The sequence below is a fragment of the Medicago truncatula genome, chromosome 4 (assembly GCF_003473485.1).
Source record: "Medicago truncatula cultivar Jemalong A17 chromosome 4, MtrunA17r5.0-ANR, whole genome shotgun sequence".
Classification (NCBI taxonomy): Eukaryota; Viridiplantae; Streptophyta; class Magnoliopsida; order Fabales; family Fabaceae; genus Medicago; species Medicago truncatula.
Genome location: NC_053045.1, coordinates 34680080 through 34823544, shown reverse-complemented (window position 1 = coordinate 34823544; position 143465 = coordinate 34680080). Strand labels below are relative to the sequence as shown.

Sequence of the window (143465 nt, the reverse complement as noted above, 5' to 3'; positions counted from 1 at the left end):
AGATTCCAACCTGTTGCTCAATTCACCCATCTGAGCCCTCAACACTGAATTTTCAGCTTCAACACTCAAATACTTTTGAGTGGTGATGTTAACACTTGTGAGTATTTCTTGATTCTCTTTCCTTAGCTTAGAAACTTGTGACACAAGATCATCCAAGTGCTTCTGTTTCCTCATCCTAGACCGCCTTGCCGATTCGCGATTCGATATCATCCTCTTCCTCTTTCTTTGATCCATCAAAGCCTGTAAATCTTCTTCTGAACCTGAGTTTTGTAGTAGAGATGAACCTGAAGATGTTCCACTTGATGAAGCCATGATGAGATATTAATTAACTTGACCCTCTTAATAATTAATACTAATAACAACAAAGATAAAAACACTAGCAGGACCCAGACACTATAGAAAATATTAAATAACAAACTCAGAAAAATTAATACTGCAGAAATATAAAATTTGATTATTTTTATGATATAGATATAGATGATATAGGTTTAAACTATGAGGGATTAACAATCATGAAACGTAGTAAAGCCAATAGAGGAAAGCAACAGAGAAAGATTGAACTAAATGGGTCCTGCGCCTAACAGTGGAATTGATCATACACCCCCCAGAAAAGAAAATTTCACTGAGAATTGGATACATGAGTATCAAACAATAACAATAAGATGTTGGACATTTAATTAATTAATTAATATGCAATTTCTAAGGTGAATTTTTTATGAGAGGAGGAAGAAATGAAAGAGAAGTTTTGTTAATGAACACAAGAGTAATGATGGAGCATATGATATATAAATAAAATATCTTAGTGGCTATTTAGAAAGTTTGAGAGATATGATAGGAAAAATGAGAAAGTGGAAGAGGAGTCTATGTGATTTGAGTAGGGAATTTATAGAAAGGCAAACAAGTTGGTGGAGAATATTTAATTTTTGTTTACAATTTGACAAAGAAGTAAAGTAGGGTCTATTTTAATTTTGGAATCATCAACCACTTAATGGCAAAATAAATATAAATATAAATATTGAAAGACAAAAGAAAAAAGAAAGGTTATTTTAAAAAGTTGATATAATAAAAGGGTTAAAGGAGGAAAGAAAGAGTGAAATGAAAATAGAGAGTTAGAAGAGACTAATAAGAAAGAAGACAACAGAAGGGTCCAGTTACAGCTGGGAAGCAACAATCAATCACAAAATGCATCATAGTATTTGAAAATACTTCCAAATAGTTTCACTTTCACAGAACAGGATTATTTGGGGGTAAGCCTGTTGTGTTCAGATGATTGTATATTATTGGTTAGTCTCTCTTGTGAGTCAAGAGATTCTTTTAAACTTTGGGTGGAATTTTGAATTTTTTACTTAGTTTAAACTGTAAATAAAATGAATGAGTAAACTCCAAATTTAATCTCTCATAGAGAAAATTCGATTAAGAGAGAAAAACCAGTGTTTCCAATTGTTCTCGAGATATTTATAACATTTCATTTATATGCCAGATTTTAAATCGACCCCTTCAGATACCGGCACATAAAACATAACATGATTATATAACAGATTAATTTTATGATGTATAAATGAGACAAATCTTGCATCATGCCTAAATTAGTTTTCATCATTTGATCAATAACTCCACCATTAAATTAAATGAGATATCATATGGTTTATTGATTCAACGATGAAAAAGATATTTTTAGATGATGTAAGATCATTTTACTTGTGCATGTTAGACAAAACACATACAAAAATTTGTCTTGTGCCTAAAGGTATCATGTGATATAAGTTGAAACGTTGAAGGAGTATTAAAAATAAGATTCAGGATTCAATCTCTGTATTTTTTTTTTCCTTCTTGCTAAACAAACTAATCACTAGGGGTGTTCGTGGATGGGTTTGAGTTGGATTTGGCCAAATCCAAACTAAACCAAATAGGATACTCCGGTTTGAGTGAGGTAAAATAACCACCCGTTATACTATTGGGTGGGTTTGGGCAAATCCACTAATTTTTGGGTTGGGTTGGATTGGGTAATAGGTTACCCAACTTATTTTTCTATTTTTTTTTTAATATTTGACTAAATGAGAAGTCCTCGTAATTTTGTTTTAAAATAGTACTCTACATTTTAATTTTCTTAAAAAAAAATGTTTAACTTATTTTACTATAATTTTATACATCATAGAATATCAAATAATAAACTTCATCATAAAATACTTGCAACAAACTAAAGTTACATGACATAAAATTGCATTAAATATTTGCAACAAACTAAAGTTGCATGACATAAAATTGCATTAGTATCAAAATAACCAAAAAGTGCAACATATTAATTATTTCTAACTCTAACATGTTTTGATTTTCAATATATAGGGTACAATGTCTATGTTTTGGAAATATAACTTTCTTCTACCCTATGAAAATAAAGATAAAAAATATTAACATTATTAGGTAAGTGGATTTTTTGGGATTGAGTCTGGTTTTACCCGAAACCCATTTATTTTTATGGGTTTTCCATTTTTAGAAACCATACCAACCCAATTATTCAACTCAACCCATTTTTTTAGATTTTTTAGGTGAGTTTGACCGGGTTTTCTGGGTTGACCCAACCCATGAACACCCCTACTAACATTTACATGCAGAAAAATATGTCTTGTTAGGAAAAATTATTTTATTGAACTATCATTTTAAGATAATAATGTGGATTTAATTAGTATATATTGTCTTTTGTAAAAAAAAAGTATATATTGTCTGCGTAAAGAACGTTTTATACAAACATATTTTCTTATCTCAATATCATATATGTCACATTATTATATCAATTTAAAAAATTCTTTATAACTATATACATTTTTTTGAAGGATTTATAACTATATACATGACGTGATTGAATTCCTTTGTAAAAAATTATATATGAAGTACATATCAAATTGAACTCAAATATTATATTTGGCCAAGTCGCCTATTAGTTAAACTTGAACTCAAATATTTTTTTTTCGGTAGATTAAATTGAACTCAAATATTATTTGTGATAAAAAGATGTTAATTATGTTTTTATACGTATGTAAACGATTTTTGAAACATATTTGTAAAATCTGAAGTGAATGTTAGTATTAAATTTTAGTTCAAAAAATCAGTCTAGTGCGCTTGATCCTTTGCCCCATACTTTGAGATGCTTCTCCCCGTCGATCAAGCTGCGATGCTGCTCGTGATAGGCTTAGCTTTAAGCCGTTATTGTTCGGTTCGAATAAGTCATGTATATAAAAAAAATCCACGCAGTCAACAAATATTGTTTGATCAAGATCAAATCGTTTAACTTTCAATCAAAAATAATTATATTAAACAAAAATCAAAATTACTTCAAATATTTAACGGCTCCGAAATACTGAATACGTATCGTAGCGACTACACCTAATCCAAAGTCAAGAAAACATTAACAATTTGGTTGGGCTAAGTAACTTGCTCCATCTTTTTCACTTGTCCCACACCTAATGAAAAGGAGTCTATGATTAGACACAATGAGCTGTCGAAAGAATTAAATGACTCCTTATAGAATCTCATTCTCAAAATCATTAGATTTTTTTCTCTCCATGAATTGTTCTATGTTGCAACTATTGTGGTTGCCATCAGCTTGGATCCATACGGCTATGTACACAGATGCGGACGGTGTAGAAACGTTAAATTTAGATGCAGATTTTTTCTTTTTTGAGGAATTAGATGCATATTTTAACTGCACTTGTATTCAACAGTTTTGTAATGGTTTGCATCTGATTGAGGGTTTGGATTATGATTGATAGATAGCGATGTATATTATTTTGTGTGTGTTAAAAATGTGGTTATATTTCGATATCATAGACCAATGTATATGAAAGATCTTATATTAAAAATGTCACTTTTAAGTCTAATTAGTCAATTTTAATAGAACTTCTTGTGGTGAAGGTTTTGAGTAGTTTTCATTTGGCTTGTGCCACATTCAGTGAACTAATTTTTTCTCTCGTTAATATAGCTAGTGATCTGTCCAGTGGGGACGGGTGGAGGCAACGGTAACGGTGCAGTGCTCCGATGCGGTGGCGATGACGTCTTCGCGGTGTAAGAAATGAGATTGAATGTATAAAAATGTGGAAAATGAATGGGTTACGCTGAATCACCCTTATATAGAGGAAGAAGACACTAACAGATGAAATATGACGCCTTCAGAAAGTCGTTGGAGACAGTATAGAATGCATGGGGCATGCTTCAATGGGGGTGGTGTGCACCAGAGTTATTATGCACAACGTGTCTTGATGCAAATGACTCTTTGTCCATGTGTCAGCGTTGGATTGGCTTTCTAGCCGGTTAAATCCAACATGATGACTCCTATCGATTCAAAGAAGGACAATAATTTTCCACGATATTCTGCAACTTGATAGCAAAGTTGCTAGTAATTTTCCACGATTTAAAGATCTCACATTCAGTGAACTGATTTTTTTTCTCTTGTTAGCAGTGCTAGTAATCTTTTATACACAGTATTTGCAATGAAAGTATTGTGCTCCGTTGATTTTCAGCAAACATGCGCCTGGTTTTCATCAAAGAAGGACATGATAATTTTTAGCTTGTCAAAGAACATGAAACATACATATTTTTGCTTTTCTTGTGTTAATTCTTAATATCTAGCACTGCTATAAAAGTAATAATTGTGTCTCTTATTTGTCTGTTTTCTTCTTTTGTTTCAACTTTCAATGTTGTCATTTCCTTTTTTAAATTGTACTATTAGAAAATTACCACATCGCTGTAAATTTTGTAATATAGTAAGGGACTACTTCGGGAAAATTTAGATAACACTCGATATAAAGTTTGCAAAATAAGGGACCATTTCAAATAAAAAATGAGGAAATGGTTATTTTAGTCCCTGACTCTGCACCTCGCTGTCACATAGGTCCCTCACTTTAAATACATAGAAGTCCTTGACTATGCACTTCCGTTATCACTTTAGTCTCTGACATTAAATAATTCTGTTAAGTGTCACAGGGACTAAAATGAAAGTAGAAAATAGTCAGTTTAATCCCTGAACCAAAAATCAATATTCATAACTTGAATCTCAAATCCCTATATGTCATCCCTAAATTTAGGGATTTGAGATAGGTTTGGAAGGGATCAACTTGAATACATGCAAACGATTCTATAGAAGACCATACTCTGCGATCCTTCTAAACATGTTGTTGATACGATACAGAAACGATACGCTCCCAACTTTCACTTCCAACTTTTTCTCTATGAGGTCATTTCCGGTATCCACCTCCCACGGTGGAGAATTCAAGTTAACCACATCCTCTGCCAAGCAAATTTATGTGTTTATGCTTTAGCTTTGAGAGGTTATGTTGTTGATTAATGTCATTATGTTTTAGATGTTATTCATGCCAGTATTTATTTACTTCATGACAAATACTTAAAGGGATAGCATGTATCTTCACAGTTGTACCTATTTCAGGGTTGTATCTAGTGTTTGTTTTTATTTTTGCTTATGATACAAAAAATGGTTTGTACACATTGTAGTATGTCTGTGTCTTTGTCAACATTGATTTGTTCATATGATAAGAATTCAACTCAAATTCCATAAGATTTAAGTTTAATTTCTTTTGTCAATGTAAGAACCTCGTCGATGGATATTGTAAGCACGCTCTCTGAAACAATGAGGACGGTTCTCACTCCATATATTATGAGCAGGAACTAAGGAAAACTTCGCTAAATGGTCACCAAATTCATTAGCTAATCTTTTCACATGAACAACTTGACAAATAGGAAATAAATGGCTAATTATACAACAATCTTAAGGAACTGGACAGTAATATGAGTTGTCACATTCACATTTACAAACCAAATTAACTTGTTTAAGCAAAGTATGTCTTCCTTGAGGAAACTCTATGTTCTCGCAATATCTAATTGAATGATAAACACTTGTTAAAATACATTGTGTAATTTGTTGATGATGTTAAAATATTTAATTGTAGCCGTCAATTAAAATGAAAGACATATGAGAAAAAACATTGACCCCTTTTCTTTTACATAAATACATAAAAATGTGTTCTAAATTTGTGGGAGTGGATACAACTTTGCATTGTGTCCTACACATGCCCACAAAAAGGGAAAGAAAGCAAAAAATGATCATAAAGGGTTTTGTGTGTATGCGTGTCGCTTGAATGTTATTTATTAGGGACCCAGTAGGTCAACATCTGGGGCTATGCTGTTGTATTTTGGTAATTGGTTGTAAACTAAATGCAACAATCTCTAAATTGGCCATATTCTTCTTTATGATGAAATTTGTGAGGCTTGTGGAGCTTGCTGTCTTTTTCTTTGATAGAGCTTCTTTCACGAGCAAGGACAAACCTACATTTTGTTTATAATAAAGAGAAAAATCATCACTTTACTTATTATTATAGATAGATTATTTTGGAGTAAAAACAAATTCTATTAATTTGTGATAATAAATTACTCCAAATTAACAATGGAATGATGTCTATTAATTACATAATTAACTTTTTATCCTATTTTTTATTGAAAAATGCTTTATGGTACAAGAGCAAACCATGCACGACAACTTGCAAATGAATGCCGCCCTTGAATTTTTATCTTTTCTTTAACCAATGGGAAATGCTAATCATTGCCCTCAGGGCACCGATTAAGAAGTCTAAAAGGGAAGTTTTGTCTTGAAAATAATGCATTCAAGACATTGAAAATTTAAAAAGTAATATTTTCTACATAAAATTTATAAATTATTTCCATTTTTAAATCCTTAACCATTACCATGAGGGCATTGGTTAGCAAGACCCTTAGCTAATTCATTTCTCTCTTCCCATGTTTTGTTGTCCTGCGCATGATTTCCACTATTTACGGTCGTTGGCTTTCGTCTCTCCAAAGTAACACCTAACTACATCTCACAACACTTTAACACAAGTGTATTAGAGAAAAAACAAATAAGTCAAATGTAAGTTATATATATATATATATATATATATATATATATATATATATATATATATATATTTTCTTCATCAACCAATATCAATCTTCGCCTTTATTGAGAATAATACATCTTCTTCCATTGTCAACACATATAATCATGGCTCAAAAAGAATTATCATACTTCATACACCATAAAGAGTATGCTTCACTTGAAGTTATATCATTTCAAGAATTTTCACGTTGTCTTCACAAACAATCATCGTTCAAAAGAAATATCATACTCCTCTATAAAGAGTATATTTTGTTTGTAATTAAACCACTCAATGAATTTCTACATGCCGAAAGTCAGGTTAAATTTTTTTGGTGCAACTTCAACCACAAATATAATCTTACAACACATCCTACATCGATGTAAATCATTCGTATACTAATCAACACCCTGTATAATCTTAATTGTATCAACAAATTCTTGACTTGGATTTTTTACAAGTCAAAATTGATTCTTCCATGAAATTTCTCAAGCTTAAACTTCATAGAGAACTTGGGATTGCACTTGTATCCATATTTTGCAACCGTGCACCAGAGAATTTTTCCTAAATAACATTTTCACTAAGAGTAGCAGACGTCACATCTCCACCAAAAACTTTAAAGTATTATGTATATGAATAACCTTTCTTATATATCCAACATTAAACTTATTCATTATTGATGTGGACTTAACAACTCATACTTGAACCCAACATCTTCAATTTAGCATAATGAGTTGGGATAAAATGAGGGTTAGAGTGCTTAGGTGCAGTGTTGATGCAATTGTTCCATAGGAGTTTAAGAGTTACGGGTTATGTGTACATTGTCTTTGCAATGTCCATGATGAGTTTGTCCAGGCTTTTACTAGTTGGTTCAATCTACTAGTCCATCCCAGTTAATGAAGTAATAAGTTGTTGGCCTGCTAGCTGCAATTACGGGGTACAAATCTTGGGTTTCCATGACGTGGTGCTCAAGAGTGACTCTCAAATTTTAGTTGTTGCCGTTCATTCTGGATCAGATGGGTTGGTTGAATTTGGTTATCTAATTTCTTTATATTCAACATATTTTACTATCATTTTTTTAATGATGTGATAAAGGTGGTTATACAACAAATAAATATATGATTGCTTATACTATTGTTTGGGTGGTCATTTCTTGAGTTCCTCATTGTGTTTTTGATGTCGTTTATTCTTATATTGAATATTTTACAATGAACAATGTGTTTTTTTAATGTTATTCTTTACGAAGAATACACCTCAAGAAAAGTAAGAATATCACATAAAATAACAAAAATTGTATGTTGATCCTTTGGTATAGATCACTACAGACAAAATAATTACCACTTCTCAGCCTCCCAAATTAATCTATCTTTAGTGACAAGAGGTTGAAGCGGGGTATTCAAGATTAGTTGTGCAACGTTCTGATAAAAAACAGTTATAAATTAAGAAAGATTTCCATACCTTTGATGATGGCTCAATAAGAGCAACTACAACACTGTTCCAACCAATGTTCCACAACTTCAAGAACCTATTTTAATTTTGCGTTTCATTGGAGTTGGTTGACATGGATGACATGCCGGAGAACTAGTTCCAATAGGAAAAGGGGTCAGAAAAAGCATATGAAAGGGAGAGAGAAGATGCAAAATCAGAAACCCAAAAACAAAATCAAATCACTTAAATTCCAAATTATAATTTCAATTGCAAAATCAAAAATCAATCAAGCAATTTCATCATCTTAAATCCGAGTTGTGTTTTCCCCTTTGGAATCTTAGTTTTTTCCTTCAATTTAAGTTCCGAGTTCTCTCTCTCTCTCTCTCTCTCTCTCTCTCTCTCTCTCTCTTCAATATAAGTTTATCACAGTTTGGTACTCCCTCCGTTTTAAAATATAAGTAAAACTGACTTTTTAGATTCATTCAATTTCTGTCCGGCAATCTTCTCAGTTTGCTTCTCCGGTGGCCGATGGTGGTGGTTATTTCCGGCAGACTTGGGATCTTTGTTTCATTTTGTGTGGGTTGGTCGGATAGTTACATGTTTCTTCTTCTGGTGGCTGGTTTGTGGGTGTGCTTATTAGCGGCCCTTTGTGGTGGTTTGGGGTGGTTTTTTGAAATGGTTCATGGTGGTTTTTGGTGGTGTGTTGTTGGTTTTCGTGGTGGTTTGTAGAGGTGTTGGGGCTGATTTCGAGGTGGTTTTAGCGGTGATGGTTTGTGGAGGAGCCGGGCTGATTTCGTGATGGTTTTAGTGATGTTGACTGGAGGGATAATGGTGGTCGATCCGGATCTGATTTATCCGCCGTTTTCGGTCCGGTTTCGTCCGATTTGATAAGGATTAACGTGGAGGAGGTGATGTAGGTATGGTTTTGGTGGTGAGTGTAACAACCCGATTTTTAGCTAGATTTATTTTAATTACTTTTATTGTGTGATTAATTGTGATTGTATGTATTTTATTGTCATCGGGTGCATTTACGTAGTTTACCGTATTAGGAGCGTATTTTGGTCATTTGGCGGGTAAGGGTAAAATGGTAATTTTGGTGAGAATTATTTTAATAATTAGTGAGAAACCTTATTTTACTAAGTTACCAGTGTAATGATTAGTTTTTACCGTTAGTGACCGTCGGTTATATTTTACTGTTGTTAGTAATTACCGTGGAGTGTATAGAAACTTTTGAATTGTGAATAGAGAATGGGTTAAGTCCATTAGGTTTTGGGTTAGGCCCATTAGTGGGATATACCACAAAACATTTGTCTTAGAGAAAACATTATTCATTTCATTTGAGACATTTCTAGAGAGAGAAAGTGGGAAGAGAAGATAAGGGTTTGGAGAGAAGAACTTGAAGAATCCAATTGGGTAAGCTTAGGAGCTAAATTGAAGCCTAGGTTTGGTCTAATCTTCATCTAAGGTAAGGGGGTTAGTCTTTATCATAATCATGTTCATTCTTTGCAATTTTTCATGATTTGTATGGAATGGGTTGAAATGAATGAATGGATAATTGTTGCTAAATTCGTGCTCCAACTTTGATGATATGTTTGTATGCATGAATTGATAATAATTGTATGATTGTTGGTTAAATTACATGTTTAAATATGTAAAAATGAAAAGTTATGAAAATTGTGCAAAATAGATGAATTTGACATGTTGTAGTTGAATTGAGCTATGATTCTTGTGCAATTGATGTTGTTGATGCTAATAGATGTTGTAGTTGATGAATCATTGCTTGGGTATACATATTCATGGATTGATGATGAGAATTTGAATTGTTGTTGGTGTTTTGGTGAAATTTGGGAATCGATGAAATATGATAAGTTGTTGTTGAATTATGATGGAGTGTATGATTATATGTTATGATTGTGGTTGATTGTTGATGTTGATCTCATTTCATGACTTGGGTACGATTTATGTTGAGATGTTGTTGTGAATTGTGTTGAATTTGAAGAGATGAATTGTGGTTGTTTGAAAACTTATTGTTTTGAGAAAAATTATTTTAAAACAATTTCATAACTTGTACAAATGCCACGAAACGAGCGAGTTCGATGTGTTAGAGCCTCGGGTTATGCCTCGGATCACTTTTGATGATTGAGGATTTTAAACATTCGATTTTTGATCGAAATTGGCGAAAATCCGCGGCCGAAACACGCGAAAACGCACGTTTACGGAGCGCTGCGCCTGTAGTGGAGTGCTGGGCGCCCACTTACAGGGAGCCAGCGCTGGGCGCTGCACCTCTAGCGCCAGGCGCCCATGACAGGACAACGGGAACGTTGTTCCGTGTCCGGGTGCTTGGGGGTGGTCGTGTGAGGGTCCTAGGCGATCGTTTTGAAGTGTTCTTTTGCTGTTTTCACCTACTTTTCTACTGGAACACATTTGGCTTTGTCGGAACTTTAATTTTCTAAATGGTTTGAAACTTGAGTTTGTGTCGTTTCGGTTTTTCGGAAATTGTTGGAACTTGGTCTTTGTGAACAAAAGGAGTTGCAAGCTTAGTCTACAGTTCTTATGGGCTTAGGCAATGCTTGTAAGGTTGGTACAATGTCTTAATCATGTCAAACTTGATTTTCGGGTGGGAATGTGGAATGTATAAACTTGGGATTTTCTCATACGAACTTAGGCTAACCTTTGAACTAATGATCGATAGTTCGTAAGTGGCCTATGCTCATACTTATAAGATTGATTAAGATTGAATTGTAGGATTTCAAACTTGAATAAGTTGCCTAGCTTTGAAAATCATCAATGTTGGCCGTTTACCACATGATTTGGATTTTTGTCGGAAATGTTTCTTTAGCAAATTGTTTTGTGAGTTATTGTGATTATTCTTGTATGACTAAGTGAAGTTGTATGAATGAGTGATTATATTTTGGATATGATGTTTATCATGAGATATGTATGCTATCTTACTTAGAATGTAAGGAATGCTTGAATAGTGAAACTATATGTGATAGTTGATGTTTAATGGTTATATGTTGAATATGATATTTATCATGAGATGTTGTTTTTCCCTATTACTTGGAATATGAGAATGCTTGAAATGGTGAAACTATATGATATAGTTGATGTTGCATGACATTGTTGATTATTGATAATTATGTTGAAGTGTGATGGTGAATATCATGATTAAATTGTGTATGGGCATGTATGCAATGTTGTGGAGATAATCAATATAATTGGGTGTTGTCCTATATATTGAGTTTGAAATTGTGATTGTTGTCGCATTATCGAGTCCTTACACATGTCCATGCATCATAGTCGTTGTTGCTGTAAAAGGGATGATTCTTTTACTTCGAGATTATTGTAAGGCAGGTGTGAGCCCTTACATTCGATGTGCAAGTGGCATCGAAAGATGACGACCTTGTTGAGATTTGGTACCACATGCATTTATGTGTCAATAAGTGCATATCATAACACGAGTCTTATGTGAAATATGTGATTGGTGATGAAATGAGATGAATGATTATTGATGATGTTTGTGATTGATGATTGTGAATGAATATTTGTGAATTGATATTTGTTCCTGATACATGTGATTGGTAATTGTTCATGAAATATGATTAATGATTGTTCATGGCTTATGATTGGTGATTGTTCATGATGTATATGATTGGTGATTGTGTATGAATAACTGTGAATTGATATTTGTTCATGACACATGTGATAGGTGAATATTGATGTGACATATTGGGGTTTGATGTAAGTATTGATATGGGAATATTATTATTGATCAAATGCATGATGTTAATTGAAATATTCATGTTAACTGTTATTTGGATTATGATAATGTAATACTTACCCCCAGTGGATCTGTTATGGACCGCCTGCCTATCTGTATGGATGGGTAGACGTTGTGCAGGTTTAGTTGCTTGGTGAGTTCTTGCGCTTGGTGGATATCCGGAGCTTTCTCCGATATCGGTGTTTAGATGTTTAGTCGGCTCTGATCTAGGCTTCGTTGTGTCGGTCTAGATTAGGTTATCTTTGGATTTTGTTATGTTTGGAGATTACCCGTTTGTTGGGATTTTGAGATGCATCTATGTTGATGTAATTTATTTATTCATAACATGTATATTTGAATTTACTCTGGTTTATATTCCGCTGCGACTTTTGAGGTTTATATACATGTTTATTGGTTTTTGAATTCTGAATGTGGCGTAGCCTCTATTTCTTGAATGAATGTATTATTCGCATGTTTAATTGCTTAAATAGAAATAGGAGTGTTACAGTGAGCAATGAGGGTGGTGATATAGGTCACAGGTTAGGTGGTGGGAGGAGGCGATGATGGTGATGTTGTAATAGTGGATGTTGTGATGCTTTTTTGGTGGATCGGTGGTGAGAAGAACCGGGTTTCGGGTTGTGTGTGTGGTGGCGGTTTTGTGGTGTGTGGTGGCGGTGATGTAGTAGGGAGACGGAGCATCAAAATCGTTTCTTACGGTGTTTTCAGTGATGTCTAAATGGTGGCAAAATAGGTGGTGGCCAACGGGAAGGGTAGCGAGGTTATTGGTGTTTGCTTGGTGTGATGGAGATAGTTGCGTGCGTGATGGTTGGTTTTTTTTTTGGAAGTGTGGTATTTGAGTGGTGGTATGGACAGGGTAGGCTTGGATAATCTAGTTTCGGATTTTATGGCAGCTTGTGATGATGTTTGAGGGATTTGGTACAACTTTTGTTTATGTTGTGTGGAGGGTTGTCTTCGATTTTGATGTTCTTTTACTTATTTCAAATATAGTCATTTGTTAGGTGTTGTTTCCTGTGGGTTTTTTAGATTTTGTCTTAGATGCACGAGGTTTACAATTGGGTGTTTCCCATCTTTCAGCTGTATGTTGCTTTTTTACGACTCCTGGCCTAGCAGTTCTTGTGCTGGTCAGGACTCATTGTGATTTTTATAAATTCCATTTTAGCTTCTTAAAATAAAATAATGTATGCGGTTCATAGTATGAATTACATACATCATTAATTGAATGAACCTAAAAGTATAATTTTGTTTATATTTAAAAACGGAGAAAATATGAAACATGTGAGAGAACTTTTAAAATAAATGCAATAATTGAGAAACTATCTTCTGTTATAAAAAATGAAGATGAAATAATATAGGATACTCGGTAGTGGGTAGATGATTCTAGATTATTACTCTCTCCGTTTCACAATACTTATCCATTTTGAAGAAATTACACATACCAAGGAATCAAATAAATGTTGTCATTTTTTATGAAATTCTTCGTGTTTTTTCTATAATACCCTTACTCATTTATTATTTCTCTCTCCACAATAAATAGATAAGAGTATTATTGATAAATCAATAATTATTGTTGCATTAAAACTTGAAAAACTTGAAAGTGACAAGTAAAGTAAAACAAAATTATTCTTAAAAAAATGGCAAGTATTGTGAAACGGAATGAGTATTTTTTTTATATTATGAAAGAAAACATTCATTATTGCTAAAAAAAATTGAAAACATTAATTATGTAACCGTTGGATAGAATTGTAGATAAAATTTTGACAGTTTTTTAGATTAAATATACTTATACTACCATTGGTCTTAATACCGTTGGAAATGATGTTATTGTTTTTTATTTGCCTATAAATTGTGTTAGTTTTGAATCTATTTGACACATAATTTTTCAACCTACCCATTAAAAAGAAAAAACTACTCACATTTCATCTTCTCTTACTCTTTCATATTTCCCTTCAAATTTTATTATGGATCTAAACACCGACTTTGGTACAATTTGAAACGAAATCATTGATGATTGTTTTAATTACAACATTGAAGAAGAACTTTTGAGGGTATTACGCGGAATGAAACAAGACAACAATCCCACTGATCATAAACGGAGAAGAACAATCATTGATTGAAGTCGTGAAGAAGGGAATAATCGATTGTTTAATGAGTATTTCTCTGAAAATCCAGTATACACACAAGCTCAATTTCGACAAAGGTTCCGAATGCAAAGACATGTGTTCCTCATAATTGTAGAAACCCTTGGAATTCATGATAAATATTTCAGAATGAGTGTTGATGCAGTTGGAAGAAGGGGGCTTCCACCATTGCAAAAGTGCACTGTTGCTATTCGTATTTTGGCATATGGTTCACCAGCTGACAGTGTAGATGACTATGTTCGAATTGGTGAAAGCACTGCAGTGGAGTGCTTAGAGAGATTTGTAACAGGTATAAATGCAGTATTGGAGGTTGAGTATTTGAGAAGGCCTAACAACCAAGACCAAGAACGCCTTCTACAAATAGAGGAGGCACATAATTTTCCTGGTATGTTAGGCTCCATTGATTGTGTGCATTGGGAATGGAAATATTTTATAATTGCGTGGAAAATTCAATATTATCGAGGTGATCATGGAAAACCCACAATCATGCCACAACTGAAGTATCCAATGGTCCTCATCGTGATTTCACTACATACTTGCAAAGGAGTGTACATGTTCGCGAAAGAGAAAAACACCGACAATTGCAGGGAGACTTGGTGGAACATATTTGGTCACGTTTCAAACATGATAATAATGAAAATGAATATTTTGTTTTTTATGTGTTTCTATTTATTTTAACTTGTTATCAATAAATTATGTATTTCTTTTCATAATTAAATAATAGGCTTAATTGCACTTTTGGACCCTATCTTTCCAAAAGTTGCGGTTATGGACCCCTAACTAATTTAAATACAAAACAACCCCCTATGTTTTGATTCTTTGGCAGTTTTGGACCCCCAAGGCAAAAAATAAAAAATAAAAAATTGACATGCGGCACCTCACTTAGGGTGCCACGTCAGCGTTGACTGAGTCAACAATGGATTGGGGGTCCAAAACTGTCAAAGAATCAAAACATAGGGGGCTGTTTTGTATTTAAATTAGTTAGGGGTCCATAACCGCAACTTTTGGAAAGATAGGGGTCCAAAAATGCAATTAAGCCTAAATAATATAAGTATTTTTTCGTTATTTAATATTTTTAGAAAAATAATAATATATAAATATGTATTTTAATTTTCTTTTTGAGGGAGAAATAAGTATTTTAATTTAAAAATACTGAAATAAAATCAAAATATATGGGGTCAATCGTACGACCCTATAATATAAGAGAGATGCTAAATACAGTGACTAAAAATGTGCCGAACACATTGCGAACAATTCATTTTGACAAAAATAAATGATATTTATTCAAATTGATAGAGTATATCGATACAATACAAATCTCAATTCGCTAAAAATAAAAATGATGAATCTGTGAACAAACTCACAACATCCATGTTAATAGCATAAAACAGAAAAGTACCTATGCCTACAAATATGACTGTATTTATGTCTCCGAAATACTCATGTCTTCGGATCTGCAACGTTGACGACGCCAAAGTCATTGTCATTGATCGGATCTGCACTTGCTCAAAGCTAATCTTTCAACCTGAATCAAATAAGCACGACACTAAGACGGGAAATCAAAAACACACCACACAAAGACGGGAAATCAAAACAAACAAAGTCGTTCAGAGATGACGAAATCACAAAAACAAACGAAAGAAAACAAAAAATATGTGAAATCACTTATTCAATTATGATAGAAGGAAAAGCAATTTGGAGGGGTGATTTTTAGGTCAAAATTGATCCTAAATCACCCATCTGAAAAGAAGAAGAAGAAGAAAGGGGTGACATCTAGAGTTTGCGAAAGAGAGAAGAGAGAGATGAAATATTTGTGTTTTACCTTTTTAACTCGATTTTAAAGTTGGAAACAAAAAATTGTATTGTCTCAAAAAAAAAAAAAAACTCACATCAACCGATTCAATCCAAACCGCATTGGTTTGATGCATGTTTTATTTTAAAAATCAACCGAATCAAACTAAACCAAACTGCATATTATTTTATCTTGCCGTTCAAATGAATTTTCACCTCAAAAGTGAATCAAACTACACCGCAAATACTCTTAGTTCTAGCATTGTAGATGCTCTATAATATCTTTCACCGTGACATGGGCCAGAGACGCTCAATAGTATCCTTCACTAGTTAACAAACATGACATTTTTTTTCAAATAGAGTGGGTACCATCTAAGAGCAACACGCTTGCTTACTTTGTTAAATCATCAATATTTATTCTAAAAAAGTCATTCATTAAACTTTTTTCCAGAAAAATACAAAGACTCCATTTTTAATCGAGAGAGTATCATATTTAATGTGGTCAAAAGGAATAGAGTAAAGATGAAGGGAAGTAGAGTTGACCAAATCATTCACGGCGTTCCTAATTGGCTTTGCTTGCTTCCTTTTCCTCTTTTCAAGAAAGAAAAAAATAAACAACCGCCGCCTCTTCCCTTCATTACTCAAAATTAATTACAAATTTAATACTATTCCTTCTTGTCTCTAGTTTTCATTTTCATTTTGTCGTTAATCCTTCTGTTTGACTCCGTAAATAAATTATGACCAAGAATAATTCTATGCTCAATCATTTGATTTTTCTTGTCTCATTACAAACAAATTTTCATCCTTATTTCTTTAACCATTTTTTTAAAAAATAAATACCTCTCATTACTTTAGAAGTAAAAGTAAATGTATCATTGTTAAAAATATGTATTGGATGAAACAAAACAAGATTGAACATCACATACAAACTTTTATTTTTGTTAAAATAGGGAATTCAATGTTGGAACTCTCACTCATAAATTCTATTGTCCATGGTCCATAAACTGAGCTGCATTTATAGGAAGAAATTATTGTATTTGGTAAACAAGAAATAATATGATAGCATTTTAATTCCTTAAAAAATGCTACTAGTATAGTATAGTATTTCACTAATAAAAAGGCTTAAATGCTCTTTTGGTCCCTTAACTATTTAATTGATATCGCTTTGGTCCCTTAACTAAAAAAAAGATTGTTTGAGGATTTTAAGTTTTTTTTAGTCTCGTTTTGGTCCCTTCTGTTAGGTTTTTAAAAAAAAGTTAACTCCTGGACACGTGTTACCTTGTCATTGGCTCTGAGATTTTTTATTTTTTTTTACAAAAAAAATTATTTTTAAAAAAAAGAAAACCCAAAGCCAATGATAAAGTGACACGTGTCCCAGAGTTAACACGTGTCACCTTGTCATTGGTTCTGAGAATTTTTTTAAAATAAATAAAATATATATATTTAAAAAAAATTAATTTTTTTTAATAAAAAAAAATATTTTTTTTGCAAAAAAAAAAAAAATCTCAAAGCCAATGGCAAGGTGACACGTGTCCAGGAGTTAACTTTTTTTTAAAACCCTAACGGAAACCTAACAGAAGGGACCAAAACGAGAGTAAAAAAAACTTAAAATCCTCTAACAATCTTTTTCTTAGTTAAGGGATCAAAAGAGCATTTAAGAAAAAAAAAAAAAAAAAAAGAAAGTATGTATAGTATTTTAATGTAACGTCGTAGTAATAGTAACGTAACAGAGGCGTGCGAATGAAAAAGTGAAGAGTAACAGAGACAGAGCTGAACAAAACACAGTGTCGGAAGGAAGAAGGAATCTAAACATCCATCATTTTCTCGTGATTCCCTAACCCATCTACATTCTCTTCTCTTCTTTTTATTATCCTTCCTCATACACACGCGCCATTCTCATTCCACGCGCCTTCTCTTCTTTCTTTCCTAGGGTTTCCTTCTCTCATCATCGCAATGTCCAGCCCCATCGATCGTTTCGCTCTTCCATGTCAGTTCCCCTCTCTCATTCATACATTCAATTCTTTTATTTCTTTTTCTTTCAATGTTTTGTTCTGTTTTCTTAGGTTTTGAAGGTTCTTCTGGTAGTGATGAAAAAAGAACCGAAAGAAAATCTGATTTTAAGATTTCTGGTAGTTCTAGTAATGGTGGTGGTTCTCTTAAGAAGAAAGTTTCTTCCAAGATTAAGCATTCTCTCAAGAAAAAGAGTGGTAGAAGAAAGAGTGATGGACGTGTTAGTTCTGTTTCCATTGAGGATATTCGTGATGTTGAGGAGCTTCAAGCTGTTGATGCCTTTCGACAATCATTGATCGCCGAGGAATTGCTTCCGAAAAAGCATGATGATTATCATTTGATGCTAAGGTGCCCTGCCTTCCCTACATTGCTTGTGTTAATGTGTTATTAAGTTGTTTTTATAAAGGAAAATAAGTTGAAAAAAAACTTACAAAAACTCTCATAAGTTGTTTTCATAAATTCTTAACAAAACTTATGCCAGTAGATAAGCTCATATAGGCCCTTATTATAGACGTACTCTTTTAATTAATTATATTTTATATATTTTGTAGATTTCTTAAAGCAAGGAAGTTTGATATTGAAAAAGCAAAGAATATGTGGGCTGATATGCTACAATGGAGGAAGGAATTTGGTGCTGATACAATTATGGAGGTAAATTATGTAACAAGATTGACCTCTGCAACGTTTGATTGATTGATTACTTGATGTCTTTATCATTGTGTAGTATGTGATTGAAATGTCTTGTTTTTAATTAGGATTTCGAGTTCAACGAAATAAATGAAGTTGTTAAGTATTATCCACATGGGCATCATGGTGTTGATAAGGAGGGAAGGCCTGTTTACATTGAAAGACTTGGAAAAGTGGATCCAAACAAACTTATGCAAGTTACAACTATGGATAGATATGTGAAGTACCATGTACGCGAGTTTGAGAAATCTTTTGCGATTAAGTTTCCTGCTTGCACAATTGCTTCCAAGAGGCACATAGATTCCAGTACCACAATCTTAGATGTTCAAGGCGTGGTATGTTGCCATTATTTGTTCCTCATTGCATTGTTTGTGAATTTCTTTAACTTGCAAAAATATTTATTTTATATTGGAAATTTTAGGGCCTTAAGAACTTTTCAAAAGCTGCCCGCGAACTCATTATGCGATTGCAAAAGATTGATGGTGACAATTACCCTGAGGTGAGCAATCTCAGTTCCTCTGTGATTTTCTTATGTTCATTGTTTTGATTTTATTGGTTTAGTTGTAGGAATTATAAAGATGAGCGTGTACTAAGGCCTCAATGATTAATGATTTTTTGTTCTCTTTTATGAATGATACAGACTCTTCACCAAATGTTTATCATAAATGCTGGCCCTGGGTTTAGGATGCTCTGGAACAGTGTCAAATCTTTTATCGATCCCAAAACAACTTCAAAGATTCATGTATGTAAAAAAGCTATATTTTAGCTGTCTAAGACTAGTTTGTGATTTTTGACGGTTTAAGGATGGTAATTTGGCTTGATGTCTCTTTCGAATAATTATTTAGGTTCTTGGAAACAAGTACCAAAGCAAATTGCTTGAAGTAATCAATGCTAGGTACATAACGAGTTTCTTAAACATTTTTATTTCTCTGTATGTTTTAAAAATTGTCCTTTTTTCTAAACCTTTCTATTTCAATGTGGTGTATCGTAATTTCCAAGCTTCATTATCAATTACCAATTCATATTATCCTTTAAAAGGCCTAATTTTTTGTGAACTTTAATGAAGCGAGTTGCCAGAATTTTTGGGAGGTACCTGCACATGTTTAGATCAGGGAGGATGCCTCAGGTCCGACAAAGGGCCCTGGAATAACCCGGAAATTATGAAGGTAAGGCTATGTGCTTTACTTGTCTTCTGATTTATCATCTGATGATGTACTATATCAAACTTGTTACATGGTCACTGTTAATTGTATATGGTCAAATATATTGCAGATGATTCTCAGTGGTGAAGCAGGGCGGCCGAGGCAGGTGGTAAAAGTTCTAAACAGTGAAGGGAAAGTTATTGCATATGCCAAGCCACGATGCCCAATGGTAATTTCTTGTCTGATTTTCTTAATTTGCTTGAACTGAGTGGAGCCTGTTTTGATTCCTTTTCCTTTTCAGCGTCCTTTTCATCTTATGACTTGATAGATTATGTCACTTCTTTCTTGCAGGTAAAAGGCAGTGATACATCCACAGCTGAATCGGGCTCTGAAGCTGAAGACATAGCTTCTCCAAAGGTGGTGAAGAGTTACTCACACCTGAGGTTGACCCCTGTTCGTGAGGAAGTAAGTGTTGACGTTGTCTTTTGTTAATTTGTTGTTTTTCTTAAATGCCATAAGTTTAATTGATTGATTGTAGTTTTTTGCACTCATCCCTTTTATAAATTTAATGGCACAATTTTCTCGAACCGTTTTGCACCTATTATCCTGTGACTGTGAGTTTAATGTGTAAGAAATATGGAGTAACCATTCGCAATATATAAAGGTATCACGAAGATGATCAAAATTTAATTTAATGTTTGACAAGGAGCCTGTTCATAGGATTTGACACAGTCTATCCCAAAACATGAGTTATCTACATTTTGTATTCTCTTTCAGGCTAAGGTAGTTGGAAAGTCAAGCTATGCTGTTAGTGGTGACTTAGCTGGGTATGACGAATACATTCCAATGGTGGACAAAGCTGTTGATGCTGTCTGGAAGAAGCAAGCATCACTCCATAGGTCTCATAGTACAAAAGGTTAACTACTTTAACTTATTATTTATGGTATATGCTTTCCAGTGCTTACTCACCAAAATATCAAAATTGTGATTGCTGTTTGTCGGTTTGTCCTAAATCTCTTTAGAAACCATTTCATTGAGCAGCGAGCGACACTTGTTGTCCCCTATCCTTTGGAGACTTTGAATGTATATAGATGTATGAATCTGCTCAATTAAATAATGCCTTGTCGTAATAAAAGAACCTGTTCAATTAAATATTGAATTCATGACTTAGCAATGCTGGATCAAAATGAACAGATATCTTGATAGGTTTTAATGCTCATTCTATTCTCAGTACACTGTGCAGCCTACACTATTGCCATGAATATGAATCCACTCCCTTGTCTAATAATAGACTAATGCGTAATATTTTGTTTTTTATATTTGAATTTTATTTTTACCAATTTTTAAAACAAGGTAGTTGACTTCAACTTATGGAAATGGTATATTATATGTGCCATACTGAATTTCTTGATTTTAAAGTTAAACAATTTCAAGGCTTGCAATTGAGATTTTAAGTTCTCGAAACAGTTGATCCTTGACGTTATTTTTGTGCTTGTTAATGCGTTAAGCACAAAAGGCTTCTGTTTGAGATCAGGGTTTATTTCTAATAAAAGAAGTCCTCCTACTCCTAAAACATAAGCTTTTGGGTGAATTATTGTCTTGCTTGGTTTCTTGAATTTAATTATTGAGTTATCTCTGGAAATATTAAATTGAAGTTTCCATTACAGGAACACCTCCTCTTCCTGACACGCCAAAACTACCAGAGGGTATTCAAGCTCGGATTTGGGTAGCCCTGACTGTTTTCTCTTGGACAATGTTTAGTCTCTTCCGTTCACTTGCATGTCGTATGACCAAAAAACTGCCATCAGTATCATCTAATAATTATCAGAGTACTTCAGAGCTAACTCTTGACACAACAAACAAGGAAGACTATACCGAGACCAGTGTCTTTTGCTCCATGATGAAAAGGTTAGGTGAACTTGAAGAGAAGGTTGACACACTAAAATCTAAGCCCTCTGAGATGCCTAGACAGAAAGCAGAATTACTAAATGTTGCTGTCTACCGGGTGGATGCTTTGGAAGCAGAGCTAATCGCAACCAAAAAGGTAGGATGCTATAACTTTGTTCTCCATTGTATTTTTTAACAAACTCCGGTCACAATGAATTACTTTAGTTGTGAAAATCTATTACATTAGCTATTTTCATTTTTTATTTTTTAATTTGTGCTGTGTTGTTTGAACTTTGAACAAATGTGCATGAGATCCTAGGTTCAAACCTCATTGCCTCCATTGCACACCAAAAGACAAACTTAGAAACTTAAACATGCCTAGCACATAGCAAGATAACTTCTCTTTAAATATAATTTTTTAATGTCTGATTTATGTTACTGTTGATGTTAAGTAAATATTTCACAAAGCATGGAATTTAGATGTCATATTTATTTGTTAAAAGATTAATTCAATGAAGAGAAAAGCAAATGTTACACTTGCTTGTTAGCTATTTTCAGCCACCAAAGCTAGTATATCTCACGTATTGGTTAATAGATGAATGTATTTGTTTGTGATCAGGCTGATACTCAACTAATGTTAATTACGTTGAAGAAGTTTTGTATTGTTTTAAATTTTCATTTCTTATCACCATTCGTTTCATAGTGATTTGTTCAAATTGATTGTTGCAGCTCTGCTTTTATTCTCATATGTGCGCATAACTTGTCATTGATTCCTTACTTGAGTGATTCTCTTACAATTACACTTTCTGGATTGTGCAACAGGCTCTCTATGAAGCGTTAATGAGGCAAGAAGAGCTGCTTGCTTACATTGATAGTCAAGAAGAAGCAAAGTTACGGGTACGGCATGTCTATTTTTAATACAATAAAAAACTAATGGAATTTTTTTTGTTCAAAATTCTGATATTTCTATTTATTTACTTTCCTTCATGTTTAATAGAAGAAGAAATTTTGCTGGTGACTTTTGTTGCTGCTGATAGAGGGATTCTGGACGAGGTTGTTTTACAATCAATGTTTCTATGGTGTGTTGACCTTACGCGTGATGTAAACTGAAAATTGATTTTAAATTTCTGAGTAAACTCAATGAAGAATTGTTTCAAACTTGTGTATAGTTGGAAGTACTACTTGGCTTAAAAATGAACTTTGTTGTTTTGCTAGTCTTGTTATCTCCCTCCAATGCGACTAGCGGGGCTCAAACCCGGAAGGTCTGTATCTAAGATCTAATTTTATAATGCTAGACCAACCCATTAGAGTTGTGTGATTGTTTTTATTGGTTAGAAAAGCTGTCATTCTGATCTCTCAAAACCTACATTGAATATTAGTCTATTTGGGGGGTTGGCGAAGGCAAATTAAGGTCAAAAGAAATCAAGAACTTTTCTTCGAAGATGTTTTGAAAATCAGACTCATCACTTTTAGTTTAACCTTAGTAAACCTATAAGGCACAGACAATGTCAAATTCTCTTGTCATGCACCCCCCTCTTCTTCCATGACGGATATCCTTTGACATACTCCTTTTGGTGGTTAGATTAGTCCTCTGACATCCTCCTTTCTGGTGGTTGGATTAAAGCCAAAATTGACAATGCAACCTGTGGTTCTTCGGACCCTTCTATTGTTGGCAGTCTTTTTAGAGATCAGTTTGGTTCTAATTTTGGTTGTTTCATCATCTTTTTCGGTGTTAATTTTGCTATTCATGCAGAGTTCTATGCTGCAGCATATGCAGTGGAAATTGTTTATTTATGTAATTGGCATAATTTTTGGCTTGCATGTGATTTGAAGTTGGTGGTTGATGCTTTCCATTCTAATTACAAAGTCTTGTGGAGTCTTGCTACTTAATTTTTTTGTAATCAGATGAATTTTTGAGCTTTTCATATTTATAAGGAAAGGAATTCTTTGCGCTGACAAATTAGTTGTTTTTAGTCCTTCTCATGGTTTCCATAGATAGCCCTTTACCCCTAATTTTGTTGCTAATGACTGTTTTGGAAATTGAATTTCTCTCCTTCGTTTCTGTTTTGAATGATTGTTTATTGGGGTTATTTTTTGCCTAATCGCTTCAAGTCTTTTTCCTTTTATTTCGTATGAATAGTATTTTTTTCAGTGTTGTCGATGATTGTTAGGAATTTGATGTGTCGGCATAGTTAACATGTCATTCTCTTAAAATATTTATGAATGTTAAAAAACACAGTATAACTATTTTTTGTACTCTGTCAAAAATAACTATTTTCCCCTCCCCTAAAAAAAATGTATGAAGATTATTAAATATCTACAAAACAATGACAATTTAGACGTTTAAGGTAACATATAATGGAAATAAACTTTAAAAAGAAATAATAAGTAACATTTTTAACTTATTTTTGTCAAACTATTGTAATAATCAAATAATTGAGAGTCCTTTTTATTATTAAACTAGAACATCTAGAGGGAGAATTTATTTCCTTTTTATTAAAACCTAAACAATAAAAAAATGTAAGTGTTTATTTAGTATTAATACTAAATCTCTTCTCTTTACGTTTGCTGTACATAAAAAAATGTTGTAAACTTAAGTGTTTATTTTATGTATGACTATTACTAAAATAAAATATTATAAATATAAATTAATAGTATTCATAAATTCCTAATGAAAGAGAATCCACACCACGGTGGATATTGTTGGGCATGAGGGGAGTCTGACCGTGCTGAATCAAAATATTAGATTAAGTGCAGTGCAATCAAACATCGTAGAGACAATGTGTTAATGGTCATCTGATTTTTTTAGGAATAATGTTTCATTTGTATGTTGTTCAATTTCAACTCTTTAATTTAATATGAAACTTTAACTCACATTTAATATATCACAACATCTCTCCCTCAAGTGTTAGCATCCGTGATCCAACACCAACAATCTCTTGTTCCTCCATCAAGTCGATCCATGGCTTAGATGCCACTGTTGGGTCATGATGTGGAGCCTTGAGTCAAATCAACATATTGAACTAAAAGCAACCCCACAAACGTGTTCGGACACCAGATCTCCACCCCAAACCTCGGCATTGAATTGATATATCATCTCACTTATATCTTTTATATGACTTAATTCACACTTGACAAAGAGACATCTGGCTAGTTTGCAATATATATAGGCGTAAACTAATTCTATGGGTAATATTGATGGAAATAAAAAACATGAGACGTGCGGTGGAGAGTGAAGAGTAACATGTTATAACAAAACAGACTAGTGTTTGCGTGAAAGTGAAAGAAAAAGAACAGAACAGTGTCGTTGAAATGGAAGATCCATTACAATCTCGTGATTCTGTAACATTTTCTTCTTCAGGTACCAGACGTGCCATTCTTTCTGCATTTTGCTCTTACATTGTTCATGGTTGCATATTATTCATTCATTCTTCCGAAATGTTACGTATGATTTTTGTGTTTGGTTTGGTGATTGATTCATCTATTGTGATGTTTTGGTTTTTGACAGGCAGTGATGAGAATAGAAAAGAAAGGAGATCTGATTTTAAGAAGAAACTGCTCAATGCATTTTCAAAGTTTAAGCATTCTTTCAAGAAAAAGCGTGTTGATGAGTTACAGGCTGTTAATGTTGTTCCTGCTGTTGTTGATGCGTTTCGGAAATTGTTGATCATGGATGAATTGCTTCCTCAGAAGCACGATGATTATCACATGATGTTAAGGTGCCCTATATTGACCGTGTTATTGAATAGCGGCTCCAGCGATGTTATAACACTGCATTATAGCGGAATTTAAATAAACCACTATTTTCTGTGATCCGCTACCACAGTTGTCAATATTTATCTACTTTCATGAACTTATAGATATACTATTATTATTTATGTTTTACAGATTTCTGAAAGCAAGGAAATTTGATATTGGAAAGGCAAAGCATATGTGGGCTGATATGCTAGAATGGAGGAAGGAGTTTGGTGCTGATACAATTATGGAGGTAAATTATGTAACAAGATTGAACTATGTGATGATTAAGTACTTGATGTCCTTACCATTGCATCATATGTGCATGATTTTATCAGGATTTTGAGTTCAATGAATTAAATGAAGTTATTAAGTATAATCCACATGGCTATCATGGTGTTGATAAGGAGGGAAGACCTGTTTTCATCGAAAGATTTGAAAAACTGGATCGAAACAAACTTATGCAAGTTACAACTATTGATAGATATGTGAAGTACCACGCACAGAGGTGCGAGGAAATGCATGCAATAAAGTTTCCTGCTTGCACAATTGCTTCCAAGAGGCACATAGATTCAAGCATCACAATCTTAGATCTTCAAGGCATTGTATGTTGCCATGAATTGTTCTTCACTGCCGGTAAATTTCTAACATACAAAAATATTTATGCTATAGTTGCGTTTTTAGGGATTTTGCAACCTTGAAGAGGCTGACCGCGAAATCATGAAGCGATTTCTAAAGATTCTTATAGACAATTACCCTCAGGTGAGCAATCTTAGTTGCTGTGATTTTTTATGCTCTTCATTTTCATTTTGTCAGTTTAGTTATGAAGCCTCTAAAGATGAACATATTCTTATGGATGATACAGACTGGTGGCCAATCGTTTATCATAAATGTTGGCCTTGAGCTTAGGTCGCTGCGGAGCATTTGCGAATATTTTATGGATCCCAAAGTAGCTTCAAAGGTTCATGTATGTAAGAAAAAATGCTACTGTATTCTAACTATCTAAGACTCATTTGTGATTTGTTGATGGTTTAAGGCTGGTGACTTTGATTGACACTTATTTGGAATCATTATTTAGGTTATTGGAGACCGGTACCAAAGAAAATTGCTTAAAGTAATCGATGCCAGGTATATAATGGATTTCTTACAAATTTCTATTTCTTTGTTGGATTAGAATTTTGTCCTTTTTTTCTGATTGACCCAGTGAACCAATTTGCATTATCCTTTAAAAGGCCTAATTTTTTGTGAACTTGATAAAGCGAGTTGCCAACATTTTTGGGAGGTACCTGCACATGTGCAAATCAGGGAGGTTGCCTCAGATCCGATAAAGGACCTTGGAATAACCCTGAAATTTTGAAGGTTGGGCTATGTATTGTACTATACTTACCTTCTTATTGTTCATCAGGTGATCTACTATATCAAATTTATTAAATGCTAACTGTTAATTATATGCGGCGGTACATTTTACAGATAATTAACTTACATGCTAAGCCACCATGCCCAATGGTAATTTGTTGTCTGATTCTCATATTTGCCTGAAGCCTTGATCTGAGTGGAGCGTGTTTTGATTCCTTTTCCTTTTCAGTGTCCTTTTAATCTTATGACTTGATTGATTATGTCTCTTCTTCTTGTTAAAAAAAGAAAGATTATGTCACTTCTTTCTTGCAGGTAAAAGGCAGCGATACATTGACAGCTGAATCGAGTTCTGAAGCTGAAGATAATGTTATAGCTGTTTGCGAGGAGGTAAATGTTGTCCTTAGGTTGCCATACATTTATTTGATTGACTGTAGGTATTTGTTGTTTATAAGTTTAGTTAGTTAGGTTGTTAAGTTTCTGTATTGGTCCCTTATCCTATGATTGATTGACTTCATTTATTTGATTTGACAGTTTATCCAATGTGAGGAGAGTATTATCTTTTGTGTTACCTCTTTTGTTTTGAAGGGGTTTTACCTTTTCTTTTGTTAATCAATAAAATACTGGGACGGATAATTCATGTTAAGAAATTAGGGATGATTGAAATAATACTGAAAATACATTAGACTACTGCATAATGCATATAAACAGATCCATACATTCATGAGATATTTCTTAATATACTAAAGTTTTACTACTAGGAAATAAATGTATATATTTCACACGGTTTCTAACAATTCCTTTCTTCTTGTGTTTCCCCAAAAAATCCAAACAATTGCTCCGACGTGTAGGATCCAATGGCGAGCGCTTTGGAAAAGCTGCCCAGCGAACAAGGGAAGCTGCTGACTGAATTGAAAATGGACATGGATCACATTAAAGAAGGTTTGTCGGAGCAAATTAACGAACTTTTGTCGGAATTCAAGAAGAAAACACTTTCATGAAAAGGTGAAAATTCTGTCTAGAAAACACGGCAGGACGATAAGGAAACTGTTTGTGGATGATGTTGATTGGGATTGATTTTCCCTCAATAATTGATTTTAACTTGTAACTAGGAGCTTTTGACTTCAAATATGATTTTTATACTCAAATTTGATGTTTTGCTTGTTTGACTACCTTTCTTAATTGTGTTTACTTTATTGGTTAGATGCATTTTTCCTTATGAACTCTCAAAACTTGCATTGAATATTCAGTCTATTTGGGGGGTTGGAGAAGGAGAATTATGGTTAAAAGAATAAATCTTCAACTGGAATTTTTCATTCAAATCAAGTTGATCACTTTTAGGTTAACCTTAGTAAACCTCTAAGGCACACAAAAAATATCAATATTCCCTCCGATCATATATATAAAACGTTCTCACATCCTTTAAGAAAATTAGTTAACTTCATTTGATGTTCTCAAAGTAACAGAAAAAGTAATTGCATTCTCTAAAATACCTGTCATGAGAAGCACTATAGTGGTTTTGGGGTTCAGCACTCTGCACCCTTGTCTAAGATTTAACGACATAGATTAGATGTTAGCACAAACGAAAAATAGAGACGGAAGTGGCAGTCACTCACCTCGGTCTTCATCTTCTAGTTTAATCTGCTTTGTAAGTTTTAAATTTCTTTCTTGATTTTTGATTTTTGTTTCTAAAATAATTTTTGAAAAATTGAATTCAATCGCGCAAAGATCTTTTTTCTTGAAACTTCATCTTACGGTATCATGGAGTCATAACCACCATCTTTGATAGCAATTTAAAAAATTCAAGAAAATTTTCTTGCACTTTCCATTATTTTCCTGCATTTTCCTTTTATTGATTTTTATCGTCTTTCTTCAAATTTTGTTTATATTCCCTTAGAGCTATGCTTGATCAATATTGTTTGAGTCTTTAAAATATCAATTCTCACTGTTTTGATTGAAACTCGGATTGAAGTTTGAAATCCAAAATTGTTGCCAAAACCTTCTTGATAGTGTTCATCATGATCTTCATCAATTCCTCTCTACATACTTATTCTTTTGTTATCCCTGAATTTGGTGATTGCAATAGTTTGTATAAATGATTTTCACTCATGAGTCATATTTGTGACATCGAATGCTGAGTTCTATACTTTAGTTAGCTGCATTATGATAGTTTATGCAGTTTCCTGAACTATTTGCTATAGCATGGGCATGCCTCCTCGAGAACAGATTCTTTGTTGATAGAATCACATTCCTTATATCATAGGAAAAAGAAAGAATATCAAGTTATTCTTAACTTCAATTCATTATAATCCCTTTGCAATAGAAAATGATATTTTGACAAGTAAATTTGAATCAAATTTCGACAATAATTTTTATGTTCAACACGAATTCAAATATGCGAATAACTGGGTTCAATTGATGACTAATGAAGATAACAAGATGTTGCAATTCACTAATAATTTCTTCACAATAATTAACCACGAGTTAGATAGTCTTGATCACGAGTTTCCAATGTATATTTGAACCAATTATGATTAATGAATATTATGTATATAACCCTTATGGTTGATTTGATGGTGTAGGTTTAAGACATCGAAGTGTGCTCCTCTCAAAATCACATATTTGAATCCATCAAATGCTAACAATTCATGTGTTTGATCATTTTACACAAAGTCTTGCTCTTCCTTCAATTGGATCCGGCTAGTGGAGATAGTGGAAATGGTCCACTCAATTAGTGGAGCTATTTGAGTGGCCCCACTCTTTTAAATATAAGGAAAAAAGGAAATGCTAACAAGAGTTCAAAGAAAAACTTTTTCTTGGAAATTGTGTATTCAACACATTCAAACTTTACTCTCTCCATTTGACAATATATACTTTGACCATATTTTTCTATTAATTCATAAAGGTAAATAATATCATGTAAGATTAAGGGTGGGAATAGGTCAGGCCGGCCTACAGGGGCATACGGCCTAACCTACGTCAGACCAGACCAGGCCAGACTTTTTTCTTAAATAGGGAAGACTTAAGCTTTTTTAAAAGCAAGACCACAAACTATTAGAAAAGCCTTTTAGGTCGGCCTACTTATGAAAATATGAATAATATTATTGATTATTATATTATATACTCTACTTTGAATTAAATTTTAAATTTGTCAACCTTTAAAGTAATTTAAGCTTATTAGTTTACATTATTTTTTTGCATATTTAAATGTATTATTATAAATTATAATTGAAATATGATATAATATATAGTAAATTTTTCTAAAACTTCATGTTAAATATTGAAAGAGAGTTTAATATTATTGATTTATTAGCTCACTAGTCTATTTAACCTTGGATCACATTACTTATTTAAAGATGATCATATGAAATAGGCTTTAAACAGGCTAGCAGGCCTAATAAGGCTTTCATAATGCCAGGCTTAGGCCTTACAAAAATTTGACAGGCGAGACTTAGGCCTTGCAAAGCCTAGCTCGGCCTAGCCTATTCCCATCCCTATGTGTTGGATTCGTCTCGATGAATATTTTTAAAATATTAAATTTTCATAATTTTTTTATTAGAGAATTGAAGATATCAAAGCTAAAACATATGCAGTGATACATGTGTCGGAGTCAACTAGGTCATATAATATGAGACGCAGGGAGTAAAAAGGAACATTTTCTACATAAGATTTACAAATAATTTCCTCTTTTAAATCCTTAATAAGTGTCCAGAACACTTGTTAGCATAATAAAAAAATATAATTCACAACTATTCAAAATGATGAGTAATTTCATTTAATTATTTTTTTATATGATGAAAAATATAATCACACCGTTTAAAATGGATCTTGAGTAAATAAATAAATTGCACCTTGATATAATGGAATACAATATTTTAGTATTTGAAAATGAAACCTAAATCAATTGAATTTTGTACAAAAAAAAAAAAAGAATTTTGGTATACATGGTGTAGGTTTAGAACTTTTGTGTTCATCTCAATGTCTCATATTCGAATCCATTTTCCTTTGACTTTAAACGAAGCCACTGCAAATGAATGGTGGGATTTATCACCGGATTAGTTGCTCTTTGAACTATACACCGAGTTTTAAAAATAAATAAATTGAGTATTCATTGTATTTTAAGGATTCAAATATTTTAAGGATTTATTTCAGTTTTAACTATTTTCATTCCAAAAACCTAATTCATAAGTTTTTTTAGATAGAGAGAGGCTGAAGTTTGAATTCCAATCATGACCTATCGAACAATTTCGATATTTTTTTGGGTTGAAACATTCCATAAAAGTTTAGTCCCTAAACAAAATAATGAAGAGAAAAGTAACAACCCTAATAAACTAAATGGTTGAAGATGATTACGTTAACCCACAACCTTGTCTCGTATAAGTTAAAAAATACAATTACATTTTTATCAATTTGAGAAAATTAAATAAGAGTAACAACGTTTCCTAAAGTTGTGAAATTAGTTTACTTTTCATCTATTTATTAGGAGTTCAGAAGGAGTGTATCCAAGAACAAAAGACCCAACTCTTTAAACAAGAAAACTAATCCTATTATCCAAATTTTCCTTCATTGTAAATTCATTGGTGTTGCCAAAATATCTTAAGTTTAATTCTTATGTTTGGTGCTGGTGGTATATGGATTGCGTTGTCTTTCTTGGTGACTTCCGAGGAGAAGAGGAAGCGAGGTAGCTCTGTTTCCATCGAGGATGCTCCTGCTGTTGTTGATGCCTTTCGGAAATCGTTGATCATGGATGAATTGCTTCCCGAGAAGCACGATGATTATCATAAGATGTTAAGGTGCCGTATATTGGTCGTGTTAATGTGTTATTATATGAAGTTACGTTGGTGGTTAATGAGTTTCGATATCTGATAAATCCATTAAACATTTACTGAACTTAATTAACCATTTATTTGAATTGTGTTTGACGAGTAAAGTTAGTTGTACAAAAATTATTTCTCGTTTTTTATTTTATTTTTAATATATCTGTTTTACAGATTCCTATATGCATGGGAATTTGACATTGAAAAAGCAAAACATATGTGGGCTGATATACATATGTGCTTGATTTCATCAGGATTTCGAGTTCAATGAAGTTGTCAAGTATTATCCACATGGATACCATGGTGTTGATAAGAAAGGAAGGCCTGTTTTCATTGAAAAACTTGGAAAAGCGGATCCAAATAAACTTATGCAAGTTGCAACTATAGATAGATATGTGAAGTACTCCGCACAGGACGGGGAGATATTGTTTGCGGTAAAGTTTCCTGCATGCACAATTGCTTCCAAGAGGAACATAGATTCAATAACCAAAATCATCGATGTTCAAGGCATGGTATGTTGCAATTAATTTTCCTAATTGCATTGCCTGTGAATTTCTATAACATGCAAAAATATTTACACTTATAGTTGTGTTTTTAGGACTTTTTTAACTATCTAAAGTTTGGCGAAATCAAATCGCGAATACAAGAGATTCTTGATGACAACTGCCCTGCTGTGGTGGTGAGCAATCTTGTTATTTTTTATGTTCTTTATTTTGATTTTGTAGGTTTAGTTATAGGAAACATATTAAGATTAACATATACTTATGTCTCACTGATTAATGATTTTTGTTCTCTTTTATGAATGATACAGACTGGTTCGCAATTCTTTATCATAAATGCTAGCCCTAAGTTTATGTTGCAGTGTAACAATTACAGCAATTTTGGTGATCCCAAAATAGATTCAAGGGTTCATGTATGTGAAATTGTTATACTCTCTCTAAGAGTCCATTGTGATTTGTTGATAGTTTAAGGCTGCTGACTTTGCTTGACACCTCTTTGGAATCATTATTTAGGTTCTTGGAAATAACTACCAAAGCAAATTGCTAGAAGCAATCAATGCCAGGTACATAATGGATTTCTTACACATTTCTATGACTTCGTATGTTTCAGAATTTTGTCCTAGTTTTTTCGATTGACCCAGTGTACCAATTTGCATTTTCGTTTGAAAGGACTGATTTCTTTTGAACTTAATAAAGCGAGTTGCCAGAATTTTTGGGAGGTACCTGCACATGTGCTGATCAGGGAGGCTGCCTCAGATCCGATAAAGGACCTTGGAAAAACCCGGAAATTTTGAAGGTTAGGTTATGTGTTGTGCTGTACTTGCCTTCTGATTGTTCATCAGATGATCTACTATATCAAATTTGTTACATGCTAACTGTTAATTGTATGCGGAAAAACATTTTGCAGATGATTAGTAAAGCAAGGCAACCAGGGCAGGCGATAAAAGTTCTAAATAGTGAAGGGAAGGCTGTTACACATGCTAAGCCACGATGCCCAATGGTAATTTGTTGTATGGTTTTCATTATTTGGTTGAACTGAGTGGAGCCTGTTTCGATTCATGTTCCTCTTCAGTGTCCTTTTAATCTTACGACTTGATAGATTATGTTACTTTTTTCTTGCAGGTAAAAGGCATTGATACATCGACAGCTGAATCGAGTTCTGAAGTTGAAGATAATGATATAGCTATTTCCGAGGAGGTAAGTGTTGTTCTTAGGTTGCCATAAATTTAATTGATTCATTGATTGATTGTAATTTAGTTAGTTAGGTTGTTAAGATCCCTACATTCATAGGATATTTCCTAATATAATAAACTTGTACCACAAGGAAAAAATTCAATATATCCCTATATTCATTTTACAAGACTCTAGCATATTTAGACAGTTTCTAACAATTTTCTTTATGCTTATATTGTTCTAAAGAGTCCTAACAATTGGTCGGACCAGTCGGATCCAATGAGGAGTGCGACGGAGAACAGAATGAGCACTTTTGAAAAGCTAGCCACTGAACAAGGGAAGCTGCTGAATGAGTTGAAAATAGATGTGGGACAAATCAAAGAATTGCTGTTGGAATTCAAGAAGAAAACACCTCCCACAGACGATGAAAATTTTGTCAGGAACGTGACAACAGGGGATGACGGTCCTGAATTTGTTGTTGTCAATTCGAATTGATTTTGCATTTAAAATTGATTTTAAGTTGAAGAAAGGAATTTTATCGTTTAACTCCAAACTTGATAGTTTTGTTCTTCAAATTTGTCATGGCTTCTTGTTCATAAGCAATTACTATATGCTTAGATAAATTAGCTGTATTATTGTGATCATTTATGCAGTTTCCTTAACTATTTGCTATAGCATGGCATGCCTCTTTGAGAACAGGTTCTTTGTTGAGAGAATCACATTCTTAATATGAATATCAAGTTATTCTTAAATTCATTATAATCCCTTTGTAATAGGAAATGATATTTTGACAAGTAAATTTGAATCAAAATTTGACAATGATTTTTATGTTCAACACAAACTCAATTATGTGAATAGTTTAGTTCAATCAATGGTTAATGAGTATAACATGAAATCATAATTCATTAACCATTTCTTCAAAACAATCAACATGAGTTAGATCCTCATTAATTACGATTTTCGAGTGTAAATTTGAACCTATTAAGTTTCACTAATTATAATATTCTTTGACAATATTGAACATGTTCTTCAACATGAGTTCTACTTAATATGTTATAACATGTTTTTTTTTTTGTTACAATATGCTATAAAAAGTTAGTTATTAAGTTTATTTTGTTATAAATTATTTTTGAAGATTTTTTTTACAGATTAGTCTTTTTAAGTCATACTATATTTATAATGTTACCTATTTTTTCAATCAACTTCGTTAAAAGTGTTAATAAACCTATAGGTAAATATTAGTTGTACTAAATAGTACGAGGGGAGGGGAAAATGTTAGTTTTCGAGGATCAAATTAACTCATCACTTTAAATAACTCAACTCACCTTTTCTATAGGCAAATATTAGTTGTACTAAATAGTACGATGGGAGGGGAAAATGTTAGTTTTCGGAGATCAAACGCAAAACTCTTGACTTATATCTTATTCAACTTCCCAGTTCATATTTTGTGTTGTTAATGAACTATGCAACCAAAATTAGGTCACTCACAATAATTAAAGAGACAATTATGTTTTGACAATAATAAAAAGAAGATGCTTATGTAATTGAAAATAATAACTAAAAGTGAGACAAATTTATTTATTTTTAACCAAAGAGGAACCCTGCTAAGATTCCCCAAAATATATTACCAAAGAAAAAGGTGGAACACGAAAAAAAAAAATGGAGGGGGACCAAAAACCAATACCTCCTCGTGGATCAATGAATCTATAGTTAGGCATCCCTAACCTATCTCTAACAAAGCATCCTCTAATGCTGGTAGGTAAATCTGTCCAATCAGTAAGCTTACTAACATTAAGCCCTAGATTAGCCAGAGAGTCCGCACAACAATTTCCCTCTTTATAAACATGAGTTACAAGAAAACTCAACCTAGAGATGATGTTCAGACAATTCTCCCATATGTTTATTAGCCTCCAAGGAATGAGGGTCTTGTTCTTGAACGCATTAACTACCAAGGCTGAATCACATTCTAACCATAACTTGTTCCATTGATATTGAGAAGCCAGCTCAATCGCTCTCATAGCACCAGAGAGCTCATCATGGAAACACTTACCCAAGTTCATGTTTTTCGGCAAAGCAAAGATGAAGTTTTGTCTGGTTGTCTCTAAAAATGCAACCACAAGCTGAGGTTTGGTTGTTAGATGAGTCATTTGTATTGCATTTCACCCAAAAAATTATTTGAAATGAATAATTTGATCCTCCAACAAAATATTTTTAAGCATAGTTACATGGAGACCAAATTTTTTCAATTTCATTTCTTTTTTTTAACTAAAAGGTGCTTTTATTTTTCTTCGCAAATAAATCAGGTGCCAATTTTATACGAAACTAAATTTTTTTTTCACTGAAGAGAAATCAGGTGTCCTCCTTCACAACAAATAGAGAAAATGGGAGCTATTGTATTATTCTCTTTACAAGTGTATCATTACACTAAAATATGATAACTATCTATAGGACACAAATGAGTAAGTGAATAATCAAAGCAATTAAGGACCACTAACCATACATTCACCAACGATGGTTATAGGAAGGTGGAAGATTAAGGATTGTGTGTTACTGGTGTTTTTGGTAAACTACTAGTCTAGCTTTGTTTATTACAAGCATGATCAAACTAGAAATCCCATGACATGTTGTGCAAAGTTTTTCCAGAAAATGTATGAATGTTCACCAAGTTCTTAAGTTGCTTTACGAACAGGATAAAGTTTTATAAGAAAATACCCGTCTCTTGACAGGGGAAAAACGCATTAAATGCAAGTAAAGAAGACTTAAAAGTTTAAAACGCAGAAATTGCATTGCATTAATGCAAAGGTGGTTCGACAAATCATATTACATACATTATGTATGACTCTTTTCTCTATACATCGGTACTTCGAGTGCTAAAATTCTATAAGTGATTTGCGATCTATTTTTCATATGAAAAACTACTATTTATACATAGTGAAAATAACTGAAAAAAGCTAACTGCCACGAACATCACTTCCTCCATCGAAAACCGCTTGTCCCCACGTTTTCACTAAAGAAACTGTTGCTTTTGAAGTTGAATTCCTTCTCCTACGACATCAACAGCTTTGCTTCGACCAAATTCCTCTCTGACTCGCATCTTGTCGAACTTCGAAACTTTTTAACTCTTTCAAACGCTAAGTCCAGATCATGTCGAAATCCATGTGTTGAAGATAACAACTTTAATTCCTTAAAGAACAAAAGTCAACACATATTGAGTGCATTAATCGAACCTATCGAAATTGCAGACTAACAAAGAGTGACTTTGTGAAAAGGTCTGCAAGATTATCACACAGACAAATTTCTTGATTGCTTTGTCTTCATTCTTATGAAGATCACCTCCTTTCAATTAAGCAATGCATATGATATCATATTCATAAAGGATTGTTTCATTCAATTTTTCAGAAGACAAACAACAAGTTTCTTCTATATGTTTAATCATAGACCTCAACCAAACACATTCTCGACTTTCTTTAAGTATTGCTAAAATTTCATTACGAGCATCACACAAATAACCTGCATTTATAATATAACAAAGTAACCTAATAATATATCATCATAGCATGAATAGTTAGCAATGTATGTACGTATTCTTGTTTAAGTTGAGTTTTTCTTCTGTTTTTAATATATATCTCCTCGAAGATAGTTGGTTTGTTTTTGAAGAAAATGATTAGGCTAATTTTACAATATGCAATTAGCGTAGATGGGCATACTTGTCCATATTCATATCCAATGGAGTGGTGATCACAACAGTGGCGGAGCCCTTCATAGGTTAGGGGTTGTTTTGCGAGATTTTATACAACTTTGTGTCGGTTTTAAATTTTGGCTAATCCAAATTTCTATAAAGTGGTGTGGTGGTTCATCCGAAAAATTTAAATAATTTAATTATAGGTTTATTTTGCGAGACTTAAAACAATTTTTTAATGGTAAATTTTAGTGGCCCATCCAAATTTTTTTTTTTTTTTTTCTGGCTCCGCCAGTGCAATTGTTGCTAAGGGGCCTCTTCTTCATGTTTGTATGTAGACGTAGTTGTGGTAGATAACACACTCTTTCATGATATGTTTTTGGGGAAGACTCTTTCATAAGTATTAAGGTACTGTAATTTGGATATAGTTATTATTGTTAAAGTTTTCTTTTCTTTTGTCATGTCATTAGCGTGTCTGTTTGGCATGATGTTTTTCTTCTCAAAACGTGCTTTTTTTTTGCCAAACGTGGTTTTCAACTTTTTTGTTTTGTTTGGATACAGAAAAAGTGCATCCGTGAAACGCAGGTTTTGGTGCAAAACGCCGGTGGAGATGAAGCTGAAATTCCTAGCTTCCACGGCAAAGCAAAATCAAGTTTGGATTTCAATTTTGGTGATTGATACACTTTACCAAATTACCCATAACTTTCTTCTCAATCTCACCAGATCTTGCACTCCAACCACCAGCTTGTTGCATTTTACTTTGAAACTCACAACCACAAATCTAAAACCATTAAAGGTATTAATTTCCCTTTGATTGTTGTTTGTTGAACGGAGGAATGGAATAAATCCAGACGGAGGAAGAAGAAAAGGTATTGAGAGTTCATTTTTTTTTTAAGGAAGTATGGAGGTGAGAGTTCATGAAATGAGGTCAATTTCTTCAAAAAATAAAAATAAAAATAAAAATGAAATGAGGTCAATTACCTACTATGTATTTTTTTATTAATTAGAGGTTCTAGAGAATTCTTATTTGGTTTTCTTTCAAATTTATTTTATTAACATTATTTTAAAATGAATATTAAAAAATAATTCAATTGAATCTACCAAAAAAAGTAATAATAATAATTCAATTGATAAAAATATATCGAAAAAAATCTTATCAATTTTCTTAAAAAAATATTTTATAAATAAATACTTAAAATGAATTTATGAACCGATACAAATCCATTTATGATTTTGGATAAGTCAAGAATAAGATACTTTACTTTTAAATACAATTAAAGGATTCCCTAAAAAAAAAAAAATATAATTAAAGGATAGTTTGGTCATTATACATTCAAAATCAATTTTGATTCAAACTATCCAAATAACATCGACTCATAAGAATTACTTTTAGTAAAGTGTATCTAAACATAAATCAATTCACATTCAACTCACTTTTAACCAAAATCAATTCTCTCAAACTTAATTCTATCAAAATCAATTCTCGCCGCCGCCATACCAAACACACACGCATCATATTTTTCACTACTTAGTGGACCGGTGGTTTCTCTACCCGACACAGTTAGCTAACGGCATGTCCTCTCCGACAAGTTTTGGTTGAATCATACAGAGGAAATAACTGTCGAATATTTTCTGCATTCTTTTGTATGAAATTCTGCATAAATATTGACACTGGATTTTCAGTATTCATCACTGTTGTGTTTGTATATACTCCCTCCGTGTCAAAATATAAGCAAAATTCAACTATCTTGACTGTAACAAAATATAAGCAAATTTGACTTTATTCCTCATATTTAAATATAGTATATCAAATATGCCCTTGCTTTAATTCTCTAATTTGCATACGTGAGTTTTCAACACACTACAATTTTCCACACATGTATTAATTGAAGCTGCTTCTTAAAATATGAAGGGCTTCTTTGGTTACTCCCTCTCCCTCTGTTAACTTCACGAAGCATTAATTCCACAAGCCCCAAATGCATTCTTATAAAAAGGTTGTTTTAGTGTTTCAATTCTTCTGTATAATTAAAAAAAAATGGCTATAAAAGGAACATCTAAGAAAATGGTTATTGAAGGACCATCATTTAGTTTGGGAATCGAATCAGATTCTGAGGATCTATTAAATCGCATTGTTGAAGACTCGCCAGAGAAAGATGGGGAGGCTGGACACGTTCAAGATGTTGAGAGTGAAGTGAATTCCAAACACAACTTTGATCTCAATGAAATTCCTAATGAAGGTGAAGATGCTGTTGAAGTTGATGATATTAATGAAGTTACTAACCACTCTGAAGGTGTTGCTGAAGGTGGTTTGGATCTAAACAAATTGCCCAACGACATGCTGAATGTTGAAAATGAGATTGAAGAGGAGGTGGCAAACCATGACAATGAGATTGAAGAGGAGTTGGCAAACCATGACAATGAAGAGGAGGGGATTCATAAAAATGAAGAGTTAAAGAAAGGGATTGATGATATGCTGAATCTTCAATGTTATTGTGAAAAAGTTCAGCTACATCTTCTTCATACTCAATTCCAATATCTTCTTCATCTGTTAGATAGTCAAATAAATCGAAGTGTTCAAATCACTACACGGGATGTTCAAACCAATCTCTAAAGGTGCATTTGAGAGGTGGTTAGAGGTGCTCAAATCATTCAAAGGAATGTTCAAATCAATATTAAGTGGCTCATTCGAGAGGTGGTTAGATGTGTTCAAGTCATTCAAATGGATGTTCAAATCAATATTGAGAGACTCATTTGAGAGGTGGTTAGATGTGCTCAAGTCATTCAAAGGGGTGTTCAAATCAATACCAAGAGTCATTTTACACTAACAATGTGAAGCTCCAATTTTCTTGCATTTTTTACTTTCAATTTATAGAAGAAATCAAAGTGACTAGAAATTTTGAAATTTAAATTTTAGAAGAATGAGTTTACCAAATTTTGTTACCGCCAATTTTTTAATAAAATGAAAGTAGTAGTAGGTGAAAAAATTTGCGCCGAAACTGAAATTGTTTGGGAAGTGGAAGAGTGCAAAACCATTCTTTAATGAAATAACATGAAAAATATAAAACTAGGCACTTTATTTAATGAAAGAACATGAGTAGGTTGGACAACAAGAATTGTCATGAGGGTAAATTTGGTATTTTAGTTTAAATTAAATAACAATGATCACATTCCTTAAAAAGTGTGAAATGGTCAATTTTGCTTATAAAAAAATACGGAGGGAGTAAGTATGTAACACATCTGCTATGGAACCTAAGAATCAGATCGCAAGAGAGTGAAACGTAAGAGTAATGTAAATGTTTTTGGAATAGTTATTTGAAAACATTCTAATAAAATTATTAATTTCCCAAAAACAAACTATTATTAACCAAATCAAAGGTACCAGGTGTAAAATATTGTAAAAAAAATTCAAATTATGAATTTTTTAGAATGATTCTTATAATATTTTGAATTTTTCTAAAAAAATTTATTAAAAAATATGAATTTATATTAAAAGAGGGACAAAAATGAAGATTGAAAATTTTATAGGGACTAAAAGTTGAATGAAAATTTGTCATATTTATAGGGATCAAAAACATATTTAACCCTTAATATATTTTACACCTTATTTAATTGAGTAAATAGGCAATTCACCCTACGAAATTGTAAGTTTCGTCAATTACCCCATGAAATTAGCAAAACTTCAATTATCGCATGAAAATACACAACATTAATCAATTTATCCCTCCGTCAAATTTTTCATTTGACTGTTTACGGTTAATCAAATACCCTGAAATTTTGCATCATGCAAAATGTACGGTAAACTTGAAAATTTATATTTCATATCCACCTAAACCCTAATACTAGTTTTTTAAGCAAATCTGATCGTAAGAATAGAGAGAGAAGCGGCGACAACGCAGAAACACAGGTAGCTTGAATTGAATCTTCTTATTATAATCTGTATTAATCAATTTCATGTTATAGTGTTTATGTGTGTATTGTATTGTATTGCTGGTATGAGATTATAGGGTTTTGTTTCAACAGGAGAAAATTTGATACAATTTTTTGATTTTGAAAGAAAGATGAAGGTGAAGGAGCTTAAAATTTGTAAGCATCTCTTTAAACATAGCAACAAAATCTCCTTTTGTTGATACTCATACTTATTGTCCTCTCTCTCTCTCTCTCAGGTAAGGATTTTCGGAAATTTTTGAAAAACTTTGATGAAGAAGATCGTACTGATCAGTCAATACTATATAAAAAAGAATCGTTCAAACTAAAGCCGATTTATCCAGATGAGGTTGTTGATGACGATTATAAAACTAAAGTCATTGAAATTGGAGGATTTAAAGGGTATTCAACTTTCTTAATTTTTTATTTTATGTAGTCAAGAGTGAATAATTGTAAAGATTGATATGCCAATACAGGAATTGCACAGCTGTTCATACTGGAACCTTGTTGAAATTTGATTTGAAATTTGATTTATCTGCTGACGACAACAATCCAGTGTTGAAATTTTATGTACTGAACACAGTAGCGATAATTCACCCCCATGACTACCTACTAACTAAACGTTTAGGTAGGTTTTTAAATAAAGTTATTATTATTATTATTATTATTATTATTATTTTTTAAATTTACTAACACCAACTATTTCATTTGAGTTTATTCAGATCTACTCCACTCACTTTGTGATGGTTATTCCGGCTATGCATTTGATTGTGAAGAAGGTTTTCTTGACGATGAGGGTAATGTTAAAGTAGAATTGCAGATTCAGATTTTTGGGTAAGTCCTTATGTATGCATTATGTTGGTCAATATACTCATCGAATTTTTACCATATAATTATAAGCATTGGGTGTCACTGAATTCCATGCAACTCATTGTATGATCGTTATTAATGCACAGAGAAAATTTCTTCCAGCCTCTCCTTGTAAAGAAGTATCGAGCTGAGCTTCTTTTGGCTAATATGCATTCGGTGAACATAATTTGTTCTCGTTTTTTTAAGAAGACAATGGATGACTTGAAGAGCCTGATTCACAATGAAATTAAGTGGCCAAGGTATTTTTTACTTTTTTTTTTCTACGAGTGAGTTGAAAATGATATTTTATATATTATTATGGAGTTGACAAAAGAGTCACAAACTTACGTGATAGATGTGTATGGTTTTACCATTTGAATTTTAATAATATATGGTGGAACGAGTAAGCATCTCGTCATTAGGAACATATGTTATTCTATGTTTAGCATGTCTTAGTTGATTCGGTTTTTTATTTGTTTTGTTTTTGAAGCAATGTCTTGGTTAATTAGATATTCATCATCATTTGTTAACCCAAAGGGCATTACGAGATATTCATAATGGCCTTCATGAGTTCAAAATTCAGTCTTGTGAATATCACCCTCTTTCATTCGAATCTGATGATACCCTGATTTCAGCATACTCTCCCTCAGGTTGAGCTCGAAATGCCAAATAATTGACACAAACAATAGTAGCAAAAAGATATAACAAATTATGATGGCAACTAGTGATATTTTTTATGTGAACTGTGGGATAAATTCCCTTATAAATACTGCAATGCTAAACAATGGATGGATTAATAATCTCCTTGCAGTAATGAAATTTACAAAGACGATAAACTATCACCAAGAGAATGCCCCCCACTGAGATGAGAATGGTTCTCACTATTCCAGTCCCACTTCCATCTCCAAAACCAGTATGCCCTGTATGTGCATACCATGATGTACATGGAAGAGTAAAACATAAGGGAATTTATCAGTATTGTTTGAGTGCACAAGAGTTGTCTTTAATATCTTTACGGAGAGATGAAAACCACTAAATAAAATGACTCCATTGACTAAAACGTGAATTGTGGAAGGACTAAGTCAATTCCACTGGCACTTCCTTAGAAATAGGAATAATTAATTACAGGATAGGAACAATATAGCTAAGTAAATCATTTCAACAGTACAAATGTTGTACCAACGTTGCAGGAGTCTAAGTTTGTATTTTATGCTTTTGTAGGAGTCTATGTTGTACAAATGTTGTGAATTTAAATGTGATATTCTTAATTTATGAGAAATGAAATTTTGAAACCCATGTTTTGTTATTCAACAAAAAAAAAAAACGGGCGTCACACTCCCTCAAGTTTTTTGTCTGCTAATTAACTAACATGATTTTTCAATATTTGCAGATTTTGTACTTTCATGAAAGAAAGTGGCAAAAGTTCAACGAACATAATGATTCGGGAAAAGGAAGATGTAATTAAGGAAGCCTTGGTGCATGAATTTTTTATAGATGGTGTTGTGACATCTCCTTTGCTAATGGAGATATTATGCGATGGTTATGAATCAATAAAGGCTAACAATACTACGGATAAGTTTGTCATAATTGAGAAAGATTGTTTTGAGTTGGTGGTTGATGATGATGTGCCATCCCTACTTAAAAGGGTTGTTGATAAAGAGTATAAACCTATATATGAAAGCATTGTCACACAGTTTGGTTGCATGATTCTGGAAATATTTGTTCTTGACTATCTATTCAGGTACCATATATGACTTATTTATTGACCTGAGTCTTGTTTCTTTATATTAAGTATTCGTGTGATTGTTTAATTTAAAAAATTAGTTAATAGTAAAAGTGTGATACAATAGTGTTGTTAGGCTTTTGGCTTGATATCCAGTAGACCGTGCAGGCTGATCATATTCTAATTATTTATTTATTTATTTTTGAAGAAAAATGGAGAAGAACTTTACTCAAAGTGACGAGCTCAATCAATCGAACTAAAAAGAAGTCCGAGAAAAAAGTGAAAAAAATGGGAGAAGCAAAAGGTAAACTTGATTTTTGCTGTAAATAGATCGGTTTTTCTTATTTTGTTAACTACTTGATAGAAACTGTTTGTGGCTGCAGCAAAATTAGTTAATAATAAAAGTGTGATACATTAGTGTTGCTAGGCTTTTGGCTTGATATACAGTAGACTGTTCAGGCTGATCATATTCTAATTATTTATTTAATGGATGCAGGAATAAAATTGAGGTGAACTTTACTCTCTTTCAAATTGAAAAGAAGTTGAACAAAAATGGAAAGAAAAGTGTAGGCGAAGCATTGTGTTTGCTCAAATATATAGCGGTCGAATTGTGGACTTCCTGTATTTGACAATCCACCGAAGATATGCAAGGGGAAAAGAAAAAAAAACTGGTCATGAGATGTACGAAGTAGAAAGTAATAGTGAAATAAGAACATTTTCTTTTAGAAGGTTTTCTCATATATAGTTTGGAAAGATGATGTACCTAAAATGTGTCCTCGTGATTAATTTGATACTGTCTGCGACGTTCTTTGTTGAGATAATGATTATCATATATTTCAAATATGCATGCGACAGGGAATTGAGCTGTTGATATGGAACTAGCTCGCGGACCATCTGTCATGTTCACATGTCAGCGAAAATATACCCTTGATATTTTAAGTGAGTGCAAAATGTTAGATTGCAAACCATCGACATTTCCGATGGAAGAGAATAAAAAACTTGCTCTTGATTCAGGCACTCCACACTATCGTAGGCTTATTGGTCGCTTAATTTACCTCACCATAACTCGGCCAGAGATTACTTATTATGTCCACATCTTAAGTCAGTTTATGCGGTCCTCTTGATAATCTCATTCAGACGCATTCATGCGTGTTCTAAGATACCTCAAATTTTCCCAAAAGAAAATGATGTCACCTTAGTTGCTATTGTGATTCAGATTGGCCATCTTGTCCATTAACACGAAAGTTTACAATTGAATAGTTAATTGCTTGATTAAATATACAATAATTTAACTCATCACTTTAAATAACTCAACTCACCTTTTCAATAGGAGAATATTAGCTATACTAAATAGTACGAGGGGAGGGGAAAATATGTTAGTTTTCGGGGATGAAACGTAAAACCCCTTACTCATATCTTATTAAACGTCCTAGTTCATATTTTGTGTTGTTAATAAACTCTGCAACCAAAATTAGGCCACTCACAATAATTAAAGAGACAATTATGTTTTGACAATAATAAAAAGAAGATGCTTATGTAATTGAAAATAATAACTAAAAGTGAGACAATTTTTTTTATTTTTAACCAAAGAGGAACCCTAACATGATGCTAAGATTCCCCAAAATATATTAGCAAAGAAAAAGGTGGAACACAAAAATAGAAGAGGGGGCTGGTTAACATGGCCCATTAAAATAAGTCCCAAAAGAACTATTTAACATTGAGGTGATAAGTCTAAAAGTTCTTACGACATCAAACATGATTACTTGCACATATTTTCTTCCTTTTGTTTTTGAATTCAAGTCTAATTTTACCGATAAATATTTCATCAATGATGTTATAAAGAAAGTAATAGGTCAATTTAGTGTCAAGTCAAAACTGGATAATACACATATGAACACTAGTCTTGAGATTAGTGAATTTGGACATACCAATTTAACATTGAATGTCCAAATAAACACTTTTTAACTAAGTTTGATGAAAATAGGATACGTGTAGAGATTTTCTGACTTAAAACCAATTTGTAAAAAAAAAAACTTGTAAGACTAATTTGTTGTTATAAATATCTAACTCAAATAATCGTGTAGATCTTGAGAATTATTTGGTGTTGCCTCATATTAACTTCCTTTAAGATTATAGACATTTCTTAAGAAAACAATTGAATGGTTTCTATGATAAAATAAATATTTTTTTTTTTTATTTATTACAAAAGTACATATGTTTTTAGTTTATATAAAATTGTGGTCTTCTAAGTCTAGTCCTCTTAAAATTTAATTGTAATTTTAGTCCTTCATTTATTTACTTCTTTTAGGTGCAAGTTTTGGGTAATTTAAAGAGTTTATTTGAGGGACATAGACAGTGTAAAATAGTTTTATAACATTGTTCAATAAAAACTTGTTATATAAGCATATATTGTATTGTCATCTTTTCAATTGAACGTCAGTTTAAAACTAATTCACACTGCCAGTGCATGTTCCTTATTCTCATTTAGAAAATACAATTACATTTTTATCAATTTGAGAAAATTAAATAAGAGTAACAACTTTTCCTAAAGTTGTGAAATTAGTTTATTTTTCATCTATTTATTAGGAGTTCAAAAGGAGTGTATACAATAACAAAAGACCTAACTCTTTAAACAAGATAATTATCAAAATGTTAAGTTTAATTCTTGTGTTTGGTGCTGGTGGTTTATGTATTGTGTTGTTTTTGTTGGGGATTTCTGAGGATGAGAGGAAGAAAGTTAGTTCTGTTTCCATTGAGGATGTTCCTGCTGCTGTTGATGCTTTTCGGCAATCGTTGATCATCGATGAATTGCTTCCATGATGATTATCATATGATGCTAAGGTTCTCTATATTGGTTGTGTTAATGCATATTATTATTATTATCTACTATGGTGATCTTATAGATGTCCTTGTTTACTTTGAATTAATTTGAAATGCTTTGACGACTTAAAAAGTTGTCTAAATTTAGTTGTACGAAAATTGTTTATCTTTTTTAGTATCTACGCTTCACAGTTTTTTGAAAGCGAAGTTTGATATTGAAAAAGCAAAGCAGATGTGGGCTGATATGCTACAATGGAGGAAGGAGTTTGGTATTGATACAATTATGAAGGTAAATTATGTAACGAGATTGACCTTTGCGATGATCGATTAATTAATTGATGTCCTTGCCGTTGCATCCAATGTGCTTGAAATTTCTTGTTTTCTTCAGGATTTTGAGTTCAATGAATTAAATGAAATCGGCAAGTATTTTCCACATGGCTATCATGGCGTTGATAAGGAAGGAAGGCCTGTTTACATTATACAGGATTTTGAGAAATTGTTTGCCATAAAGTTTCCTGCTTGCACAATTGCTTCCAAGAGGCTCATAGATTCATTCACCATAATCTTAGATGTTCAAGCCGTGGTATGTTACCATGAATTGTTCTTCATTGCATTACCTTTGAATTTCTATAACATGCAAAAATATTTATGTTATAATTGTGTTTTTAGGACTTTTCCACCTTTCTAAATCCTGATAGCGAAATTCAATCGTTAATACAAAAGATTGTTGGTGACACTTACCCTGCTATGGTGAGCAATCTTGTGATTTTTTATGTTCCTTTTTTTGATGTTGTCAATTTAGTTGTAGGAAACATTTAAAGATAAACATGTACTTTTGCCTCGCTGATTAGTTATTTTTGTTCTTTTTTATGAATGATACAGGCTGATTCGCAAATCTTTATCATAAATGCCAGCCCTGAGTTTAGGCATCAGTGTAACAATTACATCAACTCTCTTGATCCCGAAATAACTTCAAAAGTTCATGTATGTAAAATTGCTATATGCTCTCTAAGAATCCATTTTGATTTGACGGTTTAAAGCTGGTGACTTTGCTTGACGCCTCTTTGGAATTATTATTTAGGTTCTTGGAAATAACTACCAAAGCAAATTGCTAGAAGTAATCAATGCCAGGTACATAATGGATTTCTTACACATTTCTATTTCTTCGTATTTTTAGAATTGTGTCCTTGTTTTTTCGTTTGACCTAGTGTACCAATTTGTATTATCGTTTGAAAGGACTAATTTTTGTGAACTTAATAAAGCGAGTTGCCAGAATTTTTGGGAGGTACCTGCACATGTGCCAATCATGGAGGTTGCCTCAGATCCGATAAAGGACCTTGGAAAAACCCAGAAATTTTGAAGGTTAGGTTATGTGTTGTGCTGTACTTGCCTTCTGATTTTTCATCGGATGATCTACTATATCAAAGCTTGTTACATGCTAACTGTTAATTGTATGCGGAAAAACATTTTGCAGATGATTCTCAGTGGTAAAGCAAGACAACCAGGGCAAGCGGTAAAAGTTCTAAACAGTGAAGGCAAGGATGTTGCACATGCTAAGCTACCATTCCAAATGGTAATTTGATCTGTGTATCTTCAGTATCTTTTTAATCTTATGAATTGATAGATTATGGCACTTCTTCCGTGCAGGTAAAAGACATTGATACATCCACAGCTGAGTCGAGGTCTGAAGCTGAAGATATAGCTTCTCCAAAACCAGTGAAGAGTTACTCACACCTTAGGTTGAACCCTGTTCATGCCGATGTAAGTGTTGACCTTGTCTGTCGTTGTTTTCTTAAATGCCATAAGAATAATGAAATAAGTATAATGAAATAGGAATTAGTTATGTCTGTTGTTTATAGATAGTTTAGTCAGTTAGGTTGTTATGTTGTTGTTTTGATCCCATTGCCAATATAGATTAGATATATATAGTATCCAATGACTGCTAAGCTTACTTAGTAAATCCCTACATTCATGTGATATTTGTTTCTAACAATTCCCGTTATGCTTGTGTTGCCCCCAAAGAATCCTAACATTTGGTCGGACTCGGACCTGTCGGATCCGATGATGAGTGCAATGGAGAACAGAATGAGTGCTTTGTAAAAGCTAGCCAGTGAACAAGGGAAGCTGCTGACTGAGTTGAAAATAGACATGAAGCAAATCAAAGAATTGCTGTTGGAATTCATGAAGAAAACACCTTCCTCGGAAGGTGAAAATGTTGTCAAGAACGTGACAACAGCAGATGACGATGCTGAATATGTTGTTGTTGATTAGAATTAATTTTACCTTCAAAATTGATATTAACTTGACACTGCGACTTTTAGCTTTTGACTTCAAACTTGATTTCTTTTCACTCAAATCTATTATTCAACTCGGTTTTATAAATTCTCGAACTTTTTGTTCTGTAGTACTCTATTTGGTTAAATAACAAGGTTCCATATTTTTTGTACTTGGGAATGTCTATCATTTTAAAACTTTTAAACTCGATTTATTGATTCAACATTTGAGTTGTCCACTCTTTTGATCACATGGTATTTTCTTGCTGATTGTGTGATTGCATGATTTTCTCACTGCAAGAAATCTGAATCCTTAAGCCTTATTTAAAGATTGAAAATAAATTTAACATAAATTGATTCTTGCTAAAACTAAACCATGCCTAGTTTTATTTAACATATACACAAATATACACAATTGAGAAGGATGACACATTGTTTTTTACAATGAATATACAAAGCTGAATGCGGTAGCATCTATGGGGCTCATACGATATCAAAACGCCACCAACTTTACAAGTTTTAACTAATGTTTAATTTGAGGTCAGACAGCAATACCTATCACCTTAGTAATTAATTACCAGTGGAACTGCAATCACAAACACAGAAACTTGTATAAGATAAAAAGAAAGTATATATTTATAGAAACAATGCAATGCAAGTAATGGATCATTGTCAAAGTTAAAATGACCTACCAACTTTTTCTTCTTTTTCTTTTTGTTGATATGTGATTGAAGCTCCACTTGCTTAGCAAGGGCATCATCAAGTGCCTAATGCCAATAAAAAGGAACAAATAAATTACAAATATGTTCTGAAATCATTATAAAATTGTGAAGTAGCAAGAAAAACTGTACCTTCTTGGCTGTAGCCAACTCTTGTTCCAGTGTATCGACACGGGTTAGAGTACTGTTGAGCAATTCCTCCATTTCTGGTGGCATGGAAGGTCTCATGCTGAGAATATTCACCTTCTCTTCTAGATCGGTCATGCGCTTCATTAGAGCCATGTGATCATCAACGGAAATGACAGGTGCTGCTTTCACCATATTGCTATCAATATATACCGAGTTACCATACAATGCAATTGCAGTCATTTTCGTTGGTATATTCCGTGTCATGCGGATGAACGTCATGATTCCCAAAACCATGGCCATAATTCTGCCGGAAAATTGATTTCTAAATCCAGTCTTGCAAACATTGTTACCAAAGCAATCTGCACATCAACGGAAATAATCTATTTAGTATTTTATCAAAGTCTCATTCTTGACTGCGTTGATAAAATGGAGTATGCAGATTATGCTTGACAAAAAAATTTATCTGTAAGAATAATCATAGAACAGTATCAAATACTTTTAGAAAGTGCCTTTTGATCATTTTGTAATGATTCCTCCCAAGATACTTGTTTGTCATTCATTGAGACCAAGGTGTCGAACTGATATGCATTACATTGTTTTGCTACCTGCAAAATTGAAAGTGAGTGGAATGAATATGAAATCATCATTTGTTTTACATTTTATCAAGTAATGAAACTTACTTCTGCTATAGCATGGCATGCCTCCTCGAGAACGTATTCTTTGTTGAAAGAATCACATCCCTGAATATCATAAGAAAAAGAAAGGACATCAAGTTTCATAACCAAATTATGCTCTTGAAACTATAAAGAAGTAGGAAGATAACTACCTTTTGACACACTCCTTCGTCTTCGACGATTGTTTTCTCCTCAACTTCGGATAAAGTTTTCCTTCTGCATTTTGCTTCACCGTTTTGAACCATCTAATTCATCAGGAAAAAAAAAACACTTCACTATTTTTTATCCTTCTAATCATACAACAATTTTTTTTTTTTATCTTTCTGCCGTGAAACTACCTTCAAGATTTCTGGATCATTCCATGGTCCCTTGTCAGAAAGCATGCAACCACCTTTGTCTGCACAAGTACACGTACCCCCCAAGAACTCTGGAAGTTCACTGTTAAACAGAAAAACACAAGGTGTTCAATATACTAATACTAAGTAGTAATGCTATACATATTCTGTGACATATGGATGGATTGAAAGAGCATGCTTACTAATCAATTTGATTAATGAGAAAGAGAGAAGAAAAAAAATACTTCAATGAGAAAGAAGAAAATATAGACCTGGCATCGATGATTTCAAGCAACTTGCTCTGATATTTGTTACCTAGGACCTGATCAATCAATTAGTAATATGGTGAAATCAGAAATTCAACATTACTTCAAACTGTTAAGTATATAAAAAAAAAAATACAAATTAAAAATCTTACGTGGATTTTCGAGGTAGTCTTGGGATCAAGGAAGGACTTAACAGTGTTCCACAAAATCCTAAATCCCGAACCAGCATTGATGATGAACATACGGTTCAGGGACTGTATGAAAAGAAAAGTTGAACTAAGGTAATGTCAGAATATTACATTTGAACCGATATGCTTGAGTAGGTAAAAATAGTACCTCAGGATAGTTGTCACCATCAATCTTCTGAAGCCTTTGGATGAGATCTCTTGCAGCTTTATTCATACTTTTGAGACCCTAATCAATCATGCTATACCGTTGGTACTTATTTGAAACTTCTTTACTTATATAACAAGTTATAATATGATACAAAGTATAATAAGTTATTTAGTGTTGTATGATTTTGATACATACCACTCCTTGGACATCCAAGATAGTTGTGCTTTGATCAATGTGCTTCTTTGCTGCAATTGAACAAGCAGGCATCTTAACATTGGATGTCTTCTCAAACTCCCGTACGTGGTACTTAAGATATCGGTCCATAGTCGTTACTTGCATCAGTTTGTTCGAGTCAACCAAACCCAACCTTTCTATGTAAACAGGTCTTCCATCCTTATCAACTCCATGTGTTCCTTGAGGGTAGTATTTTAGAACTTCGTCTACCTCCTCGAATTCAAAATCCTTAACAAAACCGAAAGAAATTTATGTTAGTCACAATACTAAAATGTATGATTGGTGTTTTTTTCTTAATTTATATTTAATTTTCCTCTGAAATACCTCCATGATAGTGTCAGCACCAAATTCCCTCCTCCATTGGAGCATATCTGCCCACATTTGCTTTGTTTTTTCAATGTCAAACTTCCTTGCTCTCAAGAATCTAAATTATCATATAATTACATCAATAATAGCACATCAAGAACTGTCTAATCAAAGCATAAGGTAATGCTGCAGCTATTAACTATATGAGTCTCAAGGGCTACCTTAGCATCATATGATGATCATCATGTTTTGAGGGTAATAGTTCTTCTAGGATAAGTGCTTGACGAAAAGCATCGATTGCCTGCAACTCTTCTGTATCGATTTCATCCTCGAAGACAGATATAACCCTGTTGTGCCTTCGCCCCTTCTTGAAGGAATGTTTGAACTTAGAAGATGCACTTATTGCTACCTTCTTTAAGGATCCAAGCCTTGTTTTCTTTTCATCCTCCAAATATTCAATCTCAAGACCTGTTTTTTGCAGAAATTATAAAAATAAAAAAAACTTACTAACAAAAGTTTGAACAAGATGCATTCAATTTACATTGTTTTTTTGTGTCAAAAAAGTTTATATGTTTTCATTTTCCTCAGCTTCATACATAAAAATTATGATCAAATTTAAGGCCTGAAATTTCATATTCTAACACAAACATGATTATATATATATATATAACAATAACAAAATTTAAGAAATTGACCATGAAATGGAAAGGGATAATGAAAATGCAATAATAACGTAGACTCACTAACCTTTAACAGGTCGATCAATAGTAATAGGTCCAGACATAGTGTCCCACATGATTATTTATTGAATCTCTTGTATATGCTTGTAGAAGAGAATCAACAATTCACATACATAACAAATGCCCACAATTGAACCCTCACGTGTACCTACACCTATTAGTCACCAACAAACAACACATGTAATTAATTAGAAGCTGGAAAATCAATAATTATCTTTTACAAATTTAATAACAATCAAATAAACCTTCTTCATATTCATCATGCATGAAAAAGGAAGGAAAAAAATACAATAAATTTATTACATACTTAATGAATTATATATAATCAAGTGTAGGTGAAGCATCTGAAAAATTAGTTAGAATCTATGGGGGCTTAAAATGTAGATGAATCAACATTACATGTAATGAAGAAGATATAAATAAATTATTTAGACAAATAAAAGGAAGAAGAAAATGCAGAAAAATGATAAATGAAAATTTATAAGAAACATACTTACCTTGAGACAAAAATGTGGGCATTACAAGAAGAATAGGTAACGTAAATTTATGATCCAAATATATCAATAAAATTGAGGCCATGATATGAGGGCTAAAATTGGAAGACAGGTTGGTAAAACACATATTTAGAGTTTCCTTCTTGTTTAATGTCTTGTTATTCTAGGTTGTCTTTGACATAATATGGTTTCTTTTTTCAATTTTATTTATAGTATTTTAATATGTTTATTTAACTTTTTTTTGTTTAACTAATTCTTTTTTTTTGTTACAAAAGAAGAATTTTGTTTAACTAATTCGAGTTATGTTTAGTTTAATTAATTTAAAATAAATCTATTTAATAAAATGGTTGATTAGTTAGTAGTTATGATTGTTGATATTCATAGGGTGAATTGTTGTATTTTAATGTTTATCCTTAATTTTTATTTGGTCTATTTTTGCTTTCAATATATAGACACTTCCATTCTCATACATCCTATAGAAGTTGTTAGGTAACATATCTTCCTCGCGAGGAAGTTAGATTTATTTTATCGCAATTGACATTTGAAGAAGATAGGTAAAATAAGAGTGAAATTTTGGGAGGTTTGTTAGATATCAAATATTTTGTATTTATGTGTATTTTTCTTCTTTATAAGAATCTAATCGAAAGATTAAATACAAGTCCTAACATTCTGTCAATTGATGAATACAAAATTGGACTTTGACTCTCTTTGTAATAAAAAAAATCTGTGAATACAAAATTGATTTATTGGTTTCAACTAATATTAACATAGTTCACCAATTTTTAACAATTAATATTTGAAGTTGACATCTTTAATCCTTCATAGTGTCGCAGCTCATACTTCAATCGAGTCTTTTCTTGAATTCAAAAATTAATGTGTAAAATTTCTTTATTAAGAGTATATTCTTCGATCATTCACTATTATAAGTAAAAATTTATTTTTTAGATTCATTCAATAAATGATGTATGTATCATTTATTGAATGAATCTAAAAAATAAATTTTTACTAATAGTAATTGGGGTGTACAAATTGCATAAATTTTAAATGATTTGAATGCATCAGGATTTAAAGTTGAACTCAGTATAAGAAACTAAGTTAATTGCTCACTCAATCGATTATTCAAAGTTATTTAAATGATAATCAATGATAGCATTAAATAAGTATACATGATAATAGGGCCTTTGTTTATTTTAGTTACTTGGTTAAAAAACTTTTGATAATAAAACTGGTTAAATACATAAATACATATCGTAGTTTTTTAAGTTTAATGTTTGTACTTTTGTAATTTTTTTTAATTTTAAATTGATCATTTATGTCAGTGAAAGTGAAAAGGTTAGTTCTGTAATATATATATATATATATATATATATATATATAGATTGGTCCATTTTTTCTTCCAATTTTGTTAAAAAATGTTTACATGACCATTTAATATTGAGGGAATGTCAAAAAAAATATTTATGACACACCAAAGATGATTATTTATATACATTTTCTTCTTATTGTTTCACAATTCAATCATAATTTTACAGATAAATATTTTATCAACAACATTATAGATCAAGTAATTGATCAATTTTTATTTCAAATTTAGATTGAATATTACACTTTTGAATCCTAATTTTAAAAGTGGTGAATTTGGACTTACCAACTTAGAAATAAACATCCATGTAAACACTATTTAAATGACTCTGATAGAAAGAGGGTAATGGTGCATATAATGACTTAAAGGACTAGGTGAACATTTTTACTGACATAAATGATCAATTTAAAACTAAAAAAGCAAACTAAAAGAATTAATCTAATATGAACGTTAAACTTATTAAAGGATCTAAGACTGCACTTGGCCTAAAAACTAAAATGTATAAGACTCAATACATTGACGGTCTGTTTGGTGCGCATGATAAGGAGACATGATATGATTAGATTATCATATCCGGGCAGGGATCCTCTCCTGTGAGAATGCTACTGCAGGCTATCCAGTTTCAATCATGACCATTCAATTGGTCTTTTATGCTTTTTAATGAACCCAGGTCAGCCAAATCAATGGTTGGGATTCCACTGGACCCTCCAGTGACTAGAGAGGATCCTCTCCCATCATATCCTGACTCAATCCGTTTTTTGGTGCACCAACATGATATGATAAATTTAACCTATTTCCAATTCTATCCTACTCCTCCTTTATTATTCTTATCCTTAGTTTTTGGTGGGTTAGCAACCTGATAGCACAAAACTATCAAGCGCGCCTCCTCTATTCCTAGTAAAACCTTCGACTCCCACCTTTTCCATGTTTTATTCTTTTTTTTTTCAATCTTCCAACGAGAAAATTTCTTGTTTCTTGTTTGTTTTTTTTTTGTTCCTGTAGCATAAATTACAAGACTGATATCTTTCCAATCGATTTTCTTGGTTTTTTTTTTTCCAATCTATATCTTCCCAACCTGATAGTATAAATTACACTCTTGTTTCTTGTTCTTCCCAATCAATTTTCTTCATGTTAATTATCGTTTCTTGTTCCTAATTAATTGAGAAAATTGATTTCATTTTTTTGATCCCAATCAATTTCAACCGGATGAAATTAAAGGATATGAATTTGATCTAATTATGTGTGTAAAATTAAAGTTGTGTATAGAAAAACTGGTTGTTGCACATGAATTAGGGGTTTAACTGTTGCATCGTGAACTATTTTTGACGTCGGCAACAGTAGACGATTGCACATGAATTGGGGATGAATTTGGTTTGATGGAATGACAAAGGGGACGGACGGTGGAGATGGATATGTGCGTATCTAATTTTTTTTAATTTATCATGTCAATAACAAGTATGCACCAAACACATGATATGATAAGTGTCTTGTATCTATCTTATCACTATCATATCTATCTTTATCCATTTTCTAATTCTATCATGTCTGTATCATATCATACGCATCAAACGGACCCTCAAAACTCTACAATTACTTACAAAGATAACTATAAAAATGAGGACGTTCAAAGTAACGAGTTTGATTGTGATATATTTGAGAGTGTAAAATGTTTTATACCGTTAGTAAAATCATAATCAACCATATGTATCACTTTAAAAGTAATATTGATTAAAGCCAAATATGATTAACAACATGATATAACTATTAGATCTATTATTAACGACGAAAAAATATTTACACTTATAATATATATGAATTAAATTCACAGCTAATAGTATTTATAAATTATTTATGTAATATTCTTTCAAGAAAAAAAATTATTTATGTAATATTTTATGACAAGACCACTTATAAATAATTGTAGATGTTTATTGTTAAGTTGGTAAGTTCAAATTCACCACTTTTAAACAATCAATAAATAGTTGTTCCATATTATTGCCAGACAGTCAACGCAAGTTGATCATATCACGAATAAATTGACTCATATTACAAAAGTGGGTTCAACTCCTTGTTAACTAAGAAATTGACTCATAACTATTAGTTGGTCATTTTTTTATATTAGAAATTTAGTAATAGCCGGTCCTAGTTTTTTAGTGAGAGAAACTCCAACTTCTCTCTAAACTTTCTTTCTTCTTCGTTCATTGAGGAGGGGTGGTCTTAGGTCATTTTTTGACCTAGAATCACCCCTATACATCTTTTTCCTCTTTTCTTTCAATCTAAATAAGTGGTTTTCACATCTATCAAGTTTTTTCTTTTGTGTTTTTTGTGATTTCGTCGTCTAAGTGCGGCGTTGTGTTGTTCGTCGTCTTGTGCGGCATTGGACTTCGCGTCTTGTCGCAGTGTTTGTTCAGTTCCTATTGAAAGATCTACATCAGTCGATTACAAATTCAACCAATGATTTGGACGTCAATGTTGCAGATCCGGAAGCATGAATATTTCTGTGACTTAGGTTTTATCATATTAAATATAGGCATTTTACCGTTGTATGCTATTAGCTTAGATGTTGTGAGTTTGTTCGCAGATTCACCCTTTACGTTTTTAGTGATGTTTGTATCTGATGTACTCTATCGATTTGAATGAATGAATATCGTTTTGTTTTTGTAAAAAAATAAAAAAATAAACAAACTTTTTTTATGGATCGCAATTGTACAATCGCAAGTTGTGTTTTCTTTTTATCTTGATATCACTTATTCTTTTCGATCAGAGTTAGAGACATTCATGTTTCTTGTCAATATTCTTCATAAAAGGGGTTGAAATAAGTGATTCGAATGTGATTCATATTAGGTGGATTTGATTTTTTTTTTCTCTCATATTTATTGGAAATGCAATTCATATGCCTATATAACGACTTCTTTTGGATTTTCATCTCAAACTTTTACTTCGTGAAATCTTATCCAGACTTTCATTGCTCCCTTCTTTTTTTAGTCTATTGTTTGGTTTACCATTTTTTTTTTATTTACTTAATTCTTTTTTTTGGTTTGTTAAAGTTAGGGCCGGCAATGAACCGAACCAACTCGATAATAGTTCGTAACTCGATTCGACAATTAACTCGTTGAACTTGGCTCATTAACCAAATGAGCTGAACTTGAGCTGAAAATTAAGTTCGTTAAATAAATGAGCCGAACTTGAATTACATATAGTCCGACTTAGTTGGTTCATGAGTTGGCTCGATAATATATATATATATATATATATATATATATATATATATATATATATATATATATATATATATATATATATATATATAATGGTAAAGGATTAACATTGTTTTTAATCTTAAAGAAAATAAAAATGAGAGAAGATTTGCCTAAGATTTTTGGTGCACTTTTGTTGAAATTTAAATACTAAGTGCATATTAATATTTGAATTTTTTTTTTTTTTTTTTGACAAATTATTTGAACTTTTTTATAAGCCTTATCTGAAAAACCTTGTGCTGCAAGTTACTCTCCCATTGCATGATAAAGCTGACAGTCAGGTGTGGAATCACAACTCCTCAGGTATTCTCACCCTTAAAGGTGTTTAATTATGAGTTCAAAAGATTGCATCCCACTAAGAAGAAATGGACCAAGTATATCTGGTCTAAGGATATACCTCCTTCCAAATCCTTTCTAGCATGGAGGTTAATGCATGATAAGATGGCAACTGATGAAAATTTGATGGTGAGAGGATGCTCTATTCCTTCAATGTGTTCCCTATGCAAGCAAGGCACTGAAAATTCTTTCCATCTGTTTTTTCAATGTACCTTTGCAATCAATCTATGGAAATGGTTTGCTTCCATCCTAAATTTCAACATTCAGTTTCAAACAGTTGAAGACATATGGTCTCTTGCTGATAGAAACTGGAATCCTCAATGTAAATTGACTATAATCTCAACCTTGATCAATATCCTTAATATTATTTGGTTTTCAAGAAACCAAATAAGATTCAAAGTTAAGCAGATTCCCTGGAAACAACAATTTCAATGATTATCTCTAATTTGTCCCTCTCAGGTAACCTATCCAATGCAGTAGCTTCCTCATCAATCCAAGACTTTACCATCCTTAAAAAGCTCAATGTTTGCATTCATCCTCCCAAAACTCCAAGAATCATTGAAGTCTTATGGCATCCCCTTATCTTTCAATGGATTAAATGCAACACAGATGGTTCAGCTAACAACACCACTTCATCTTGTGGAGGTATCTTCAAAGCTAAGGAGTCAGTCAGTCTTGCTACTTTGGTTTGAAGAAAACACAGGGCCAGGCAATGCTTTTCATGCAGAAATATTAGGGGCCATGAAAGCTATTGAAATAGCTCATCAATATCAATGGAAGAATTTATGGTTGGAATCAGATTCCTCTTTAGTAGTTAATGCTTTTAAAAATTCTTCACTTGTTCCTCGGAAGCTAAGGAACAGATGGACTAACTGCCTAAACATAACTAAAAGTATGAACTTTTTAGTTACTCGTGTGTACAGAGAAGGCAATAGCTGTGTTGATGCTTTGGCCAATGTTGGTTTATATGTTAATCATCTCACCATTTGGTTAGAGGCTCCATTATGCGTTAGGTCTTTTTATGTTCAAAACAGGCTGGGAAGGCCTTGTTTTAGGTTTGTTAACATTTGAAGAGGTCTTGGTTTGGTTCCCCTCTTCTTTTTTTGTATTTCCTGCTTTTTTTCTTTTAGTTAATGAATTAGGGAGTGTCCAAGCTTCTTGCTGGGCTCTCTTTTTGCTTAAAAAAAAAAGGCTTAATTGGACTTTTGGTCCCCCAAGTAATTTGTTATTTTCATTTTGGTCTCATAACTCGTAAAATCAACATTTTGGTTCCTCTTGTTTTGCTCCGTTAGTCAATTTGGTCCCCTCCGTTTGTCCTTTAATGTCTAAATTTTTTGATTTGATTTTAACCACTTGATTGCATGTCTATTGTATTTAACAGTGAATCATCAGCACCTAATTTTTTTTCACTTTTAATCATCTTCTCTCTTCTTGTTCATCATCTTCAACGTAATCAATCTTCATCAACACCATCATTTATTCCATATCTCTCTCTAAACCCACTCATCTCTCCAAACCCACGCACCAAACCACACCACACTGTCCTCTCCAAACACACCCACCAAACCACCATCCTTTTCTTCTCTCACCGAACCAAAACCTTTGAAGCATATACTCTATCCTTCCTCCTTGTTTGCTTCAGACCCCACTCTAATTCTAATCAATTACATCATGATATTTTTTGCTTCTTCCTCTTACAATTTTCTTATTTCTCACTTTCTTTTTTAAACACCACTCAGTTTCTATCCCACCATAATCATACCCATATCTAGATTCTTGCTTCCAGCTGCCATACCCAAACCCATATTAACTTTCCTTATTCTTTCTTCCATACCTAGATCCAAACTCAGAAACCCATATTTTCTGTCAAACACGGAGGGAGATATGTGAGAGACTTGAGTGGGAAAGAGAAAGAGAAGATGAAGAGGTGTTTAAAGAGGGGAAAAACGCCGGTGGTTGTGTGAGAACGGTGGTGGCCGTTGTTTGTAGAGGAAGGATTGGTTTTCGTCTTGTAGAACAACATTGCATTATTTGACTTTTTTTTCCTTGTTTAAATTAATACTGAGTTTGCATTTTGTTGTTGTACGACAAATCTGGATTTGGATTCTGTAGATTTTGATTTGGATTTTTCATCTCTGTGTTTCCTGATTCAGATTTTGGATTCAACGTAAGGAGAATTTGTGGTTGTTATTGATTTGGGGGTGGAACTGAATTTTGAAATTTTTCTTCTTTTTCCTTAAACTGACTGTGTGTTTGATGATGGAGATGAGTTTTAATTGAATTAGTGGTGTTTGGAATTGATAGAAATCGATGGTGATGATGTTGTTGTTGTTGTTGATGGTTGATGTTTCTGGATTTTTCTAGGTAAATGATGAAGATCGATGATGATGGTGTTGTTGAATGTGATGTTGAAGATGATGAACAAGAGTGACAAAGGAGAGGAAGAAAGAGAAAATTAATTACTTGTTGTTGACTTACCGTAAGATAAAATACACCTACGTAATCTAATGGTCATCCTTTAAAAAAAAGATCAAACAGTTTACATTAAAATAATTAATAGGACCTATGGTGGACCACTCTTAAGTTGGTTCACCATAAACATTTGGGGTTAAAGTTAACCGTCATGGACCTTTTTGATTAACGGAGCAAACGTTGAGGGACCAAAATGTTGATTTTATGAGTTATGGGACCAAAATGAAAACAACAATTTACTTAAGGGACCAAAAGTCCAATTAAGCCAAAAAAATATAAGCCTTATTTGAACCTTATTTTTCATTTAAATTCATTCATGAATTTTCATTGTCATTTAATATTTCCTTTAATATAATTATATATTTTAGGGTTAATTAAGTAAATGGTTCCTATAAATATTTAAAATTTTGTTTTTAGTCCTTGTGACATTTTCCTTAAGCATTTTAGGGACTAAAAATATTGAAGGAATTTTTTTACAAGGACTAAAAATGCTGACGAAAAGTTTTATAGGAACTAAAAATGCTGACGGAAAATTTCACAGGGACTAAAAAGTGTGATTTTATTTTGTAGGGACTAAAAATGAAATTTTGAATATTTATAGGGACCATTTACTTAATTAACCCTATATTTTATTTGATCCTTTATTATAAAAGCTAGAGTTGATTAGCTAGCATGTTTGCCCTAATCACTAGCTTTTTTCCCTCCTAAGCATGCATCTAATCTCAGCCGTTGATTAAAAAGTGTGATTTTATTTTGTAGGGACTAAAAATGAAATTTTGAATATTTATAGGGACCATTTACTTAATTAACCCTATATTTTATTTGATCCTTTATTATAAAAGCTAGAGTTGATTAGCTAGCATGTTTGCCCTAATCACTAGCTTTTTTCCCTCCTAAGCATGCATCTAATCTCAGCCGTTGATTAAAATTCATTGCTAATCTAATCTCAGCCGTTGATTCAAACTCTATTTTCAAACTACTTATTTCCTCTCTCATACAGATACGTCATAATGGCCATTGAAAACGTAGTTAATGCTAATCAAATCACCATAACTCTTAACGATTATCATCTCCTACCATTATCATCTCCTACCATTACCATCTCCTACTATCATTTTTATGTACAGAAACTCTTAACGATTGCATTCCCATTATCCTCTCCTAACATCATTTTTAGATCAAGACAGTTTAGACTTACCGATGGAAAGTGATCCATTAACTCTCTTAGCATTGCACTGCTTGAAGGGTACAAATAACACAAAAAAATCTAACCATGTTTCATCTCCTTTCTTGTTCTCTTATTTTTTTGTTTCGTTTATATTTTTCAACTTGCACTAATTTATTTGAATCTTTGATCTTTTTCAGCTCCATTAGATCCAAATCCTATAACTGATTTGGACAAGTTTGTTAACAGATTGCGAGTTCAATATAGAACTCTTCGACTTGAGTTTCATGTAACAGATGTGAGTGCAGGATTACTAATATTGTATTTTTATAGATGCGACAATTCAAATTAAAAGTTCATTTGATTAGCATTTTCACTTACTAATTTCGGCTGTATATGTTTAACAGGGTGCACTTATGTTGCCAAAAACCTTTGTTTATGATTTTGGTGCATCAATAGGTGATTACGCCACTTTTATCGATCCTAACAACAACCAGTTTGAGGCTATGGTTGAAAGGATATGTGGTAGTGTGTTTTTAACTACCAGGTTCAATGCCATACATGACTTTTATGATGTCCGTTTGGGTGGAACTATTGTGATGGTGTTTACCGGTGGTGGACAGTTTGGGATTAATGTGATTGATCGATCAAGACGTGTTGTGGATCCTCCTCTTTTTATTCCTTCAATGAAATTTGAGATTGAGAAAACTATTGTGCCAGCCTTTGCATATGAAGGTGTTCTGGTCACATGTGAAATCCTCACATTCCATCATGATGAGAGAAATTTTCAAATCTCGTGGGAGAAGTATTTAACTGGTTTTGATGTCACTTCTGGATTTATGGTATTTTGATTTTGCATTACATTGCTTTTTTAGGAACATTTCTATCACCTTGATCATTTAAAAATTTGGTTATACAGTTTGTAATTTTTATGCATATGCTTATTTACAAGGGCCTGTGTGATTTAACTATTGGGGAAAAAACCACTTCATTGACAACGATTGATGAATGTGGAAACAAGTGGAATTGTATCACTATATTTGGATCCAGGCCACATCATCACATAAACTTGGTGGAGGATGGAAAAGAATGGTACATGCGCGCAGACTTGATGAAGGTGTCATGATTAAAGTTGGGTTTCCACATGCTGGCATGAACGACACCATATACATTCAAGTCAAACGCCCAACTGTTGTGAGAGTTTGATGTTTGCAGCCATATTGCTTTCAATAGGTAGTAATTTGTACTGAGCAATTAGTTTGATTAAATTGCTTTTATACAGTAATAGCATTTAATTGCTTTTATTTCCTATGCAGTCATCCACGGTACAAGTGAATATGTCCATGAATTATTTCTTTTAACTTTACAAAGCAATACGCAGTTAAAGCTTTTAATTGCTGCAATTAATAGGAATTACTACCAATAAAAGCACAATGGTCATTTACATTAAAAAATTTCTATAAGGAGTTGTCTTCTCCCTATAACTTTGTGCAAATTTTCGATTCAAAGGCTTAAACAGACAACTGATCCGGTAATACGATCATGTTAGATCTTACGACAGCAAAAAATGTCACGGATTTCGCTCTCTACTCATGCAAAGGTATATTTTTTTTAATAGGTACTTTATGTTAATATCATCTGATTAGTCTTATTTTTTTAATTTGTGAAGTATGTCGTAGCTATGTCAAAGCAATAATATATGAGCATTGTTCTTTCGCAGATGTTGCACTATGGAAATATCACGTTGAAGATCCTGCATTTATGCAAATGCTGAAGCTAAAATTGAAGTTGTCGTGGATAAATATGATGGAAATCTGTATTTCTCTCATAGAATAGACGAACTGAACAAGGCCTATAAATTAGAACATGGTGGTTGGATATCTCTGATTTATGCTTTACCTCAACTTTTTGTGATTCGGGTTCACGATCGCCATAGCTATGTGATCAAGTGGAGATTTCCTTAAATGCATACAGGAAAGAACTTGCTCATAATCTACAATCAGATTTCCTTAAATCGCCATACTCCAATCTTCAATAAAATTGAAGTTTTAAATAAAATTCAATTTGTATTACTTTGTTAATTTTTAAAAGACAAGGTTGAAATTTATTGGATATCTCTTAACTAAATTCTTTGATGATGTCCACACTGAATTTCTCAAGACAATAAATGCTTCAGGACTTCCACATCATAAGATAAGATTGAAGATTGGAGTTCAAATTATGCTTTTGAGAAATATTGATCTAAAGTTGGGATTATGCAATGGAACAAGGTTAATCATAACCAGAATGGGAAAATTTGTGCTTGAAGCTAAGGTTATATCTGGAAGTAACATCGGCGAAAAAGTTCATACCCATGTTATCTCTTCAACCATCTGATGTTAAAATTCCTTTGAAATTCCAAAGAAGACAATTTCCAATATTTGTTTCACTTGCCATGACAATCAACAGCAGTCAAGGGCAATCACTTAAAAATGTTGGAATTTATTTTTCGAGTCTCGTGTTCTCGCATGGTCAGTTGTACGTTGCAATTTCCAGAGTCACTTCAAGACAGGGTTTGAAAATACTAATCGTTAATGGAGATGGAGAGAGTACTGATACGACCTCAAATGTTGTTTATTACGAAGTTTTTCGTAATGTATCTTGATGGTTAATGTTCAAAACTTTTTGTTATGTATGCTACCATTTCATTTTGCTGTTATTGTTGTCTTAGGAGGGAACATATTTTTAAATTGCTATAAAACTTCTATTAACTGAATATGTTTTACATTGATCTTAAAATTGACAATTGTTTGTTACGAGAGTGACAGAATTTACCAAAGAATGAGAATTTGTTGGAGAAAAGGATAGTAACTACTCCCTCCGTCCCTAATTATAAGACCCTTTTGAGATTTTTTTTTGTCCCTTTTTATAAGACCCCTTTGCTATTTCCAACTACATTAATTATTTCTTTACATGCATGCCCCTATTTATTATACATAATTTTCTTCAATCAGCAATAAATATCATGTTAAAAACATAAATCAATTCTCTCTTAAAGGATAAAATTATAAAAACAATAGTAATTACAAACATATTTAATACAAATATCCACTATCTTAATTCCTGTTATTTTTTCAAAAGGGTCCTATAATTAGGGACGGAGGGAGTACAAGAGAAAGATAACATATTAAATTTATTGGAAAGAGAAAGTATGTACAAAAAAATAAGAATATATTGATTAAAATAAAGGTATAATAGGAAGTAAGAGTGCAAAAATACACTTCGATAACTTGGTGTTAATATTTCAAAATGACCCTTAAAAAGGAACGAAGAGAGTAATTGACAACTTACTGCTTCTAGCGGAAGGGGTTTTTTTCTGATTGAAAATAAACGATATTCGTTCAATTTGATAAAGGACATCAATACAATGTAAATTCGCTAAAAACAAAAATGATGAATATGCGAATAAATTCATAACATCCTTGTTAATAGCATTAACAACAAAGTGCAATAGCCTACAAACATGACTATATTCAAGTCTCCAGAATACTCATGTTTTTGGATCTGATAATCTGAACCAAAAAAACATCATAGCACATCATAGCAAGACAAGAAAGACAAACAACACCACACAAAGACGACGAACAAAACAATATCGCACTAAGGCAACGAAATCACAAAACAAAAAACTAAATAGTGTGAAAATCACTAATTTAAATAAAAGGGAAGAAGAAAAACGATCTATAAAAGTGATTTGTTGTCAAAAATTGACCCTAAATCAACTTTGTTTGATGGATAAAAGAGAAAAAACATTTATGTGACGGCTCACAAAAGAGACCAACATTTACACTCGAAATCAATACACGAACAAACTTCAAACCAATTATGCGTTTCACAATCTTGGAGAGTAGTACATGGACCATAACCTGCAATGAAAAAGAGAGAATAAACAAAGGTTTCTAAAATGAGAAAAAGGATTGCACATAAAAACCGAAGTAAACAAGAAAATTTGAAGGGTAAATAATGGCTTACTTTTACTGTTCCCTGCACTAAGAAATATGGAAAGAAAGAGGAACACAACGAAAATAAATTTCAGAATTGTATTCATGTTTTCCACCTCTTTTTCTGTAATAAATAGAAAGAACAAGACTTGATCCTTTTATAAGGTATAAAGCTAGCGATCTCCTAAAATGATTAAAAAAAGAATTGCACTTTTTTTTTTTGAGGAAAAAAAGAATCGCACGTATAACTTGTGAAAAAAATTCTTCCTAAACTAAAAATTATTATTAAATGTCTCTTAAATAAATCAGAGGAATTCAAAAAAATTAACCAACTTTAAATATGTTTTAACCTTTCATAATAAGAAAGGAAAAAATGTTCTTGAGCCATTGAAAAGGTATAAGTAGGAGCAATGCATGAATAGGTGAAAACGTATTTATGCACAAGTCCAAAATATAGTGTGATCATTTTTTTGTTTTGTTGAGGAAACAATGTGATAACTTTTATTTTCATAAATTTCTTTAAACAAAATGAATGTGTATCTTGCTTTTTAATTCCATGATTTATGAAACACCTCAAAATTTACGATCAACTTATATTTATTTCTTGGTTTATATTTATATCACCGCACTTTCGGAGACTCCTTCCCGAAGTCTATGTGTCACCACTTTTCTTCCTTTTATCTACCACAGAGTGTGATTTAGGGTCAATTTTAATCTCAAATCATCTCTTCAAATTGTTTTTCTTTCTTTTTTAGTTAAACAGGTGATATTCACATATTTTTCAATTTCTTTTGTTTGTTTGTGATTTCATTGTCACTGTCTTTATTTTGATTTCTCGTCTTTATGCGGTGTGCTTTTTATTTTCCGTCTTTGGCGACTTGAATATAGTCATATTTGTAGACATATGTATTATGTCATTGTATGCTATTAACATGAATGATGTGAGTTTATTTGAAGATTCATCCTTTTTATTTTTAGAGACTATAAACTTGTATTGTGTCAATGAACTTAATCATTTTGAATTAATAAATATCGTATATTTATTTATTTATTTTTAAAAGTAAATATGATAAGCTTTGTTTTATATATTTTTTCGGTGATAATTTATTTGATAATCTAGTATTTTTATTTGATTTTAGTTCCATTTTAGAACCTTTATGTTTAATTTCCATTTTTAGAAGATGAACAAGATAATATGATGAAAATGATGAGAGAAATAAATTTGACAAAGGTTGACGATATGGGATTTAACGACCAATGCTATATTTTACACAATCGACAATTATCTCTTTTTGTTATGGGGTTTCAAAGTATTTTAATTCAACCTTACTGTTCCTACGCAACACTTTTAAGTATGCATTATAGAATTGTAATTATTCAATCTTTGATATTGAAGGATGGACTAGTGAAGTTTCATAACGGCAAATAGGGTTGGATAATCATAAGACCATAATACATAATTATGGATATCAATAGATGAAGTGAGAGGTGAAGGTTGATGTTACACATATAAGAATGAACAAAACATTTTTAAACATGAAAAAAGTCTAGAATTTCTTGTGATGATTTAGGGTAATCAATCTTAATAGATTTGTTAACAATTCCTCCATGAAAATATGATATTATGCATGTTGGTTCAAAAACACTTTGAATCTTTAATAGGAGAGATATAAGTTAAATTAGTTTATCTCGTTTTTAGAAATTTGATTTCCATAATAAACGAGAAGAGTTGGGGTTATAGATTCTATCTTTCTGATGAATCCACAATTCTAAGGTACTTTTTAAAAATTACAAAACACCGATAAACTTCAAAAAAAATCCTCCATAAAATAAGAATCATACAAATGTCTCTTAAGTAAATCATAGGAATTCATATATAATTTATAACCAATTTTAACTTTTGTTTTTAACCTTTCATAAAAGGAAAGGGAAAAAAGTTCTTGAGCCATGGAAAAGTTATAGTAGGAGCAATGCATGAAGAGGCGAAAACTTATTGATGCACCAGTTCAAAGTATTGTATGATCACTTTTAGTTTCATATTTTTTTTTTAATAAAAGTGAATGTTTATCTTAATTTTTAATTGCATTTTTTGAAAGGAAATAGCTTATAGCTTTTCATTAGATATCAATTGTCAAATACAAGAAGGTACGCCATTAAAATCATGGGGACTAGCTAAGAATGTAGCCTCTCGAGCTAAATTATAAGCGACTTCATTCGCTTGTCTCCTACAAAACTCTACCTTAGAGTTTCTAAAATAAGAATTACACCGCTTCCTACAATCATCAATAATGACTCCAAATTCTGAGATATCATTGTTACCTATGTTGAAATGGTCTACAACTCTCTTGGCTTCCAACTCGAAATCGACATTTGGGAGTTGTAGCTCATGAACCCACTGGATAGCTTGTGACAAACCCTAAGCTTCACCTACATCCGACACACACACGGGGCTTGACCACATCGTCCTTACTTTCACAAAATTCCCGCGATTATCTCGGATACACATACCATAACCAACGACATTTAAATGTACCGAAAAGGATGCATCCACGTTGCATTTAAACCTTCCCTTCGTAGTTTTGCCACCGAAACTAATCATGCTGCACCTGTGTACAGCTGCTGCCAGATATGGTGTTAACCGTATTTGTTTCAGCACCAATTACAGACCTGTCAAACCTGTTCCTGCACCTGTTTGCTGTTGTCCACCCATGCAGCAACTGATGTGCACGCTCAACAATTGACTGGCTGCTCTCGGACATATTTTGCCAAACTTGAATATTCCAGCTTTTCCACAAGCTCCACACTAAAGTAACAAATAACTGGATTTTAGTATGTGGCAGATTTTGTAGTAAGGCAAACACTATATCTGCTGATGTGTTATTTGTTTGCATCGCCACATATATATCGTTTGAGAGGTGACTGTCCCGCCAAACGCTCCTCGCTCTTTGACAATCAAACAAAACATGAAGGTCATCTTCATAATTTCCATCACACATAGAACACACAGAGGTACAGTTCACTCTTTTATCTAACAATTTGGCACAAGTTGGTAAGCATCCCCGACATATTCTCCATATCAAGTTCTTCACCTTCGGAGGAGCCTTCAACTTCCAAATTCCATTCCAAAAACCCAGTATGTGCAGATACGAATTATCACCAATTTCTTCCAAAAATCTGGTCTGTGCATGATTTATGAAACACCCTAAAATTTATAATTGACTTATATTCATTTATAAATATTCCATGGTTTATAGAGCTTTCGAAGCGGGCTACCCAACCCTTTTTGGATGGGCCTATGTTGGGCTCATGTTTTTGCGGGTTGGGCCTGAAGGTTAGAAAAATACAAGAAGGGGTTGAAGTGTGTTGGCTTTTTCAATCTTTTTCTAAGTGTATTACACTAGTCAGAGTCTGATGAGTTCATAGTATGATAATGGCGGATAAAATCAAACACACAAAAACACACGCACAAGAGAGAGCAGACACAAACAATTATATTGGTTCCTCCTACAATCCAGGAGTAGTATAATCTTCTTGCACTTTCGAGGGATTTTCACTATAATCGCACAAGATTACAAATGTTTAAGGACACAACCAAGAGACTTCCAAATATTTAAGTACGCAAGCAAGAGACTTTCAATGTTCAACCACACCAGCAAGATAATCTAAAAGTTTACAAGTAAACAAATTTGTTCTTACACTTGATATACAATCAGAGGTGTAAATAATACAAAACAGAACAGGCTCTAATACTTAGAATTTCTAAGATACAAATTTTGATAAAAAATTCTTAAGTGTATGACGTCTTTTTTCTAAAGAATACTTAGGGTTTTTCAAAAATGTCAATATTCTCCTTTAGAACAAATCATAACATGTAATGTTGTTCAACATCTACTGCAGCATGTAATGTAGAATTAACTTACACTTGATACATTAACATTTTTCGCTCAAGTACTAGACTCTCCACATTCGAGATCTACCACCATGAATCAATCATGCTACCCCACAAAGTTGAACCAGGCTATAATGCCATCGTTGAACCTTATGAAGGAGCCAACACTGTTGTTGATCAACCCATTAAACATAGAGGAACTAGACAAATTAATGACAATGATTTAACATCTTTACTTAATTTTTAAGTATCACGAAATTCTAGCTCGTGCTTAACACGGATATCATACTAGTTGATTATTTAATTGAAATGAATCGATTGAAATAGAATGGAATTAATTCCAACGATTGCATATTAATGGAAGCAATTCTAACAATTCAATGATTGATTAATTAATTAATTAATTAATTACTCCTTCTGTTTCTTTTTAAGTGTCACATTTGGAGAAAAATTTTGTTCCTATTTAACTGTCACTTTCAAAGTTCAATGCAACATTAAATGTTGTTTTACCAATATTATCCTTAGTTATTTATTGCGGATAAATAAATATATGAAATGAGATATTAAATTAATAAGGTCATTATAATAAAAGTATAGCTTATTGCATCAAAAGTAGTATCAATTGTTGTTTGTTTTGGTTTGTGCAAAATGTCAAAATGTGACAATTAAAAAGGAACGGAGTTAGTAATTGAATTGAGGAATTTTACTTTTTCCTCTTTCTCCTTCTTCTCTTATCTTTGTGTCCCTTCTCTCTCTGTGTTGGGTTAAAATATATTTCGATTGCATGTTAATGGAATTGATTTTACTTCTATTATTGTAAATGGAATGACATAAGATGAGCCACAAATTAAAAAAATAAATAGATCTGTGTCAATATCAGAGGTTTTAAACAAACAATAAGTTTGGGGTTTAGAATATGGGGATTTTACTTCTATTATTTACTTATCATGTTAATAACAATTGTGTACCAGATGCATGATAAGATAAAATAATGCTATCATATTTTTTATCATGCATGCATCAAATGCATGAAAGGATAAATGTCTATCATGTTATTATCATATCCTATTCTTATTCATTTTCTAATTCGACCATGTATAAATATGTATCATTTTTTTACACATACATATCCAATGAAATTATGTCATATGTAGTAGATATTTTTGAAAACCTTTTAGAAATTAACCTATAAAAGTTGCACTTCGGTGTAATTTGACTAGAACGCACACAAATTAATCTCTCTCTTTTATAGGAATAAATGAATGAAAAATAAACATTAGTAAGAAAAAAGAGCAAGTGTTAAATGGAGCATATCTGGACTCACATGATACACGATGAATGATTTTTGTTCAAACATTTTTTATAATAGAGAAAGTGAGAGAGAGAATTGTCTATTTTTTTTTGAGTAAATTATACTCCCCTTTTCTCAGAGATGTTTGAATTACGCTTCTCTCCCTTTTTATGTTAAATATACACTCTCCTCACCCCTTATTCAAAAAATATTAGAAAATATTTCACTCCCCTATAGGGCCGTCTTAACAAATTCATAGGCCCGGTTTTAATTTTATAAAGGATGCAAAAAAAAAAAAAAATCTGGGCCCCAAAAAAATAAATAAGTTATTTTTTTTAAAAAAATGTATTAGAAATCACACTTTGGTGGGTCTTGAACACATGACCTCACACTCAATAGAAAATAAACATGCCACTAAAGCAAGTTGTACAAATTGAAATATTTTGATTTTAATAGATATATAACCATTATTTTCGTGTCTTACATATAAAAAAAATATATTTTGGGCCCCAAAAAATTGGAGGCCCGGTGTCGTCGCCCAGCCTCGACGGGCTATGGGCCGGCCCTGCTCCCCTATCAAAGAAAAGCATCAATTACATTCCCCTCCTCTCTTATGTTAAAATCTACACTTTACTACCTCAATAATTTTTTTTTTATTTCTAATAATCTATCAAACAATAATAATCTAACATACTTCGGAAAAAATAGTATTGCATGTCTATTTTAATATAATCAAAATTTGAATACATGTTTTTCGCTATTTTTTATTCATAATTTCATTAACATGTAGTTTTAAACCCTATTATAAAATAGGGTTAAATATGTTTTTGGTCCCTATAAATATGTTAACTTTTCGTTTTAGTCCCTCTAAAATTTTCCTTCAACTTTTAGTCCTAATAAAATTTTCAATCACTACTTTTTGTCCCTACTTTTAATTTAATTTTTGTATTTTTTAATTAAATTGGACAGAAATATGTATAATATTCTAAAAAAAATTCCTACAAAAAATTAGAATTTTTTAACAAAACACAAATTAAATATGAATTTTTAACCGTAAAACATATAAAAATTCATATTAAATTCATGTTTTGTTAAAAAATTCTAAAATTTTTTTTGGAGTGATTCTTGTAATATTTTGAATTTTTCTGGAAAATTTTATTAAAAAATATAAATTCTAATATGAGTTTACTTTAAAAGAGGGATCGAAAGTGAAGATTGAAAATTTTATAGGGATTAAAAGTTGAAGGAAAATTTTATAGGGACTAAAACAAAATATTGACATATTTATAGGGACCAAAAACATATTTTACCCTATAAAATATGAAACAACCCAAAATAAAATTAAAATATATGAAAAATTTCTAAAGACAATAAAGTATGATTAATTTAAATTTTTTTAAAGGAGATGAGTGTATATGTTACCAAGATGTGAGTATAATTTCCTAAAAAAAGGTTGTACATATCAAATAAAACTATTGGTAGCAAAAATAATTGAATAATTTAGAAGAATTGCAACAAGTATACAAGTAGTATACGAGCGAATATACGGTAATATAAAAACCCAGACGTATGCGGTACATTTATAAGTCAAAGTCAACCATATGTTCTGGATTTTGCTTCTTCTCCCACTCTTTATTTTCATTTCCCGCTTTTCACAGTATTCATTCGGAGCCACTTTTTTCCCATTCTTTTCACTTTCAGTTTCAATCTCAACTACTTATTTTCTTTCATTATTACTTCTCATTTTCTTTTCTTTTTTCCTCAAGTTCTCTTTCGATATCGTTGGAGGAGCTTCTGCGCAACATTCTTAGGTCAGATCCGCCACCTTATTATTCTTCACATTTACCCATTTGTTGTGGTCATTTTCAGGGTTTGATTCGTATTATTTTACTTTGAATGAGACAAAAGATTTGTGTGTTTGGCGCCACTTTTGGATGTGCTAAAATTGATTCTAGATGTGTAAAATTGATTTTGACATGTTTGGATGCTTTTCAATAGAATTGATTTTGCCTCCATAATTGAATATAAATTGATGTTATGATTTGTAGCTTTTCACTCAAAACGTGATTAAAGTATGTTTGGTTTGATTTGGTGGTGATGATAGTTGATTTTGAGTGACTTGATTCTGGAAAATTAATTCCCATTAAAAGTGAGTTGAAAGTAAAGTTAACGTTGTTTGAAAAACTGAGTTGAATTATAAATTTATCTATAAAAATCAATTTTATAATCAAAAGCTACAGATTCTAGCTTCAAGTAGAATCATTTTTGGAGGCAAAATCAATTCTACTCGATATCAATAACACTTGGAATCAATTCCACACCTTTAGAATCAAATATCGGCTCCTCCAGAAGTGGAACCAAACATACACTTAGTGTTCAACTCACTTTGATATGTGTATCGAAACATGAACTACTTTACATTCAACTCACTTTTAACTAAAATCAATTCATTTAAAAATTAAACAAATTTTTGTCACCACAAAACCAAACAAACCTTAAATTGTAGTTTCAAGTTAGAATCAATTTTGGAGGCAAAATGAGTCATACTCCTCTAGAGTAAATTGTCTCAAAATGTAGAACCGAGCATAGACTAATCAGATGAAGTATGTTTCTGCATACGAGATACACCAAATAAATCTTGTGCATGTTTTGCTAATGGCATAATGCATGTGTTTCATCTCCATGTTTTGACTATTTCAAAAAAAAAAATCTCCATGTTTTGATTTAATACTATTTGGCTAGGTTCAGACTCCACTGCATTTGCAAAGGAATTGGGTTCTGTAGGCTTTTGAGTTAAATTATGGCTAGTGATTCTTCTGTAATCATCAATGGAAATGGCAATCACAACTCAGAGCCGAATCCGCAGAGGACTTACCAAGTAGTAGTAATTGCAACCCGAGATATGGGTATTGCTAAGGATGGAAAATTACCCTGGACATTGCCTATTGATCAAAAGTTTTTTGAGGATATCACAACAGTGACATCTGATCCTGGGAAGAAGAATGCCGTTGTCATGGGTAGAAAATCATGGGAGGCTATCCCTCCTGAGAACAGACCTCTCAGGGGCCGTCTTAATATTATTCTAACTCGCTCGGGTAGTTTTGAAATTGCAACTGCAGATAATGTTCTTATATGTGGAAGTGTATCTTCTGCTATGGAACTGTTGGCTTCTTCTCCTTACTGTCAGTCAATTGAGAAAGTATTTCTTACAGGAGGTGCTGAGATTTTTAGGTATATATTGTTTGATTGTTTGATTTTCATAATCATGTTAAGCTCTTTCTTTGTTTTAAGAGATGATTGTTATATACAGAGAGGCTCTTCATGCACCTGGATGCGAAGCCATTCATATTACCGAAATTGAAGCGAGCATTGAGTGCGACACTTTTATGCCCCGAATTGATTTCTCTGTATTTCATCCATGGTATACGTCTTTCCCTTTGGTGGAAAATGGCATCCGCTATTCTTTTAACACTTATGTGCGTGTAAGGTCTTCAACAGAAGAATCTCAGGGTCTTAATACCGATCCAGTTCTGTATGATAATTCAAACCCTCTAAAATTTGAGATCAAGGATTTTACTTTTCTTCCTAAGATTATTTTTGAGAGACATGAGGAGTACAAGTATCTTAAATTAGTTGAGGAAATCATTTCTGAAGGCACGGTTAAGGACGATAGGACGGGGACTGGTACCTTGTCCAAATTTGGTTCCAAGGTAACATTTTGATTGGTTTGTTGTGGAGTTTCTGTGATTTATATGCTGACCTCCTACTCTATAATTCCACAGATGAGATTTAATCTGCGTAGAAGCTTTCCACTTTTAACAACCAAGGTATGTGTAAATTTTGGTTTAAAATTTGTCCATTCTACTGTGGAAATTAATTTGCTTAATGCGTGCTCCTTTTCTTTTTCTATTATTTTGGTGTAATTATCATTTGTGTTTGCTACTTTGAATCTTTATTAGAGAAGACTAAAGAGGAATATCTGTTTACATATTGATAAAAAAGTTGACATGGTTTCTTCATTTGATTTGTAGAGAGTATTTTGGCGAGGCGTTGTTGAAGAGCTTCTTTGGTTTATCAGTGGCTCAACAAGTGCCAAGGTAATGATATAATTTTCCAATCTTTTCACACATGTTGGCACACAAGTGATATTTTTTTAGTTAGGTTACAATTCACACACTAGCTGGCATGGGCCAAATGTTGGGGAACTTGAGGTTGGTGTACTTGATATTATTTGAACAGTCGAGCTTAGGTTTTAATATAGGTAAACTTGTGGCTTGGGTTATATAGTTTGATGATGGCTTGATAAGCAGTTGTTTGTTGCTTTCTTCGGCAATACTCAATACCATAAAAATCTATGTATATGCTTCTTGACCAAAGTTTAATTACTGCATTGCATGAGGTGTTTCTTCTAGGTTAAAAAAGAATGTCATATTGATTCATTAGATATGACTAATGACTGCAATGAATTTTTGTCAAAATATATTATATTGACAGGTGCTGCAGGAAAAAGGCATTCATATATGGGATGGCAATGCATCCAGGGAATACCTTGACAGGCAAGCATGACTAATGACTAGTTTATTTATTGCAATTTTTTTTCTTCTCTCAGTTATTAACTGGATTTGCAATTTATTTTACAGCATTGGTTTGAAAGAAAGGGAAGAGGCTGACTTAGGACCTGTTTATGGGTTTCAGTGGAGGCATTTTGGTGCAAGGTAGGTGGATTGCGCCTTTTTCTGTGTTCATCATAACACTGTATTTTGTGGGATTGGTTGTCTTTTTGCTAACTGTCTCGCATTCTGTAGGTATACTAACATGCATGATGACTACTCCGGCCAAGGATTTGATCAGCTGTTAGATGTTATTAACAAGATAAAACACAATCCTGATGATCGACGTATCATCCTCTCAGCATGGAATCCATCCGATCTTAAATTAATGGCACTTCCCCCCTGCCACATGTTTGCGCAGGTCTGCAGCTATATTTGGCTTTCTCTTTAAAACTCTGTATGCGTGTGTGTAAGTGTATATCTATTTTAAAATTTCTCTACATCCTCTTTTTCTTATGCAGTTCTATGTGGCAAATGGAGAGTTATCATGTCAAATGTATCAACGATCTGCTGACATGGGTCTGGGTGTGCCCTTTAATATTGCATCTTATGCGCTCTTGACATACATGATTGCTCATGTTTGTGGTACGCAAATTATGCCAGCTTTTGATAGACAATATGTACTTGGATATACATGACACCTTTAATACTAACATATCTGGGTTTTAGAGTTATAAGACTGAAAATTTGCAATTATTTGTTTTCAAGTGAAATTACAGTTTGATTTGTGAGTTTTGAGCAGAAGATTTAAAACTGGTTAATTGGTTCAATATGTAAAAAAAATTAAATAGATAATGATAATTTGACTGTCAAGTTAATTGAAGTGATGGGTGGACTTCATTGTAATAATTAAAACATAATAACTAAATGAAATTAAGCTTTTTTTCCCCTACAACTGGCATGTGAATTTTTGTTTGTTTTGTATTCATTTATTTTAGAAACCACAACATTGTTGGACAAACATGAGTTTTTCACTTTCAGTTGGTGTCCAATTACAATGAACTTTCTAAACAAATAAAAGTATAGCTATTTTAATGGAGTTAGTTTTAAAAATCCCACCTTAGAGAAACATATCTTTTATATTTGAGCAAAATTGGCATCAAACAGTGAACTAACCAACCAGTATAATGTCCTTTTTCTTGTCAGACCTTGTTCCAGGTGATTTAATCCATGTTATTGGGGATGCACATGTTTACCGCAATCATGTGAAGCCTTTGCAGGAACAGCTCCAAAACCTGCCAAAACCTTTTCCGGTATGTGTGAATGTTTAAGGATATTATTTGCTTTGATGTAGATGCCTTCAACAAAAAAATAATTTAGCAGTCCCATTAATTGTCTTTTCCTTGTTGACTACCTAAATTCAGATATTGAAGATAAATCCAAAGAAGAAAGATATAGATTCTTTTGTGGCTGCTGATTTCAAGCTCATAGGCTATGATCCTCATCAGAAGATAGAAATGAAGATGGCTGTTTAGAAATCTTTGAGATTCTCAGTCCCTTCTTCAGGCTGTTACACTTTCTTAAACAAGGCAAGTAATTTGTGTCTTTTATTTTCCATGATTATTATTGTAAAGAGATTTATATAATGTGGTTGAGATTTGTCACCAGGCTGTTGGAAAATCATACAATAGTTACTTGAGATTTATTTTGAATTAGTTGACATGGTTGGTAATGCAAGATATAACTATTCAAAATTTGAGTAGTTGCCTCTACCTAAGATTTGTAAAGCAAATTCATTAGAGATATCCTGTTTCCTGAGTTTCATAAACACACGCATAAACAAATTCATTAGAGATTGAAGCTATAGGTCAATTCTTTAATGATTTAACATTTTAAGACATTCTACCTAGATTATATTTATCTGAATCTTCTTTTTCATTGTACTACAAACACAGTTTATAATGATACACAAATATATTTACTGTTCATTACATGGATATTTGATTATTTGTTTATGTTTTACTCTAATAATAGAAATTACATGTTTTTAATTTCCACATATTACCCGCTCAATTCGTGGGTTAGCATCTAGTTAGTAAATTTTTCAATGATAAAGATGACTAATCTTCTTCTACCCCTCAAATCCTCTTTGTTGCTTTGCAATAAAAGCCTCTACAGTACGACGAAACTCCTCGTTGCTCATCTCATCCTCCGGATATGAAATTCTCACCATTTTCTCCTCACTAGCAGCAGGAGCAGCTTCAATCTTTTTCCTTCCGCTGTTCTCACTCTCACATCTTTGCAGCACGCGACGCCGTTTCTTCAAAATCTCAGTTTCACACCTTCTATAACAATAACCCTTCTTCAACTCTGTTTTAGTTTTCATTTTCTCTTCCACATCATCAATTCTCTTGTTCTCTATGCTAGCACCTTCTTTTGTGCTATCATATTTTATCATTCTCTCTTTTTCTTCGTGCTTTATACTTTTACCTGCCAACTTTTCATAAATATCATCATGTTCCTGTTCTTTTGGAATGTTTTTTCCATTACCTTGAGCGAACAGCGTGATGATTATAATGTTTCCGATAACAAAGACAAAATAGTGGCTATTGATAAAGACTGAAATATCCTTTAAATACTCGCTCGAGTTTCTTACCACAATTGGTAACTTCATAGAAAGTCTTGAAATCAAGACCAAAACAACACATACTTCAACTAGCCGTAACAAAGTTGTTGCCCTTTGAAGCTTATGATGTTTTAGGATTGCGTTGGCTTTCTCTGCTTGGAGGTTAAAACTGAACGACTCCATTCCCCAAAGTCAAGTTGTGTGTATGATATAAGGGTTTTTCTGCACAATTTTTCTGAAGTGTTGTTGGTTATAAATCTTGTGTAAACCCTCACTTTTATCTTTAATTAAAACGTTTCAATGTGTTAAGATGAGTGATTATAAACTACCATAAGTCTCGATTAAAAAGTAATGCTAGACTTTTTGGGGTACCGGAACAAACTCTAATTCTCACTTGAAGTGAAAATGGAAGGTTATCTAGAGGGGCAGGAGAAACTATGTATTTTAAAGTAGAGAATAGAGAATGTGAAAATGCAATGAACACTGAACCGGTTTGTGAAATTTGTTTGAGCATAGAAAAAGACTATAGGAAAGTGAGTTTTGGAATTGGATGTGAGCATAGGAAAATAAGGGTAATTTGTTGTATGAACTAAAAACTCTGCTTTGGAACAGAGAAGAAAATAGAATGACTTTGTAGGTAGGAGGTAGGAGGTAATGGTATTCCTCTTGGCCTTTATTTATAGTCTCGAATAAGAATTTTTTTTTTCTTTCAAGAGATAATTAAATTTGGTATATTGTCAATTATCTGACTCAGTAAATTGTCACTTCTGGGAATTGAGAACCAGGTCCTCATACAACTTGCACCAAGTCTAAGCCAGTAAATTGTGTTTCAAATTATCCAGTAATGTTTCGTTGGAAAAAAAATAAAATCTTATTGTCGTTAATGGAGATAGATGCTTTTGTCTCAAATCCATATTCTAAGAGAACAAAACAACTCATAAGTGTAACATCAATGTCGCAAGTATGAGCACTTGAAACAAATGTGTTTGAAAAGACTCTGCAGAATCAGAACGTGTGATCTATTTAAGACTATAAAAACTCAACCAAACATATACAAAAGAATTATCTAGAGAAAAACAAAAACTATTGCTTCATATAGTAGCAGGTATCTTTCTTTAGACATTGAATTAATCCTCATATAAACTCTTTGATTTGTTTGATGGCAATTATACCCCAATGAATTCGCGCAAAAAACACTGATAGTGAGTAGGAGGGTACCTGCAGGTGTCATTTAATTTGGGAAAGGAGAGTTTTTTCCCACCATGGGAAAGTTGATCATGTCCATTAGATTAAATGAGGAACATATTCCTATCATACTCTCTCAACCACTAGATTATTTTTTTATACTATCTTTTACACTCTCTCTTTCATGTCCCCACACACTCATACCACCACCACTAAATCACAAATTCAACAACCACTTTGACCACCACTGCACCACCACACACCACCATGGTTGCTGCCGGAAAGAACTCTCATTTCCCAAATTAAATGGCACCATCATTTTAATCAAAACTCAAGGGTACCTGCAAATTTTCCTATAAAGAATCTAAATTAACCTAACAATGCAATATTATATTTTTTTAGAGGGATGCAATATTATTTTGTTCATAGTTTATTTTAGAGGGATGCATAATTATCTTTTTGTTCGAATTCCAACCACCATCGCATAAACTATACCTGTTTGTGATCGTTTTTTTTTATCCAATTAATCCCTTTCTCTCCAGGTAAAATGATTGTATTATATAATTTTGAATTATATTATTTTTCTTCTGTTTTTTTTTTTTTTCTTATAAAAAAACAAATGGGTTCCTGGAAGCATAAAAAAGAAAAGAAAAGAAAAATGTTAAAAAAGTAAGGTTTAAATGCATTTTTGGTCTTTCTATTTAAAAAGAAAATGATATTTTGGTCTTCCTATTTTAAAAATCGTACGCTAACAAGTTTTCCGGCAGCAACCATGGTGGTGTGTGGTGGTGCAGTGGTGGTGTGTGGTGGTGCAATGGTGGTCAAAGTGGTTGTTGAATTTGTGATTTAGTGGTGGTGGTATGGGTGTGTGGGGACATGAAAGAGAGAGTGTGAAAGATAGTATAAAAAAAATAATCTAGTGGTTGAGAGAGTATGATAGGAATATGTTCCTCATTTAATCTAATGGACATGATCAATTTTCCCATGGTGGGAAAGAACTCTCATTTCCCAAATTAAATGACACTGTACCGTACCTGCAATACTCAAGGAGTAGGCATATTATTTTCTTTGTTTGATTAAGTAGTCTATTGGCTGGAATTTACATTTTAAATGCGGAGAAGTAAGGTGTCAGAGGTTCGAACCCCTCATAAATTATACATTGTCCCTACCAACTGAGTTAAGTTCACGGGACAATCCAATCTTATTTTCTAATAGATATAGTTTATCTTTTTGTTAAAAAAAAGATGTAGATCATTTTATACAAAATGACAATGTAAAGGTCTTTTAGACTGTCATTTAATAATATGTTTATTTGTCTATACGTTTAGTTGAGTTGTCAAAAACATCGAAATTGTTAGATTGTATGTTGTGACCAAGATTTGAAACTGTTACCTACCTAATTTGAGTCAATGACCATTTTCAACTAACAGCTTAAAACTTTTTTTTGGTGTAAACATTATATATATGTGTATCTATATTTATGATAACAACTAACAAATTTTATTCCTTTGTGCAAAAAAACTAACAAATTTTATTCTAAAAAAAAAACTAACAAATTTAAAAAGAAAAAATACTGCACATAAAATTTTGTGACTTCTATTATTTTTATTCGCATAAGAATATATGCAAGATAGAATATAATAATGAGTTTTTTAGTTTTTTTTGTGAACGATATCGATAAACCAGTCATGCACGTAAACGGATATATTCTCGATAATTTCCACAGTTTAATTAAAACAAATCCAACAATTTAGAATTGATTCTCAAAACCTCTATCTCGTCACAAATTCCACCAAACTTGATCATGAATGTGCTTTATAATTGAATTAGCTTTGTTGATTAGTCTAGCAAGTGATCTACCAATTTGCATAATCTACATAGCAATTAATTGAACTTTTATGCTCCGTTTGGATATTTTAAAACAAACGGAGTGAAATGAAATTGAATGGAATGAAATGGAACCTACTCACATTATATATTGTTTGGATTTTTGACTAATGGATTATGGAACACCATTCACATTCCATTGTTTGGCTAGTAGACAAAATAGAATGCATTATAATTTTTATTCAATTTTTACGTTTATATTTTAAAAACATCATGCACAAATAAATTATTTGGTCTTCAAGATTAAACTAAGACTTTTAAGTTTGTCTATTTTGCATAACCAAATTCTATAAAATATACCGATGGATGATTTTTTTTGTTTTGTTGTGGGATACCGATCGATGATAAATTGATAATGTGCCACATTTGCAAATTCCTATACTTTATAAAAATAAAATAAAATCCTTCTTTTTGTCCCGAATACTAGAGACCCACCGATAATTGAACAGGATCCAACTTTTCCCTTCAGATGGAATACATACATAGTTCAAAGAAAATAAGAAATATATGAACATTAGTTATTTTACATTATTTCGCATGAATTAATCGTCATACCAAAAAAGAAATCAGTTTCAACGCACGTAACTAAAATGGACAAGAACCAATGCTTTATACAAAAATTCATATAATATAATTTTATTTTAAACCGATGGGACATTGCTTAATCTTTCGATATATTAGTTATTCCCCTCCTCTATTCTTCTTATAAAGTTGTAGATATTTTTGGAGGTTGAATTTGATCTAGATATGGTTCGAGATTCTTTATTACATCAGACCTAGCACACGACAAAGAGCACTCACTGCACTTGTTTGAACTTGACTTGTCTCAATATAAGGGAATAATGACTCTTACTCAACTATGGCTGATCAACCAAAAAGTGAAGTGTGAATTTGTGTCCAATCGACATGATCTTTACCAAATTCATTCTTATCGCAGTAAGAAGTTTTATGGAAAGACAATTATTTTTACGGTTTCTTAACAAAAAAAATAAGATTTGTCATTTATTTATTTTTCTTTAAGTTGGTGATTTAGTTCGAGCTAGATGAAAGCTTGTTGGATTTTCGGACTTCTAATTTCTAATTATCCTTAAAAAAAAATTATAATATGTCTTAGAAATGGTTTCCTATTTTTTATCTTTATCGAACTTGAAAGATAGTCAAGTGATCGGTCAATAGCTCTTAAATGTGGCTTTTTTTAAAGCTTTAATTGATTACTTAAGAAAGAAACTCTATCCTTTAACTATGGGTTCCTTAACTCCTTTAATGATTACCTAAGTAAGAAGAGTCTTATGAACACTATCTTTTCAACATTTTTTTTAATACTTACGTTTTTATTGGATTAGAGTCATATATTTTGAAAATGGGTCTTACATAATATGGTGGGACCGTGGGTAGACATGGCAACGGGGCGGGTTGGGGGCGGGTTTAAGCATCTCTGCCCCCGTCCCCAAATCATAATGGGGGTAAAAATTGAACACCCAACCCCGCCCCCACCCTCGAAAACTCTATTTTTTATAAAATATTTAAAAAAATGCATATTTTTTCATTTTTTTCATAGCAACAAAAAACAATAATTATATTAATAATAATTAAAGATCTAATAAACTTTTTTCAAAAGAGCAAAATAATTACAATAAATATGTTTCTAAAGAGTAATAATATATTAAAATAGGTTGGTGCTTATGAAAATAAGATTATAAAATTTAATAAAGTAAATTTCAAAAAGTGGGTGCGGGGCGGGTATACGCATCCTCCGCCCCCTTATTAAAAACCCAAATTTCCACCACACCCGCACCGACACTCAATTAAATCGACTTTTCCCTATTAAATTTGGGGTGGGGCTGCCGGATATGACGGGGGCGGGTTTTGTTGCTATATATCTAACTGTGGGAGCCATATAAATTTCACCAAATAGAAAAGACAGAAAGGGTTAAAAAGAGAGTATTCCTAACTCTCCTAAAAAAAAGTAAAGCAAAATGATAAATTGTGAAAAATAACATCTTGATAGATTTAGTGTATCAAACAAATATATAAGTGTGGTTATATAGGCAACACTAGTCATACTAGCCAAAGCATCATGATTTACCGAATTTAGCCCATCTTGGCTATTTTTGTAGGTATTATGTGATTCTTCCCATTGTTGAGAATACATGACACCTCACGTCTAGCTTGATTTCTCATCCTTCAAGAAATTTTCTCCTTCCTATCCACTCATGCAACCCTTTCTTGGAAGGTGCCTTTGTATAAATAACTATTTCAGTAAATGGTGCTATAAACATGAAACACGAATAAAATGTTAGGTTGTCAACTTCCATTTAGCTTTGACTAATTCTAACACACTCATGATCTTTGTGGACTCGAGAAAGACTCACTTGTCTCATATTCGACTACTTTTTATTTGACTAACCTTCATTTGGTTGAAGGAACTTCAAATGACCTTAAATTCGGTCGTTTGTCATTATCAGCTAACAACTTATTTATTTTTAAATGTAAACAAGTGTCCACCTACGTTGCATTATTTGATAGCTTGAGTTGGGAGATAATGTGATGTAAACAACACATGAACAATGCTATGATTGTATAGTGAAACAGAGAAATAGTCGTTGTAAACTCTGCCTCGACGTGCAAACGAGTGAAACTAGTTAACCCGTGTTGAATCAACTATACCAAACGGTAATCATTCAAATCTTGCTTTCCTTGCATTGCTATTTATTTTCCTTTGTTTTTAATTTCTCACTCACATTGCTAGCACTCTTGTTTTTATCTTCTAATCTTATTCTTTGAGCGACCCCTCTTTTAGAAACCTTGATATTTATTTAAAGACGCCTTTTTTTTTATTCTCAAAACCATTCCTGTAGTTATGGTGATGTTGAAGGTTCTAACTCAGAATCTTCTGCATCATCAGCTCATTCTTATGCAAGAGTCTCTACACGTACCCGTTATGTGTCTCTTTTCCCAATTCAAAACGATTTTATCTTGCATCTTTCGACTTCTATTGTAAGCGATGGATCAATGTTCCTTGGTCTTGCTTACATCTTCCCGAGTACTACCATCTTCTTATTTCTGATGATTGATTTTCATTTGAAGATAGGTCAAGCGATTTCAGGACTTTTCTTCACCCAAAGGTTTGACAATAAAGGTCATGATTGGAAGAAATGGAGAATTTTCAACATGATCATGGTCTCTAGGGTAGACATGAAATTTAACATGGAACATTTCTTTGATATGTTTGGCTACTGGTTTGTAAGTGTAATTTTTATTTTATTTTTCCTTGAGGTATAATGACCCCCGCCATCACGGGGTCTAAGGCTTCGGCAGCCTATGATGCCCCTATCCCAAAGTTGAGATTTTCTTTTTTGACCGATACCTAGACCTACTCGAAGTTTTTAGCCACCAATGGTTGAACCAAAACATTTACCCGTCATAAATTTTTCGACCTCGTTTGTTTGCTCTGATGAAACGAGTTTGGTAATAACCAACATTTTTGTTTTTATAATATCTTGATAATTGTTTTTCTGCTTCATTTTATATGTTCTTACTAAAGTGGGTTTGTGATAAATTTATGGACAAATTAAAGGAGACTAGTTGGACATACTTCAACCTATGAGTGTTTTTTTCTAGAACCCTAAGCGAACAACATGATGATTATAATGTCTCAAATCAAATTATCAAGTCTAACATCAGAATTACACATAACCCATTTGAGTTAGCCTGGTGGTATTGAGTTGGGTCTTAGGAGTGTGCTCCTTCTCAAGTTTTCAAGTTCGATTCTCCCTAGTGTTAGTTTGTGTGTGCTAATTTAGCTTCTTAAAAAAATTTGAATTAAATGTAGTAATTTGTTCCCTCCTCTTTATTTTTTTTAATAACCATCAATCTTACAATTAGTAATAAGATTATTTATAACTTGAATCATTACACACTTATTAACTTGACCAAGATACATGTAATCACATTAGTAGAATTTTCTAAACCAAATGAGTAATCTTCTACCCCTCAAATCCTCTTTGTTGCTTTGCAATAAAAGCTTCTACAATGCGACGAAACTCATCGTTGCTCATTTCATCCTCCGGATACGAAATCCTCAACATTTCCTCCTCAGCAGGAGTAGCAGCTTCAATGATTTTCCTTTCATTCTCACTCTCACACCTTTCCAATACACGACGTCGTTTCTTCAAAATATTAGTCTCACACCTTCTATAACTCTTCTTCACCTCTCTTTTCATTTTATGCTGCTCTAAGCTACCACCTTTTTCCACTATCCTATCATCTTTTATTATTCTCTCTTTTTCTTCGTGATTTACACTATTATGAACTAACTTTTCGTAAATATCATCATGTTCATGTTCTTTTGGAACATTTTTTCCAGAACCCTGAGCAAACAACGTGATGATTATAACGTTACCGATTACAAAAACAAAATAATGGCTATTGACAATGACCGAAACGTCCCTTAAATACTCACTTGAGTTTCTTACTACAACTAGTAGCTTCAAAGAAAGCCTTGAAATCAAGACCAAAACAACACACACTTCAACGAGTCGTAATAAGATTGTTACCCTTTGAAGCTTGCGGTGTTTTAGGATTGCGTTGGCTTTCTCGACTTGGAGGTTAAAACGAAATGACTCCATTCCTCATAGTCAAGAAGTGTGTATGATATAAGAGTTTCTTTCTTTTTGTTTCGAACTAAGTTTGTTGCACCGCTTTTCTAAAGTATTGTCGATTTTGGGTCATGCGTAAACCCGCACAAGTTTTTCTTTAGTCAAACTATCTTAAGTATCAATTCCTAAGTAATGCAAGACTTTTTGTATTGTGATTGTCACTCGAAGTGAAATGGAAGATTATATAGAGGGGCAAGAGAAACTATGTATTTGAATGTAGAGAATAGAGAAGGTGAAGATGTAGTGAACGCTGAAGTTATTTGTAAAATTTGGATCATTGAAAGAGAGTAAAGGAAGTGAGTTTTTGAATTGGATGTGAGCATAGAAAAATAAAGGTAAGAGTTTGAATGAATATTGTATTGTATGAACTACGAACTTTGCTTTGAAACAAAGTTAATTTGTTAATCTTCGTAGGTAGGAAGTAATGGTTTTCCTCTCGGTCTTTATTTATAGTCTAAGAATCTGATTTTTTTTTTTTTTTTTTTTCAAGAGAAAAATCTAAATAAACATATCTCGAATATTTTCCATTATCAGATGACTCAGTAAATTGTCACCATTGAGAAGAACCAGGTCCTCATACAACTTGCTCTAAGTCTAAGCCATTAAATTGTGTTTCAAATTATGGAGTAATGTATCGTTAGAAAAATGTAAAAGTAGAAAGAATAAATCTTATTGTCGTTAATGGAGATAGATGCTTGTTTCAATATCCATATTCTAAGAACAAAAACAACTCATAAGTGTAACATCAATGTCACAAGTATGAGCACTTGAAACAAGTGTGTTTCAAAAGACTCTGCAGGTATAAAAACTCAACCAAACATATGCAAAAGAATTATCTAGAGAAAAATAAAAACTATTGCTTCATATGATTTCGAGGCTTCAACATTTTGATTTTTTTTCTCTAGCAATTCGCATACTCCTCAAAATGTGCACTTGAAGATTTCTCAACCTTCATCTTCTAACTCATTTGATATTTTACTAGATCAATGATTTTTCAAACTATCCTAACTGTGATGTAGCTCAAAAAGACTCGGCTATGTTATTTTTAATAATATTTTATTTATCAAAGTTAAGCTGAATGCTAAATGTTGCCCTAATTTTAGCCTAAAATCAGTGTTTACTTTTACTGTATTACCCCTGTTTAAAATATCAAAATAAAAGCAACAGATCACTCCTAAATCGTTCCTATTCTTTTGAACAAAACAAATCGCTTTCAGATAATCTTTATTTCAACACTTTATCTCTTATTCCTTAAAGTTAACCTGAACGCAAAATTTTGCCATAGATTTAACCTAACTTCTTTGCTTAATTTTACTATATTAACCCTATTTAATTAACCCTATCTAATTTAATCAAAATGTTAATTGTTATGGAAATCGAAATAAACAAATCGCTCCTAATTTTTCTCCTTAATTTTACTAAACAAATAAACAAATCCTCCTATTCTTATAGGATTAGTCCTCATCTCTCCTATTTTTTCTACTTATGAAAATGACTTTTTTTTTTAAAGGACTAAACAGAACTTAAATAAGACATGAGTTTCCTTCTTATGTTTTTTTTGGAGAATAATATTAAACTAATTTCCCTACACATTCTAACGCTTATGTTCCTAATTTTTTGTGAAGCAATACTTATCAAGACGTCCTCTTTTTATGGAAAGCAAAAAACCGATTATTTCCTTCTCTTGTAATCCTTTCCTACGTTTCCTTCTGATGCATTCTTTTCCTACCTAACTAAATGTGCTATTTTTATTGAAAAGCACTAAACAGATCGTTAGTTTTTAATTTTTGGTTTTGATGAAACATATGGCCCTTATTCTTTTTCATTTTGAATATTCAAGCACCTATTTTATAACTTAAAAATAGAATTATAAGATTAGTCCTAATCTCTCCTATTTTTTCTACTTATGAAAATGTCATTCTTTTTAAAAGGATTAAACAGAACTTAAATAAGACATGCGTTTCCTTCTGATGTTTTTTTTTTTGGAGAATAATATCTGGATCTAATATCTCTTATTCCTTAAAGTTAACCCGAACGCAAAATTTTGCCTTAGATTTAACCTAACTTCTTTGCTTAATTTTATTATATTAACCCTATTTAATTTAATCAAAATGGTAATTGTTATGGAAATCAAAATAAACAAATCGCTCCAAATTTTTCTCCTTAATTTTACTAAACAAATCCTCCTATTCTTATAGGATTAGTCCTAATCTCTCCTATTTTTTCTACTTATGAAAATGACTTTTTTTTTTTGGAAAGGACTAAACAGAACTTAAATAAGACTTGCGTTTCCTTCTGATGTTTTTTTTGGAGAATAATATTAAACTAATTCCCCTACACATTCTAACGCTTATGTTCCTAATGTTTTGTGACATCAAATGTGGTCTACAGAGAAGTTTTCTATAATGTGTAGCACTTTGTTTTGTAGTATTGTTGTAATTGCATATAAGTACTATTTTTATGTCGACAGATGTTGGATTTTTCTTTTCTTCAATAAACTATGCCATTAAATTTATATGTTATGTTACCGTAATAGGGTCGATGTCATGAAAATTGTTTAACATGGTACAGTAAAAACGTTTGTGGCAATTTATCTTATGAATTGAATTATACTATTATTTTGATTCAAGTAAAGTATTTACTTTCATATTTACGCTATATTTGTTCTTTTGTACGACCCGTGCGTGAGCACGGGTCATTGGTCTAGTTACTCTTAATTAACTCGTCTCATCTTAAATTTAGCTCTTGTCCATTTTCGACTGATAATTTATAAGGTTGTGCCTTTAAACTTGTTAAAGATTTAAAAAGAAAACAATATTTGTTAAATTTTATGCAAAAAGTTTCTTTTTAATCTTTAATAAGTTGAATAGTAATACACAATTTTTAAGATAAATTGCTACGTTGAGATCTTAGAACATTTGTTAACATTTCTTAATTTATAATATATTTTAATGTAAGTTTTTTTTTTTTTTTTTGACATTTTAGTGTAACTATATCTATATCTAAATATTTATATAAAAGAGATATCCAATTTTGATATATCACATAATTTCTATTATTTTTATCATGAAAAACATACACGAAAGATAGGATATAATAATGAGTTATTTCGAGATTTTTTTGTGAACGATGTCGATGAACTAGTGATGCACGTAACGGATATATTCTCAATGATTTCCACAGTTTAATTAAACAAAGTTCATTCGTTTAGAATTTATTCCAAAACCTCAATTTCGTTACAAGCTCCACGAAACTGATCATGAATGTTCTTTACAGTTGAATTTGCTACGTAAGACCAGTCTAGTAATTTGTATAAATATCTTATATAGCAAGCAATTAATTATACCTTTAAATTTGTTTATTTTGCATAAAAAAATATGCTCACGTGCTCATGAATGTCATTTGAATTTTCGTCCATGAAGTTACTAATCATTCCAATATGCCCATGCAAATATTAATCATTTGACTTTTGGTCCTAATTACATCTGATTAATAACTTCAGAGACGAAAATTCAAATGACTTATATTTGTAGGGATGAAAGACCTATTTAAGCAGTGATGAAACAACCTTCAAAATTTTAGACCGCTGCTGAGTTGTTATTTAAATATTTATGGATTTTTACTAACAGAAAGTAAAAGATATATTTTAGAGACCAATTTATTTTGTTGACAAAAAGTAAATCTTTTGGAAACTAAATAAATTTTTTTGAAGCAAGTTTAAGCTAAAAATAAACTATATCATGAAATCAATTCTTTTCAGCAGAAGTACATAAATAATAAGAATTAATCACCACATTTTCCTCATGGTCCTCCAAATTGAAGAGAACATCCAACCCGCTTATCAGGTCCATAGTCTTTTCTAGATCATGCATTCTGATATGTAACAAAATTAAAATAACTTTTATGACCGAATACATCGTCGGGAAAATATCCAGAACCCATTGGTGATCACTAGGGGAACCTGTAGATGTTGATGTTCTACACTTCTTCTACCACCCCATCCTACTTGATCCGTGGACGTCAAGTTTCTGAATATCCAATAATCTCATTTTCATTAGTCAGTACCCAATTTTTTGTTTGAGGGTCCTGGATACATCAACAAACTATATTAGTGAATATATTCTTTATTAATGTAGAAATTTTATGGTATAGAAATGACTTGAATAATAGACAATATGATTTCAATCATGTCTCCACCATAGATAGAGGTTTCGTCAAATCGTCCACCAAGATATTTCTTTGCTATCTTGAACAAAACCTAGACATCGTAAGTTGTAGTATTCCGGTCTTCTTGAAATTAACTGTCTGGCCGTTTTTTATCAACATAATGTTATATGTATTGAAGATATGAAACTAGTATTTTTATAATTTACCTTCAATGAAAAGAAATATTGAAATAAAACATGAAAAAAATTTCATAAAATATACACGATACTAAAAAAGGCATGTCTATGAATTTATAAACTCAAAATTGGAAGAAGAAATAAAATGGGCGTAAAAAATCCCTACCGTCCATACTGCAAACAAATGAGTTTCATCATCGTTGTATAATTGTGGAGCCACCTATAATATCAAATTAGTAAATCAAACACAAATAAATTTTCTCTCTCATACACACATTGTTCTTCTACTTTCTTTCTCTATTGCTTTTATTATTGTGCCACTATCTAATTCTTTTTGTATAATGTGGTTGTCCAACAAATTGTCACATAAAAATGTTGTTCAAATAACATTGCTCAATCGAATAGTTCATGTTGGACATTGTTGTTTCTTTTTTTTGAACAAAGACATTGTTCCTTCTTAAGACCAAATATAGCCCTAATTGATGAATTCTTCAAACTACTTTTTCTAATTTTATTTTGAAAGCCGGAGTATTTTGAAAGCCTTATTAATAAGTTCTAGCTCTTTCTCTATGTCCAAATTCTCTTTCACTATTTGACGGGCAGTAATGTTAGCCACCAAAAACATGAAAAAGAATAGTATATTGATCACTTTCCCCTCAATAATCTCGTAAAACAAAATGACTCAATGATGGATTATAGTTAGATGTTTTCATTGTTTTTATGAGTAATGTTCCCAAAATTTATAGGATGGAAGAAAATATCACACAAATCCTGCATTACAGTGTACATTTAGAGTGAGATGACAATCGGAGGTTTGAATATGTTCGTGGTGAATTCTGTGTGTGGGACAAAAGTTTTTGGAGGCAAAAAAAGTTGTTGTGGATTTCCTTCCTAATTTTTTGCTTTTTTTAAATGATCTCATATATTATCTTAAATATAAAAGTTCTTGAGTCTTTAAGACAACTTTTTAGAGCAAAAACAGTTGTTGTTAATTTCCTTACTAATTTTTTGTTGTTATTTTAAATGATCTCATATCTTATATTTAAAAGTTCTTAAGTCTTTTAACATAGTAAATATTATAATTTTTTTTTCATGAGATATCCACAATAATCTTGTGCGCGCGCGTGCGTGTATCTAAGGTGTTGATTCTATGTCTTTCAGAAGCAATAACTAATAAGCATAATAAATATTATAATTGTTTTCATGACATATCCACAATAATTTTGTGTGTGCGTGTGCATGTGCCCGCGCGTGCGTGTTTGATGTGATTCAAAGATATAATGAATAAGTGTTTTTATTTTTATATATGATATCACAGTTTTGCAAACATTAGTCATTTAATAAAATGAAAACAACATGAATTAAAATGATTTTTCTTCAAAAAAAAAAAAAAGAGTTAAAATGATTTATTTATTTTTTGAATTTTTTTCAAACAATAAAGTAGAAGTAACAAAAAATATATAGAAAAGAACACATTACAAAAAATATATATATATATATATATATATTCATAGTAGAAGGATGGTTTTGTGGGAGGGCTCGGATAAAAGTATCTAAGTATTCCTTAGTGGTCTAACTTAATTAAACAAACAAAACAAAACATAGATACTTTTAGCGGGTAATGTGTAATTCTTGTTGTTGTTGTTGGGAGTACATGGTTCCCCACGTTTGGCTTGGTTCTCCACCTTCCTACCATTTTTTGTTTCCTCTATCCAAGCAAGCATCCCTTCCTTAGAATGTGCTTATGTGTAAATTGTGTAATTTGTTGTTTCTGTTGATGGCATTTGAAACATGGAACATGAGTAAAATGTGAAGTTGTCAAGTTCTACTTAGCTTTGACCGGCTCTAACACTCAATTGATCTCCGTGAAACTCTCTGAACTCAAGAAAGACTAGGTTGTTTCACATTCGACTATTTTTATTCGACTAATCTTCATTCGGCTTAGGGGAATTCGACCGACATTAAATTCAGTTGTTTGTCGTTCTTAACTAGCAACTTAATTATTTTTTAAGTGTAATCAAGTTTTCCTCTATGTTGCATTATATTATCCCTTAGCTTGAGCTGGGAGATGATGTGACGTAAACGATAATTATTGTGCGACCCTAAGAGAACATCTTCAGTTGTGGTTTCACCTACACTAATTCCAATTATAGTTTAGGCGTCTTTTCCACGCCACTACGACACTAAGAGTGGATTTCATTTGATTCTGAACAAAGATATGTGGACCGACATCAAGCCATCATATGAGCCCTTCAACAAAAGGATTGTGGGACAACTTTTCCGAATTGGGCCAAGCCAATTCTAATATAGGAACATATCACTTTAAGGTCACTGGCACATTACAAACAATGCTATAGACGCGTCCTGGAAAGGCACACCCAACCATGTCTTGAGAGCAAATCAAGACAATGTGATGAAGATCGCATCATGATCTATCTACAATTGTCATCCAAGACAGTTGTCGATCTAGGAGTTTCGTCCTCCTATATATGCCAACTTATGTCTCAGGTCCATCTATATAGTTTGTAGACCCTTAAGCCTCACACGCATTGACATTGTCTGTCTTGTGCATTAAGAGTGTTTGCAAGTACACATTATTTTTATGGAACAACTGCCATATTTAACTACTTAATTGTTCCTCAGGTCCTTGATCTAGGTCAGGTTTCTATTCAATCATAAGATTATTTAAAACTTGAAATCATGAATCACTAATAAACTTGAATAAGACACATGTAATTACATTGATATAATTTTATAAACCAAATATGGGTAGTTAATCTTCTTCTACCCTTCGAATCCTCTGTTCTTGGCAATAAAAGCCTCTACAGTACGATGGAACTCCTCGTTGCTCATCTTATCCTCGGGATACAAAATCCTCACAATCGTTTCCTCCTTAACAACATGAGCAGGTTCAATGTTTTTCCTTCCATTGTTCTCACTCTCACACCTTTGCAACACACGATGTTGTTTTTTTAAATTTTCACTCTCACACCTTCTATAACTCTTCTTCACCCCTCTTTTCATTTTCGGTTCCTTTACACTATCACATTTTTCAACTTTACTATCATCTTTTCTTATTTTCTCTTTTTCTTCGTGCTTTATACTTTTTCGTACCAACTTTTCATAGACATCATCATATTCTTGTTCATTTGGAACGTTTCTTCCAGAACCTTGAGCGAAGAACGTGATGATTATAATGTTACCGATAAGGAAAACAAAATAATGACTATTTATAGAGACTAAAAAGTCCTTTAAATACTCGCTTGAGTTTCTTACTACAACTGGTAGCTTCATAGAAAGCCTTGAAATCAACACCAAAACGACACAAACTTCAACAAGTCGTAACAAGATTGTTACCCTTTGAAGCTTCCGATGTTTTAGGGTAGCATTGCCTTTCTCAGTTTAGAGGTTAAAACCGAACGACTCCATTCCTCAAAGTCAATGTGTGTATGATATATACGAGTCTTTCTTTCTTTTTTTTGTTTTTTTTGTGTGTTTTGAGCTCAAGTCTATTACTCTACAAAGGTATTGTATGTTTTGGTTTGATGTACTGAAACACAAATTGTGATTCTTACTTGAAGGTTATCTAGAGGAGCAAGAAAAACTTTGTATTTGAAAGTAGAGAATAGAGAAGGTGTTGATGCAAAGAACACTTGTATAATTTGGAGCATGGAAAGAAAGAGAGTGAATTTTGAAATTGGATGCGAGCATAGAAAAAGAATGGTAATACTGTAATGTATGAATTTATTTATCTTAGTTGGTAGGAAGTAATGGTATTCCTCTTGATCTTTATTTATAGTCTAAATTTTTTATATTTTTTCAAGGGTTAAATAAATAAAATAAATGTGGAATATTTTCCATTATCAGATGACTCAGTAAATTGTCACCATTGAGAAAAGAGAAGCTTATTGTCGTTAATAGAGATAGATGCTTTTGTCTCAAATCCATATTCTAGAGAACAAACCAACTCATAAGTGTAACATCAATGTCTTAAGTATAAGCACTTGAAACAAGTGTGTTTGAAAAGACTCTGCAGAATCAGAACGTGTGATCAATTTAGTAAGTATAAAAATCCAAAACTCAAAGGAATTGTTTAGAGAGAAAAAAATACTGCTTCTTGGTGGCTTTCCATCCATCTATCCAAAGAGATGATTTTTAAAATGAAGAAGAAAAGGAAAAAAAAATGGTGGTGTGATGGTGCACTAGCGGAGCGGATCTAGTAGACTTGTACAATTTAATGGATTCATTTTTTAACAAAAAGATCATATAATTAAAAATTTTAAAAAATCTTGATGTCTTTGACATACCCTAATATTGTTGGTCCACCTTAAACATTTGATATTTGTGGTTAAAAATTAACATAATGGAGCAAATTGACTAACAAAGTATGAGACCAAAGAATTAGTTAAGGGACATGGATCCTCTCCATAAACGGTGACTTACATGAGTTTTATAAAAATCATAAAAAATCAATTGAACCGTCAAGATTTTAACTGGACATTCTTATAAGTAAAACTCATGAGATAGAATCTCATTACTTAGCTAAGAGATTAAAAGATTAATTTAGTCTTATTTTTATCATGAAAGTGGATAAAATGTGATGCAAGATAGAATACAATAATGAATATTTTTTAACTTTTTTTGTGTGAACGATGTCGACAAAACCAGTGATGCACCTAATCGGATATATTCTCAATAATTTCCACAGTTTAAGAAAGAAAAAAAAAAATCCACAGTTTAATTAAACAATTAGACAAAGTTCAACGGTTTAGAATTGATTCCAAAAACCTTGATCTCGTCACAAGCTCCACCAATTGAATTAAGTCTAGCTAGCTAGTCTAATTTGCATAAATATCTTTATATAACAATTAAACCTTTAAGTTTGTCAATTTTACATAAAAACTAAGATGCTCACGACTTTGTGTGTGTTCACAAAAATTCTATGATATTTTCGATGATAATGTGGCAATTGGCACATTTGTAATGATTCTTAATCCTTCTTTCTGTCCCAAATACAATAGACCCACCAATAATCAAAGAGGATAAACTTTTGTCTTCAGTTGGAATACATAGTTAAGAAATATGCTTGGGTATATATGACCAATTATTTTACATTCGTGATGCTCAAAAAGAAACGAAATTTGTTCAACGTATGTAAGTAGAATTAATGGACAAGAACCAATGCTATATATATAAAAACTCATATAATTAAAAGTCGAATATGGGATATTAATGTTTGGATAATTAATTATTCTCCTATTCTTATAGTCTATATATGATGATATTTTTGGATATGGTTCGAGATTCTTTATTACATCAGGAGTAGCAGACGACAAAGAGCACTCACTGCATAATTGTCTCATTGTGCTACCAAACATCAACGAAAGGAAATAACAACTCTTACAAAACCATTATCAACAAAAAAGTTAAGTGTGAATTTGTGCTCCATCGACATGATCTTTACCAAATCTATTGCGGAAGACAAAATTGTTTTTACGGTATCTTAACCTTAACAGATTGTAATTTGACTTTCATGACATGAGATGAGATGCCACGTGAGATGATGATGTCATGTGACAGTGAGTTGCTTCATCAACATGCAATGGTATAAAAACAATTATTTACAGGAACGTGCTAACACCCAAAATAAAATTAAGAGCAGTGCTAAGTTTTTAGAATAATTTACAAGAATTATACTGTTTGTTTTTTGAAAAATAAATTAGAAGAGTTGAATAAGCTCAATCAAGTTATTTAATGAGAGATGATACATGGACACACTTATGTGGCAACATACCACTCTACACCTCTCTCATATACCAATAAAAAAACAATAAATAATGATATCTCAAAAAAATGAAAAATAAAATAAAAAACAAATTGAGAGCATGCATTTTTCCCTCTCTCTCTACTCCTGGACCTTTTTCTCCATCCTCCCTCAACCAAAACTCACCATCACAGCCGGCGGCCCAATTTTTCCGACGACAGCGAATGAAATGACAATCTCCCATCTTTCGTTTCAGATCTAGGCTACCTCTGTCCTACCAACTCTGTCACCGTCGTCGTCTCCATCAACTTCTTTACCTCCACCACTCCCTCCTTCGTCCTCCTCTCGCCTCACCGTCACGTCGTCCCTGTCCCACCAACCGGAATGAAACGAAGAAGAAGAAATAGTGGTAAATCTGAGACGGTCGTCGTCGTCGGTGAGATAACTGGATCGGATCTGAGACGGCCGAAAATTCAAAAGGGAAATGGCGACGTAGATCCGACGTGCCGGCGAATATCTGAAGGAAAAAAAACAACCAAAACACCGGTGGTGGCGAAGGACGAACGCAGGTGACGTTGGAGATGGCGGTGACCGGCGATGGTGATGGCGGCGATGGAGGTTAGTGATGGTGGGAGAGAGTGAAAGAATTGAAAAAAATGGACTTGTGAAATTACCAAATTACCCTGCCACTAGGGTGTGTATAAAAGTGGTATGGAAAAGGGTGTTTATGAATCATTTCTCTTATTATTTAATAGCTAGGTTATCAACTAATGAGTTGAAGTGTTATGATCATTAATGAATCATTCCGATTGATAAATTGGGACAATGGGACATGTTATCAAAAATAATTTCAATAATTAACCTATGGGTTTTCTAAGACGCTTTATCTTAGAGCCATATGTTTACAGGGAAACGGTGGTCATAGTTCCTTTATAGATCGAATAGACGATGGGACACACATTGAAGAAAGAACAAGCAGTGAGCAAAGACTTGTCCTTCATACGAGTAACGAGAACAAATTGTGAGCTATGTTGTGGAAAGGAATCATGGTAGGTAGAGGCCATGTTCTCTATTCAAAATTAAGGTTTGTGAGGGAGTCTGAAGGGGAGGGAAAGTGAGGGCTTAAAAATAAAAGAAGAAAGAAAGAAAAACTCTGAGAGATGAAGGTTTTGAGGAACTTAGTTTTTTTTTTTTTTGGTAGAAAGGCATCGAAAACTTAGTTTTCTTTAATATAGAAAATTCATCCAATTTGAAAGGATTACAAAATTGTATTGAAAGAAGGTTTTAGTAAGTTTTCCAAATACAATATATATTGTTATGATACTCGCAAAATTAAAAGTATATTAATTAAAAGTATTCTTTTATCATTTACTAGAAAACACTCTATATCCTCCTTGTAAAGCTTAACTTAAATAGTAGAGACAATGCATAACTATATATAATGTCCGGAGTTCAAACCCCGGCCACCATCAAATAAAGAAAAACACTCTCTCAATTTTTTTTGAAAGATTTCTCTAATCTCATCTCATCCTAACAAAACCTTCATTTCCCTACCCTTCAAACTCCCAAACAAAGCCTAAAACTACTACAATCTTTAAAGTAAAAAAACTAAACTTACTACATAATTTTTTTTTTCTTCCTATAATTAAATATTTGTGTAAAATATGATTATATTACTATTACTGGTGAATGAATCTTTTTCCAGCTTCACATTTAAAAGTCTACGAGTGTGACAAAAAAACTCTATTGGACATTTGGACCTGCTTGAAAATAAAAAGAACAATGTTGTTTACACTTCACTCAATGAATTTTGAAAATTGCTTTTTTGATAATGAATATTTCCTATTAACACAAGTAAATGACGCTTTTACCCGCACCGGCCGTTAACAACTGTTAGGCCATGCGCCGGCAGTTAACTGCCGCTGGTTTCCAGCGGTTGTTAACTGCCGTTGTGTTCGTGATAAATTCAAGTCAGTGGCCATAATTCCAGACACTTATTCCATCATCACTATCTTTCTCTTAAATTTTCACTCTCTCTAAAAAAATACTACCAAATCATCCAAAAAAAATTCCACTAAATCACAAGTAAGTTGTCACTTATGCTATTGTCATACATTTTAGTTAGTATATGTGTTTATATGTTTATAATTTTAGTTGTTGTTTAATTATTAAATTTTGAATTTTTATTTTTAATATAGTTATGTTGTAGATCTTAAATGATGTTAACATATATTATGAATACCTGTTATAATGAAGTTATATTACTTAAATTTATATTTTTTTTTGACTTTTATAAATTTTTTAGGGTTTGATTTTTTTTTTTAATATAGTTATGTTGTAGATCTGAAATGCTATTAACATATATTATGAATATCTGTTATAATGAAGTTATATTGCTTAAATTTATATATACATATATTTTTTAATTTTATAAATTTTATAGGGTTTGAATTTTTGTTTTTAATATAGTTATGTTGTAGATCTGAAATGCTATTAACATATATTATGAATACCTGTTATAATGAAGTTATATTGCTTAAATTTATATTTTTTTTTTCAAATTTTTACAATTTTTTTAGGGTTTGTTTAAGATTTTTAGGGTTTATGTCAAATTTTCACTACAAGTGTGTGAATGAGTTTTTCATTGATTATTTTTAATTTATAATTTTGTAGATTTGAAACAATGGCCGGGTGGATCGACGTTCATGCATAATTCAACGGCGGAGAACCTCAGAGGTTGAAGATTCGGTACCTTGGTGTAACGTTAAGAGGTCTCAAGAATGAACTGACTGAATTCAACCAAGGAGTCAACCCCAGAGACACAAGGAGGGTGGAACACGTTCGATATAAACGTCCAACGCTCGACGAGGGGAGAGTTTCATTCACTTGGGTGGAATTAACGAACGACAAAAACGTGACGAACATATTTTGGGAGCACAACATGTTCCAGTGGATCGATATGCGGGTAACGTTGCTAAGATCAACTGAAGATATCATCAACAACTTGATTCCGCCAGAAGATCGTCATTAGGTACGGAACATTGGGACATTGGGAATGCCGGTCGAATATTGGAGTCCTGCTGCTTGGCAAGTTTGAATTTACCCCATTCAAAGGTAAGACAATTGTTGTAGTTGGGAGGTACAAACAAACGTCTAACTGCAACAATTGTCTTACTCTGGATGGGGCAATTCAAACTTGTTAATCGGCAGGACTCCAGCATTCGCATTTAAAACTACTACAATCTTTAAAGTATAAAAACTAAACTTACTACATAATATTTTTTTCTTCCTATGATTAAATATTTGTGTAAAATATGATTATATTACTATTACTAGTGAATGAATATTTTCCAGCTTCACATTTAAAAGTGTACGAGTGTGACAAAAAAACTCTATTGGACATTTGGACCTGCTTTAAAATAAAAATAAGGATGTTGTTTACACTTCACTCAATGAATTTTAACCGACAGCAGTTAACTATCGATGAACATTTATGTTTTTTTTTTCTGGTGTGTTTAAGCCTTTGTTGAGTGTAAACAGCAATCATCAAATGAAAACTGAGACATACACCTAGGCCCAGTACGTTAAATGCCTCACGGCCCAAAAGAAAACAAGGTCCAAACGACGTAGCTTTAAGAAGCCAATATAAAAAGCATCTTTCTTCTAAGAAATCTAGGGTTTCATCGTCTCCGCTGATAGCATAGCAGCTCGCGCCTCCGTCTCAGACCTGCTCCTCCCTCTCAACCGAAATCATGGTGTGTATCTTTCTCTTCATCAGTTCAATTTCATCTCTTTCTACACTTCTCAATACTCATCTCTGTAATTCATTTTGTCGGTTATTTTTTGCAGGCACCCAAGAAGGCAGCTCCTCCTCCTTCATCCAAGCCAGCCAAATCTGGCGGTGGCAAACAGAAGAAGAAGGTTCGATTTTCTCCTTTTTAAGTAATGAATACTGAATTACTTAGATTTGTTTTATAAGTAATGAATTTTGAGATTTGATTCATTGTTTGATGCTGCTCCTGTCAATCAATTATATGGGTCTGTTTGGATTGAATTATTTGAGTTTATCTACTTACATAAGCTTATAACATTTTTCGTAAGCTGTTTTTAACTCATTTTCAGAAGTTCTCCAAGATAGCTTATTTAAATAGGTCATGCAAAAACAGTTAAATTAGATTTTTGGCCTTTTTGGATCAACAGCTCATATCACATGCACTTGTAATAATCACTTATGTATAAGCAGCTATTTTTATAGCAAATGGTAATTTTTTTTTTGTGTGTATGCTATAAGTTGTCTTTATTGGAGAACTTATGATAGTAAGATGAAAAAAGCTCTTGAAAGTTGTCATAAATTGTTTTCATAAATTCTTCCAAGCAGTCTCACAAAGTTATGATAGTGGGTAAGCTCAAATGAATAAACCCAAACATCCTTTATAAGTAGATTATACAAAATCATGATAATTAATAAGTGCTTATGCTATAAGCTGTTTTATCCAAACAGGGCCTTTATACATTCTGGTAAAGGTTAGTTTTTGCAAAATGATTGCTTTTTAATTTTAAACAATCTCTTTGGAAACCGAAGGAAAATTCTTTGTTTTCTAATGCTAATTTAAAAATTAAAGATGCAAATTTTTTTGATTTAAACAATGTGATTTGGTAGAGTGATATTAAGGGTCATTTTTTGTGTTTTAACAGAAGTGGAGCAAGGGAAAGCAAAAGGAGAAGGTGAACAACATGGTGCTGTTTGATCAGGGTACCTATGACAAGCTCCTAACTGAAGCACCCAAATACAAGCTCATCACTCCTTCTGTCCTCTCTGATCGTTTGAGGGTAATTCTTTTACTACTGCCTTTTCTTATGTTGTGGATAGATTTGTGATAATGATGAATAATTGTATGCGTGTATTATTATGTTGCAAAGCATTCTGTCTTATGTAAGAGTTTTACTGCATCATTGGAAATCTTTTAAACCTAGGATCTGTCAAAGTGGTTATTCTGTTTTTATTGCTTTGTCCTGTCTTGATGCTCATCATTTTTCAAGACTAGTCGAGTGATGCTTGTTCCATCTAAATTTTTTAGTCCTAGTATTGGTGGAATTGGTTTCCACACATAATGATTCTCTTGTATTGTTAAAGCGGCTCGTATTTTCTGATAAGTTGTTTAAGAGACTCTTAATTTCTGTCATATTGTTTAAGTGGCTAGTATTTTGAACCTATGATTTTCATTACTAGTTTTCAGCTCCACTTTTTAGCCTATATGTTCTATCCGCATTTTGGTCTGTTTAATATTGTTTTGGATATGTTAACCAGAATTTCTGTGCTAAATGTGGCTTGAGTGTAGAAATCACAGAACATATTGGTTAGAGTCTCAGATGTTGTGTATTTGTTTAGATTTCAAGAGACTCTCATGTCTGTAGTAGAGTATGTATTTGCAGGTGTTTCTGAGAATATAGGCCTCATTTGCTTTTGTTTAAACATTTTTATTTTCATTTTCTAAAATATGTACTTAATTTAGCTTTGCCAATATGAAAATGTGCGTCTCTCGAAGCGAACCATTATGATAGAGAGAAGATGAAATGTTAGCTATGGATGATGCAATTTTGGATATAATGATTACAATTTTATGCCATTTTCCCTGTTTCCGAAAATTGCAGTTATTCACAAGTGATCTCTGCACAAATTTAAATGATAATGGAAAATGTCTTAATAAAGTTATTGAGGCCTTAGATTTCTTATTTTCATTTTGTTATTACCACCTCTGCATTTATAGTGATGTTTTTGCATTAGTCTCCTTGTGCATTGTAAGTTTATTTTTGTGCAGTCTTAGTTGTCATTCTAAGTTTCTGCAGTTGCTTGTAAGTTTGGCCTAATGTATTATTTGGTTTAAGTAAAAAACTTTAATTGTAAAATGTTGTGGTATGTTTTATATTCTGTTAACTAAGCATTCTAGTGTGATGCACACCTTTGTTTGCTTGCACATTCACTCAAGTCAAATACAAATACCAAATGCATGTGACTATTTGTAATGTTCTATCTCAATTAAATTCATCAATAATGGAATGTCTTTTGTGGGTCTATGCAGATTAATGGATCACTTGCAAGGAGGGCAATAAGAGACTTGATGGCTAAAGGTTTAATCAGGTTGGTGTCTGCTCATTCAAGTCAGCAGATTTACACCAGGGCTACAAACACCTAGGTGTGATACTGATTTTAAGTTGCAGAGTATCAGTAGAAGTTGCTATGTAATGTTATTTTCTACTTTGAGATGCACATTTTTCAAGCTTGTATTAGTTTTGCTGAATCCATAGCCGGAGATTCTTTTTATATCGTTTATTTGACATCTATCTATGATCGTTTTTGGATTGGATTTGTGGCAGTTTTATTCTGATCTATTTTATTAAGTCAAACTGCTTTTGTTGGAGATTCATTTTCCATACCAGTTTGCAACCTGACTTCTGATGGTTGCACTTTGTTTTTTGTTCATGATCTAGTCAGATGGCTTATGAGTTTGAATACCTATTTTATTTGGTCACGGTATTTTATTGAAATGTTCAAAATCTGAAGTTTGAAAATTTGATAAACTCCTGTAAATCGTCGAAGGTCCTTACGATAAATCTTGTCACTAATGGTATTAAATGATTATCCGAAGATTTTGTTTTTCCAATTTTTATTTGTTCGCTGATGTGAATTGTGGCATTCTCATTTTTATATTTACACCTGGGTATTATGACTGAAAATAATTTGTGATTTCAATGCGTCATCTTTTTATTCAATAAAACTATTATTAAACTTGCAATGTGTATATTATTAAACTTTATACTTTCAATAGTATAAAGTTGGCTTTTAAATTTTGTTTATACTTTCTCTGGTACTTAAAGACTATTTTATGCTAATGGAAATCGTATTTACATATATTACTCAAACTATGTGATTAATTTATTGCATAGTAAAATGAAACGATTATTACCATCTTCCATTTTTATGAACACAACTTGCTCAACATATCTCTGGACTATAATAGTGCAGTGAACTTGCAGTCATCATGTATACACACCTAAGGCATCTTCAATGAGGAGTACTACCTCAATGGAGAAAAAAAATGGGTACCTATTAATTGCCGAACCCTATATAAGGACCCTCTTTGGAGAAAAAAATTGCTACCTATGTATAAGTTGATCACACCTTTCAAATTCATGTTATTCTTGCTATCTTTTTTTTAATATTTTTTTTTTTAAATGAGCATAATATATATGCACATGGTGAGACCTATTTACTCTTCATTGGATCTTTCTTCATTGGAGTTCCTATTAACATGTTAGCATTTAAGTCATAAGGAGTTCTTGTTAGATTGCCAAATGGTATGAAGCAATTATTACCATTCTCCATTTTTATGTAACAACTTGCACAGCATATACTCTGGTCTTTTTAGTGTTTTGCCAATGCAGCAACATGTTATGATGAAAATCTTGAAAGTAGTGGAATGACAATCAACAATCTGGCATAGTTTTTTTTTTTTGAAGGAAATCTGGCATAGTTGTTGCTTGCAGGAGTGAAAAATATAAATACAACCATCTACTTTGATTATTATCAGTGATCTTGGGTATATAGCAAGTATCAGGCACCACTTGATAGGTCCATTGAGTCTAATACACCAATTATGTTCCAAATGGAAAATATTGCCAACCTTTTATAAACTAATATAACATTTTCTAATTAAAGTTGTTTATCCAAACTGAAGAGGTTTGTAAACAGCATAATAAACAAAATAAGAATGGTTTCTTTTGCTCTGGACAAAAGATCCAAATTCTGTGGTATTGTGCCCTGGTTAAACACATGATTTGAATTTTATATCTGAAACTGTTTGGTTGGATTCATGCATGCGCAGATAGCCCTGTGTATGGCAGATTTCTGAGTTGAAAATTGGTAATGAGCTGGGAAGCATGGTTTGCAGGAAGCATTTCACAGACAGTGTCAAGGTGTCCTAAGGAACCATATCTATGTTATGATGATATTCTAAGCCAACTTTGTAACACTTGGAGAAGAGTATATTCCTCTTGTCTGCAACAATAGATTTTCCATTATATAATATAATAAATATATGGAGAATATGGTAGCAGAGCATAAGAAAACTTAGGTATAGTTTAGGCAATACATTTGCTGCCAAATTGAAATCCTCCATAAAGTTTTAACCTTTTCATATCACAAAATGATGAGCATCTGCACAGACTGAAGGCTTCTGAAATCATCACCTCCTCCTCATCAATAAGCTGGAACCTCAATGATTTCCATAAATACACTGATAAGATTCTTCAGTTGCAAGCTATAAAACACTCCTTGGCACACAAATCTTGCAAAACATGTGTGAATGAATTACTAATAGGGTCTCTGAAGCTCCTAGTTCTCTAGCTTTGCTAAAGATATCCTGCTGTAATCAAAAGAAAGCATAACCGAACTTCGAATAACGGTTCGAAGGAAAAGACAGGAGACAGTTCAAAGTTCTTGGAAAATTTCAAGGGATTTAAGGAGTTGATTTTAACATCTTCAAACACAGACAATGGATCTTTGTCTATAATCAGCAACTTCAAAGAAGCTGCTGCTACCACTCTGATTCATCTATAATCACTAAATTCATTTTTAACCCCATCAACATTTAAGTAAATACAAAGTGCCCCATATTTGTACATGAATGTAACTAATATAGTTTTTGCTAATGATTATATATTATCAAATACTCAAATACTAACTTCCATATTTAGAAATATTCATTCAAGTCTTGTTGGGAAACAAATTGAAGTACCAAAGAGTTAAGCTATAAAGAAGTTTGAGGAATTAATGTCCAAAACAAATGTTTTAATTTGGTTAATCATCTTAATTGTTTTGGTTTATCAGTTTATAAATGTTTTGGTCTAGTTTTCTAATCTTTGTTTTTTACGCATGCATATTATTTCTAGCCACATGTAGACTTCAATTAAGGTATTGATTTGACTCTATTGACCCCACTTAATTATTTGGATCAATATTGAAGCTGATTAGATTGGTTGTTGAGCAATAAACAAAATATATTATTGTCCTCAATTATATGTCATGGGCTCAATCTCATTAATATACTACGAACAATGTGATGCTTGTCTTTTTGTTATTATGAGGATAATAAAATCAATGGACACTTTCCTCATGGTATGATATCTCTCTCACAGAACATCAAAATCTATGGTACACTATCACCGTCAGAACTTAAACTTGCGGTACTAAAAATTATTCAGCAATAATGTTTTAGTACCTTCCTCTTAACTCCACTCAATCAGAGACAAAAATCCAACACTTTCATTGCACCTGATCCCTAAAATTTGTCTGTGGATTATTTTTTCCTCTCTTTGTGAGAAACACTTTGATAGTTAGTTTGCAGGGGACCGGTACTTGAAAATTGTTCGAAACTCCATATGTGACATTACCTTTTAATAGTAGAAGTTAACAGTCCTCCTCGTCTTTATGAACAAGATTTTGACTTGACTGTTGTCACTTCGATACAAATAAGAGAAAACAAATAGGAAAACGCTAGATCAAGCGAAAAATGTTTCACGAAAGTCTCACGAAAGACTAAATAATAACTGTAGCGCTTCTTTTCATTTTTAATTTCCAATAGCTGTTTTCCACTGTGTTTCAAATCCAAGACTAATAATTCATTCGCGACCAGTTCATTATAATTGTTTTCGCTGTATACAGTATGTCTAAAATGAATATGAGTGTCTCAAAACTCAACACATTCATTTTCTCAATTGTTTTTGTCAAACTAATACTAATCAGGTCATCGTCTCAACCATAAGAATGAGGAGAACCATGAACTTCTACTTCTAAAAAGAGTTGTCGTTTGTCACTAAAGTTTCGAGTAATTCTTAAGTACTATTCCAATGTGAACCATCTATCATTTTTAAGGTGGTACACAGTAGAATCCGGCTTGACTTAAACCAAAATATAAGGAAGAAAGACAAGGCAGAAGACAATGCAATTGTATATCTTTCATTGCATTTTTGTATTTAATTGGAGAAATTATACTCACCTTCTTAGTTCTTTTTAATTGGCCATAATCATATTACTAGAAAGTGATATAAAAGTATTAATAGCATAATCATTGGCAAGTAGTCAAAATTGATTACCAAGAGGTGCATGCCAGTTAAGCTGGAGTTTTGCTAGCTAGTACCTGCATCTATGAATATGATGTGTTGATAAAATAATTTTCTACAAAAGACAAGATATAATTAATGTCAATAGCAACCACCAGAGAAAATGTCAATGTCCCTCGTGTGATGTATAATAAAGATACAATGAACCATAAAAAAATGGCCCAAACATGGTTAAAAAATCATTAGAAAATAAACAAGTAATAAAAAAATTGTGGTATGAGTTGTAAGGATATGGTGGGGGAGACATTATAACTAACAAATCTGATAAATGTCAAGATCAATCTTTATAATTTAACTTATAAATTTAATTTTTTAAGATAAGATTCCTAATGTCTCATATCCCTTATATATTGATCAATTTCCTAGGAAAGATAGCAAATTAGCAATTCATTTGCACATATTCCACCTTAACAGTTAACACTTTTTTTCTTGTGAAAAAATGGAATTCTCTTCATTAAACACTAAATCTCATCATAACCATGCTCGTTCTAATAGTTTACCTTCTAAACCACACCCTATAATTCTACAATGCAATGAACATTTAGCTAGATTAGGAGGTGCTAATAGTAATTCTGATTCCACCTCCTCCTCTTTAGTCCTCAGCCACAAACTAAACATCCTTCAAGATTTGCATATATGCATTGAAAAATTGGTTCAACTACCTCTAACACAAGAAGCATTTGTCAAACAAAGCCAAGAGAAATGGGTTGATGAGTTTTTGGAAGGCTCATTAAGGCTTCTAGATACATGCACAGCGACAAAAGACGCACTACTTCACACGAAAGAGTGTGCGCGTGAACTTCAATCGATTATAAGAAGAAGGAGAGGAGGTGAAGCTGAGGTTACAATAGAGGTTAAGAAATTCTTGACATCAAGGAAAGTGGTGAGAAAGGCTATTTTCAAAGCATTGGAAAATTTGAAAGGTAATGCAAATAAATGCAGTTTATGTATCAATAGCAATAAAGACTATCAAACTGTGGCAACAGTTAGTTTGTTGAAAGAGGTTGAAATGATTACATTTTCTTTATTTGAATCATTGTTGATTTTTATGTGTGGAACACAATCAAAGAGGAGTAGTTGGTCTTTGGTATCAAAGCTAATGAATAGCAAAAAGGTATCAAACTCATTATCACAAGGTGAAGATGAGAATGAGTTTGCAAAAGTGGACACTGCTTTGGAATTCTTTGCATTCAACATGAGAAGCAAGTCAAGTGACATTGAAAATTTGCAAAATAAGTTGGTGAATTTAGGATCATGCATACAAGATCTTGAAGAAGGACTTGAATCTTTGTTTAGGCGTTTGATTAAAATCAGAGTTGCCCTTCTCAACATCCTTAATCACTAGTTGAATGAGTTATGAAACAGATGCATTAGAATTTTGCAACATATATTGCATCTTTTCTGTATAATACAATTGTAGATAATGTGTTATGTACCTGTTACTTCGATGGTAAAAAGTTCATCAAATGACATGAATGTATAATTGTAAAATTTTTATTTCAAAGTCTTGACCATTTTTCAAAGTCTCATTTTCAATTGAAATTTGTATTGTTTTTCTTTTATTGTCTCTCTCACTTTACCTTGTGATATTGCACCCTTAACCTTGGATCCATCCATATATATGGTAAAAATCACTCCTAAGAGGAGTATGCATATGCGAATCTTAGACACAAATACCGAACACGACACTAACACGTGGGCACATATACACTGATAATCTAAAATGTCGATGTTACATAGCTATCAACCATTGACGCTAGCGGTAATTACTAATTAGAACCAGAGTTTCCCTTCTCAACATCTTCAATAATGACCAAGAGAAATATGTAAGTTTCTTGTAAACATGATGTCATATTAAAAAAAAGGCATAACATGACAATCATGTTTGTAAACAAGACGGTAAACATAGATTTTTCTTGGTTCCCTTGGAAGATATTTGATCACTATCTCTAAATTCGTCAATGGACAGCCACCTTCAATGCAGCAACGTCAACCATCGACAAAACCATGGTTTGGGTGAGAATTCCTAGCCTAAACCTTGTCTATCATGATGAGAGTTTTCTGCGGGCTCTTGCATCAGCCATAGGATTCCCGGTCAAGGTTGATCTTCATACTTCGCAAATAGAACACGGAAGATTTGCAAGAGTGTGTGTTGAAATTGATTTGAATGAGCCGGTGGTAAGCAAAAGTTGGAATCAATGGAGAATGGTATCAAGTCCAATACGAAAGTTTATGCACACAATGTCGCTCCTATGACCATGCTCTCGAGCGCTGCACTCCTAGACCTAGCACAAACACTATCCCAGCCACAAAGGGAGAAGGAGGCTAGATAAATGCGGTAAACACTCAATTACATCAGAAAAATTCAGGAGGGATTGTGAAGTCATGGTATTATTCCTAAAAATACCTTTTAATCGATTTAGGTTTTATTTTTCCAAGAACACTTTGGTTCTCATGGAATAAATGTCCATGACGACGAATTTTGGAAATACAATCACATTTTTTTTTTTTTCCTTTTGGAAAAATTAAATATTATCAACTGCATTTCTTTTTACCTATATATGAGACTAGAGAAGTAGCTTGTGAATTTACAATGGTAAGTGAGAAGATTAACAAGCAACCCCATGAATCATAGAGAAGTAAGCAACATATAAAAAATATATGCTACATGTTTTCTGGTCTCTTGGACTATAGATAAGAATAATGTTCAAATTTTATGTTGCATACTTACCAGCATCCTGTTTGTGATGTGTATACCTTTACCTTACACCCTATAAAGAACTATATGGTGCCAGCAGACAAGTTTGCAGACTGAATTTCCACCACAATGCACAAACCATAACTTTTTAATTTCTTTTATAACATCAACCTGAAAAGATAAACAATGATACCATGCTAAATCTTATATTCAAATCAAGATGATATCATGGAAAACAAATTTGTACTTGTCTTACTCAACTCTTTTGCTATATATGAAACAAATTTCAACACAAAAGTTCAAACTTTAGAACAAATTTTCATTTCTTCTCCTACACTTGTAGTCCTCTATTGTGTTATTTGACAAAAATTAAAGGAAGCAAACACAAAGAGGGACTAAAAAGAAGGTACTTGTAGGCCCCTAAGGAGGGACTAAAAGGCCCCTGCTTTTATAAAATGTAGATACTGAGAAAAGTAAATCATGATCACTAGCGAAAAACTTTCAATATTAATCATCAACGTAAATGTATTTACCCCTCTTACTCTAGTGTAACAAAATGATGCAAACCATATAAAGGTTGATCTGATCATAGTTAAAACTGATAGATAAGGAGACCGACCACGAGGAACACCATGGCGTCGTTTAGAGATTAAGTCTTGGGCGGCGCTCAAGCACCTGTGAATAAGAATATAACACTCATCTTTCAAAAATATATGCTACATGTTTTATTGTCTTAGTGTATATGACACAGACAAAATAAGAATAATGTTCAATTTTTATGTTGCATACTTAAATCATGTCATTGGTATTTGCAAACTTCTCCACCAAGCAATTCACCTTACCAGATGGACCAATTCATCGATGGTGTATTGTTTTTCTTTTAAATGGGGTGAATCATGAATTACATCCTCGCTTTACCTTAGTGATATTTTATAGTTAATTTCACATCTTCAGATCAATCTTATTACATCTCGCTTTACCTTAGTGATATATACTAGCGGAAAGACGGGTACGAGTCCGCTCTTTTTACTGTGCTAACGTGTGTATATTTAAGGCTAAATTGCATATTTTTACCGCTCTTTTTACCGTGCTAACGTGTGTACTGCCAACACCCAATTTTTTCACATTTCTTCATCTTTCTTCCTCCTCCTATTCTTCATCTTCATCATCATATTCATACATTCATCCAAAACTCATCCGAGGAAAAAAAAAAAAACAAAAATGCACTCTTATCCTTTCAAAAGAAAAATGTATGCATATTTTTTTTTGAGAGGATGTTTCATATTTTATATTATTAGGACCAAATAATATACTACATTTTTATTTTCTTATAACTAAGACATGGGTAATGGTATGGCTATGTTTTGATTCTAATTTTTTTCAAAGATTCTCGCATGACCATTTACTCAAACACATGGGAAGATCCTGAAAAAAGAAAGATAACATTACCAAAAAAAGAAAGATAAGGCATAAGTAAACCTTTTTTTTCATTGAAATGTTTGAACAACCTGAGATTCCAAAATTGCCAACCAAAATTGAATGTCTTTTTGTATTTTCTTTAATGAAACTATATCTTAATAAATCTTTTTTTTACAAGATATATTAATAAAGTATTATTTCTCACATATGTATGTAATAAAATAACATAACAAAATTTTATAAAAAAATAACAACAAAAATGATAGAGGAAGAAAGCAAGGAGGTGGAGTATCATTATAGCAATTAAAAACCTCTCCACATCAATTATTGTCATGCCCACATGGGATTCAAATTTCAAAGTCAATTTGAATCCATACTGCTGTCAAGATAATAAGTCTAGTTAGGTAAGTTGATGATTAAAAATTGTCAAAAATTAAGTACCTGCACATGTTCTTTTATTTTATGAATCTAAAAATTCAATGAACAACGTGATTCTTGTCTTCCTATAATGTAAAGTGTATATTTATTATTACTTCCCTTGGTTTAGGAAAGACTGCACAGAACTTGCTAGTAATATGTACAACTAATTCAATCTGTATATTCTGTACTATATACTTCATTTATAACACAACAAAAGTGATTTTATTTCCAAGAGTTAATTTTATACTTGCATTAATTGCATTGTAAGTTAGCACACCAATATGGTTGATTACCTCAGTGCAAACGTGTGCTAAGTGACAAAGATATTAAGTACTGAGCTGTAGTGTTCCTATGCAAGAGACATTGTATTAACACTTACTGAGATTTTTCATGGATCTGAATCTAAATCAGTTAGCCCTTATGGATTTTTGTTACTATTTGATTCCTTATGTCTCTTGAAATCTCAATATATATTGAACTAATCTGAAAGGTAGATCCAAATTCAAAAAAGAGCTTTTGCTCTCTTCTGTTGAAAAATCAATGGCTACTAGTACTATCATTCCTTTTAGCCCAACATCACATCACCAACCTCGCTCGAAAAGCTTGCCGTCGAAACCACATCCCCTCATTCTACAATGCAATCAACACTTGGCAAATTTAGAGCCTTTCGACGCAATCAACTCTTCATCGTTGTTCGGTAAAAAGCTAACCGATCTACAAGCTTTACATGATTGCGTTGAAAATTTGGTATTGCTACCTCTTACTCAACAAGTCCTTGTCCACGCACGTCAAGAGAAATGGACCGACGAGCTTTTAGACGGATCTTTAAGGCTCCTAGATGTTTGTTCTGTAGCAAAGGATTCTCTAATTCATACGAAGGAATGTGCACGCGAACTTCAATCGATTATGAGAAGAAAAAGAGGAGGCGAAATGGAGGTTACAGCCGAGGTGAGGAAATTCTTGGCTTCTAGGAAGGTAGTAAAGAAAGCAATCCTCAAAGCTTTGGAGAATTTGAAGGCTAATGTGAAGAAAGGTAAAGGAAAACTATTATCTCCTAGCAACAATAAGGATCATGAAAAAGTGAGTTTGGTTAGTTTGTTAAGAGATGTGGAAGTAATTACTCTTTCAATGTTAGAGTCACTTTTGATCTTTATCTCTGGACCAGCGCAATCGAAACCAAGTAATTATTGGTCTTTGGTTTCAAAGCTTATGATGCAGAACAAGAAGGTTTCTTTTACACAAGAAGCCGATATCAACGAGTTTTCTAATGTTGATGCTGCATTGCAGTCTTTTGTGTTTAATGTGACAAGAAAATCAGATAATGTCAATCATTTGCAGAACCAATTGGAAAATTTGGAGTCTGTTGTTCAAGGGTTTGTGGAAGCACTTGAAGCTCTTTTTAAACGCTTTATTAAGATTAGAGTTTCCCTTCTAAATATCCTTAATCATTAGTTGTATAAATTTGAATGAATGTTTTGTAATTATGTATGTCATGTCAATGAATCAATGAAATTGGCTTCTAACTTTTCTCTTTTATATATTGTTTATTCTTCTGTTTTTCCATTTCATTTTGACACTTTAGCTACCTAATTAATTTGTTGCAAACTTATCAATTGTATTTTTTTTCTTAATATTTTTCTGCTGTTAGTCCCAAGATTTTAACCGAAATACTGAAATTTCTTTATAGAGGAAGGTGTTTCAAATGATCCTCTTTTTATGTTTTAGAGTTTTAGTCCCAAAAATAGGCAAAAGTCATGGTGCATAAGCCATTTCTTTATGCATCGTGCATAAACACTTCACAACCATCAGATTTCTTTCATTTTGTGTTTGTCATTTGTCTCTCTACTCTTTTGAAAAACAGATTTTCTCTCACTCTCTCTCTAAGAAACCGATCTGGGATGAAGCTTCATCTTCTACACACCTCCGGCGCGGTGGCCGACCGCCCTAGGGCAGTAGCGGCGCCGCCGGAGTAGTAGGAAATGGCTCCGATTTCAAATTTTTTTTCACTTTTAAAAATCCTTTTCCTTCTATAATCCAAATTCAGACTCGGTTTTCAGAGATAAACAACCAAATAATGTAGATCTAGGTTTTAACTTTGTTCCCATTCCTTTCGTTTCCGTTCGGTTTCCTTCTTCTTCTTCTGCTCCTTCGCCGCCGCTTTCTTCTCTACTTTCTTTGCTTCCCATCTCTGTTGTCTCGCGAGCTTCTTCTTCGTGTTCTTGGGGAGTTCTGAAGTGGGTTGCGATGGTTCTGGGTTTGGAGGTGGAACTGTGGATTCGGGTTCGTGATTTTCACCATAACTGCACGAATTTCCGCATCCATGGGCTGGGATTTATGGCTGGGAAACTGCTGGAAACCATTAAGTACATCTAATGATTTTCCACAACAAAATGGTTTTGGCATTCCGGTACGGTGATGATGATGAACGACTATGTTGATGATGACGAGATTGAAGATTCTGGAAACCATTTCCACATCAAAATGGGTTTGGATTACAACTCACAGAAACCATTTCCACAACAAAATGGTATGGCATTCCGGTACGATGATGATGATGAAATACGGTGTTGATGATGAGATTGAAGATTCCAGTGGTGATGATGATGAACGACGGTGATGATTCAGTTTGTTTCCACGTTTGGTTCGTTTTGTTTTGTTTTGTTTCCTTTGGGGGTGTAGGAAGCAATTATGTTGAAATTTATGCACGGTGCATAAGGATTTCCTTATGCACCATAACCGCTCCTCCAAAAATATGGTTTATTGTGCTTGATATATAGGAGTCTTAGACTCGAATGTTAAAATTCAAATGTAAGTAGTTAGACTCGTATCGACTAAGAGTGATTAAATGAAGGATATTTAAGAGAGGCGTCTCACTTACTCATATTATCTCTATACTTTGCTTACATGTCAACTCACCAATGCCCTCCTTTCTAACTAATTTTCTAATCGTTCACCATGTGGCTCTCTTTTCTTTTTCTCTATTTTCCATCTATTTATTACTAAATATTTACATTTACATATGCTCATTCATATAATTCTTAAATATGCAACTAGAAATAATTGAGTTAAGGGAATGTGCAACTGATAATTGAGTTAAGGGAATGTGATAATACTAATAATAATTTTGTTAAAAAATGATATAAAAAACAAAAATATTAAATTTAAAAGTTTAGTTGAAAAAGTGTGGTTATTTGATTATATGGTGCGTATGGTACATCTTTTTTGGACAAATATATTTTATCAATATTTATTTTTGGCAGTGGTGGAGCTAGAAATAATCTTCCGGGTGGGCCAAATTTTGTAGTGTATGTAAATTTATATTTTTTAGCAGTTAATTCGAATGACTATTAATTTTTATTGTCTATGAAACATGTTTTCTCTCTGGCCCCAATTTTTGACCCAAAATCACACCTCTAATTTGTTTTTATATTTCCCTTTATTCAAATAAATGATATTCACATCTATTTCGTTTTTTTTCTTTCATGATTGCATCGTCTTATTGCAACGTTGTTTTGTTTGTCGTCGTTGTGCGACTTGTTTGTCTTTCCTGTTTCGTTCAGGTATTTGTTCGATTCAGATTGTCAAATCAGCTTCGATCTAGTGCAGATCAAATCAATGACTTTGGAGTCGTCAACGATGCAGATCCGAAGACATGAGTATTCCGGAGACTCAAATATAGTCATATGTGTAGGCTTTAGTACTTTACCGTATTATGTTATTATCATGGATGTTGTGAATTTGTTCACAAATTCATCCTTTTTGTTTTTGGTGAATTTGTATCAATGAATGAATGAAGGTCGTTTATATTTGTAAAAAAATAAAAATAGAAGCGCTAAAAATAAAAAAAGAATACATATAAGGCAAAATTACACTTTTGATCTCTTAAATTAATTTCAGATGATAATTTAGTTCTTTAATTTAAGAAGATAAAACTATAATTTTGAAGTTTGAAAGTTCATATGCAAATAAATCAAAAGAATAAAATTAAAATTAAAAAAATATAAAAATTAAACTGTTATCTAAAATTAAATTAAGGACTAAAATTACAATTTTGGCGGCATGTAAATGAAGATCCAAGAAAGCATGTAAGAAAGAGTGTACACCACCGAAAAAAGAATGAAAAACCCTAAACCCTAGAACCTTCATTCCTTCCTTACAATGGCGGCTGAACTTCCACCGGAAATTCTCACCGAAATCTTCTCCCGTTTACCGGTAATATCACTTCTCCGATTCCGATCAACTTCAAAATCACTTAAATTCTTAATCGATTCCTACAAATTCATCAACCTTCACCTCAGAAATTCCCCCAATCGATCCTTAATCCTTCGATTCAAATTCGATATCTACCAACTTGAAATCAATGATGATTTCTCTAATCCAGGCGTATTGGTGCTACTTATTCCACACAACCACCCTTTCACCGCCAACAGCGAGCATAACAACACCCTTACTCTTATCGGTTCATGTAACGGCCTCCTCGCCATGTCCCACGGCGTAATGGCTTTCACGCATCCCAACGCCCCCAACGAAATCGCAATCTGGAACCCTTACACCGGTAAATATCGGATTATCCCTTTTCTCCCTCTTCCCATCCCTAACATTCTCCAATCTGACAACCCTAATCGTGGCTGCTTATGCGTTCACGGCTTCGGTTTTGATTCTTTATCCGGCGATTACAAACTCCTCAGAATCTCTTACTTGCTCGATCTACAAAACCCTTTTTATGATCCACATGTTAGACTCTTCAGCTTGAAAACAAACTCATGGAAAATAATTCCTAATTTTCCTTACGCTCTTTACTATACTCGAACAATGGGTGTTTTTGTTGAGAATTCTAGTTCTCTTCACTGGGTTGCGTCCAGGAAAATTCAACCATTTCAATCTGATTTAATTCTCGCTTTTAACCTTTCACTTGAGACTTTCAACGAGGTTCCTCTTCCTGATGAAATAGGGGAACAAGTTAATAGTAAGAGTTTTAAAATTCGTGTTGCTGATTTAGGAGGGTGTCTTTGTATGACTGTGGATTATAAAGATACTAAAATTGATGTTTGGGTGATGAAAGAATATGGATGTAGAGATAGTTGGTGTAAACTTTTTACTGTGGTTAAATCGTGTTTCGATGATTTACCTGTGGAATCTTTGAGGCTTTTAGGTTATTCCATTGATGGAAAAAAGGTTTTGTTGAGGGTAGATGTTGTGAATCTGTTTTGGTATGATTTGGAGAGTAATCAAGTTAGTCATTTTCAAGAAGATCTTGATTTGGATGACGCTATGATTTGTGTTGGAAGTCTTGTACCACCACCTTGCGAGGATCCTACAAGCGAGAAAAGGTACTCCTTATGTTTAACTGAGTTTTTGTTGTTGTGTATAAGTTATATCAGTTCAATGGACCTTTGACATTAAACTCTATATTATAGGTCAAATTGAATTCTTATCATAGGATAAGGATTCTCTAATTACTTTGACGTCTTTACCGTTGTTTATGTATATGGCAATGTGTGTATGCTTTGTTTGAGATATTCACTCACTACTAAATAGTTATTTTGACATGCTTATTTCTGAATGTTGAGACTATTCCACCCTGCCGTGGTTTGATATCTGTGTATGTAAAGAGAAGAAAGTTGTCGTTTACATATTGGCGCACCATGAACTTACTCCAATTTTATGCATAGTTCCTTTAAAAAGCATGGCTTTTATCAACTATTCTTTTGTGATATTTTTGAACTTACTTTGATGAGATTCATTTTTTCCCACAGGGACGACTTTTTGTCCAGAGAATTTAAATTGAGACTGTAAGCGATGGACGGAAGGACCTGTGAAGTGCAGCTGAAACAGGATGCTCCAGTTGTTTCTTGTGATGGAATTAGTCACCTTGGTTAGGTTGAATTGGTAATGATGGAGGTGCACCCATTTTTATCCCTCTTTTTGAATTTTCTGAGATCACAGTTATCCCTCTTATGTGTGTGTAAAACTGATATATTACTATTTTTAATGGAGCTGATAAAAGCTATTTTGGCATAGGCATGTGAAGCTTGAGCATCATATCACCATCAATGTAGATGTCAATATTGAAATTGGGCAATTTAAAAAATTTGTATGTTTGTGAACTCTAAAATGAGGCAAGCATCTTATTTCTTATATCTTCAGGGAAGCATCAAAATTTCAACAGGGCTTCTAGTCTATAGACTCCTCATTATCATACATAAATTTTGAACAAATTTTTGAAAAACAATTCTGACAACTCATATAACTAGGTGGATGCTGAACTAATCGGGAATTTAATATTGGAATTTCGTATTCCATACTGTTTTAAATGAGATACCTGTTTTGAAATGATCGTACAATTATAGTGTTTTTTTATTTTAAAATCATTTTTAGCCATATGTAAGTATGATACTGTTATAGTTTTAGGAATTTGGAAATGTGTGTTGCATGATTTTGGAACATTTTTTTTTAATTTCATTTTGTAGTTTTTATTGAGAATTGGAAAATCAAGTTGAAAGATATACTGTGATAAGCATTAGTTTTGCATTACTTTGAGTTGAATTGCAACTGTGATGGGTAATGCTTCGTTTTAAGCAACTGTCTATCCCTTTATTTCATATTTATAAGTGAATTATAGGATGTTTGTTTGTTTCTTATGCATTTTCTATCTGCTTTAGCCTTTCTGTGTTCTCTTTTGTAAATCATTTCATTTTTTTTTGCAAAAGAACTGTCCTTTCGCCTATGGTTGTAGTATCGATTTGATGTAGCACTTACTTGCGGGTGTTGAAACTTCAAAGTTATATTTAGTTGGTCTCGTAAAAAGATCCTTTTGAACTGTGTATGCAAAAGCTTGAAGAAGAGAAAGAAATCATTCTTAAACAAATTTCAGAGAATGTGAAAGAAAAAATTGATGAAGGATTGCAGAACTAAGAACTTTAGGGCTCAACCATGCATAAAAGGTTAAACTCATACTGTTTTGGTGATTATGTTATCAACAGATAAATGTTAGAGAAAATTTATTTCATATCTTCAGTGTTTGTATGTCAATTTGCAGAGCACATTTTCCTTTTAGGCGAGGCTTTCTTTTTTGTTTGGAATTGATTGAATAAAAAAAGTTGATTATTCTGAATATATGATACACTTCATGTAGTAATCCTAACTAAACTAACAAATGTTAACCAACTTACATCGAATAGTGACAGGGAAATTTAAGTATATGCTCATTTGACTTATTTGGGTTCATTTTATGCCCTGATTACTTGTCTGTATCATATCATAGTTATTAAAAAAATTGAAGAAAACACATTCACGGGAAAGAGTAGCGTATTATACTTTTGTAAGGAATAATTTTTTAGTTTACTTGCCTGATTACAAGCTATGACTGTTTCACATATATCATAAGGAATAATTTTTTTTTTACTATTCTGTCCGTCCCAAACTAAATGATTTTGTTGGATTCTTTTTGATGAATATTTTCAAAATATCAACTTTTTTATAATTTTTAATACATATTAAAAAATGTTAAAGATCAAAGACATGCATTGGTATCATTTGAAAAGGTCAACAAGGTCACTTATTTTGAAATGGAGAAAGTAACATTGTAAGACCATCTTATTCTCACAATAGAAACCTACAATGTTTTTGGTTTTGCGGATTTTCATCTGCTTGATATATAGAAGTCTTAGGCTCGAATGTTAAAATTCAAATGTAAGTAGTTAGACTCATATCGACTAAATGAGTTAAATGAAGGATATTTAAGAGAGGCGGCTCATTTACTCATATTATTATGAGGAAAGATTGCTTCCACTTCTACTTTGGAATTAGAATTATTAGTTAGTATCAAATAATATACTTTTCCCTAAAAAAAAAAAAAAAATACTAATGACGTATGCCTATATTACTAATAATAATTGGGCAGTGAACAATTCAATTCATTTTAGAGTGAAAAGTGAAAAGTGAAAATTATTAGCAGCCGATTAACAAATCAATGGTGGATATTTTAAGTAGTACTTACAATATCCAAGTAGGACTTACATTATCCACTTACAATATCCGGTTCGGTTCAGTTTTTGGTTATTTAATTATGAATTTTCAAAACACCATGAACTCAAAAAAACAACGAAAATCTCAATATGAAAATCAATTTTTGTCAAAAAACTAATTAACGAAAATCTCTATTAAGAATACACAGAAAGCATCTGAAAATTTTCATCTTAATTTTGAAGGCATGGTTAAAAAATCGTAAGAACCTTCATGATGAAATGTTGGAGTTTTTAAATGAAATACGAATTAATTAGAAATTGTTTTAAAAAATTAATAGTTATTGGAAATGAAAATTCATAATTAATCCTTTGTTCAGTTGGAAAATTTTAGTTTTTTTTTTCTTTTTCTGCGAAAAGCCATATTTTAACATCCTAAACATGCATGAAAAAAATTATAAAAAAATTCAATCTCCAGGTCACTTGTGTGGACTTCGCGTATATTACATAATCAATAAATAGGAAGAATCTCATTTATTCTTACAAGGTCATTTTTCAGACTTAACGCATATTACAAGATCAATTTAAACGATTAACCCTTCAAAATATGAGTGGTAAAACTAGTTAAACTTGAAAGTTACTTAACTTAGGTTTTGTTTGGGAGTTTGGAGGGGAGGGGAAGAGAAGACTTTAGAGGGGTTTGAAATATAGGGGTTTGAAAATTGAAAAAGTAACAACTCTAAAAAATTATTATTTTGAACGTGAAGTTCTGCACACCATCATGCATCAATTAGTTCCTTCACATGTTAATGAAACATGTAACTGCAACAAACAAAATGGTAACATAAATTAATGGATGTCTAGCTGGGAACACTGCATAAACATCGCCTTTGGCCACCAAGTAACCAATATAACAGTTTCTGAAGATCAAGACTTTCCTTGCCTTCAATATGTCCTGTTGTAGGCAGACAATTTCATAGACTAAAAGATTACAATGCATGCATAATGCATTTCTAAGCATATAGTATTATATTGTAATGATGCCATTTTATCAAAATCAACGCTATTCCCTAAAAAAAATTGAGGGATGAGTTGGAAGCTTGATGCATGGAGAGCATTGCCAGATCATGGTGAGGTAGCTGAGATTCAAATCAAGAAGATATAATTTCATACTAATTAGGTGACACTTGAGGAACACAAATATTCGTTTTGTCTCCCTCAATCGGTTACTTTGTTTGCTATATATGAAGGCAAAAAGCAAACAGAAACTCAAGTTTTCAAATAAGCTCTTGTATATTATCACTTTCTAACCTTTTGAGAAGAAAAAATGGCAGTCATTGAAACAAACACAAAAAGCTCTCTGCACCTTCGCAGCAACAGTTTACCCTCCTCTCCTCACCCTCTTGTATCACAATTTGAGGACAATTTGAAAATATTGAATAATTCTGAAGGCACCACTTCATTGTCATCATCATCGGTATGCAACAAACTTAATGGAATGCAGGATTTGAATGACTGCATTGGTAAGTTACTTCAATTGCCAACTGAACAACAAGCCTTATCACGAGAATGCAATGAAAGATCGGTTAATGACCTACTAGAAGGTTCACTTAGAATCTTGGATATCTGTAGTATAGCTAAGGATTTCCTTTCGCTATCAAAGGAAAACATGTATGAACTACAATCAGTCATCAGAAGAAAGAGAGGAATTGAAACTGGATTCACAGTTGAGGGTGTAAAATACATGGCTTTTAGGAAGAACATGAAGAAGCAAATTCGAAAGGCGTTGGTAAATTTGAAAACAATGAAGAATGAGTCGATTGATTCTTCCTCAAACAAAGACAATAACTCTTCACCTATGTTTGGATTATTGAAAGAAGCAGAAGCGGTCACTCTTTACTCACTAGAACATCTATTGCTATTTATCTCTGATCCTAAAGGACACTCAAAACACAGCAGATGGTCAATAATATCCAAGCTGATGCATTCTAAAAGAGCAGTCTCCGACTCTCAAGAATCAGACACAAATGAATTTGAGAAGGTAGATTCAGCTTTGTTGTCTCTCATCAGCCACAACAAGACTTCATCTGCTGACAATTTTCAAAGTCACATGGAAAATTTGGAGATTTGCATTCAAGATCTAGAAATAGGAGTTGAACACATCTCAAGAAAATTAATTAGAAATAGAGTTTCACTTCTTAACATTTTCAACCACTAACCGTAGTGTCTATATCATTTTTGCACACTCAATTTTCGCTCACGAGTACTGTTACATAACTGTACATGAATGTAATTATATATCTTCTTTTTAATAGTGAATATTATTATACAGGGATCAAATCCTTATTAGTTCAACATCTATCTATCTTTCTCAGTTCCCTTCAAAATTTTATTTTTCTTTCAAATACTCTCCATTAAAATATAATACTTATACAGCAACCTGTAAATGTTAGAGATTACTATTACTATACATCATGGCCATGTTCTCAAGTTGAATGCATATCCTAGTTGTCAATCACCAAACCACCATTAGGTTCATGATTAAATAAAAAGTCTTCCACATATTCTCAAGTTTTATATGCTAATAACACCGATAAATAAGTTGGTTGTGTTTCACCTATTTATGATCAGCTAATTAGTATTAAAATTTGGAGCTAACATGCAGTATATTAATAATTGATTAAATAATAGATATGAAGTTGGGGACACTGAAAACTATAGCCATCATAATGTACTAATTGTATTAATACCAGAACAAGAAGATTCTTCTTGCCTCCAATTGATCCACTGAAAGCAGACAAATTCAAAATATTGCATGCTATTATAGAATAGAAAATAGCTTCTTCTGCAAACAAATGATATAATAGTCATTAACTTGCATGATCAGCAGAGATTGAAATTTTATATTAGCAACATGCAGAGATGCTGTTTATTCATGTGATGGCAAGTTAAAAATACAGGGATGCATTGGAAGATGCACGCGTGTATAGGAAACATTGCAACTTCAGCAAGAGGATAGCAAGGAAACCGAGAACCAAATCAAGAAAATATAACTGGTTGATCTCTTTTTCATTCACACGTTTATAGTCTTATTTTAATGGATTGAAACAATAACCAATGCAGTTCTTGTCTCTTCCACAGAGACATGCGCAGAAGAATTGCAGCCATTGTTTTATCCATCAGAGTAGTCCACACGTGCATTGAATGCAAGTTCTTGACGGGAACGTTAATATTTGCATTGAAAATATCATAATCATGGAAGTGAGAGAGCAGAGTGAAACAAAGTATTAGTTGGATGGTTTCCTCATGTGAGACACAACTAAACATTTTTTTCATAATATTATATCCAAATCTTGATTAGTTGGCACAAATTGTTTTCTCTTTTGCTATTTAAAAATGGCAATCTACCAGTGAAAACGTTTTTTTATATGCCCTCCTAATTTTCATATATCAAAGATCACAAGAAAGTCTACAAAATTGTTGATCACTAACGCTTGGAAAAATTATAATACACTTAAAAAATTATCACTCTGAACGTAAAGTTCTGCAAACGAGTATGCATCAATTACTTTCTCACCTGTTAATGAGACAGAGAACAAACAACATGTAAAATGGTAGCATATATTAATAGGTGTGTAGCTGGGGACACTGCATAAGCATCGCCACCGAGAAGTGACCGATATAACAGTGGCAGAAGATCCAGACTCCCCTTACCCTAAATGTCCTATTGCAGACAGACAATTTCATTGACTATTATATTGTAAAGATGCCATTTTGTAAGAATCAATGCGATTTCCGAGAAAAGTATTCAGGGATGAGTTGGAAGTATCATGCAAGTGGAGCATTACCAGATCACGGCAAGGTAGCTAAGATCCAAATCAAGATTATATAATTGCATACAGATTAGGTGACATTTGAGGAACAACAATATTCTTCTTGTCTTCCTTAATTGGTTAATTTTTTTACTATATATGAAGTGAAAAATCAAACCACTATAACTCAAGTTTTGAAACAAACTCTTGTAAACCTTCCAAGTTTCTGTTCTCAAAGAAGAAAAAAATGGCAGTCAATGAAACAAATATAAAGAGCTCTCTTCATATTCGCAGCAACAGCTTACCCTCCACACCTCACCCTCTTATATCATATTTTGAGAACAATTTGCAAATATTGAAGAGTTATGAAGGTGACTCTTCAGTGTCATCATCTTCGGTATGCAACAACCTTAATGGCATGCAGGATTTGCATGACTGCATCGATAAGTTCCTTCAAATGCCAATTGAACAACAAGCCTTATCACAGGAATGCAATGAAAAATGTGTCGATGACCTACTAGAAAGTTCTCTTAGAATATTGGATATCTGCAGCACAACCAAAGATTGCCTTTCGCTATCAAAGGAAAACATTCAAGAACTACAGTCGGTCATCAGAAGAAAGAGAGGAGTTGAAACTGGATTAGCAGTTGAGGGTGTAAAATATTTGGCTTTAAGGAAGACCACAAAGAAGCAAATTCAAAAGGCCTTTCTAAAATTGAAAGAAATGAAGGAGGAGTTGATTGCTTCGTCCTTAAACAAAAAGGACAATAATTCTTCACCTATGCTTGGATTCTTGAAAAAAGCAGAAGAAGTCACTGTGAGCTCACTAGAGCATTTGTTGCTATTTATCTCTAATCCAAAAGGACACTCAAATAACAAAAGATGGTCAGCAATATCCAAGTTGATGCATTCTAAAAGAGTAGTTTGTGACTCTCAATATTCAGACACAAATGAATTTGAGAAAGTGGATGCAACTTTGCTGTCTCTCATCAGCCACAACCCTTCATCTACTGAAAATTTTCAAAGTCATTTGGAAGATTTGGAGATGTGCATTCAAGATCTAGAAATAGGAGTTGAACAAATATCAAGAAAATTAATTAGAAATAGAGTTTCACTTCTTAACATCTTTAACCACTAATCAGAGTGTCTATATGATTTTTGTGCACTCAATTTTTCACCACGAGTGTTACATAACTGTACATGAATGTTAATATGTCTTCTTAGTAAGTGAATACTATTATTATCTAAAGATCAAAACCTTATTACTTCCACACCTATCTCTGTTGCTCAGTTCCCTTCAAAACCTTATCTTTCAACAAACTTTTTTACTTCTTAATAAATTTCTGTTTCTCTTTTTGGTAAAAAAAAATGAAGGATGAAAAAATTGGTGGACAAGAATTAAAATAAAATAATTCGAAACCTCAGCAAAAATTAAGTATGCCAACATGATACTCAAGGTCAACTTAAATGCATAAGCTAGTTTTCATCATCAAATTAGTATTAAAATTAGTAGCTAACATGCATTAGATAAATTATACATAAGAATACAATTACAACTTGTCTGCAAAGAAAAATTTGTATATCTATTGCTCATTAGTTTTGCATATAAGCTTTTTAAAGTTGTTAGTAAACCAGAATCTTAATTAATCATAGAAATATCGTTATATATGCCTTTAGTGTTATGCATTTGGAAAGATTGAAGGTCGTTTCTGTCCAAAGCCATATCTTCTTTTTTTTGATAAAATAGGAAATGCTATAAAATCAGGAGGTGGCCTGAACCAGACAGTACAAACTAAGCCATAAGGCTCAAATAGAAGGACCTAGAGTGTCCCTATACAAAAGAGGTAGGACAAATGAAGGGGGGGAGTCCCACCACTGAAAGAAGTTAAATGCCAGGCCCTGCCCATTTTTAGCGAGGGCATCAGCTACAAGATTACTACCTCTAAGAATATGATTAAAATTACAACTAATAATGCTGCAGAACCGAATACAATTCTTCCAACGATTTAGCAAATGCCAAGGAATCCCAGAAGAGGTGCGAAAGGCCTTAACAACAAGGAGAGAATCTGTTTCAATCAGAACATGAGAAAGCTGCAGATCCATGGCTTTTTCCAAAGCAAGCATGCATGCACAAAATTCAGCCTCAAGAGAAGAAGCATAGCCTATGTTTTGAACCATATCACCCAAGAAACTAGCATGTGTATCCCTAAGAACAAAACCGACAGAGCCATTAGGATGAGAACCAAAAGATGAGCCGTCACAATTGATCTTTACCCAACCAAAATCCGGAGGCAGCCAGTGAGAGGCTTGAGGGGTGTGTGCTCTGCTAGTCTTCAAAGGGATGCCAAACAATTGAGACATCCGTAAGTCTTTCATATCAGCTGTACTAGGAGCCATAACCATAACCAAAGCCATATCTTCACTCAGTAACTAGTTGAAAATACTCTATAATTAATTGAGTATCTTCACTAGGTAATCAATTTTAATCTTTTTCAAAGTCTTAATTGGATAAAGGACAAAGAACTCTACAACTGAGCATCTCCAAGATATGAATCAATATTTAATTATTTATCAAATGCAAGACCAGTATTCATCAAATGCAAGACCAATATATCAAGTATTATTCGAAAAAGGGGTGCAACAAGTATTTTAAGTTCTCTCCGACGTTTTCCTCACTCTTGCCTTATTCAAAACTTCTTTAACAAGTATTTTAAGGCTACTTGTTAACATAAACTTATGAAGAAAAAAAACATGTTTGAAGAGGTAAACCTCAAATTGGATTTCACTTATTAATCTAAACTTGTAAATGTTAAGCTGTATTAGTAATAAACTGGCGTTTCCTCTTCTCTCTTAAACTTCCCTGTCTTTATGAGGCAATGCAATCTTGCATATTTGCACAAACAAGAGAAGTTGAAAACATGAAAAGGCTACAAAACCACTTGGAAAAAATGGGGTTGCTTGTTCAAGACTTTGAAGAATGGCTTGAGTTTTTGTTTAGGCATTTGATTAAGATTAGAGTTGTCCCTCTTAGCATCCTCAATCAATGATTGGAAATTTAGATTATAGATATATACAGGTACATGGAAATTGTAAATAATATATATTTTTTTTTAATTGAATGTTGCTGCTCAAATTAAAGGTAATATTTTCTTTTTGACTAAGTTTTTTCTTTTGTTTTGGAATATGCTAAATTAGCCCACCTAAATTTAGGCATGGCAACAAAACCCATACCCGTGGTTACCCACCCGAACCAAATCCAATTTGACGGATTTTCTTCGTTTTGACTGGGTTTGGGTATGAGTTTGAGCTTTCCCCGATTTCAAAACGCGGGTATGGGACGGGTAACGGGTATATAGGTACCCACCCCGAAACCATACCCAAACCCGTCCCAAATGCAGAAAACTACTTTATGTTGATATGTCATGTTAGTTTGTTTGATAACTGCCGTGTTATAAAAACTATCATTGATATTTAACGGAACAACTAAATCAATCGGTCAAACAAATGTTAAAGTGAACATATTGTTGGATAATGCATTACAATATTTCTCTAGAGGTTGCAAAAAAACTTCTATTTTTTATTAAAAAAAATTATTCAATACGGGGATGAGGATGGGGTGGAGATACCCGAACCCGTTGGGGACGGAGATGAGATTCAATTTCTCATCCTCGTTGGATATGGGTAGGGTAACAGGTAAGTATATGAGAATCAGGTATGAGGACGGGAAATGTAAAACCCGTCCCCACCCCGCCCCATTGCCATGCCTATCTAAATTGATACCGAGGAGAATCGAACGTGAGCACAATCCAAGGTCCTGAACCAAAACTACAAGACCAACCTAATTAAGTGGGTTTAAAGGTTATATTAATGTTGATTGAATGATATAGATGTGAAGTTGACACTGCAAAATATAGTCATCATCATGTATTAATTGTATCAATACCTAAAGAAGAAGATTCCTCTTGCCACTAATTGATCATCTGAAGGTAGACAAAGTCAAAGACTACTTTCTTTTTTTTAATAGAACGGATTATCCTTCTGCAAACAAAATATATCATTGGCAATACAATGCATGCTCTTCATATATTGGAATTTTATACTAGCAAGTAGCAAGATGCAAAGCTGCCATTTATTCGTGTGATGCCAAGTAAAAAATTCATGTCTGAGACGACGTAGAATGTATTGGAAACCTTTGGTAGATGATAGCAAGGAAGCTGAGGAACAAATAAAGATAAGGTAATGTGCTATATGTAGGTGGACCAAACCAATGAAACAAAATAGTCTCAAGTCTAAAGCAGCTCTACATATTATCACCCACCTTCTTGACACTTTCATTTTCAAAATAGCACCATGTAGTTGGTTTTCTTTGGCATGGTAGGTTTCAAAATGTACATCTTTTGCCGTCATAATTTATTTCCAAAATTTTTCTTTGTCCGTCTAACAAATCAAACTTGCGTTTAGGTATCCGATTCACGAAATCCCTGCGGGATCAACACTTAAAAATTTAAACACAACATTTTTCACCGTTCATAATCTATCAACTCAATCTAAATGTATATTCATATATTTCATTTTGACATTACTAAATGCAAAACTAAGTTCTCATTGCACCTACTTGATTTTATATCTCTACCTTTCTCACAGGCAAAAATCAACCAAATTTGCAAAACAAACCCTTGACGATGGCTCTTCCTATTTTTGGCTTAACTACTTATAACCTGAAAGGGTCAATTTTGACTCTTCCGGAAACATCTGATTCACATGAAATGAACTCTTAGTTGAAGGCTGCCGATGTTTGGTTAAAGAGTTTGAAGGTTGAGGTTCATCATGACTCCAAAATAGAAAAGCTGCTTGTTGGCATTATATCTGTATAAACTTGTGCTTGAATATTAAATCTAAACTTCAATTTTTGTTAACAAAAAATTTAAATTGAATATAAAGTGAAAGGTATATAAAATATTAAATTTCAATTAGTATCATGTAGCTAGATTTCTAACTAGGAGATTAGGTGAGTGACTTCAAATAGAGAGAGAAGCACCATTGTTTGTGGGTGTAAGATTGAGTATTTTGGTGGCTTCCTCCAAAACCCATGATTCTGGGGATTGATAGAGAGATGAGGAAGCACCGTAGCAAGACGCAAGTATGTTAGTGCTGATGACTCCTGTATTGAGTGCCATCACTGCCATTCCTTTAGGAAACTCTTCAGCAACAGACTTGGTGAGTCCTTCAATTTCCCATTTGGATGCAAAGTAAGGTGCTACGAGTGCAGCACCTGATCTTATCCCTCCCTCTTCATTCTTGTTCTTTTTAACCATCAAAGAAATGAAGTGCCTCAACACATTGACATTACCTTTCAAGTTGGTATCCATCACCAAATCAAACTCTTCAGACAAAACCTCCCACATCTTGTTGTTCTTGTTAATGACTCCAGCGTCGTTCACTATAATATTTGGAGGACCTCCATTTTTCTCCATAACAATGCACGCCATCTCTTCATCTCTTCAACCCTGTTCTTGAACTTAAAATCAATATTGAGGAATAAATATGTTGTTGTTGGGAAGTTGAGATTGAAGGAAGTCGAGCTTATCTTGATCACCTGAACATCCAATAATGGTGTGGTCGTGATAAGCCAATTCAATTGCAAGAGCCCTTCCGAGGCCTTTGCTAACACCAGTTATCATCACTGTTCGATTTCCTTTGCTCCTCCCTATTCCAATTCCAATTTCAATCCCTTTTCCTCCGCCTCTCTCACCGTCACTACCAACCATTTCCTATCCAATTCTTCTTCCACTTTTTCAATTCTATACTTCTTGAGAGCATATTTATAATCTATTAGATTCATGCATTTTTTTTTATTTTTAATGTAAAATATTATTTTATATAATAAAATCCTATTTTATTATATAATTTGTTGTTTACTTTGTTGGTTTTTTTTTTTTTAAATATTTGTATGTATTAAAAATGTATAATTATTATGCTTTTAAAGGATATACACAATAAAACATAACCATAAGTTTTCAATTAGTTAAAGATATTGCCTAATAATTAAGGATTTGATCATGTTTTTCTTTATTAGGAAAATATAAAAAAACAAAAAATTGACGATAAAATTCACGAGAACATATTTATTAAAAATTGATACTTTTAAAGGATAATTATTATGTATTAAAAATATCTTCTTGACACTTGACTTATTGCATGCATTCCTCGTGAGTGATGATGATACTTGCTTTATTGTATGGATAACACTTAACTTGCTGCATGTATTCCTCATGAGTAACAACACTTGACTCGTGAGGGAAACATGCAACAAGCCAAGTGTCAAGAGGATACATGCAGCAAGTCAAGTGTTACTCATGCAATAAACCAAGTGTTACTCATGCAACAAATCAAGTGTCATGAATCTTGAAAAATACATGCAACAAGTCAAATGTCAAGAGGAATACATGTAGCAACCCAAGTATTACACATGCAATTGACCAAGTGTCATGGCTCATGTGAAATACATGCAACAAACCAAGTGTCAAGAGAAATACATGTCAAGTGTTACCCATACAATAAATCAAGTATCATGATTCATAAGGAATACATGCAATACGCCAAGTGTCAAAAAGATATTTTTAATACATAATAATTATATATCCTTTAAAGTATAAATTTTTAATAAATTTGTTCTCGTGAATAAACATATTCTAATAAATATGTTGACGTGAATTTTATAATTTTTTTTTATATTTTCCTAATAAAGAAAAATATGATCAAATCCTTAATTTTTAAGCAATATCTTTAATTTGGAGAAAACTTTTGGTTATGTTTTATTGTGTATATCCTTTAAAAGCATAACAATTATACATTTTTAATACATACAAATATTTAAAATAAAAAAAAATAAAACACAATAAGGTAAACAACTAATTAAATAATAAAATAGGATGAAAAAATTGGATTTTATTCTATAAAATAATATTTTTACATCAAAAATAAAAAAATGCATGAACCTAATAGATTATAAATATGCTCTCAAAAATTATAGAATTGAGAAAGTGGAAGAAGAATTGGATTGAAGATGGCTGGTAGTGACGGTGATAGAGGCGGAGGAAAAGGGATCGAAATGGGAATTGAAATAGGGAGGAGTGAAGGAAATCGAATAGTGATTAAAACTAACGTTAGCAAAGGCCTCGGAAGGGTTCTTGTGATTGAATTATTGGCTTATCGCAGCCACACCATTATTGGATGTTCATGTGATCAGGATAAACTCGACTTCCTTCAATCTCAACTTCCCAATAACAACCATCATCTATTCCTCAATATTGATGTTAGGTGCAATAACAGAGTTGAAGAGATGGCGTGCATTTTTATGGAGAAAAATGGAGGTCCTTCAGATATTATAGTGAACGGCGCCGGAGTCGTTAACAAGAACAACAAGATGTGGGAGGTTCCGTCTGAAGAGTTTGATTTGGTGATGGATACCAACTTGAAAGGTGCTGCCAATGTGTTGAGGCCCTTCATACCTTTGATGGTTAAAAATAAAAAGTATGAAGAGGGAGGGATAATAGTGAACATGTCTTCAGGTTGGGGAAGATCAGTTGCTGCACTTGTAGCACCTTACTGTGTATCCAAATGGGCAATTGAAGGACTTACCAAGTCTGTTGTTGAAGAGTTGCCTAAAGTAATGGCAGTGGTGGCACTCAATCCAGGGGTCATCAACACTAACATGCTTGCTTTTTGCTATGGTGCTTCCTCATCTCTTTATCGATTCCCAGAATCATGGGTTTTGGAGGCAGCCACCAAGATACTCAATCTTACACCAACAGATAATGGTTCTTCTCTCTCTATTTGAAGTCACTCACCTAATCTCCTAGCTAGATATCTACTTACATGATTGATTATCGACTTGATTTGTATTAGTATTTTGTTCCTAACTAGTCTCATGAATCTGGATGTAATCGTCCGAGTAAGGCTAATTATCTTAATATGAAACAAATAAAAAATGTTCTCGTTAATTTTTTTTCATCAATTAGGATATTTTATTTTGCCTATAAACTAAGAATACAATGTGATCCTGTATTTTTATATAATACTTTTAATAAGTAAAAATTTATGTTTATATTTTAGGGTAAATATCCTTTAAAATTAGAGATATAATGCATTTTGTAATACCGATAAATTAAAATTAGATCAAATCCCAATCAATCAATTTGGATTTTTAAATTAGATCTAATATAATCCTTAAATAAATCTTAGGAAATCAAATATAAACTAATTCTAATTCAAGCTTAATTTTTAGCTATGATGATATAGGACAATTTGGTTGGTGAGTCGAGAAACATCAACGGTGTAACACTCCAATTTTCATAATTTCGCATTAGTTTAAGTAGCCAATAGAGATATACCTCATATTAGTAAAGTTGGTTTGGAAGTTAGTTAGACCAACCAAAGCCCTTTATGAGAATTTGATGGTCTATGAAGAACCTACAATTTAGGTCCAATATATATAATGAGTATATAAAAAAAATTAAATTTTCATAGTGTGAAAATAATTTGCTTGAAGAGTATAAGGGGGTGTGAGATGGTTTCTTTTGATTTTAACGGAAGGGTTTGAGATGGTGGAAGGCTAGGCATTTGAACTCCCTTTATAAAATCACAAAAAATTATAAACGAGTCAACAAAGAACACCCTACTATTACCAACCACATCTCCTATTAGAATTTAAGCAATGTTTTTTAGGGCCTAGTGAACCCCTAATTTTTGTTCAGGCCCAAATTTCATACTGATATTTTTAGGCCTAGGACGGTCGCCTTGTGCCTCTTCAACCCTCGGAATGTTTTTCGCCTTCTTAATGATTCTTGCATCCAGCTACACTAGAATTTTAGGTAGTTTCATAAGTATACACCAAATCCTCTTCAACCACAGAACGTCTCCCGCTTCCGTGAAGATCTCCTTGCATCCAATCACCCTTGATCTTTTAGATAATCACACAAGTCATGCCATACATACTTCAAACTCATAAATGCCTCCTATCTTCTTCAAAAATTATGTTGCTAACAACTAGAGCCTAGCACCCAAGGTCTCCATAGTTGTACCATTTATGGTGTCATCAACTCCACCTTACGATGAGCTTTCTCTACATCAACTTGCAAATGCGTGCATCCACTATGACTTTCACTTTGAAACTCCACCTCAAAGGTTGATCATGAGTATTCTTACCGTCAACTCTTCAGGCTGATGTTGAGTGTTTAATGTCTGTACAAACGACCGCCGCTCTATAAGGCATCAGTCCAAAGGTGAGAGACATCACCTTCTTCATCACCCCAACAAGACACAACCAAAGCACCCACATCCTCATAACCCTCGAAGACAATTTGTGCGGAGTTACCATTGTTCTCTGGACAATCCTGCTCGAAGTAACCCATCTTGTGATAGTTAAAGTACTTAAACTTTGACTTGTTACCATTATTTCCACGGTTACCTCTACCTCCATCATTCCCTCTTGAAACACTTAGGTCTTCACTGTTTTCATCAACTCTCAAGTCCTTGGACTTGGTCAACTCCTTGGTTCTCAAAGTCGTTTGAACTTCTTCCTGGGTGGCAGTGCCTTTTTTGCCTTAGAGCATGGTATCCTTGAAAGATTCGAAAGATCTCGATAAAGCACACAACAAGAGTATAGCTTTATCTTCATCCTCAAGATGCACCTCAATATTTTCCAAATCTTCAAGGAATTTGTTGAACTATGTGAGTTGCTCAGTGATGGCCTTTGACTCCACCATCTTGAATGAGTAGAGTTGATGCTTTCGAAATTGCATATAAGCCAAGGATATGGTCATATACAACGACTCCAACTTTGACCATATCCATGCCGCGGTTGGTTCCTTTGCGACATCCCTTAAAACTTTATCCTCGAGGCACAAGACAATGTCACTTCGAGCCTTGAACGTCATCTCGGTCTTCTCCGCTTGTGACATGGTCACCGATAACGCACCTTCATCCTTAAAAGCTTGTGCACACTTTTGCTGTATCAAAATCGCTTTCATCTTGACCTTCCATAACCCAAAATCGTTACTTCTGGTGAACTTCTCGATATCCCACTTTGAACCCATGGTACATGATTATCGATTTGATCCTTGCCCCACGGTGGGCGTCAATTGTTGTGAATTCATTGAAAAATCACATGAATAAAGTATTTGATGTGTGGAGCAAATTAATCAAGCAACCAAAAGTATGTGGGTGACAGTTATAAACACAAGCAAAAGTACAAAATAGTGAGAGAGAGAGAGAGAGAGAGAGAGAGAGAGCAAATGAAAATTTGTTTACCTAGTTCGGTCCAATACTGACTTAGTCTGGGGGAGAGAGCAGCTCTCCGTTCCACTATAACGATGAGTAACTTTACAAAGAGATATCAAAAGGAAGAATTAGTTTTCAAACCTAATTCCACCCAAAGTCTTGAATCTTTTCCCGTGACCATGAGACTATATCCTAATAGTGTTTTGTTTAAGGTGAATCAAAACAATCCCAACCCTAGTGTTTGTTGCCAAGAGAAATCTCTATAAACCCTAGTTTGTTTTTTGTTTCTAATCCCTGTTTTTCTACTCTCTACCTAATTTTCATCTAATACAAGGTTTATATTTATAGTAAAATTATCCCTCAAAAATTGGAACAAATCCATGCTTAAAAATATGTTTCTATTTTTCTGCATAAGTGTAAAATCGTGCGCGGATTTTATCACTTCGGATACCGATTTTTGTCGAGACAGAAGTCTCTAAACTCAGCCAAAATTGGGCCCCGATTTTAGCAGTCCGACAAAACTCCAATTTTAAGTCATACTACAACAAAAGCTATATAACTAATCAAACTAATCAAAAGAGTAGAGTATACCTGATGGCCATTGAATTGTGAGCATCAGATCCAACTTCATAAAGATCATTCTGAACATCAACTAGCGGATCACTAACAACCTCAACACGAAGTTGACAGGTCAGTCTTTTGATGATATAAAAATATTGAAATCATCATCAAGTGCATGAGCCAAAGAACAAAGTGCATCAACATCATCTTGGAGCTCACTGTTTTTCTTGTAAATAAGAAGAAGTTCAACGGACAGACATCATCAAACCATCTAACAAAGAATGTAAGAAATGATAAAATAAAATAAAAATGAAAGAGGTAATCAAGAAACTCCAATGTCAATAGAAATTCTAAAATTAGTATAATTCCATAAAAAAAATCAATGAATAAGTTTAAAAAAAATTAAACTACCAAGGATTATCTATTTCATAAAAAAATTAAACTAGAGGTCATCATCTACCAAGGATTATCTATTTCACATTGTTCTTATTTGCGAACCTAACATCAGTAAACTCAACCAATTATATTTGTCATTTTTTAAGCACAAGCCGTATTTATTCAAGTTTTAAGTACTACTATCGATTTTCCATTAAACAAGAAGAATCATGTTGCCATTAAGTGATCATCTGAAGGTAGACAAATTCAAAGACGGATTTTTTTTTTTTTTTTAATAGAATAAATTATATTTCTGCAAACAAAATATACCATTGGCAATACAATGCATTATCTTCATATATTGGAATTTTATACTAGCAAGTTACAAGATGCGAAGCTTCCATTTATTCGTGTGATGCGAAGTTAAAAATTCATGTCTGAGACGACGCAGAATGTATTGGAAACATTCGGTAGAGGATAGCATGGAAGCTGAGAATCAAATAAAGATAATGTAATGTGCTATATGTCTGAGACCAAACCAATGAAACAAAATAGTCTCAAAAACTCAGGTTTCAGATCTTGCTTCAATAGATCGCCTTCTTCACCTCATCCTTTCATATCATATTTAAAGAAGCACTAAAAACTTTAAAACTCTAAAACTCAGCATCTTCACCTGGTAATGAAGTTGAAACCATTAAAATCCAAGTCTTACTTGGGCTACTGACAAGTAAAGTACTCTAAAACTGAGCATCTCCATTCATAACTTATTCAAAGTGGCTAAAAAAGTCATAATATTTTAAACATGCACATCCTGCATGTAGCACAAACTTTATTGAAATATGCATCAATATTCACCAAATGCAAGGCAAAACAAAATATCAAATAATATTACAGATTAATAACTTGCCTTAAGTATGGACCAACCAAAAGAAATTATCTAATTAATAAGGCAAGTCCTTTTCTTTTTCATATCTACTTCTTCACATTATATTCCATTTTTCTAGTTTAAACGCCAAAAAATCTTTTTTTCTCTCAGGTTTCAGATCTTGCTAAGGAGCATCCTGGCATAAAAAAAAAAAAAAAACTATAGGAGCAGTGATATATCACCATGTAGTTGGTTTTCTGTGGCATGGTAGGTTTCTAAACATACATATTTTGCCATCATAATTTATTTCTTAAATTTTTCTGTCTTTCTAACAAATCGAACTTGTGTTTAGGTATCTGATTTACGAGATCCCTGGATCAACGCTTAAAAACTTAAATGCAGCATTTCTCACCTTTAATAATCTATCAACTCAATCTAATTGTCTATTCATATCTTTCATTTTGACATTACTAAATACACAACTAAGTTATCATTGCATCTACTTGATTTTATATCTCTTCCCATCTCACAGAAGAAGAAAAAAATCAATCAAAATTGCAAGACAAACCCTTGAAGATGGCTCTAACTATTTTTGGCTTAACTACTTATAACCTGAAAGGGTCAATTTTGACTCTTCCGGAAGAGTCAGATTCACATGAAATGAACTCTTTGTTGAAGGCTGCCGATGTTTGGTTAAAGAGTTTGAAGGTTGAGGTTGATCATGACCACAACTATTTTGTCAAGGATAGTAAGCGGTGAACCGAAAAATAGAAAAGTTGCAGATTCACTTGAAGCTTTTCTATTTTTCTATCCGCTGCTTACCATCCTTGACAAAATGGTTGTAGTCATGATGAACTTCAACCTTCAAACTATTTAACCAAACATCGGCAACCTTCAACAAAGAGTTGTGAATCTGATGCTTCCAGAAGAGTCAAAATTGACCCTTTGAGGTTATAAGTAGTTGAGACAGAAATAGGAAGAGCCATATTCAAGGGTTTGTCTTGCAATTTTGGTTGATTTTTGCATGTGAAAAAGGGAGAGATTAAAAACTCAAGTAAGTGCAATGAGAACTTGGTTGCGTAATGTCAAAATGAAAGATATGAATATACATTTAGATTGACTTGATAGATTAGATTATGAAAGGTGAAAAATGGTACGTTTATGTTTAAGTTTTTAATTGTTGATCCAGCAGTGATCACATAAATCGGATACCTAAACACAATTCAATTTGTCAAACGAACTAAGAAAAATTTAGGAAATAAATCATGACGGAAAAAAGATGTACATTTCGAAACCTACCATGCCACAGAAAACCAAGATATATCACAACTCCTATAGTTTTTTGATGTCAGGATGATACTCAACAAGATCTAAAACCTGTGAGAAAAAATATTTTTTACCGTTTAAAATAGAGAAAGAGAAGTGGAATATAATATGAAGAGGTAGATATATGAAAAAGAAAAGGACTTGCCTGAATTTATTTTGGTCCTTCAAACTTGGAAGCATTTTTTTACTTTTGATTGACCACATCTCTGTTGTCAATAGCTGCCGCTACCAGCGCGAAGCGGCCAAAAACTACAAAAACACGATGCAACACTACAAGGCGAAGCGTTTGGCGAAATCGGATGAAGCGGCCCATAGTCAGTGGTGCGGGGCGGAACAGCTGGATCTGAGTTTACGCGAATCAAATTGTAACCATCATCCTTTTTCACGGTCAAGAGAAAAAGAATGAGAAGAAATGAAAGAAATCTTTGATTATCTGAGAAAAATTGAGCAGGAGAAGTGAAGGAAAGAAGGTGATCTTTTATGCGGCGACTCAATGCATAGAATTAGGTATAGGGTTTATTTGTTAGTGAAGACTTATGTGGGCTAGTCAAATTTATACAACCCGAGAGTATAAATGGGCTTAAAAATAGGTGGGCTGGCCTTGTTTATTACTTTCATTGCACGGCCTCTTTTGACCTTTTATTTAATAAAATAAAAACAATAGTAACATATTTAAATAAAAATAGTACTATTTATTAAATAGATCAATAATGGTTATAAAAAATAATAGACCACTACTTGAGTAATAAAATAGGCCAAATACTCCATCGGTCCTTTAAGTTTCATGTTTATTTCAGATAGATCCTTTAAGTTTCTAAGGTTTCAGTTAGGTCCTTTAAGTTTCGAGTTTGTTTCGGATAGGTCCTTTAAGTTTCTAAGGTTTCAGATGGGTCAAATAAAATAATAGTAGTAATATAAGGTATTTTAGTATTTTTCATGAATTTTGTAATGTTTAAGGTATTTAGTATTTAGTATTTTTTTTTTAATAGCATGGTATTTTAGTATTAAATTTATTTGTGACTGTACCGCTGAAATAGCACCCAATACGCATCACGCTCTCTCGCCGCGCCAATTTTGGATTGGCCGCGCCGCGTCGCATTGACAACAGAGTTTCCCATGGTAGAGTATACATTAATATCTTATTCTTCTTCCTCATCATCATCACTAACAATCTCACCATTCTTCACCCTTTTGAGCAAGTTCATAGCAGATAGATCGGTGCAAACAGGGCATAGCAAGGCTGCTTGAGCTTGAGCATTTTTGAAGTCGAGTTTATACTGTTCACTGAAAAGCTCATCACTGACTGCCTTTTCCAGCTCAGATTTCTTCGTCAAAGCAAGCTTCATTCTTGGGATAGGTTCTTCGGCTGTCTTTTTCTTCCCTCTTCTCCTTAGTCTGGGAACAACCGGGAATGTCCTCGTCAGCAGAAGCCATTGGTACATTCCCCTCCAACAGATTCACCGAGTCCATATACATATTCTAACAAAAATACAAGAATCAGAAAAGAAATAATTGTTTTGACAGCATACAATACAAAGAGCATGCACTTTCACATCTATTAACAAATTAGGGTTATTTCCAAAGACAAATAAGGTAGGCACTACTCAAGGTTGTTGGATTCAACTATTTATTTACTTTATTTTCTTTTGAATCTAATTCTCCAAATTCCAAACCTCATATTGAAATAGGGTTATAGAAGAAAGTGATTGTTTCCAGTGTGGTCTACAAAGAAAGCTAATAGATCTCGATGAGACTGAACTTAGAAAAGAATGTGAAATTTTGTAGGAGGAATCAAAGACGGATAAAATTCCAACTGGCATCTACCACTCGCATAAATTCAACCCACCTCGACACTAAATTTAACTTGTAAAAAAAGAAAAGAGTATGCTAAACTAACAGTCCACGTTGCACACCACGGCTTTGCAGGTAATGTATTGCAAAGACCTTGACAAAAGCCCTTATTTGAAAGTAATCGAGTTAGAGCCACATTCATCACTGATAGAGCATGGCTTTAAAAAAGGTCTCAAGCATTTTACCGATATACATATTCTCAGAATGGAGCCCTGGATAACACCTTATGTTAACCGGATATATAGGTAATATCGTAATCATAGGTACACGTAATCCTAATCCAACAACTTGTATTTCACCCATAAAGTGCAGTCTAAAGAATAAAAGGATGGCTCGTTGTCCCTGATCAAACATTTGCCTAGAAATCACCCTCCTTATACAGCTCATTAGAGTATCTATTATGGAAGATATTGGTGCAGGCATATCTTCTTCGTGTTTCATTCAATTTTAATTAGACAACCCATTAATCAAAAGTGGGGGATATTGATTTCAATCAAATCATTATTAGAAATGTTATGTTAGTTGGACATTGAATGAGCTTGCATGTTGAACTTAGGGTCTGTTTGGCAAACAACATATTTGAGTGTCAAGCTTATTCGTACATTGAATGAGCTTGCATTTTGGACTTAGGGTCGGTTTTGTAAGCTCATTTTACTAAAAAAAAAAAAAGGCTCATTTGGTAACCATCACTTTCTCACGAGCATATAGCTTATTTTTACTGGCTTATAGAGTTTTTTAATAACATAATTCAAGTAGCCTATAGTTTATCATTTTTTATCTCAATTTTACCCTTGTACCCGTAATTGAAAAAAGTTAACTTATTAATTAAATATACCATTTTCATACTTATAGGCGGGCTTAACCTATCTGCAACTTTCTTAATAAAACCAACTCTTCTGGCTTCTTGGCGATAAATCCCACGACACAGTAGCAACCATCAGAGAATGTAAGGCTGTTGTGACATTTGACAATACTAGTTAACGACATCCACAACCGCGGCTTCACTTCGATAACTTGCAGCACCAACAACCACGAAAGTGCCCCCACTCTATTAATTATTTTGCTCAATATCTGATGTGGCAAGCTCTAAATCACTTGTCTATTTAATTTGTTAACATAGATCCTCAAAATCATACTCCAACACGTCATCCATCGTACGCTGCTCCATTTGAATTTTGCCACGTAGCTCAATATCTGATGTAGCAGACTCTAAATCACTTGCATTCATTCTAAGCTGTCACTCATCCACTCATATTCTCTTAATCCATAATTTTTCCACCTAGCTTTCTCTGTTCTGTTTGGATGCGTTAGTACTCTATTGATGAATAGATTATTATTACATACGTTATATATAAACTTGACCATCATAATATATATTATAGTTTTCAGAATCGCACTCCTACTACTGATAATCTTTTGCCGCGAGGCTAACAACAATTATGTGTGGGTGGTTGTGGATTTAATGAGGATATTCATCATCTGTTTTTTGCATTGTAACTTCTTTGGATCTATTTGGACATTTGTTTCTTATTGGCTAGGTTATGTTACGGTAACTCTAGCTCGCATTTCAGACCATTTACTTCAATTTGGTCATTTAGGAGGATCATCAAAGCATCATCGGTCAACTATGCATCTTTTATGGCTTTCTTATATTTGGGTGATTTCGAATGAAAGAAACAGTCATGTTTTCGAGTACAATTGGAACACTCTTTGCATCAATTGCTCGACAAAATTAAGTTTCAGACATTTTGGTGGTTGAAAGCGGAATACGCTATGTATATTAGCTTCTTCATTCTTTTTAAGTGCACTTCAATGACAACTGGAACAAATTGAAGTTTAGTGTCATCTCAGACACTCATGTTTGCATTAAAATTTTGATAACTCTCATTATCATCAAAATCTTTGTAATTATAGCACAACTTTCTAAATATGTTTTTCAATGTTAATCGCTTTCATAGTTTGTCTCTTTACTGTCAGAGGGCACACCCAAAATTATGAAGAACAACGAAGGTGAGCACCGACTATCAATACATTATCTTTCGTAAGTTATAAGGCTAGAAAGTCTCAAATGCTCATCCCATTGCACAAAGCTATGATAGATAACCCACAGTAATTTGCCGCACAATCCATGCTATGCTACTATCAGTATGGTAGCTAACCCACAGTAAAATGGCAACTACTTGACTGTTGCTGGGAATTAGCTACCTTTAATTCATAGCAAATCACCAATTTTCTTGTAGTGTAATACATTATCTTCCGTAAGTTTTTTTTTTTTTTTGAGAGAGAATCTTCTGTAGGTTATAAGGCTGGAAAGTATCAAATCCATATCCCATTGCACAGCTATAATTTTAATTGGTATGAACTTCCCTTTCTCTTGCTTATTACCTTGTTTTATCTCCTCATCTTTTTCTCTTAATCTTTTTTCATTTTTTATCACATAGTTGAATGCAATTAATCCTCCTAAGAAAATATATAGCACAAAATCTTGAGAAATGGGAGTCATCCTTATAATCTTGATAGACCTATTAACAGGGGAGGAGCCACCTATTAAATGTCTACATTTTGCTCTTCCATAAAATCAGATTTCCGCCCACAATAATGCAATAACCAGAAGTAGACTGTATATCATTTGCATCTCTTGCCCAATCGACATCTCAATACCCCAACGGTATTTGTGTGGCCTTTATAAGTGAAACAAGTCTTTTTCCATGTTCACTTTTGATGTACTTAAGAATTCAAACAACTGCATTCCAATGATTGACACGAGGAGAGTTATGGAACTGACTTACAATGCTAACTGAAAAAGATATATTGGGTCTGGTCAAGGTGAGATAATTCAATTTTTCTAATAGTCTTCGATATCTGTCTGGATCAGAATATGACTCCCTCTAGTTAGAAAGAAGCTTTACATTAGGATTTGTATCAGTATCAACAACTGGTTTACAATCTTTAAGACTTGTTTCCTCCAAAATATCAAGGGCATACTTCCTCTGAGAGATAGCAATACCAGAGTTTGATTAAGCCATTTTAATCCCGAGAAAGCAACATAGAGGACGCAAGTCCTTAGTCTGAAAGTTTTGAAATAGATGTTGTTTTTAATGCCTTGATACATTTATAATCATCACCTCTAACTACAATGTTATCAACATAAACCACAAGGTAGATATATTTATTTGATGATGAGCATTTAAAAAAAAAACAGAATAATATGATTTCGAACGGGTCATCCCAAACATCATATGTTAGAAATCATGATTGGACCTGACACAACACCACAAAACCGGCTTGTGAGATAAGGATTACTCCCCACTTATAAACACATCGTCAGGCCATCTCTTATCCGATGTGATGCTCTTTAACACACCCTAGAGCGTGGACATAAATGATGGGTGGCCTGATAACAGAAACCTGATAGCAGGTGACCCAACAGATCTTAGAGGAGACTCTGATATCATCTTAAGACTGAAAATATGTTTGTTATATCATATTATATGGGGAGAATGTTAATTTATATGGGTAGGAGTCTCCTAGTTAATCCCTAATTAATAAGGAAGATTAATCAATACAATAAATAATGAAGTTAAAACTAAATAGTCATAACTTTTCAATGTCTCAACATAAGTGATTCTAAATAGTCACGGGTTTGTAAAACCCCTAGAAAATTATACACGGTGCACGTTATAATTTGCTAGCGCACCCTAGCCTTTGTCTTCAACCCTTAACGCATCACATTAATTTTCCGACATAAGTAAATTACATTTCAACCCTTGACACATCACATTAATTTGACATAAGTAAATATTGATCTCTTTTTTTTATATATACAAAACTCTATAAATTTGGTCACTTACTAAAACGACAATTTCAATTACATATACAAAATTGTTTATCTTACAAATTTAATTTAACTTTTTATTTGTCAACCTTGATATACACTCCAAAAGATAAAGGATGCTCCCATAGTACACCTCTGGTCATTTCCATATCTTAGGGTGAGGCTGGCTGACAGAATGTTGATAGCTTGATATTTTTGTTTTGTATTTTCCACTCAACGGTTGTTAACAAATTGTTCGGGTCCTACTATCACACAAATCAAAAGGAAGACAAGAACAATCAAATGGGAAAACTGTTGCTAATTATATTTTTTGACACGTGTGCGGTGGAGGTATCAAGGCCAAATAAAATGAGAGGCAGGGAAATGGACCCATGATTGTTTTTTTCTTTTCTAAATGACTCAGCCTTTATAAATTCATGTTTTTAAAGCGAATATATAATGTAATGTCTATATTAATTATGTTAAGTATACGGAAGCAAATTGTTTTTTCTTGAATAACATTATGCACTTGTTTTTTTCTCTGCAAAATGCTATTGCGCACTCACTCTTTGATTTATGATTATCAGTCCAAAGTGCATAAACACAAAATTGTTGTGGTAGTTGGTACCCCGTCAATCTTTCTCACTACTCACTGACTGTGTAATCCTTATCCGCAATTTATTGTATTAAAAAATGATTCACATCATAACTCCATTTTAAAAAAGTAGAGGATTTTACGATACAATACAACTAACTAGCTCCACATCCAAACGAAATTTTGAGCAGAATCCTGAATACCTTGCATGTCTGAATACCATCATGGGTCCCGCTGAATCCACCAAAAGAATATCAGTTTTCTTGGTTTAGAAAACACAAAAATCTTATTTATATTGTCATACTTGTATTAAAGAAAATTATGATGCTATATATAACTTCTAATTAAAGATTATATAAAGAAGTTATCAAATTAATGATATTGTAAAATTCACCACCGGGAAGCACTCCATCTTCCGCCGACAATGTTGAACCGGATATGATACTACCGTTGGGCTTTCTAGGGGAATCAACATTGATTTGAGTTGACACATTGTGAAAAGAGAAACCACCCAAATGAAAATGATATCACATCTTCATCGAAAAATTAAAGACTTAATTATGAGTTTTATTCGTTTATTTATTGTTTAACCTCCATTTTTTATTCAATATTAGACTTTAAATGACACTTGATACAATAAGTATTTTCTCCTTTAAATATAACGAAATTTTAACATGTATTTAACACGGGCGTCCATACTAGTCTTAACTAATAACATGTGAGATTGAAACATATAACGTAAACATTTGCTTCTTAAAAAAAATGAACGTTTGTAAAAAAAAAACTAAAATCTATGAAAGACAAATCAGAGGGACATAAGTTAAAATGAATTTTTTAGAAGGATTAGAAATGAAAGTTGATATATTTAGAATCAATGTTTTATTAGGAAAACTAATTTTCTTCTGATTATGAAAATGAATGTGCTGTTCAAACGCATGCATGACTTGCAAATTGCAACATATACAACTGGGTCATTTGATTGGTTAGGGAAATGCCAATGGCAAGCTTGTGAAAACAATCGCATAATCAAACTCAATCAACTTGAACGGTAATCATGTCTATGAAGATAAGCTAGTCATAATCAACAAAAGTTGCAACAGGTCAAGTGGCTTGTCAAATTCAAGTTTCCTTGTTCAATGACAACCGTAGAAATTTGCATTATTTTGCTAATAACTATATATGTTTCTTTTTTTGATACTTATTGATAATATTAACTCATACATGTAATGCTTGTGACCAAATTGGTGTGGTCCCATTAGTGGCAAGCTATTGTTAGATAAATATTTTATTAATGGATTAATTGTTTAAATTAACTAAAATACATAATGTTTGAAAAATGATCATGTAAAATAAAAAATAGATGTTCTAACCTGTAATTTGATATTCTTTTTATTTTTTACACTATAATATACGCGTGGTCCAAAAAAGTGATGTAGAGATTGAATTTTTTCATGATTTTTTTCAAGATGTTAAAACATGACTTTACACACACAAAAAATAGATTTTTTCGACTATGTACGAATTTATTTAATCCCAATAATTATGAAATCTTAAAAAATTCATAATTAATTTGTACGTCTTTTAAAAACTCTAAAATTTCATGGTAAATGTTCTTATGATGTTCTAACAATGCCTACAAAATTAGAGAACGGAATTTG

General features: G+C 32.7%; 15 protein-coding genes, 1 long non-coding RNA gene and 4 pseudogenes across 21 annotated transcripts in view; 13 read left to right on the top strand and 7 right to left on the bottom strand.

Annotated features, from left to right (window-relative positions):
• The window catches only part of LOC11445368 (bZIP transcription factor 11), a 1493-nt gene extending 639 nt beyond the window's left edge, over positions 1 to 854 (bottom strand). Inside the window, exon 1 of the mRNA XM_003606932.4 lies at positions 1 to 854. This exon is cut by the window's left edge and continues 639 nt beyond it. Coding sequence (XP_003606980.1) covers positions 1 to 312 — 312 coding nt within the window. The 5' untranslated portion in view covers positions 313 to 854.
• A 16944-nt stretch (positions 855 to 17798) lies between these two features.
• Positions 17799 to 23091, top strand: LOC11443579 (phosphatidylinositol/phosphatidylcholine transfer protein SFH8). The gene is made up of 14 exons (XM_039833633.1): positions 17799 to 18063; positions 18140 to 18434; positions 18638 to 18737; positions 18842 to 19108; positions 19195 to 19272; positions 19414 to 19515; positions 19619 to 19668; positions 19840 to 19939; positions 20046 to 20144; positions 20267 to 20380; positions 20693 to 20831; positions 21583 to 21959; positions 22625 to 22699; positions 22800 to 23091. The coding sequence occupies exons 1-14, from the start codon at positions 18030 to 18032 to the stop codon at positions 22818 to 22820; spliced, it is 1851 nt and encodes a 616-aa protein (XP_039689567.1). The 5' UTR covers positions 17799 to 18029; the 3' UTR covers positions 22821 to 23091.
• A 1402-nt stretch (positions 23092 to 24493) lies between these two features.
• LOC11443203 (phosphatidylinositol/phosphatidylcholine transfer protein SFH6) lies at positions 24494 to 28531 on the top strand. Of its 2 annotated transcripts, XM_039833616.1 has the most exons (11): positions 24494 to 25163; positions 25311 to 25521; positions 25691 to 25790; positions 25876 to 26142; positions 26222 to 26299; positions 26403 to 26504; positions 26616 to 26665; positions 26797 to 26896; positions 27008 to 27043; positions 27206 to 27280; positions 27742 to 28531. In XM_039833616.1, the coding sequence occupies exons 1-11, from the start codon at positions 25115 to 25117 to the stop codon at positions 27889 to 27891; spliced, it is 1218 nt and encodes a 405-aa protein (XP_039689550.1). In that variant the 5' UTR covers positions 24494 to 25114; the 3' UTR covers positions 27892 to 28531. The 2 variants fall into 2 exon arrangements, with proteins under 2 accessions (XP_039689550.1, XP_039689551.1); XM_039833617.1 differs by lacking the exon at positions 27008 to 27043 and having other exon boundaries at positions 27742 to 28059.
• Positions 28532 to 31501: 2970 nt separating this feature from the next.
• On the top strand, positions 31502 to 33875 carry LOC11441123 (phosphatidylinositol/phosphatidylcholine transfer protein SFH6-like; annotated as a pseudogene).
• A 6993-nt stretch (positions 33876 to 40868) lies between these two features.
• On the top strand, positions 40869 to 44398 carry LOC112421116 (TNF receptor-associated factor homolog 1a). The gene is made up of 9 exons (XM_024781418.2): positions 40869 to 40963; positions 41064 to 41142; positions 41223 to 41385; positions 41460 to 41611; positions 41706 to 41817; positions 41940 to 42092; positions 43223 to 43573; positions 43764 to 43859; positions 44052 to 44398. Exons 2-8 carry the CDS (start codon positions 41118 to 41120, stop codon positions 43813 to 43815), a joined length of 1008 nt encoding a protein of 335 aa, XP_024637186.1. The 5' UTR covers positions 40869 to 40963; positions 41064 to 41117; the 3' UTR covers positions 43816 to 43859; positions 44052 to 44398.
• A 1806-nt stretch (positions 44399 to 46204) lies between these two features.
• Positions 46205 to 48646, top strand: LOC11440183 (phosphatidylinositol/phosphatidylcholine transfer protein SFH6-like; annotated as a pseudogene).
• A 355-nt stretch (positions 48647 to 49001) lies between these two features.
• Positions 49002 to 52959, bottom strand: LOC11439123 (phosphatidylinositol/phosphatidylcholine transfer protein SFH3). 2 transcript variants are annotated; one of them, XM_003606920.4, is made up of 15 exons: positions 52885 to 52959; positions 52395 to 52541; positions 51869 to 52115; positions 51666 to 51765; positions 51303 to 51569; positions 51108 to 51185; positions 50924 to 51025; positions 50778 to 50827; positions 50509 to 50608; positions 50323 to 50415; positions 50177 to 50236; positions 49993 to 50101; positions 49500 to 49855; positions 49341 to 49415; positions 49002 to 49234 (listed from the first exon to the last, which is right to left on the bottom strand). In XM_003606920.4, the coding sequence occupies exons 2-15, from the start codon at positions 52441 to 52443 to the stop codon at positions 49223 to 49225; spliced, it is 1698 nt and encodes a 565-aa protein (XP_003606968.1). In that variant the 5' UTR covers positions 52444 to 52541; positions 52885 to 52959; the 3' UTR covers positions 49002 to 49222. The 2 variants fall into 2 exon arrangements, with proteins under 2 accessions (XP_003606968.1, XP_039688863.1); XM_039832929.1 differs by lacking the exon at positions 52885 to 52959 and adding an exon at positions 52695 to 52813.
• A 12188-nt stretch (positions 52960 to 65147) lies between these two features.
• LOC11440566 (uncharacterized) lies at positions 65148 to 65646 on the bottom strand. Its single transcript, XR_003011215.2, has 2 exons — positions 65486 to 65646; positions 65148 to 65379 (listed from the first exon to the last, which is right to left on the bottom strand). It is a non-coding gene; the product is annotated as an uncharacterized lncRNA (long non-coding RNA).
• Positions 65647 to 72269: 6623 nt separating this feature from the next.
• Positions 72270 to 77074, top strand: LOC11440565 (bifunctional dihydrofolate reductase-thymidylate synthase). 2 transcript variants are annotated; one of them, XM_003606917.4, is made up of 11 exons: positions 72270 to 72445; positions 73383 to 73865; positions 73945 to 74344; positions 74417 to 74461; positions 74666 to 74731; positions 75129 to 75190; positions 75275 to 75349; positions 75440 to 75605; positions 75706 to 75829; positions 76391 to 76497; positions 76609 to 77074. In XM_003606917.4, exons 2-11 carry the CDS (start codon positions 73435 to 73437, stop codon positions 76717 to 76719), a joined length of 1587 nt encoding a protein of 528 aa, XP_003606965.1. In that variant the 5' UTR covers positions 72270 to 72445; positions 73383 to 73434; the 3' UTR covers positions 76720 to 77074. The 2 variants fall into 2 exon arrangements, with proteins under 2 accessions (XP_003606965.1, XP_024638442.1); XM_024782674.2 differs by having other exon boundaries at positions 73377 to 73865.
• Positions 77075 to 77181: 107 nt separating this feature from the next.
• LOC11414904 (uncharacterized) lies at positions 77182 to 78475 on the bottom strand. The gene has a single exon (XM_003606916.4). It carries the CDS (start codon positions 77991 to 77993, stop codon positions 77316 to 77318), a length of 678 nt encoding a protein of 225 aa, XP_003606964.1. The 5' UTR covers positions 77994 to 78475; the 3' UTR covers positions 77182 to 77315.
• A 6229-nt stretch (positions 78476 to 84704) lies between these two features.
• LOC11415990 (uncharacterized) lies at positions 84705 to 85950 on the bottom strand. The gene has a single exon (XM_003606914.4). It carries the CDS (start codon positions 85508 to 85510, stop codon positions 84869 to 84871), a length of 642 nt encoding a protein of 213 aa, XP_003606962.1. The 5' UTR covers positions 85511 to 85950; the 3' UTR covers positions 84705 to 84868.
• Positions 85951 to 92581: 6631 nt separating this feature from the next.
• On the bottom strand, positions 92582 to 93640 carry LOC11422062 (uncharacterized; annotated as a pseudogene).
• Positions 93641 to 99245: 5605 nt separating this feature from the next.
• On the top strand, positions 99246 to 102066 carry LOC11416848 (40S ribosomal protein S25-2). The gene is made up of 4 exons (XM_003606910.4): positions 99246 to 99402; positions 99497 to 99568; positions 100343 to 100477; positions 101728 to 102066. Exons 1-4 carry the CDS (start codon positions 99400 to 99402, stop codon positions 101839 to 101841), a joined length of 324 nt encoding a protein of 107 aa, XP_003606958.1. The 5' UTR covers positions 99246 to 99399; the 3' UTR covers positions 101842 to 102066.
• A 4110-nt stretch (positions 102067 to 106176) lies between these two features.
• On the top strand, positions 106177 to 107355 carry LOC11417481 (uncharacterized). The gene has a single exon (XM_003606909.4). It carries the CDS (start codon positions 106266 to 106268, stop codon positions 107169 to 107171), a length of 906 nt encoding a protein of 301 aa, XP_003606957.1. The 5' UTR covers positions 106177 to 106265; the 3' UTR covers positions 107172 to 107355.
• Positions 107356 to 110508: 3153 nt separating this feature from the next.
• Positions 110509 to 111899, top strand: LOC11412981 (uncharacterized). Its single transcript, XM_003606907.4, has one exon. The coding sequence runs from the start codon at positions 110904 to 110906 to the stop codon at positions 111813 to 111815; it is 912 nt and encodes a 303-aa protein (XP_003606955.1). The 5' UTR covers positions 110509 to 110903; the 3' UTR covers positions 111816 to 111899.
• A 2526-nt stretch (positions 111900 to 114425) lies between these two features.
• Positions 114426 to 117477, top strand: LOC11412980 (F-box protein CPR1). 3 transcript variants are annotated; one of them, XR_003011624.2, is made up of 3 exons: positions 114426 to 115693; positions 116120 to 116264; positions 117074 to 117477. XR_003011624.2 is itself a non-coding variant. In XM_003606905.4 (2 exons), the coding sequence occupies exons 1-2, from the start codon at positions 114522 to 114524 to the stop codon at positions 116157 to 116159; spliced, it is 1212 nt and encodes a 403-aa protein (XP_003606953.1). In that variant the 5' UTR covers positions 114426 to 114521; the 3' UTR covers positions 116160 to 116501. The 3 variants fall into 3 exon arrangements, 1 of the variants encoding a protein (XP_003606953.1); XR_003011625.2 differs by lacking the exon at positions 117074 to 117477 and adding an exon at positions 116385 to 116501; XM_003606905.4 differs by lacking the exon at positions 117074 to 117477 and having other exon boundaries at positions 116120 to 116501.
• A 1279-nt stretch (positions 117478 to 118756) lies between these two features.
• On the top strand, positions 118757 to 120654 carry LOC11413939 (uncharacterized). Its single transcript, XM_024782829.2, has one exon. The coding sequence runs from the start codon at positions 119655 to 119657 to the stop codon at positions 120543 to 120545; it is 891 nt and encodes a 296-aa protein (XP_024638597.1). The 5' UTR covers positions 118757 to 119654; the 3' UTR covers positions 120546 to 120654.
• A 1624-nt stretch (positions 120655 to 122278) lies between these two features.
• Positions 122279 to 123381, top strand: LOC11407676 (uncharacterized). Its single transcript, XM_003606903.4, has one exon. The coding sequence runs from the start codon at positions 122387 to 122389 to the stop codon at positions 123275 to 123277; it is 891 nt and encodes a 296-aa protein (XP_003606951.1). The 5' UTR covers positions 122279 to 122386; the 3' UTR covers positions 123278 to 123381.
• A 3590-nt stretch (positions 123382 to 126971) lies between these two features.
• LOC11407675 (NADPH-dependent pterin aldehyde reductase-like) lies at positions 126972 to 127907 on the bottom strand (annotated as a pseudogene).
• A 1232-nt stretch (positions 127908 to 129139) lies between these two features.
• Positions 129140 to 130054, top strand: LOC11420063 (NADPH-dependent pterin aldehyde reductase). Its single transcript, XM_039832938.1, has one exon. The coding sequence runs from the start codon at positions 129206 to 129208 to the stop codon at positions 129977 to 129979; it is 774 nt and encodes a 257-aa protein (XP_039688872.1). The 5' UTR covers positions 129140 to 129205; the 3' UTR covers positions 129980 to 130054.
• The last annotated feature ends 13411 nt before the right edge of the window (positions 130055 to 143465 follow it).

Bases quoted from the DNA above. Each gene is read 5' to 3' on its own strand.
- LOC11440565 (XM_003606917.4), top strand. From the start codon at position 73,435: ATGGCTAGTGATTCTTCTGTAATCATCAATGGAAATGGCAATCACAAC. The intron at 74,345-74,416 runs GTAACATTTTGA...ATAATTCCACAG, and splicing joins TGTCCAAATTTGGTTCCAAG to ATGAGATTTAATCTGCGTAG. The intron at 74,732-75,128 runs GTAATGATATAA...TTATATTGACAG, and splicing joins GTGGCTCAACAAGTGCCAAG to GTGCTGCAGGAAAAAGGCAT.
- LOC11415990 (XM_003606914.4), bottom strand. From the start codon at position 85,510: ATGGAGTCATTTCGTTTTAACCTCCAAGTCGAGAAAGCCAACGCAATC.
- LOC112421116 (XM_024781418.2), top strand. From the start codon at position 41,118: ATGAAGGTGAAGGAGCTTAAAATTT. The intron at 42,093-43,222 runs GTATTTTTTACT...CAATATTTGCAG, and splicing joins AATGAAATTAAGTGGCCAAG to ATTTTGTACTTTCATGAAAG. The intron at 43,574-43,763 runs GTACCATATATG...TTATTTTTGAAG, and splicing joins GTTCTTGACTATCTATTCAG to AAAAATGGAGAAGAACTTTA.
- LOC11420063 (XM_039832938.1), top strand. From the start codon at position 129,206: ATGGCTGGTAGTGACGGTGATAGAGGCGGAGGAAAAGGGATCGAAATG.
- LOC11443579 (XM_039833633.1), top strand. From the start codon at position 18,030: ATGTCCAGCCCCATCGATCGTTTCGCTCTTCCAT. The intron at 18,738-18,841 runs GTAAATTATGTA...GTTTTTAATTAG, and splicing joins GTGCTGATACAATTATGGAG to GATTTCGAGTTCAACGAAAT. The intron at 19,516-19,618 runs GTATGTAAAAAA...ATAATTATTTAG, and splicing joins AAACAACTTCAAAGATTCAT to GTTCTTGGAAACAAGTACCA.
- LOC11413939 (XM_024782829.2), top strand. From the start codon at position 119,655: ATGGCAGTCATTGAAACAAACACAAAAAGCTCTCTGCACCTTCGCAGC.
- LOC11443203 (XM_039833616.1), top strand. From the start codon at position 25,115: ATGGAAGATCCATTACAATCTCGTGATTCTGTAACATTTTCTTCTTCA. The intron at 25,791-25,875 runs GTAAATTATGTA...TGATTTTATCAG, and splicing joins GTGCTGATACAATTATGGAG to GATTTTGAGTTCAATGAATT. The intron at 26,143-26,221 runs GTATGTTGCCAT...TTGCGTTTTTAG, and splicing joins TCTTAGATCTTCAAGGCATT to GGATTTTGCAACCTTGAAGA.
- LOC11414904 (XM_003606916.4), bottom strand. From the start codon at position 77,993: ATGGAGTCGTTCAGTTTTAACCTCCAAGCAGAGAAAGCCAACGCAATC.
- LOC11412980 (XM_003606905.4), top strand. From the start codon at position 114,522: ATGGCGGCTGAACTTCCACCGGAAATTCTCACCGAAATCTTCTCCCGT. The intron at 115,694-116,119 runs GTACTCCTTATG...TTTTTCCCACAG, and splicing joins GATCCTACAAGCGAGAAAAG to GGACGACTTTTTGTCCAGAG.
- LOC11439123 (XM_003606920.4), bottom strand. From the start codon at position 52,443: ATGTGGGACACTATGTCTGGACCTATTACTATTGATCGACCTGTTAAA. The intron at 52,116-52,394 runs GTTAGTGAGTCT...TGCAAAAAACAG, and splicing joins TATTGATCGACCTGTTAAAG to GTCTTGAGATTGAATATTTG. The intron at 50,828-50,923 runs GTAAGATTTTTA...TTGATTGATCAG, and splicing joins AGACTACCTCGAAAATCCAC to GTCCTAGGTAACAAATATCA.
- LOC11416848 (XM_003606910.4), top strand. The intron at 99,569-100,342 runs GTTCGATTTTCT...GTGTTTTAACAG, and splicing joins GTGGCAAACAGAAGAAGAAG to AAGTGGAGCAAGGGAAAGCA. The intron at 100,478-101,727 runs GTAATTCTTTTA...GGGTCTATGCAG, and splicing joins TCCTCTCTGATCGTTTGAGG to ATTAATGGATCACTTGCAAG.
- LOC11407676 (XM_003606903.4), top strand. From the start codon at position 122,387: ATGGCAGTCAATGAAACAAATATAAAGAGCTCTCTTCATATTCGCAGC.
- LOC11417481 (XM_003606909.4), top strand. From the start codon at position 106,266: ATGGAATTCTCTTCATTAAACACTAAATCTCATCATAACCATGCTCGT.
- LOC11412981 (XM_003606907.4), top strand. From the start codon at position 110,904: ATGGCTACTAGTACTATCATTCCTTTTAGCCCAACATCACATCACCAA.